Genomic DNA, 126,142 nt, shown 5'->3' with positions numbered 1-126,142 from the left:
CCAGACACACTGACGGCACGGACAAAGGAGTTCTCCTGCCTGGCTCTTTACTGCACCTCTGCATCACCTTTGGCATGCCCTTTGCAGCCTCACTCCACATTACGCTCCACACTTCCTCCATCTCCTAACCCTAACCCTAACCCTAACCCTAACCCTAGCCCTAATCTCCAGCACTAATTTCCCGTTCACGCCACCAGGCACATTAGTCGTCCAGACCAAAAAGTTGTCCTGACTGGGTGTTTGCTGCACCTCTGCATCACCTTTGGCATGCCCTTTACAGCCTCACTCCACAATACGCTCCAGACTTCCTCCATCTCCTAACCCTAAACCTAACCCTAGCCCTAATCTCCAGCTCTAATGAACCTCACACCACCAGACATACTGACAGCTGAGACGAAAAAGTTGTCCTGACTGGCTGTTTGTTGCACATGTGCATCGCATTTTGCATGCCCTTTGCAGCCTCACTCCACATTACACTCCACACTTCCTCCATCTCCTAACCCTAACCCTAAACCTAACCCTAACAATAGCCCTAATCTCCAGCACTAATGAACATCACACAACCAGACATACTGAGAGCCGAGATGCAAATGTTGTCTTGACTGGGTGTTTGCTGCACCTGTGCATCACCTTTGGCATGCCCTTTGCAGCCTCACTCCACATTACGCTCCACACTTCCTCCATCTCCTAACCCTAACCCTAACCATAGCCCTATTTTCCTATGAGGCTGCCACTCAGAGCACTTTTTCCACAGCTATCTCAAAAGATAATGTTGTCATGGCTCGCATTTCGCTGCAATATGCCATCACCTGTGGCATGCCCTTTGTTGCCTCACTCCACATTACGGTCCAGACGTTTTGTATCTCCTAGCCCTTCAAGGTGTATCCACTTCATCAATATACTTCTGTATAGTTTTTGTGAATATTTTTTTTGCAGAAAGTGTTGAATTTTTAAAAGGAAATCGCTTCCTTCTGATGATATGGGAACATGCTGATTTACAGTTAAGCCTTTTCGTTTATTCCTACTTTTAGAGTCTTTAAGTGGATCTCTTCCTCTTCTACCGAAAATATTCACAGTTTATCTGAGTTTTTTACATTTCTGTACCACAGAAAGAGGATCTTGCAGAACCATCTAATTAAGTAATAGCAAGAATTCTCAGGATGAATAAAGGGAGCATGCCAATGTATGAAATAGTTCACTGCTTAGCAAAGAGAAAGAGTTTAGGAATTCTGCATGGCAGCAGAGACTTTATAGACTATAGCAGTAGTTTTCACTTTTTAGCGTGCCCGAAATTGTCTAGTTTCTGAGAACCCATGACAGGTAGCTAGCAAGGGCAACAAGGCTTCTGTCAGTAGGATCAAATTCACCGCACAGAATCCTTATTCACTAGAAATTCATCACAGGTATATAAATTTAAAATAGTTGAATGTTATTGTTATAATAATCCAATGATAAATGTGACTGTAATAAAGTAAAGAAGAAGAAATAAACCTCATTAATACAACTTCCAGAAGAAATGGTACCGTTTCAGACAAGATAACATAAAGATTACAGTTGTGATAGGGATAGGGAACATATATGTTTATTTTTGTTCTGAAAAATTATTTCATTATTTCACCTACAACCATATGCAAATCTCACTTGTCCTAAATGTTGAATGCAACAATGATACATGATATTGAACATGATATTGCTCTCATCTGTGCTAATTGATCATTTGTTGTCAGTATCCTGTTAACTTGTTTCCACAACTGTTTTAAACATAAGTTTGAGAGGTCTTTAGGCTTTATATATACATTTTTAAACCATCTGGTTCAGCAAAATTACTATGAAAAACCACTTGGAACATGATGCACCCCAAACTGACTAATTTAAGGTTGAAGAAGACCTCTAAGGTATATCACAAAGCAATCAAGATCAGATCTTTAGTGAATTGATGTATTGAATAACACAGAACATATTCATGCGATTATATGTTTGGGGATGTAAATTGTGTTCACAGTTTAGCAATACCCCTCAAGAGATTATGCTCAAATCCTGTTAGTTTATGGAACCTCTCCAGCATTTCGAGCCAAGAAAGGCAGCAGAGAATTCATCAGTTGACTGAAATAGTGAGGTAGGGCGGGCTTCATTCATTGTGGGTCAGAAACTGTGAAGAACAAACTTGATATTATAGGGAACTTTGTGCATTTAAAAAAATAGCTTTCATAAAATTTTATCTACTCCTTGGCATATTTCTCTCTGTCTTTAAGAATTAATTGCAGATTACATAGCAAGTATTTATCAACAGATATCTGATACTGTTTTGATGCCTGTTAAAGCCACAGAGTGAACGACATTGCTACCAGAAAATGAGGTAGTGCAAGCATGGGGAAAGAGTGAATGGGGAAAGAAGATGTTAGGAGCCACTCAGGGCTTTGGTAAGTGGCATCCAGCATCAACACAGTGAAAATAAGTTTAGCAGTGCGTAAGTTATCAAAGTTGACATTATGCTTTTTTCTTCCATAAATTCTGTAATGTAGGTTTGCAAATTTTCACAGAAGCCTGTGGGTTTCAGTACATCACTTTTTGTGTATCAAAGGAGAAATTATATTATTTGAGCATGAAAGAAAATGTATGTTCAAAGACAAAAATTTCAGTAATTTGATGATAGTATCATATTAAGCCTAATCTGTGTCTATTGGCACTTATTTCTCAGTGAGTACAGTGCAACCAAGGACATACTGTTAGTTTTACTCCTGCTAATTTACTGCAGCTCACCTCTGACAAAGTAGAAGCCCTAAGGAATAACTTCTCTGAGTCTGTTCCAAACAAATTTTTTTCCAATTTTTTATTTAATTAGGAAGAATCTTTTTTTCTTAATATACATCCATGTATTTTGAGGATATAACAAATAGTAGGTTATAGCTGCTTAATAGGATTCACTTTATTAATTATAATAGAACTTTTTTATTTTAATAGCTGCATTAATGCTTTTGAGATTTCTTTATTTGTATCTATGTCAGTGAAGGTATTTTCAAGGTTTTTTTAAGCTAATATACAACAGCAGCTTGACTTTCACATACTTTTTCCAGAAAAAAGCAGGCATTTTCATAATTTTCAGTTGACATATTAGCAGATTAATTTGTTCTGATATAGCTCAAGATTTTTCATTATTCATACCTGATGTAACACATAATTCAGATTGTTAAATAGGAGATCAATCAATATATATGAACTATAGCTGTTGGATCTATTAATTTTCCTTTCTTGCCAGACTTAGATTTTTAAGAGAAATTTCATGTATTCGAGATACATTTTGGAGTAACAGTTTCTTTTTTTTACTTGTTAGTCACAAAATAAAATCCCGAAATTGTTTTGTTCCGTTGGCTACATTCTCATGTGACTTTTTCTTCTATGATTTGGAAGCCTTGAAATATAATTAAGATGGAAACAGTGGCAGGTGAATCCTTGCAGTTGCCACTAAGATGAGAAATAAGGTTGGCCAGGCTTGTTATTTTACAAAAATAGCAATACTATGTCATATATTAACATTGTTGTGGACAGAGGGTTTTTTGGGCTGGCTGAGGATTCAGTGTCTATTCTGTTATACTACAGATGAGTATTAGAGGGTGGCAAAGTCTTCTTGCAGAGGAGCATCTCTCTGTTGGCCTGCTGTTGGTATTGGGGGTGAAGGGAGAGGCAATGCTGAGATTAAAGAGCATTACCAAGTGTTGCTGATGTTCCCTGTGAAGTGCTGAACCTTCTGCAACAAAATGTGGAAAACAATTGCTATTGATGATAACACTGAATAATACTTCAGAGTTTTATCAGGCAGCTCGTTCTGTAGTGATCACATAATGGTGATGTTTTGTGCTATATTGTAGAAGAAAACTGTAGGTATAAAACCCCCATTGTTTATATCGAAAGTGAGCATCTAGTTGTATTACAGTTCATCTAAGTATACTTAGATGCTCCAGACGACCACAAGCGCAACACATATCACAGTTTGCATCCAGGTGAACAACTATTTTGAACAACACCCAGCATATCTTCCACTTCAGACTGTAACAGAGATCTTAAAATATCCAGTTCACTGACAAATTGAATAATTATTCAGTGCCAGTAGGCTAAAGCAGACTTGGGAGAAGAAACTGAAAAAGCTAACTATATTGCATAGCTTTGTAATAGCAGTAATTTAGCAATACTAGGCCCAGCAGCCTTTTCTCAGTCTCCTCCTTCATGTAGTCTCTATGGGCTAGACTCAGAGAAGAGGAGACCTTGCTGACCTGAGCTGCACGCAGTTGTTGAGCTGCTCATGTAATGCTGTTGCACCCAAACTACTGCACACAGCCGACTGTGAAAAGGCTTTGGTAAGTGTCTCCCAGGATCAGGAAAGTTGGCTAGCAGTGATGAAGGAACCTAAGGAGACAACTTAATGTGGAAAAATAGAGTACTGGCACATTCTTTATCAATCTTATCAGGTGATATGAGAAAATGCATGTTCCTTCTATACAAGTGAGACCTGGAAAGAAATAATGCAGTTGCTTAATATGAAGAAAAGACCAAAGCAGGTGTGATAAATTACTCCTTCCAGGAGAAAGTTTTGCTGTGAGCTGTTGGATAAAGTGTAAGGAAGATTTGGCAGCAAAAGTTGTCTGTAGGAGGAATAGCTACCCACTGGACAGCATCAGGAACTTGCTTTAGGCATTATGTAAGTGACTTAACATTGATCTCTATGAACAGGCAAACTGCCAATATTTGTGGTGAAGCTGAAGTCAACGATACATAAGCGGCAACCCAAAACCTACTTCTTTTTAACATACAAAATAACATTGGATACATTAAGATCAGGCCTCAAAAGGAAAAGTACTAAATTAAATTTGACAAAGAGAATGCTTATATCTATTATGGGAAACTTACCAAAAGGATAAAAACATTTGAAAAAAAGAAGCAGTGACTTTGACAATACAATGACTTTTTTATTTATGCAATAAAATAAAGACAAAGGAATACATACATGTGTGTGTGTGTGTGTGTGTGTGTATGGAAAATTCAAGGTGAAAACTAAAATCAGAGGGACAATGAAAACAAAATAATCATATCCTTAAAAAGGAACCATAAGAGAGGTCAGCAGAAAATCTACTTGCAGCCCTAATTCACATAATTCTACTGAATACTCTATGGTGAATGATAGTATTTTTTGCAAGGTGTCAGGATATCAGCAGCAGGACTGAAAAGGACAAGTGGGTCTTCTGGATTAGCAGGGCAGGTAAGGCTTTGTATCAACTTTTTGGAGAGCTTTATAATGTATCTGCCACAATTTTTGTCACAGCAATTTGGAGAGTTAGCAAAACTTACATTTTGTGACAACAAACATGAGACAATGGAAAGTAAAGTCCAGTAATAAGGTAATAATTTAAATAGCATAAAGTTATTCTGCTTTTTGTTACACTCTATAGCAAAGAGTATAGAATTTATGAAACACAATTTGAAATTGATAGATGTTTACTTAATATTCATGTGTATTTCTTCAGAAACATTCACCGTAGCTTAGAAGCAGCATATCTGCGATATGATGCAGGGGTTGCTATGGTGAGTTCACATCTCCTATTTAATGCTGTACCTGAGTAAACAGACATTGTAACAACCTGTTAGAAGTGCTATTAGTAAAGTTATGTCAGCATTTCTATCATAAATACTTGTTTTTGTGTTGCAAATTGGTCAAATTACAAAAAAAAAAAAAAAAAAAAAAAAAAATCTGTTCATAAACCAAATCCAGACAAGGTTTTCCACTTTACCAGGGTTTTTTTTTTCCCATGGCTTTGATCACTTTCTGAAAATCTCTATCTTAAAAGTCAAATAAAAAAAAATCAGTAAGTTTGTTTCTATGCTTGAGAAGCTAATGATTTTGAAGTCAACTATATCACTTTTCATTTAGAAAAATCATCTGAAAAACTTGGAAGGTTAATTTTCTTTTCACTGTTTCTGTCTGTGCCAGTGGGCATTCAGTCAGGCATTAATTGCATTACTTGTTTTACAGCCTTTCTGTACTGCCAGAGTGACATAAAGAGACTTTTGTATAAAGGAGAATCAGGCCCCTAGCTCTTGTATTTAATGACTCAATTTAACTAAATAGCATCAGAAATTTAACTTGTAGACTCCAGTGCATCCTTCTTGAGCAATTACTTGTGTGTTCTCCAGGATAACATATAAGAAAGCACTGCAGTGTTAGAAGCAATCAGATACGTTTATCTTTTTGGCACTTATTTATTTTTCTAATCATTAACTTTGAAAAAGAGTAAATAACTTTCTGAGAAGGTTTTTCTTTATGAGATCCCTTGTGTATGTCAGAATAACTTTTGCATTATTCATTTCTATAAATTTGTTGGTTGGCTAGATTAAATGTTTTCCTTTCATGACATTCTTTTTAATTAAAGCAACTTTTGTAGGAAATGTCTATATTCCTCAAAATCTTTTTTTTCCAAATAGTTATATTTTTCAAACAAAACTTCTACAATCATATTTTTAAAAGGACATATTCTTTCTAAAAATTATGGGGTTTAAAGTTGGGGTGGAAAAATCAAAATTGATCAAAAAAGCAAACAAACAAATACCCTTGTCCAACCTTCCTATTATGGAAGGGCTTGCATAGGAGCTTGTATGTAGACCTTATGAAGACCATAGGTTTAACTGAAACTGTTTCTTCTGTTCTTCATGTCAGCCAGTAACAGTGGATATCTCTTACTGAATTGGCTGAACAGTGAGACTGAACAAACACATCTTTCCCGTAAGTCAGGAAGAACACGGTTGGATGGAGAAACTCAAACAGATCATAAATGTACATCATTAGCTGGTAATGAGAAGGGAAAGATATTTTTTGAGAATTTACTTCCAAAGTCAAAAAGAAAGAGATGGGATATGTTTCAGATGTTGCCTCGACATATGCTGTAGAAATGGGTTTTTATACAGAATAAATCAAGGCCCTTTGTGTTAAATGGGGGTTGAAATGATTTTGATGGTGCTTTTGGTGGTGACTGTTTTGAAGTGCAATCGTGTTTGGATGTTACTGCCCAACTACATGTTCAGTTTTTGCAATATCATATAATAGGATAGATATCCATCTCCACAAGATCAAATGTCATTGCACTAGAAGAAAATGAGAAATGGATAGTGCACTTGCAGTCTTGCATTCTAAGGCCTTCTTTCCAAATACAAGCCAATATGTACCTTTGCAGTATTCAGGGTAAACACTTGCAATACTAGCAAATTGTATATGAACTAATATGATACTATCTAAAAATACAAATAAAGCAAATAATAGGATATAATAAATTCTATATGTATTACGGTACTCAGCTATGAGCAAAATATGACTAAAACACCAGCCTATTCACTTTTTGAAGGAGTCATCACCATGAAGCACTAGTAATGAATCATTTTTCCATTATGTTCCTGTATCCACATTTTCCACAGAAGTTATTTTTAGGCATATTCACTGATGTGCAAAGAAATCCTTCTAAGACAGCAGGTCAGCATATTTGACTCTTTCTTTTATTTGTATGTATAAAACTGGAGCAAGGAGGACTGGAGGGAGAGGACTGAGTTTCACATTTAAGGATCTTCATCAGAAAACATAGTTTATAGACTCCAAGACTGAATCACCATCTAATATCAACAGGGTAATGCAGAGCAGTTCTGTTGGTCTCGTGCATGACAAGATACCAATGAATTTTCAAATAAGTAGATTTCAGAAAGTAAATGCCTTTGAACTATTCTGATAAAATCAGCAGAAAGCAGTGTGTGACATCAGGGCAATGTGCTCAGAACAACCTTCACCATCCTTTAGGAGGTTAGTGGCTATATGCTGAAATAGCTGACACGTTCCTGGTTTCCTTGGACAGTCCCAACCAGACTGCATTCGAAATACAACCTTAAGATGACAAAGACGATCATAATATCAAGAGGTGGAAAGATTCTAAGTCCAAAACATGCTTTAAATGTCATACCTGTTTGATATTGCTTATTGTATGTACCACTTTTCTGTGGCACAATGGTTGTTTTGCCCATTGCTTTTGTTTTATGATAAATCCAATATTCTTTAGCAGACATCACTGGTTGTCTGTAAGACTTCTTATTATAATCCTCTTTATCTTTAAGTTTTATGAGTTAATTTTAGAAATACTACTTCCTGTAGTGTTTAGATCTTGAAAGTCATGTGACAGTTAACTTCGGTACATGATTTGACATGATTTTGGTTTGTTGCTGGAAACTCTTAGGACCAGAAAGCAAAAATTCAGAACCACTGTGTAATAGCGTTGATCACAAGAAAAATCAATAATACCATTTGAGTACACTGAAGTTCAGAGAAGGGGAAGATTCATCATCATGCCATTAATATTTTGAATTTCACTTTCAAATCATGGAAGCTATAGCCTTGCATAAGATATCAGATGCTAGACCACATCATAATTAAAGAGTTCAGAGTTTGATGGAAACAATTAAAAAAATAAGAATTACGTTGTTAAGAAATGCTTAAGAATGTTAAGAAATGCTGTGTTAAGGTCAGATATCCAATTAAAAGACAAGCACTCATATAGCATTTTAGCCAGTCAAAGTACTGTACAAGCACAAATCTATTTTCACAAAATCATTGTAAAATAAGACAGAAATTATTATCACATTTTTCTGATTATTATAGTGAATGTTAGGACTTTAAAAATATCATAGTGCACTGATGCAAACCATTTTGCTGCAAGTAGCAGTAAAGATTATTAGCTAGTCTTGATGATTCAGTTGATACAGATTTCATAACTACCTTGGATGGTATCTCCATATATTGCTAACACTATTAATAAACAATAGAGCTAGCCCATTTTGTCTCAAAGTATTGGTAAAAGAGAAAATTTCATAACATTGCATCAAAAACTGTAACATCTTTTGAAGTTACTATCAAGTCAGAACAGTGATTTACAGCACACTTTCAATTGCTACTTTCCCTGTTCTTCATGTTTTCTATTTTATTCCTTTACATTATCCAACATTTCAATTTGAAATTTTAAATGTTATATTAAAAAAATGTAAAAGAAATTGCAAAGGAGGAAAAAAATGGTAAATTAACAAGAATCAGAATATTCCACTAGAATTGTGAAACCAAAGATTAAGAGTCAAGGAACAAATCTTTGCCTCTCAAGGCCACCACAATTCCTGCTAAAAGGTATGATTTTACCCTTCTACTTTTAAAATGGATTGGTGATTTCTGATTGGTGAAACTAAGAGAAGCAAAACTGATAGCTGCTGAAGGAAAATGGATTTTCAGTCTTTCTTCCTTTAAAAATGTAAACACTATGGAATGATAAAGTTACTCAGACAGAATTACCTTTGCCAGCGATAAGAGTTTAGCCTGAATGAATATTTCAGAATTCAGTCCATGTTTCTACTTTATGGTTTATCGTCTACAGACACCAACGCAGGTGAAGATACATATCAAAGGAGATAGCAAGTGGCTGACAGACACTTTCAGCTTTGTTTACTACAGGTGTCGTAGAACACCTTCTCCTCTTAAAAGCATTACTTATCTTTCACTTTTTCATTTTTATTTTACTATGGAAAAAATTGTTTCTGCTATAAGAAAATTTGTTTTTGCTGCACTTAGCATACTGTTAAAGTACTTCAGGTCCTGCTCTGTGAAAGAGCGAAGCTGATCACATGCATAAACGCAACTCACATTAGTAGAAGGGATGTTGGACAAAGCCCTTTCTTACAACTTACATCCTTGGCCAACAAAGGAGGAGAGCAGGAGTGACACCATCTCAACCACATCCATTAATGCATTAATATCCTACCTTTTGACATGTCTAATTCCTTTTTTTGGGGGGGGGAGGGGGAGGAGCTTGGCTTGTTGCAGAAAGTGGCAAACCAACTCCAAGAGAGAAGGAAAACTTGGAGAAATTTCTCCAGCTAATTCAAGTTTGGTGTTGGACCAAACTTGACCCTTGGACAAGGGACCATCCCTTCAGCCTATCCAGACACTGGCAGAAGAAAGTCTAGAACAGAGCCCAGAGAGGAATTATGAACTGGCCAGCGTGACTGGCTCAGGAGATGGACATTTCTACCTCTAGGTCACAATATTGAACCTCGCCCAGGACAGGGGCACTGAAAAATCAGTGCTGTCACTGGTTGCTGTTGAAGATGCTCAGTGAAATTAATCGATAGCTTGTCAAGCTGCCCACATCATAAAATCCCTTGTTGTCACTGTCACTGTTTTGCAGTCTAAGGTAAAGCAGATTAAAATCTGAAACAAATCATATATCTTGGATTGGGCTGATGTTCTCTCAACAGCAGCTCTTGATTTCCTCTTGCCAAACTGGTGAAAGTAGAGTAGCTAGATAATATCAAGCCAAATAAGGACAAGTAGGAGCTCTATAGCACTTCTAGAAATAGAAGTATATTCTATTAGAAATACGACTGAGCAGTACACAGAGACACTGCATCTGCATAGGAACAGGGGTGTTTCCCACATTCGTATTTAAATAGTATTATAGAAAGTAAATTAGGCTACTTGCAAAAACAAAATATATTTTATCTTCTGAGTCTCCTTGTTTTGCTCAAATGGAGGTGGGGAGAAATGCAGTTCAGTTCATCAACATGTTTAAATAGTGCCTTTGAGAAAGGATTCGGAAGCAAATATGTACTGTTGCACTGGGCAGCTGCTCTTGCGGATTTCCAGTTAAACAAACATCTATTGCAAGGTATGTCTCATAACGAGGTTGTTTTCTCTGGACTTTATTTAAGGTCATGGTCATAACCTAGGAATTGTGCTTTTCAGATTTACGAAATTACTAATCAATATTTGTGCAAAATTATACAATGGTATATAAATAATAGTAGTGTATATATACAGTGCAAAAAAATAAAAAGTGAGAGCTGCTGATATCCAAATTTTAATTCATACTGTTTTAACAAAGTCAAAAAGAATAAGTGACAAAACTTATAACAAAATGAGTAGATTTTAACATATTATGCTAAAAGAGGCACATAAACTAATGGTGCAGAAGCAAATGTAAATATGATTCTGTTCTAGTAGTACCTGTATAGCTAATTTCTCATTACATTCAACAGAAAAGTGAAGTAAAGTAGCATGTGTCTTTGCAGGATTGATGACTGTTCATTGCAGTGTACTTGCAGTCTTCTCTGGCATGTTCATTCAGTCTGCTGAGCCAGGAAAAGCTTTTACTAATAGCATTTAATAAAAAGAAATATTAACTGCCCATTATAAATCAGGAAATACTTTTTCTTTTTAAATACTGACCAAAAAAGTACTAATATACTAACAAATTTTCTCACTAAGAGCACTTTTAACCAGCATGGTAAATACATTTGTTTTCAGCTTCAGAAAGACTGAACTTTCCAATCTGGACTTCTTTTCTGACTGTTTTTATAAAAGTACAGAGTTATAACAGGTTTCCAGCTACTGCCAAGACTCTGTACCCTGCTTTTAAGTAAGTTAGATGCTCAAACTACAGTGAAGTGCCTGGCTTCGCTTGTCTCTGATTTTCAGCAGCTGTGTTTGAATTGAGAGTTTGATTGACAATTATCTCACCTTGACTGAAGCTTCATTACTTGGCTATGAAAAGTTTCCTCAGGTTATTTTATAATATTTCATGATAAGCAATCACTTTTTTACCCTGCTTCTTCACATTCGTTTGTGAACAATCAAAACTACGCTTTTTAAATGAAGCCTAAAGCAAGAGGTTGTTGTGGTTGGGCTAATCCCTTAGTGTGTAGTAATGTTCTTTTTTGGTACAAAGCAGATTTACCTATGCCCACAAAGTTTTAGCTCTGATAAAATTCTAAATCAATTTTTTCTCAAGAGCTTTGCTCAAGTGAGCAAGGATTGGGATAAACTCTGTTAATTTAGGATTAAAAAGAAAATGAAAAGACAGCAATAAAGGCCCTTTGATAGCAATAGGGAATGAGTAATGGGAAATGTTCTTGCTGTGGACTAATCAGAGTGTAATTGCTAAAAGAACCAATCTTTCATTAATTGGAAAGGCAGTAAATTCAATCAGTCACAGTGCCAAAATACTGCAGTTCAGTTGAAGAATTTTACTGAACTAATTGATTTAATTGTTTTAAGTAATGTTGTAATAAGAGTCATTATTAAGAAATATTCAGAATATAATATTCTGAAACATAAAAACTTCTTATGAGGCAAGTGCTTTTCCTTTTAAAAAAAGATGAGACAACAGTTTTCATTTAAAAGTGCAACTTGACTAGGTTACGTTTCATTTGAAATTATCAGTACTTGATTTTAGATGCCATCATCAATTAACTGCAGCACTTTGTAAATGAAGGGTGCTTTAGTTATGCTTAGCCTAGGTTAAACATTTCTGGTGGTATTTTCTCTATATCAGAAAAACTGGTTTCATTTTATCTGCCTAATCCAGGTGTGACGGATCGGAGAAGTCAGCCTCCTGCTTTCATGTACCCCATCCTCCACCCTTCTCTAGCCCTGAGGAAACGTCATACTGCAAGCTCCTCTATAGCCCCCTAATCAGTTTAAACTGGAAAAAGTGGTCCTGGCTTACCTTCCAGTCCTCACCTGTGCCTGCTTATTGCCACTTCCACCTTGCTCTCTCCCTTCTGCCAGATGTTCATGCAGCCACATAGTGAGTAGGATCAGGGCAATGCTCTAGGTTTAAACAAGCCTTTTTTTTCCACCCCTACATATGTATGTATGACTATTTGCAGTCACTGGGGAAGCAAGGAGAGTGAAAACAGTGACTGGGTCAGTGGGAAGTTGGCACTGCCTCTTTTAGCATCAGCATTTGCTTATGTTGACTTAAGCTAGCTGTGGAACTATAGTGTTAGAATCGCTCCTCTGTGGTTCGGACTTAGCCTGCGTCTATGCAGTGAGAAGCAGGAAACCAGGCACGTCAGTCCCTAGTTCCCTTCCTTTCCCAACAGTGTTTTGAGTGTTGAAGAATCATGCTCATTGGCACCAGTTCTGATGCAATACCACTTAAAATTCAAAAGTGAAGGGAGAGTGTTTTACATAATATTGTAACCCTATATGAACTGCAACCATAGTGTGCTGACCATGTCTGGGTAATCTTGCTGCGTCTGGGACCGTGTCAATAAATATTGACACCACTGCAAAGCCAAGCAACCTGCTTGCAAGAGTTTTATGCCACAATGAACCTATAGTGTGTTTCTAACAACATCCCTCTGGTTACCAAAGCGTAGACAGTCCTCAAGAAGCAAGCTTTGTAGGGGAAGGTAATGTAATTTGTTAGACTAGATGATAGAATTCAGGAGGAAAAACTCACATTTCCAGGCTCCACATCTGAAAGACAGAGTTTTGCATTTGTTAGCCTTTCAAATAAGGTACACAGTTAAGAAATATCACTTGTTACTGGGTTTCCATAATGTGACTTTCTTTGATCACTGTTTGTGTTCATAAAATCACTTGGCAGAATTCTTGTCATCAGAAATTATGGACTCAGTATGGCTCAGAAGTCCAAAAGACTCAGTTAAGTGCTTGGAAAGCTTCTGAGCCAAGGTCTTCCATAAATTCATTGCAGATGCAGGATGAGAATAGGATTGCCATTAGTTTTTCTTTATCATTGTTATTTTCAGTTATTATGTATATCTCTTGCAGCTTCTCCTCTTGATCAGATACTGTTATACTGACAATCATGCAGACAGGCAGCATATAACCATTCATATCTCATATTTTAGGAAAGAATAGAGCTTAAAACTCAGGAAATATGATGAGTCAGGATTAAGAGAGTCAGGAAGGAATCCGCCCCATGATGTTCCTCTCAGAATTAGGTATGGTACTGAGAAGTAAAGGGCAATCTGCTGGGTCAGATAGAAGTTAACATCAGGCAAGGTTGCTGAACTCAGTGGATCAATGGTTTGACCACAGAGAGCAAAATTTTCACAGTTTGGTCAGAGCAAAAGTATGCTTTTCACAAGGTAGCAGGAGGGATATAAAAACATGATCGTGTAATAAACATGTTTCAGCTAGTATAATAAACAGAATTTGGAGCCTTCAGAGATCAGCCAGATTTCTCTTTTTAAAGAGCAAAAATGCATAGCCAAGCATTGTCTCATATGACAAATGATAATAATGAGCAATAACAATAATATGAATCATTGTAATAAGTCATCTGGTGATTTTTTTTTTATTTTATTTTAGAAGTTAATAAAGCGTTACAAAAAATCACTACCATAGTGTAAGGACCACTATCAAGAAAAGTGTGTGGAACTGACAGAGACAAAGCTTTTCCAGATATAAAATTTCAACAAAAAAGTAGAAACAGGAATGTTTCACATAGAGTATGATTTTGACCTGTTTAACCCCCTTGGCACTTTGTCTTTTTTTATGCAGCCTTACAACATCGTTCATTCTGTTAAAGAGGAGCTGATAAATGGCAGTCTATTTTCCCTGACAGCCTCTCTGCTCCTTTGCTGCTCTCATCTGTATGTCTAAGTGAAATACGGATGTATTACATCCCCCATTTTGCAGATGAAGGACTGGGGAGCAGAGAGTAGGTTAGGTCCATGAAGGATATGTAAACTTCTTATTCTGAGCTGCTATGAGTTTGTCTCCAAGGCGTATTTTGGGCAGACATGCTGGCACTGCTCATGCTCAAGACCAGTCAAATCCACGGGACTCTCAGTAATCCAGCATGGAGGAGACTCAAAGCTTCATTAGACTCCTGTGTCTCATACTGCTGTTTGGTGTATTCTGAACATACATAACAGACCAGACTGAAATGACACTCGAGCAAAAGAATTTGGGAAAAGAGTCTGATTTCCCCAGGTCCCCTAAGCTGCTCAGCCTTGCCTTTGTGGTGACAGTGTAGGACTAGGACACTGAGGACCTCGGGAACCTCCCCAGGGAAAACTCAAGTGCCTAACAAGTTGACCTGAGCTTTAGCTGCCACCCTGGTGCCTAACCTCTTTGTGAATTCAGCCCTAGAGTTGTGTTCAAGATCCAGGAAAAGTATGCAGCAAAACCAGGAATTCAGTTTAATGTTCTGCACTACCTATGGAGCCATCATCCTGTAGAGTCTGAGGACAGCAGGATGGTTGCAGTGTATCTCCATCTTACCACCAGAAGAGAATAATGAATGCTCGCTCTATTGGGGAAATAAGTTCTGGAATTTATCAGTTTCACCTCTTCGCTCATTCATTTTAATAAATGGAAAATCCTTGTAAACTGTCAACATCCATGGGTCTCTGAAGGTGTACTTTTTCCTCCTTGTAAATATAAACCTTTTTAAAGGTAATACCTCACCCTGATTTCTTCTGAAGAGCTGACTTTGTTGTCAGGGTCTAAATAATGTTAGTGCTGCAAAGTATTATACACTGTTCAGACATTTCAAACAACAGTGTTGCTCTCCTGCAGAGTCTGATAAAGAAAGGGAATTCTGATTGTTTTCATGGACTGATTTTAATTTTATCTAGTTAAATGAACATATTGTTCTTATAAATGTTTTAATAAGTTTTTATAAATAAGTTTTAATAAGTTTTATACAAACTAGTTGACTTATACAACAATAATATTTCTTTAATTTTTCTCTAATATTTCTCCATGAGTTATTATATTTAAAAACATTGTTCACCATACCATGGTGTTGCCTAGCATATTATCCAGCAGTGGCTATTCGCTACAGAGTGAATTCATCATTCCTCTGTCCTGCAGCTATGTTTGCTCAGTCTCTTTCTGTGCAGAGCATGGACAACATGTTCTTCCCAGCACACATGGGCACTTTCAGAACACAAACAACAGACAGGCTTGCAGCAAGGATCTCCAGGTAGCCCCCTGCCTTCATTCAGAGCAGTGAATTATTCCTGGCTTGAAGCCAGGAATAATTATCCTAACAGTGCAGGATGTCCCCAAATATACGCTAAAAGTAATGGACAGGAGATTGGCATCATGGGAGTCAACCTTTTTATGTGAAAGTGTGGAACAATCAGAAGGCATGGGGTAAAAATCAACAGATGTTTTGGTCCATTCCTGACATAACTGAAGTAGGAAGAAGGCAAAATATGTTTTGTGTGGTTAGTCCTTTTAAATAACATAAATATGTATACCCTTCCCATGGCCCTCATGCATCCCTTTTAAGCACCTAACTGAAGTATTGAAAGCTGGCTGCTGACCATAAGCCACTTATGAATTCAGTAAAGAAAGAGGCATTTTTAGAGAGCAATATCAACTTTAGGTGAGCTGAATTGTTGTCTGAGATGTTCCTGCCTCTCTGTGTTAAAATTACAAGGGTCCCAAGGCAAATTGTCTCCTTGCTTAGTCATTGCAGTGAAGTGGTTTTTTTATGTGTGATGAATATGAACCTCCCTGTCTCTACCTTTGGCTTAAAAAATTTGGGCAACAATAAATCCTTATAGCCTGCACAGGCAAGAATTATTATGAAAAGGAGATATGGTAATGGTGCAAAGAAAATATCCTGTGCCATCTATAGTCACACTTAATGTAGTAAGCAAATGGTCAAAAGCATGGTAGCAAACCAATTAATATGTTGTAAATTATAGCCATGATTCTGGAACTTGTGTTTATTATGAGCAATCTTAGTTCTTAAAATGAATTGCTTGAGTTTTTTTAAATAGTCTTTTTTAGCTCTTCCTCCATTTACTGTAGGTAATTGCTAGATGCAGCTTTTTATACTTGCCTTGTGAAGCTCATTATTGTCAAAGAGACTGGTATGAACTTGAGGATAATAAATTATGTTTTTGGAAATGAAAAACAGGATGTTGCAGCATTTTTTCAAAACATACCACAGTTATACTGCTAGAGAAAATTTAATACATTTACCAACTGTCCTCAGTTTTGTTTTGCAAAAATTTGTAAATATTAGCATTTTAAAAGAGCATTTTCAACTCTATGTGGGTAGTTTTGTATTTACAGTGTATATGCAAAGATGAAATGATTTCTTAAGCCAAAACCTTCTGTTCTTTCTTCTGTTCTTTCTTCAGTAAATCTCTTGAAGAAATCAATGGAGTATTGAATTCCACATTAAGTCTTTTTTTTTTTTAACCTGTTTGTGACCCATGGAGTGTTGTTTGCTAACGTATGCCCATGTCTCACCTAACCATATTCCTGTCATGAGTAGTTCTGAGGGTATCTTTAATGTCTTTGTTTTCCTGTCTGTGGCACTAAGCAGTTTCTCAAAATCATCAGAACACTGGTTGGACAGGACCTCTGGAGGTCATCTAGACCCACAACCTGCATGAAGTGGGACTGTCACTAACGCTAGGTCAGTTCAGACACAGCTTTGTGCTTTGTGAAGTCTTGAAAACCTCCAAGGATGGAGATCTCCACCCTCCCAGAGCCACATATTTCAGGGCTGTATTACTTTTCAAGAGAAAAACAACCTGAACCTCCCATACACCAGTTTGTGGCTGCTGCTCCTTGTCTTTGTTGTCTGGCACTACTGAGAAATGTCTGGCTCCATCATGTCTGTAACTACCCATCAAGAGGTTACAGCTTGCTCTCAGGTCTCCCCTTAGCCCCTCTTTGCCAGCTTAAATAAACCCTGCTCTCTCAACCTTTTCTATCCTGAAGATTCAAAAGTGGTAGTCTAGCTGAAGTCATGCAGCTCCTTGGATTCATATGCTCTGGATGAGAATTTAGGATGTCTGACATTACTCTTGACCTTAAACTTAACGAAATTGTGAAATAGTAAAATTTTATTTCTGTGTGTTACTAAGGATAAAGCATAGCTAGATTTAGCTAAATCTGAAATAATTCCTGTATAACATATTCTAACCCTTTTATATTTGGGGGTCAACTTGCTTGTATGTAGATGTGTGATAGAGGATAGGGGCAGGTGTTTTGAATACAAGTGATTTAGTGTCACATTATTAGTTTTCCTTCGAGTGTATCGAAGAACAACAGTCACAACAAAGTATCAAAACACATTTTGCTCTCCTTTACAGACTGGCTGTTTGAATGATGATGACAATTAGTAGAGACTGAAAGATAAATTCAGAGCTTCAACAGAGTCTCCTGCAACTTCATAGGACAGTTTATTGAACAAGAAGCAAGCACAGACATATAAGGATCTTGTAGTAAGAGGAAGCTAATATGATTCAAAGAGTAGCAGTTACTCCGAAATAGTCATCTTACTATATTTAGTTTATAGGTGAGAGTAGAGTTTCCTGTTTGCAGAAAATGGGAAAATGCTAATAAAACATTTTATATAACCTCACATTCTAAAACCCCAAGGCCAAAGCACAGTAAAAAATTGCTTAGCATTTTGATAAAAGCATTTCCTGCACTTTCAGAATCAACCTGGTTTTATCCAACCATCATCTTTTTGCTAGTCTAGGCTCCAGGCACAGGCATGGCAGGCAACTGCCAGAGATAACAGTGCAGCCATGACCAGTTTTGCCTTTGACAAAATCCTGAATACTCTGTCAGTGTTTCTCTGGTCTGTCTCAGAGGCTGATTGCTGTAGTCCACACATGTGGTACAATGCTGGACCTCTGGCAGCGATGAGAGCAGCAGAACGCACTGGTCCCCATCATCAGTGCTTCAGTGGTTCCCATGCTTGGGGGACCTGAAGTGCTGAGCTTTGAGCAAGCACTCCCCATTCACACAGTCAAACAAGCTTTTGATTGCTCTTTGCCACAGACAAGTGCTTTTAGCAGTGGCTGATAGATTTTGCTGCAAGCACCCTGAAGAGTATGACAGTGCTCAGAAAATGGGAGCTCCTGAAAGTCAGGAATGCAGGAGGCTGTACCTGAAGCAAAGTGGCACTGAGCCATCATTCCTAACTCCACATCTGGCTGAAAATCTCTGTTGTCCAAACACCCTTCTAGGTATGGATTGTCTAGGGAAGAATCATGGAATTGGTAAGGTTGAAAGGGACCTCTGGAGATCATCTAGTCCAATGCTCTAATGAGTGGCCCATACGGGGACTGAACCTACACGACTTTGGCATTATTAGCACCATGTTCTAACCAACTGAGCTAAACCTAACCCCTGAAGGCCTATTCTGTGCAAAAAAAAATGTGTCCCTAGTCCTTAGATAGCCCATGTCTGCAATGTTTTACCTGTCAGCAGTGACATGTATTACTGCATCATGTCTTGTCTCTATGAGATGCTTGCTAGCCAAAAGGCACTAGAAGAAGAAAGTATGGTGTATGATTCCCCAGTATTATAGTGCTTGTTCTAGCTGCAGTTCACTGAACTTCCACAGAAAAGGAGTAAACACAGGTCTGTATACTGAGGGAGATGCACTCACAGGTGAGCTGGAGGGTGCTCCATAGATACATGACTGTCAGAGTTTGTAGTATAGTCAGCCGCACAAACTGACAGAGAAATAAGAGAACTGTGTTTAACAGCTTTTCTGGTCTCTGGTATAAAGTTGTACACTTGGCCTTTCCCCAAGTGTAAGAGGAGCTGCTCCAACTGCAGAGTACCTGCAGCTGAGCCATGCCCTGCAGAAGACCAGAGCCAGCTAGAGCCAAGGATGGGTTACACATGTAGCCTGAGGTTGTGTTTTCTCTTCCTCACTGTGTTCCCAATATTATAATCAAGAGCTTGGTTCTTTTTGTTGCTAGAAAGCAAGAAAATATATTTGCTTCTTTAAACTCATGCATGATCTTGAGTAATCTTAGCAAAGACAAAGTTTTCTTGAGAAATAAGGAAACAAAATACAGTAACATTGAAGACAAGATACAAAGGCGGTTGCAATCCAAGGAGTTACAGTTTGTCTCTGTTCAAGCAAGATGAGGCAGTGACCATTGCTCTGTGGAAAGAAGTCTTTCCTGATGAAAATGAACCAATGTTTTCTAATTTCTAGTTATGAGTACGCAGAAAGAACGGGCAGTGTCAACAAACTCCATATTTTTGCAGGTGGCTCCTCTTCTACAGATAAAATTGTTTACAAGCATGTGGATAGTTTATGCCAGTCTCACCTGGCAGCTCACCATATACTGACTGGCATCTTTGGGGCAGGTCCTAGGGCAGGGGCAGCTGCTGGGCAGGCAAAGGTGGTCTCAGTGAAGCCAGTGCACCATCAGTCTTGACAACTCCACCCATCCATCTATGCATAGAGGAAAGATCAATCCAAGTACTATGATTTGACTACAGAGAGAATTGTGCTATGTTACTTAGACTTAGATATCAAATACAGATATTAGTACCTGTAGTATTTGAAAAGGAAGTGAACACTGATCTTGATTATTATTTTTTAATCAGGTTCAAAAAATGTATTACAAGTAATTTTTACAGCTGTTGCTGGTTTGTTAGTACATCTGTCCCTAAATCCCCCTGCTGTTTGTTTTATGGTTTACAATCATATTTTCATTTGTTTAATGAAATGTTTTTCTCTCCCCTGTTGTTACATGAGACATCCGCATGAACAACAGGGCAATGAGGAAACTGCCGATACCCACAGTTTGTCAAGTGTACAAAACAAACAAACTGCAAAGCAGAGCACTGCTGCCTTCCTGCATTCCCCTTTGCAACTGCAGTCATCTCACTTGCAGCAATGTTAGAGAACATTTTGGTGCCAAAATATGGTTCTTTCAAGTGATTAAGAACTACATTAATTCATTAAAGACACATTCTGTGTTGTATACTTTATAGGAAGAGAGTGCACCCCTCATCAGAGCAGCTGATGTAATGGAAAATATGAACAATTTTCAAACTCCAGCTCCTTTCAACAGATCCAAGTCCAGAAGTTTGCCCATTTTCCCAACTATTTTAACAAGTGTAATGCAAGATAAGATCTCTTGCTCCAAACCTTGAACATCTTGATAAGACTGCACTACTTTTACAGGAGAAACTTGTTTTAGTTGGGTAGTTTTAATTTACGTGACTGTCTTTGTAATCAATAACATTTTCATGGGCATGTGCAACTGAAGGAGATGGAGCGTATGGAGTATTCATATGAATCTAAGACTTTTGAGGGAAGAGGCGGAAATGAAGATGTAATACACCATAGTGCAGCAGCAACAGTAAGCTGGCAGAAGCCCAGCTGCCCTGGCTTCACCTGACACTGGTGGTGTCAGGGGATGGGGTGTTTGCACCCAGGTGTCCCCGGTCAGGGCACCCAGGCCATGGCCATGGCGCTGCATGAGCATGAGGGCAGCCATCCCACACAGGAAATCCTGCACTGGAAAGTGCCCAGCCGCTGCCCTGCAGCCGGACGAGGGTCCCACGGGTTGTCCTCCAGCTTGGCTGAAACAGCCTGAAACGCTCTGCGGGAAGCAGTGGGAATTAAGAGTCACGTACCCTCGTTCGCCCTTCTGTCGTCTCAGCCATGCCAGCGTGAGTGTTTTGGTCACAGAACCTACATAGGAGGTGGGAGAGGGGGGTTGTTCATTAATGATGGCCATTATGTAATTGGAGAAAAGGGTATAAATTCTAAAATACAACAGGCACATCAAAGATCATGAAGTACTTCTCTGCAGGTTGCCTGCACTGCAGTTAAATGAATAGCATTTGCCGTTTGACATATACCATACCAGCCCTCTGCAATAGCAGTTATGGTAAATATTTCAATTGGGAAACTAAGGCACAGGTCAACCAACATTTTGGAAAGTACACACTTCTGATCAGTCCTGCCTGTGCAGACCTCACTGCAGTTTCAAGATGCATATTAGTGGCAGAAATAGAAAACTGTGAGACCCCCTTAGCTATTTATCCTAGGTGATATTTTTAAGGCTTATTGCTACTATACTAACACAAGTTTAATGCACACTTACATACCTCTCAAAAATGAAAATTATCAGATGAAAGCATGATCAAATCTAGGTGAAGCTTTCTGTAGATATGCATTTTGTAATAGCATTAAGCTTAGAAAGCAAATAGCTCTGGTAACTGAGATGTTTGCCCTCAGTGTGCTCCAATAAACTGATTTACCTTTCTTCTTTTTTCCCTCTTTTTTAAAAAGAGCTGACGCAAGTTTGTCAAAGGGAGTTGTTGGGGTGTAGCAGCTGTTGATTGGTTCGTTTGATACACTCCCATTTGTCTTTAAATCACTGTCCAACTGCTCTAGGTTGCACATGAGCAAACTTTTCATTACAGGTGCAATTCCTAAAAGATATATCCTGCTTAGCAAGCAAGAGAACCTGTTTGACTCAGAGGTAAACCTTAAACTTTTTCTTTACAATGTATAATCAATTTATTTTAGGCATTTTCCACATCTTTACAAACTGAAAATTAAAAGAAAATAAAGTTTCAAAAATGTAATTAGTCTGTAAATATAAATGCAGTGTGAATGATGGGGTCCTTAAGATTTACTGTCATGATAATTTATGCTGGTGAATATGTTTGTTTTTCTTCAGGTATGAAATTCAGTCTATTTTGTGTGTACAAAATCAAAATCTAAGCAACTATAGGAGTAGCAGGAGATATTCAAAAGTGATCAGGCAGTTAAGAAATAGTATGCTTGCTTGTTTTTGGAACCCTTGGCTAACTTCTGAGAATTTTTATCAAGACTTCTGATTTAGCTGATAAAGGAGTTGGCAAGGGAGTTTAGTAAGTGAATTTGAGAAAATAGGGTTTACGTTTTCATTGTTTATTTCATGGTGATAACACTTTTTTATTTTGAAATAGCTGCACAGACAATAACTTTGTAAACTCACTGTCACATAGACGAAGATTCAGGAAAAATCTGCTGATTCAGATACCATGATGGGTCTTAAAAAAAATGATATTAAAAAATAAAATGGTTAGTCATATCTGTGATCTGGCATTACTTGCCTATCTGATGGTTGTCCGTTCTCTTAGCATCCTAACTGCAGACTGGAAAGAAGTCAGTAATACTGTGAAATCAGATGTCAAAAAAAATTGTAGTTTTCTGAGTTATTTCATTATTTAATAAATGATACAGAAATGTAGCCTATACTTTAAGAGAAAGATAGTTTTATGGGGATAAATAGCTTTCCTCAGATAACAGGTGAATCTTTTTTTGCAGCCAGTATTTCCATTTTAATGCCGTACTTTAAGAAAAGCATTTTCTGTTCAGCCAAATACCACAAGAGGCAGCAAAAGCATCACTGTATTGAAGCCAAGTTGAAGCAATACTGCAAAGCTAAAAGATATTTCTTGCAGGTAAACATAATGAAAAAAATAGTGTTAATCTTAACCAAAAGGTAAAAAAAAAAAAAAAAAAAAAAAAAAAAAAAAAAGCGGACAGCTTCTCCTTTATGTTCAGACTAACAAAAATCCTTTATAGGGAAAGGAAGTTAGTCAGTGGGTTTAGATGCCCAGAATAGGATTTGGGCACTCAAACACAGAATTCTGAATTGGAAAGCGTGAAATTCCAAGTAGATGCTCTAAAGTCCCTCCAGGACGGTGGGTTACGCTTTTGCCAGGGCGCAGGACTGCCACGACCCAGGTTGCTCTGATGTGCTTGGTGCAGCTCATGGTGCCACCATGCAGATCCCCAAAGTGGGTCGATCTGGTGTCTATCACACAGACCCAGGCAAGCAGTAGCCTAGGACAGGGTGTCAAATGCAACTGGGGACAGTGTTTCCTTTTAACCATAGCCACCTAGCACGTCCTGTTCATAAATGCTGTGTTGCCATTAGAGAAGCTACATAAGAAGTGTGGGACTCTTCCTTGTTCTCCTCAGGCTGAGTAAGCACTTGAAGGGTTAGTAGTGCCCTTTATTGTATGTATGTTTACTGTATGTATGCACATAAATGTTGTAGCCTAATCACTGTGCAAAGCTCCCAGGGCTGAGTTGGTGGGGGGGGCATGAGGCAGAGGAACTTGTTTCTGGTTGTTGGTCGTATCGACCCTCATCTCAAGGATTTCGAGTTCATAGTAGAGCTGCTAGGCTTCTTCCTTGATTTTTTTCCACATTTGTTTAGTGCAACATGTGAGTGAGTACATGAGAAATGACGATAGAAGGGTCAAATGAGTCTAGACTTCATATATTGCTCATGTGGCTGATGTGCCAGGATGTAGTCTGTGACCTTGTAAGCAGCTTTGCCTCTTCAAGTACTTTGGGGGAGTAAATGCTACCAATACACCTGGACTTCAGTGTCTTCCCAAACATTGTCAGTATTTACAATGTTAGGAACATGAAAAAAATGGATTTCCACAGGCTAAGGACCAGTTTCTCCAAGTTCTGCTGAAGGTCAAAGCAAATGTTGGTTCTAAATATTAAAGTTAATAGTGTTTGCAGGATTTGAACCTATCTCCGGTTCCAAGTCTGTCTCATGGATCTGATCCTGCCTACATTTATGCCAATGGTTTCATCTCAAGGTCTGCAGGCCCTTTGAGATCTGTCATCTGCTTCCTAAAATGTGCCTGCTGCTGTGTTCTCAGTAGATTTAATTTTTGTCAACCTTCACTGGAAAATTTCTGTGAATTCATAAATTAAAAAAAAAGGCAAATCATTGCTTTATGCAGCAATTCTATAGCCTTTTGTGATGACTCTCATAAGTCACATGACTCACTTGTGTAAATGTTTGATAGGACAATGTCCAAAATGATCCTTACACTGTAATGCATGATTCTGGTCAATTTTTGTTTTCCTTTTCAAACAGTGCTTGCAGTGCTCTCTAGATTTTTTTTTATTGGTGTAATTGCTATGGAACTTAACTCCTGGCAACTTTTTTTGCTTACTTTTTCTCTGTTCCTCAACTCTTTGAAGATCTGTATTTTTTGGACTGTCACATCTGGAAAAGATGTTTCTCCAGCAACCATTAGGTAATGGCATAGTGGAGATTTTAATCTTTATCAAAATAGGGCTAAATGTAGTCAGATTTATTTGCCTGATTTTTACACAGCAGATTAAAAATAAGTATTTGGAGTCGGTGTGATTCTGTTCCTCAGACAGGACAATGTCTGTTTTTAAAGCCAGTTCTGTGAATGAAACCACAGTTGCAAGGTTTCCATTTTTTTAATTGTTTTGTCTCCTGGAGTTAATCCTATCCTGAGTGGGCAGGAGCATCGAGTCCCAGGAATGCAAGTCTGATGAGTAGCTCTGACATAATGCTGGAGTCAGTCATCAGTCTCAGGCACAGTCCTGGAGTGGCAGCAGAAAGGAGTAAACAGAGCTGCACTCTCTGGTAGGAAATCGCCTAATACACTATGATATATATATATTTTTTTCCCTTTCAGTTCTTCGATCTAGTGAATGCTCTCAGTAAGAAGCAAGGAAGCTGACTTTAGTTTCTGACCTGTGGTCAGTTCTAGCTTCCAAGATTGGTATTTAAAGTTTACATTTACATTTTAAACACATGCGCTCTAACATTTTGCTACCATAAATAAGTTTGTAGATTCTCTTAGGAACAGCATAAAATCAGCAGCAGAGGATATTAAAAGTCTGGTCATTGAGAGAGGACCTATACATCCACAAAACCAGGAGAAAGGCTATTAAATAATTTCATTTTTAGTGTTACAGCAAGGTAGACTTGTTTCACTGTTTTCTGATATAGTTATTATGCAGTTCTGGTCTGCATTTGGCATGTGATATTTATGAAAATAATAACAGATCCAGCTGATATACCTGACTGAAAGGTAGAAGTTAAAGTGCCAGGAGTCTGCAGTTCTGGCCCCAGGTGTGTCAGAAATGTGCTGCATGGCTTGCGCTCACTCCTTTCACCACTGTGTCTTTACCTCCTTACCTGTGAAACAGCAATGCTGAGATGCCTCAAGGACTATCTTTGGGAAGAAAAAAGTGCTGTAAAGTTGCAAAATATGTTGCACGATAAGAAAATGAATGTTAATGTGTATCTGTGGTTGAGATTGTAACAAGCAACTGCTGTAAATGCTGGAGGCAACGTCCTCTCTGTAAACTTGCCCTGTTTTGTTTCCCTTGGTTCATATAGAAACAGACTGGGGAACATATATACATATGATTTTTTTAAAAGGCGAGATTTTTTCAGAACAAGGGTAGAAATAGTAAGTCTTACACGTATGTGACAACCTTGTGTGAGACAAATCTTCTGATTGTAGGGAAAGATGAGTATTAAATACAGATATACTGAGGAACAGAAAGCACTGTAATATAATTACAACTCTTAATTATCAAAGAAGTGACCATGCAGAGATGCTCTTCTCCTTTGTTAGATCCCAACAAAAGGGGCAAACTACCAAAAACATTTAAACTTGTGACAATATTGATCTTATGACAAATTATTCAAAACATTGAGCATTTCCTTTAAGAGAAGGTGTGTTTCTCAGAACTGGTAAAACCCTTGATATACTCCTTCCATTTCTAATGAAGTGAGTTTTTCTGCATTACCATCACCTTGCAATTCAAAACCAGCAAATCAAGAAATTATTTTCTTCTGATTTTGCTATTTCAGTACACACTGGACATCCACTGTGCATCTGTTGGTCACTGCATTCTTCTACTGTTTTGAGGAAGACAGAGGGGCCAACTGCTGGTATATAAAGGAACATTATGCTCATACAGAATTTTCCCAGTCCAACACAGTTTCCTCTCTTAATGCTATTACAAAGAACAAACACAAACCAAATGATTCACACACATTTATCTAATTTGAGGAAAATTCTAATGAGTTCTTTTGTGTTTTGTTTGCAGAACAGAGTGTTCTGGCAGTCGCCACATGGTAAAGCAAACCTGCAAGCAGCAGGCTCAGTGCTGTTTACCCTGAAGAAGCTAGCGTGTGCACTGGAAAGCGCTGACCGCTCAAATGGATCGCATGGAGCTGCAAAAAGTCAACATCGAACTTGATGACCAGAGCAACAGCGAGGAAAGTCTCGAAGACAGCTACGCGGAGATGGCTGATTCAGAAAAGGCTGCCATTAGGAGGTAAGCTTTTCAATGGGAAGGCTGCTCTGTTAAGGCTAAAAAAGCAGTATTCAAAAAAAAAAAAAAAAACAAACAGCTTCACTGATGGCATCTTGGACTCAAAACATTTCATAGACAATACATTGAAAGTAGTCTGGTAATTTAGCTACTGTTTTCCTACAGCGCAAAACTCTGCCTGTTCTGCGCCCTGATGAATGGTGTGCCTCACATAGCAAGGACATCCCAGGTTTGCACTTGCCTTTCATTGCCTGGCGTGACCTTTTGCAGGTGGCCACCTTTGAGTACCCGCTTGGTGATTTCCAGCTGCTCCAGTCACATAGCACACGTGGATATAATATGTCAACAGGGCAGTGTAACACGAGCATGCACCCACCGTGCTTCAGCCTCGCAGGAGATGAGGAAAGGTTTCTAGGGCAGGGTACGGAGGCCAGCAGCTAAATGCTCTTGCTGGGACTGCCCGTGCTCAGGTATTTACAGGAGCAGTTCCCACAGCTCCAGTGTTTGGGTGAGCTGAGAGAGACATCTCAAGAACTGCCATCGGCCTCCAGCCCTGAGCCTGCCGAGACCCCAGCACGGGTCTCTGACAGGGCTGTTGCAAGGCTCTGGGGTACCAGGATTTGAAGTACGAGCTCCTTTGAGCCCACTGCTGCAAGTCAGAATTGTTACTTTCCAACTTCCACAGTTGGATATTTCTTGAAGGTTACTAATTTCAAGGCAATGCAAAGATCCATTAAATGTGCAATTGCACATGAGACTCTTGTAGGAGAAAAGAGGTTTTTTTATGAAGGACTTTCAAATACTCCTCCCGATGCTAGAAGAAAGTTTCCACTAATGTCAAAGGGCACTGGCTGAACATAATATGTATCATAAGCCTTATCTAATGTTTTCTCATTTTCCTTTGTGTTCAGTCCATTTCGCAGTGACGATGCTGAAAGTCAGAAGTTCCTTACAAATGGATATCTGGGTAAAAAGAAACTGGAAGAATATAGCGAGGAATATGTAAGTTTTATTCATTTTTAAGAGTTATCACAAAATAAGACTTATTACCTGAATCTTTTTACAAAAGTTTTCATAAACAAAGTTACTCTAGAGTTTGATCAGTTTAATTTTGGCTTTGGAAGACTAAACACATTTCTTAGCAGTTAGTGCTGCAAACTCTTTCTGTTGTCTGGCAAGTACAACTTGGTCTTTCCTTCACAAGCAGTCATAAAGGTTTCTCAGGTCATATTCTGACCTCAGTGGCACCTGTGTCATCTCACCCAAGATGTTCAGCTAAGGGTGGGTTTTCTCACCTATTTCTGAGGGGAGATTTGGTCCAGAGAAACTTCGCATGAGAAAGAATTCAGGCTGGAGTTTTAAGTCGTGGGCTTAAGCTTACAAGCAATTAAATGAGAATTTGTGAATAAAAAAGCCAACGCTCCTTTAAACATCGAACAAAAAATTCCATTTTTAGACTCACATTCCAGGGTAGTTCCAGGTCTTATTGTGTGTATGCTTGTATTATTTATTTCCAGGATTGGTGTAAGTGAATTTACATCCAGCTGCATTGCTTTAAACAGATGACATTTATGTTTGGCTTTACAATGCTGAGCATTACACTCTCAGCACTCCTCAAACTCTCCAGGCAACTCCATGTGCAGATAGGAACACAGCATGGGTGCATCTGTATGTGTGTTTGTGTGCATCTGTCTGCTCAGGATTTAACTTTATTCAAATTATACTGAGTCTGATGACAAAGGAAGATGTTATTTTATCGAATATGTTACAGGTTTTATTAGGATTGTTCAAATAAAAACATCCAATAAAAGAGAAATTGCTGTTTGTAAATGTAACTAAAATTAACAGCTATATTTTCCCCCTTCTCTTCCTTTCTCACTTGGTGCCAGCTGCTACTCCCTGAGACACAGAGTTCCCCCTTCCCCTAGATTTTAATCTTCTCCCACTCTCCTTCCTCCAGTACAGTGGATTCCCCCAGCATCCAGCACTTTCTTCTCTCCTGCCACCCTGAGATACAATTGTAGCTCTCCAGAGGAAGAAGTACATCCTGCTTGGATAAAATTCAATAATCAGTTGAATTAAAAAAAAAATCATCTGAATTTGTTGCATAGTGATTTCTTTCCATTGCTGCTGGCCAATGCAGTCAGTTCTGGCTGGGACATCTCTGCAGGCTGCCAGGGATGTGGCTCTCCTCACAGAGGTGAGGGATTGCTGGAGGAAACACAGCAAACATGTACCAGCACAGCGAGCATTTGGGACCAAAGAGACTTCTTAAGTGACTGGGCTCAGGCACCTTGACAAGCAGTAAGAAATAATTAGTCTGTTGCACTCAGTAAAATGCAAGTTAACGTCATCTACTATTGCTGTTCCCGACAGCACCGGGGAACGGCCTCCTTTGGGATGTCATCCTTTAACCTGAGCAACGCCATCATGGGCAGTGGCATCCTGGGACTGTCGTATGCCATGGCCAACACTGGAATTATCCTTTTTGTGTAAGTACGCAGACAAAAAGTGAGTAGAACAGATGCAGTGAGCTATCGGCTCTTGCGGTTGGAGAGGTAAGTCAGCCTAAGAGCCATGTTTTGTGAGCTGAAAAGCGTAAGATCTTTTCTAACACAAACATTTCAGCTGCACCACAAGAAACCATCCAGTGCTGACAATCCATTTTTTCAAGTTTAGGCCTGTTTTATGTCAGGAACACAACTGTGAATTGATATTGTCCAGTCAAAAACCAGAGGGGAAGAACAAGTATACTGCTCCTAAAATAACAACAGAAATCTTGCTGGTTCAGTATGGGAATTCTACAGGGGCAATAAATTACCCATACAGCATATATTTACACCACCCAAACTATGTAATCACTATGTAGAAATGGAAGAAGAATATTCAACGTAAGTCTGAAATGGTAGTGTGTTTTGACTAGAAAGGCAGTCACAGATTTATTCAGATTTAATGACACCCACTCCCTCAAGTCTATTTGTACTCAGTGTACTACCCCAGACAACCATGGTATGTAGCTGACATACAGCATCTATACAAAATAGGATTTGACTGACAGTAACAGATAGCCATGTGCAATTTTTTAATCTACAGCTAACCTTGTCAAATGAGAGGGAGAGTAGAGCAAAATTGTTCCTCTTTAACAATTGCTTTTAATCTTATTTGGAGCCTTTATTTTAATCCTTCTTTGGGCTGGAATAATATATGACACTAGGTCATTGTTTTAAAATCTAAGAAACCTTTAAATCGGGTAGCACGCTAGCTATCACTATACGACTTCTTACTTTTGGAGGCTCTATAACTAGAACTGCAACAGCACTTGAAATTCTATGCGTATCTTCCAGTTGCTAAGAAACACCTCCTATTTTTCCAGTAGAATTTGTAACTGAAAATTAATTGTAGATGCAAATGCTGCCATTCTCTGAGATTAGTACTTACCACCTGCAGCTGAATGGTTTAGATGTAGTATTTACACATATAAAAATGGAACCTAGTTCTAATATTGACTGCATTAGAAACTGAAAAACTTAAGATTTTTTTCTCCCCAACTCCTTGATTTAGGAACCGGGCTTTCTCCAAATATTTGTACAAATTAGTATGGGCATAAATTATACCACTGGAAAGAAAGTCTTGGTATATCGGGCCTCACTAGGGAAAAAACAAAACCAAAAAAAAAAAAAAAACAAAAAAAGCCTTCTTCTATAATATATTTATTTTTAAGGCTTTGTGCATTCACAAGTATGGCTGAAAAAAAAAATCTGATGTGAGCCTAGTTACATTAGCTCTTTTGGCAGTGCTAAGCAGGATGCAAGCCTTAGCCCTGAGTAATGCTAAAGCAACCCTATGGAGTCTTATATAGTAAAAACAAAGGACGTCTCTACCCTGCAGCTCATTTTATTTTCTGTCCTACTTTCATACTTTGTGCATGAGAACGTTCTCCTTTCTGGTAGAGGAAGGAGTTTTATTTAAAAGAACAGAACTGTGTGGGGATATTGTTACCCGGATGGCATGCATCCACTTGCTGGAGGTTCTTCTGTTTTCACAGATTGTGACGTTAGTGAGATAGAAAAATTCCACCTACTAAATGGAAGCTGCTGTACATTAATGCTAATTCAGACTATGCTGGCAGCAGATGATTTACTGTTCTCATATTGCCCAAGTACTCTCATGCTGGAATATTTTCTACAGGTTGAAGGTGAGAGGAGGGCTCCTAAAGCTCAGTAAACCCTAGGAGTTCCCGTTATCTCCTCCTCTCCCATGGGAGAGGTTGAGTTGCATGGCACGACTCAGCAGGTGCAACAAGACATCTTTGATTTGCAAAGGTACACTTCACGTGCCAAGGCATGGAGACCGTGTCTCTAAATAGCAGCTGCATGGGTGCCCTTTGTCAAAAAGGCTGCCATTTGATACACTGCAATCTCAGCCACGAGACTCGAGCCATGAGCCACGACTGCAATCTCAGCCCATGTCACATAACTTGCGTCCACAGAATGGGGCACAACCCTGTTCACAGAAGTCTATGATTCCGTTTGTCTCTCTTGGAGAAATAACTTTAAAAGAAACTTGTGATAGTCTGGTGACCATCACATGGCCCCTAAGCCAATGTCACTTTTGCTCTTAGACTATAGCTTGCTTAGGAAGTTGGCTGTCAGTGGCTCCTATATCTATACTGAACCTCATCTTCAGTGGAATGGAAGTGCTGAGGGTAGAATCTCCTGAATAAGGAACATCAGTAGATAGATTTGATATTTTCTACCTCCGTCATGTCATCGCTGTGGCCCCTTCTGCACTAACACTTGTGCAGACTGAAGACAAGATAGTTATGGTAATAAAATATGCTGCCCACAGTATTACAGCCTGAAAATATCATACAAAGATATATTTTTCACCAGCGGCTGATAACTGAAATCACATAAAATGCAAATCTCAGGTGGAAGGAACAGGGTAATAATCAGAATTAATAAATTCAGGTACCAATACCTTCCAGCAGACTAGGCTAGAAAAGAATACTGCAAGCTTTCTGAAAGCATGATTTCCAGTGTCATGCTGTGCTTTAGCATTATGCAAGATTTCTCCTGTACTTTGCAAAGTGAATACCTCAAGTTAAATTCCAAAATTTCATGTATATCCAGTAAAATAGCCTGATTTTTAAAGGTACTGACTAAACAGGAGTTGGCAGTGAAGTTTTTCCAATTCTTTTGTTGGGTGGGATATTGTCAGGGGACACAGCTCTGTGTAAAGAGAAAGGTTGAAATGACAGGTCAGGGAGCAAGCAGGAGAGCAAACACCTGACTTTTGCATAGATTTCTGTTTAATTTGATAGGGACTTGTTAAGATGCACAATTTTGTCTTTGTGGAAGAACACAGAATTGGCACCTACCTGCACTTAGACAAGCTCCAAGGGACTTTTGGAGTGTATATGTTGCAAGTGCAGCCACTAGTAAGCTGCAGTTGACACTTATCTCTGCATTTTGTACTATAGGTCCAAAGAACAAACTTGCTGAGTGCTGTTTACACATTGAACTTCAGAAGAACAAGCACGCATAAATTGTACTCATACAAATTAACTGAGTGTCTTTGATGTCCTATTTGGCATTCTGATTTCTGCTTTGCCTTGCAGAGTTCTGCTGCTCAGCGTAGCAATATTGTCACTCTACTCCGTCCACCTCTTACTGAAGATATCAAAAGAAGGAGGTATGAGGATCAGGCTGTGGCTGACTAAAAATTCCTACTACTTGCACATATTTTACCTTGGAATGCAACTCATCAAGTGCATCCAGAGTAGTAGCCCACATTTATCTTTTTTTTTGTTTTGTTTTGCTTTGTTTTTTTCAGGCTCATTAATATACGAAAAGCTGGGAGAAAAGGCATTGGGATGGCCTGGAAAATGTGGTGTTTTCATTTCTGTCACAATGCAGAATATGGGAGGTAAGGAGAAAATGTTCTTGGAATAAAGGTTTTCTAACTTCTAACATTGTTCTACAGAATACCAGTGCTTTCTATCTACATGGCATCAGAGATGAGCAAGATACAGTACATGCCCTTCACTAGTAGTGAAGCTACCAGAACCACAATGTGTCTTGAAGAAAAGAATTTAGTTGGAAAAGCAAGTACTGAAGAGCCTTTCTTTTACAGAGAAGTCAGAACCATGCGCTTTTGTGCTTCCTCCTTTTAGGTGGGATTCATCCTTCCTAACCTAGGGTAGATGTCTGAGCTGTAGTCAATAAAAAATAATGGCCAGATCCATGAGGAGAGACATCCAAACCATTTTAGCCATCTACAGGCTCTTCACCAGTCATGGAGAGATCCCAGGCAACTAGTATTGACGGGACACCAAGGTGTCACATAGCTAAAACTAGACAAGATAAATTTCTTCCATCCTTCCTTTAGGGCAATTTTTTTATCCACAGGTGGATAGTCTCTTTACTGCAAGAGACTTTTTGGTTCTGTTCATAAAAGATCCCATTCCACATTCTTCCTTTACTTTCACTAGCCTAGATATCATATGTGGTTGAATTCAGGGAGAATTATACTTCTCTGGTGGAAAGGAATAGCTAGTCATCTAGCTCAGTGGTTTTCAGCCTGTTGTCTAATGCTGATCCATTCGTTTCCAGGGACCTCTCTGTGGCCAAAGTAAGATAACTAAAAAAAAAAAGAGAGAGAGAGAGAGAGAGAGAAGGAGAGAGAGAAACCTGCTGCTGTCAGTCTGTCAGTAGATTTAAATTAGATAATAGAGGATCCTTTCCATCAGGAATCATGACAATTAATTTTCTAGATCCATGGAGTAAAGTATTGAATAAAAAAAAAAAAAAAAAGTTGGAAATGACCATGAGCCAGCAATGTGCCCTGTGGCCAAGAAGGCCAATGGTATCCTGGGGTGCCTTAGGAAGAGTGTTGCCAGCAGGTGGAGGGAGGTGATCCTGCCCCTCTGCTCAGCCCTGCTGAGGCCTCATCTCGAGTGCTGTGTCCAGTTTGGGCTCCCCAGGACAAGAGAGACATGGAGCTACTGGAGGGAGTCCAGCGTAGGGCTACGAGGATGATCAGAGGGCTGGAGCATCTGCCCTATGAGGAACGGCTGCGAGAGCTGGGTCTGTTTAGCCTGGAGAAGACTGAGGGGGGATCTTATCAATGTGTACAAGTACCTGAAGGGAGGTATCAAGAGGATGGGGCTAGACTCTTTTCAGTGGTGCCCAGCAGCGGGACAAGAAGCAATGAGCACAAACTGAAACATGGGAAGTTCCACCTGAATATAAAGAAAAACTTTTTTACTGAGTGACAGAGCCCTGGCACAGATTGGCTGGAGAGGTTGTGGAGTCTCCTCTGGAGATATTCAAAACCAGCCTGGATGCAACCCTGCCTAACATGCTCTAGGTGACCCGGCCTGAGCTGGGGGGTTGGACTAGATCTCCAGAGGCCCCTTCCAACATCAACCATTCTGTGATTCTGTGAAATAGAAGGGACAAGGCGGATAAGAGATTCAGAGGCAATGACAATGTTACTAAAAGAGTGGATGGATAGTGCTCTTTGAAAAAAAACCACTATTTACAATAGCAAAGCAAATAGAAGAACATAAATTTACATTAGGAATCTAAATTTCATCGTAACAGTGATTTGAATATGTTATTAATTTAGTAATAGCTATATTGTATTCTGAATACAATGCTGGATGAATACAGAAATGAATACAAGGCTGAATGCTGAATGTCATTCATTACTCTCTAAAAGCAGAACAACATTAAAAGAACATACCATCTCTTTACTCACCCTCCTACTTAAATGAAACTCATTTCTCTATTTTAATTAAAACTGATTCTCAAAACAGTGTGCTTTTCATAAAGCATTATTGCTTTCTATAACAAATGATTTTTTTGGAATTATGTTGTTTCCTCTAAAGGCATTTGTTTTGTTTCATTTTTTTTTCCAGCAATGTCAAGCTACCTCTTTATTATTAAATATGAACTCCCTGAAGTGATCAGAGCATTTATGAAACTCGAGGAGAGTTCTGGGTAGGTACCTTTGCCCAACCTCAAACTTAGATAAAAATTTTTCACTTTAATGTCAATAGAAATTATAATTATTATTTTATTTCCTCTCTGCAGAGAATGGTATTTAAATGGGAACTACCTCGTCATACTTGTAACGGTTGGAGTTATTCTTCCACTTTCCCTTCTAAAGAGCTTAGGTAAGGTTAATGCCTTGCTTAACCTCATTTCTTACTTCAGCTAGATTTGTGAATTTATATGTGTCTAAACTGTTTCTTTCTCTCTCTTTCTCTCTCTCTTACTTCACAGGTTATCTTGGTTATGCAAGTGGTTTTTCACTGAGCTGTATGGTTTTCTTTGTCAGTGTGGTAGGTGATTGTTCAGGATATGTCTCTTTGCAAATACAGAGTTTGTAATCCATGCAACACCATAAATTCCTTGCTACAACAATTTTATGCAGGTGTTAGAAAAGCACCTGTAGGTGAATCAAATCAATTACCCTAATGCCAAACAAAACCAGAATAAAAAATATCAGGCTGAAAATAGCACTTGAAAAGATAAAACTTAAAGCAGGACTACAGCAGAAGCAGAGTAATAACAAATACTTCCAGGAGTAGCAGAAGTGATGGCACTTGGTTTCTTCATCCCTCTCTTTCCCCTCCCTCTTCCATGTGTCTGCTTATATTTCTATTGGCTTATCATGTGTGATCACCATAGCCTGCCTATCAGTGCAGGCTTTCAGAGGATTTCACTCTACTCCTTCACCTGTTTTCAGAGAGCATGAGAGACCTGAATATGTTGAAGGAACAGAATATTTTAAGTCTGCCTGACTTGGTTGAAATTACCCAATAGGCTCAAAAGTTATTAGGAGGATCTATCAGATACACATACACATAGCCTGATGATATAAAGCCTTGTTTCCTTAAAAAAATCTTGATAGAAACTAGGCATTGTGGAGCAGGGCTGAATTCATGGATCAGGAACTGTAATTGTAATTGGCCATGCCGAATAAAAAATTCTCACATTACTGCTATCAAAAACAGGTGTAAGTGTAATCTCCTATGGCTGTACTCTTGTAATCACATTGTCTACTCTTACTGTAGGTAATCTACAAGAAATTCCAAATCCCCTGCCCTCTCCCCGTCATGGAACATGGGGCTGGAAACTGGACTGCCATCAACAACACTGTGCCAATGCACCTTGTCATGCTACCCAATGGGTCTCTCAGTTCTGGGGTGAATTTCATGATGGACAACACAGCTGGGCACACATCAGGCCTTGAGGAGCCAAAAGATACCTTCCCGAAAAGTGGCGTGGAATTTGAAGCACACAGTGACCACAGTGACATGTGTCAGCCAAAATACTTTGTGTTCAATTCACGGGTAAGGGAGATTCTGCTGAATTATCTTTAGCCGCTCATACCACAACTAAACTGCTGCCTGTCAAAAGTCAGACGTACAGTAGTGGCCCTTCTTACTAATGGAAGCTTTGTTTTACAGACTGCCTATGCAATACCCATCCTGGCATTTGCGTTCGTATGCCACCCTGAGGTGCTGCCAATATACAGTGAACTGAAAGAGTAAGGTTCTTAAATTTTGGTCTATACTTCCAGTCAACCATAGCTAGGGATCCCTCTCTAGGCATTTTGCCTTGTCTGCTGATATGTAAACATCCACCCGTTAACGACTTCTGGTGTTCCTTAGTAAGCAGATACTGGCTTTGCTTTGACATAATAATCATATATTGCTGACAGAGAACTGCTGTTCAGAGGTCCGCACTGGATGATACCTACTTATGAAAGAAGCAATCTGGATAATTTTTTGAATGATGTGAAAAACACTGGGGAACTTGGTTGCACAACATATAACATTGAAACAGAGTATTTTATTTTCTAAAAATATCTGAAGGAGTTCTGTGTCTGGATCAGCTGTTGCTTACTCTAAGTTTTCTGGGATGCCATTGGTTTGGGTATCCTACATATGCTCTTAACTCAGCCCATTTTGCTTATCAAATATCAAAAATAAAATAAAGCTTATACTAGCACAGAGTTATCAGTTGAACTAAAGAAGAAGGACTGAAAAAATGCACCTGTTCAGTAGCAGGAATTAAATTACAGGAGGCTGTGCAGCAAAACTCAAGAAAGCTAAGCCCCATTGCCTCCTAACCTCAGGAGGAGTCAAGGTTTCCAGATGACTTGGAAGCCTGCTTCCAGCCCCCATAAGCTGAAGATTTTCTTATGGCACATTTTTTAATCAAAGAATCTCCAAAGAAAGGATTTGACATGCGGGAAGACCTTGAACCTGCAGAACAGTTCTGTGTTGATATAGGGGTATTCACTTAGAGCTGGATGAAAGCTGCTTTAATTTAAGATGTTCAATTTTTTTATTTAAAAAAACCCCACAGTTTGAGATTGCTAATGTTTAAATAATGGCATACAGAATATCACAATGCATTTACATATTATCACTAAATAAACAGTAGAAATGAAGTTTCAGTACACTTTAATAAATCTGTGCTGTTCTTCTCAGAGCGGTGAAGCTTGAACTAAAGAGCCCCGTAAAACTATCTAACATAGCTGCTATGAATTTAACAGTCAGTGACACCAGGAGAGTGATTCCAGTACTCTTCAAAGTACTTCATGTACAGATAGAGGCTTTGTAAGAATAGCACTGTGACTCTCTTTCTCTTTTACTTCAGCCGTTCCCGTAAGAGGATGCAGAATGTCTCAAGTATCTCCATCACCGGCATGCTTGTCATGTACCTCTTGGCTGCTCTCTTTGGATACCTTACCTTCTATGGTAAGTCAAGGACCTGTTCTCCACACAGTTTTCCCCTTAATTTTAAATCAGGAGAGATGGAGCTTGGAGCAAGCGTCCCTGTGCTTTTGGTGGTCATGAATATAGGCATATGCATTATTCAAAAACAATACACAGCATATAACCTCCTGAATAAGTAGTGAGACATATCCAGCTGCCAGGCTACAAGTTTCTCAGCTGTTGGAGACTCAGCAGTACCTACTGGGGGGACCAGCTGTGTATTTCTTGATTTTGTGAACTCAAACAAGCTGCGGTAAGCTTGGCTCTTGGTAAAGTCCAAGAGTGACAGTACTAAAAATACTCTGATACTCGACAGCTTTGCATGACACAATTAAATGCTACCCACCCTAGGTCTGACACCACTAATTCAGCTTCAGCTATGCTGAAAAACAGGTGAAAATCATTCTAGTGTAAAAAAAATACGGATGAGCTGGCCTAACTGGTAGGTAAACAGAGTAGTCCCTATATTAGCACACAGTTTTATGCAAACGCCACCTCTTTTTACCTTGTTAGTTCCTCCATTACAGCACAGAAGTGAATGACACAGCACAATCTATGCTATATTGCTGTGGCAAGGGGGTTCTGTTTGAAAGCTGGAAGACTTGTGTGAAAGTTGGGAGATCTTTTCCCAGTTCAGCAAGTTATTTTCTATTTCATATCAGAGAAATTATTTTGCCTCAGTTTTCAAATCTATTTAATGACTTTGAGAAAGTTATTTGAGATCCTTGAATAAGAAGCATCACCTCAGAGCTGTATTACCAAAGTCATCTCTGAATGACGGACTTGTATCAGTCATGCTGGGAAAATGCCTCTTTCATGCCTAGCTCGTAACACATATCTAATGACAGCAGCTGGGCCAAGGCTAATCTCATCTCGCTGCAGTATAAAGATCTCCCTTTTGCATGTGCAGATATTGCTTGAGTAACTTAATTCCTTTCTGTTTCCCTTCTGTAGGAGAAGTTGAAGATGAGTTACTTCATACGTACACTAAAGTGTATGCTTTTGACACCCTCCTTCTGACAGTTCGCCTCGCAGTGTTGGTGGCTGTAACTTTGACTGTACCCCTTGTCCTTTTCCCTGTAAGTAACAGAGTAGGCGAAGCTGAAATCTGGGCTAGCCTGTACATGCTGACTGTGGTTAGCTGCTGTAAAATTTACACAGTCTTTAATATTTAAAAGGAAGTCTGAGTTTTGATTTGTGAGAATCCATTTTATCATGTATAACACGCCTGAAGCAAGGAACTTAAGTAATTAGGGTTGCAAACATTGAAAGACTGAAATAAATCAGCCCTCAGAAACAACTGCCCTGTCTCTCTCTGGCCCTCTCTGTACTATATTTAACAGAGCAGCAATGTAAGTACAGAGGAGCTGGGAACATACTCAAATCATTTAGGAGATTTCCTAATACAGATATAAGCACCTACTATAGCATCCAAATTCAAGACAGATCCATGCAGCTTAGGCCTAATGTTATGCAGGGCTACCAGACCTGGCTCCATGAGGATCAAGGTAGAGAAGTAAAGGACTTGTGCATATTGCTTAGTGTAGGTGCCCAACTTGGACATCACAAATATTATAAGTAGTATATGATCAAATAATGATCATTAAAAAATTCTTATGCTTCATATTAGGAGCAATTCTGATGACAATATTGGGACATACATAAAAAAAATCCTTTGTTAAAATTGGTGCAGAGCAGGCTCTAGGCACTGCTGTATTTTTCAGTTTTAACATCGCAGAGGGCTGCAGACGCAGCTTTCCTCAGGCAATACCATACATCTAAGGAACATGCTATTTTACACTTCAATAGGTTTTCTATATGTTCCCACCTGCAGACTGACTCCAGTCAGTGAAACTGGCACCACTGTCAGAGAGACCTACAGCACACCTAGCCGTTCAGCTCCTGTGCTCACGCGAGGGGCTGTGGGAGCCTTCTCAAACCAACATCTTGAGTTAAGCCTAGGGACAGGAAAGGAGGTTATGTGGCAGAGAAAGAGCTGCAGTCAAAACGCAGCCACATGGTCAGATACCTGAGCAAAGTTTAGAGCTTCTATGTGCTATTCACAGGGGAAAATACAACATCCATAGCAGCAGGGACAGAAAGAGAAGCTAAATCACTCTTCAGGGACCAATCTCAGCTTGAGGAGCAGACCTTTAGACTCTTGCAGTGCTACACAGCAAAGGAGGAAATAGTTGATACTTGACAGTAAATTTGAGGGTACTAGTGTGCCATTTTGTAGGGGCCATACAACTCCAGCGTCATGAATTTGGCAGGTTTCCAGCAAACTACGTCACACTTTACTGTTCCTGTCTGATGGGAGTAGTAATCCCAGGGTCCTGATGCTCTGTTGTCCTGGATGCAAACACAAGTTGTGCAGAGGTGCTGTTTCCAGCCTTGCAGACAAATAGTTAAAAGCAATGATCCCCATTCAAGGTTATCTGGAAAAAAATCTGTTCTGGTATAGAGTATCCAGAATACTCGATCCCCCTGGCTTGCAGAGCATTCTGATGCTCTACCTTAAATGTGATGTTGAAAGAGATGGTTAAGTGTTTATATTAGTCTTAACTAACTGATCACTTTTCAGGTGAAAATAGGTTCAAGACATCACAAAAACCTCTATCAGTCAGATGTAGTATTTTGCATTTTTAGTTCTCTGTATAATTTTTATATCTAAATAGTGTACAGAAGCTCAGCAGCTACATATCACAGAACTAATTGCTCGGTTAAAAGAATTCCTTAGAAGTTATCATTTATTTTAAAGGCAGCATATCAGACAACTTGATATGGCCTATCAGGACAGCCAGCTCAGCATTGATCTAATTACTCCAAACATACAGCATAGCTGTACAAACTACTTTTTTTTTATGAACCATTACATTTGCATTTTCTTAAAGTAGTCAAAGTTCATTCTTCTCAAAAAAATATTTATTGCACTGCAAAAATTTTTTAAAGTCAGGTCAGATCAGTCACATTTCAAGGGCAACATCACAGTGGAAATAATACACAGGCTGCTGACAGAAAGTGGGTAGGAATACAGGACATCAATTCTTTAGTGTAGTAACACTGTTTTATAACTCAGAGACTGAACTAAATTTTTGCAATCTACCTCCCTCTTCATTCACAGCTTTGGCTCACTTCAGCCTGAAAAACACAAAATGCAAGATTCATGCTGTGTTTTGAGATGATGAGCTCCAAATTTGACAGAACTCCATATATTATTGAATTGTCGAACTCATCCAGAAACAGTTGTCTGTTGTTTTCAGATAACTAAACAAAAGTGCTTTTGAGTTTTTCTTTAAGTTTTAAATCATTTTTATTCAATGCCTACTCTTCAAAACTTTTAAGTTTATCACAGTACTTCAGGATAACAATATCTTCTGCCACCTAAGGGATATACTGTTGACCCTTTTCCTACTTACTGTTTTTGCTGATTAAAAAGCAAGAGTCTCATGTGCATATGAGAAAATCAGTGGAACAAAAAGTATCCTCCATAATACATTTAAGAACATAATCTCCAAGTAACATTATAAGATATGCCTTTATTTTGATATATATTTTTTTTAATAGCAGTAAAACAAAAACTTTCTCTCTCATGAAAGTAAATGACAGAACTCTTGTGGGAATTTCAAAGAGATCATGTTCAGAAATACACGAACTCCTACTTCACCCGTGCATTTTTGCCTGCTGATTAGTATGCAGAGTGGGGGTTTCTTTGGGTTTTTTTGCTGATACTAGCATCTTTCAGTTGAACAGATTTCATCTCCCTGATTTTACACCCTATTTACTTGTCTTTCTTCTGCACTGCAAATATTTGAGTTTCTGCATTAAACTGTGAACATAGTTCTCAAAAACCTTCATCAGAGTGAGATTACATTAAGGGAAGTAAAGGCTGAAAACACATTTCTTCAGTTAGAAAATCATTTAAAATGTGAAAAACAAAAATAAATTAATTGCTATTTAACTTTTCCTGACGGTTTTCATCTTACAGATCCGTTCATCTGTCAGTGCATTGCTGTTTCCCAAAAGGCCATTCAGCTGGATAAGACATTTCCTGATTGCAGCAGTCATTCTTGCTTTTAATAACCTGCTTGTAATTTTTGTCCCTGCTATTAAAGACATCTTTGGATTTATCGGTAGGTTTCATAAATACTTTCCATTTGCTGTGTTAATCCTTTCCACAATATATTTACATTCATGGACTGAATGTCATTTCTCAGTTCAGGTCTTACAATGGAGTAATTTAAACACAAGTTTGAGTTTATATAGGAAAAGTTAAAAGGGAAATAAAATTTCCCAAATGGCCAACACACAAAGCCAAATTCTACCTAACTTAGTTGTCAGCCTGCATGAGGCACAAGGAATCTAATAAATCTAGCATAGAAACTAATGAGGAATTCACATTTTGACAAAAAAGAGCATCCTGTGCATGGCAGGGAAAGGGATTTTCAAACATCTCTAACCTGTACAAAATGTATTGACTTTCAAACTGTGATGTTAAAAAAAAAAGAGAGAAAAGTAACATATTTCTTTTGAAATTCACAGTTCTCTCCCTACCTTTTTCTTCCAGTCAGCTTTGACGCCTGACCACTGGGCAGAGAGTCTCCCTCCTCCGAGTTGCTTGAGGATTCAGGGACTGAGATGCCCTTGAGGCTGGCACCTCCGGGGGGGTTTTGTACTGGTGCCTTTTTCATATTTTGTACTTTGTGCAGGCAACCAGTTTGCACCTCCTGGCTTTTTACATCTGAGCTATCACTCTGGGCTCTGTTAAGGGCCCCTCCATTGAGAGGAGAGAAATAGGCATGTCCAGGGCACAATTCAGCCGCCCTGTTTTAGACACCTCCTCTCCAGGGCAATCGCACCGTCTGTGTTGGAGGCAGCTGCACTGGATTCAATGCTCAGATAAGTGTGTAGACACCTACAGAGCTGTCTCAAGTCTGGGTCTTAGCAGAAGAAGAGGACAACAGTTCTCCAAAGAACATAACACAGGCCTGATCCAGACCCCATAAAATCTAGTATAATTATTCCCTAGGCAGAGACCAAACTGAGACTTTTTTGTAGCCTGGGAGTGAAACTGTGCAAGTTCTGAGTGAATACAAGACAGTTCTGCATGAATACTGAATATGAGAAAGCTCCCCTTTTCTGCAACCAGAATTAGCACAGCAGCTAGCACCCTACACACTCTTTTTTGCAGTGTATGTCACACTGATGAATTTGCTCACACAGCACAGTATTCAGATCTATTTTCTGTTCTAGGCGCCTCTTCTGCAACAATGTTGATTTTCATTCTTCCTGCTGCCTTCTACTTACGGCTTGTTAAGAAGGAGCCTCCGAGGTCTCACCAGAAGATTGCGGTAAGTGGGCTGGCAGCAACTGTAGAAGGAAGGAAGGGAGGTTTTGTGCTTTCTACTGATCGCAAATACTTGGACTCTAACTCACAACATCTGGCAGCTGATCATAAATGGTAACATTTCATGCAAAATGCTTGGTGACTGTTAACTTTAGGGCTCTATTTTAAGATACATGGTGATTCATGTTGAGTGATGTCTCCCCTACTCCTCTTCAAGTTGCCACAACCCTGTAGCAGAGAAGATAGAGCTTGATGGCTGGCTGTTCCTCAGACACCACGTCCATCTGGATGCGAAACCACCACATGGGGTTGTGGTGAAACTGCAGCAGCCACTGAAGAGCGAGGACTCAGTGCCTGAGCTGCTGTCTCACTGACAGGGGCAGGGATGCCAATCAGGGTAGAGCAGGGAGGTGAAAGAGGGAATCAGGTGAGGAGTCACTCTATCACAGAGTGACAGTGTCCACAAGTCAAAGACTTTGAGGCCATATCGTTATGGATATGTTACTGCTGTGAGTCAAAATACAGCAAGCTTCCTTCTCTGTGTAGAGCCTGACCAAAGGTTTTGGTACCTCATAAACAACAGCATTCAGCTCCTCAGATTATGTATTTTTCAGAGATTAATTCTCCTAAAAAACTGGAAAGGAGTCTTGGCCCAACTGAAGTCAAGGCAGGGGGAGAATTCCTCTACTGAAGCATTTTTTTTAAACATTCATAATGTTTGTGGTATTGTTCTTAATCTGGATAAATCTACCAAGCATAAAACGACTCTGCCTTGCAGACCATCATTTTACCTACCCTGCCACGTGGCTATCATTGCTATGATTAATGCAGAATAGCTTTGAGGGGTCAAAGACCTGGGGCGGGACTGGCAATAGTAAATGCAGCCGCTGTATTGGTCTTGATTGCAGTAAAGATCATAAGATTAGAGCAACGGAAGAATTTTCACTGTGGCTCAGCTCAGGAGTGATATCAGAAACCAGGAATGGAGAATAGGGTGTGTATCATAGTTCTTTCACACTAAGCAAAACAATCAGTACAGGGAAAAAAAGGCCTAATACGACAAACCAGTCACACCTACTGATGCTGTATGTATCTCTGATATAAGGGAATTTGCTCCACTCATGAACCTCTGCAGTCTACCTGTTTTCAGAAACAACAGGCTAAGTCTCAGGCCCAGCTAAATTGTAAAACAAACGGTATTTGCCTAGGTAAGGTATGTCTTAAATCACTAGAAAAAGGTATTTATTTAATCCAACCTAAGCTCTAGCTAAGACCTGTACTTGTATAAATAATACCTAAATACTACATAAGGAGCTGTTGGTTCACACTAGAAGGCCAGCTGTGGATTAAGAGGAAAATTTGAGGTCAAGGGTAAGAAGGAGGTTGTACTGCAGAGATAATGCCAAGTAACAGATAGTTGTGAGTTCCCCACTGAGACAGACAGATTCATACATATATGGGAGATATATATGAAGGTCTATCATTCATACCCAGCATGTGTTTATAAGTCATGCTGGACTGCCATAGCAGTACCTTTTATCTTGAACATGAATACCTGCCTGAGCATTTAATGGCATCACTTAGGAGGTGTCCTTTGAAAAATTAATTGAAAAATATATTGATAAAATATATATGCAGACACATAAAGATATATATGTCCACATCTATATATACCTGTGTACAACAAACAACACATAGTGAAATGGAAGAAGTTATATTGGTACATAATGCAATTATAAAAGAAAAATCTTTATTATCATAAGATGCTTTCTGAAGATAACATTTGAAGTAGTTACAGAGAGAAACTGTGAATAAGTCTCTCTTTCTTCACTCTTCAAGTTTCCTCTGTGTTGAGCATATCCAGAATTTCCCACTCTGCACTAAGATTGTATACAATATTCATGTTTGTTTTGTGAGGCAGAATATTGTTGTGTGTGGACAGATTATGTTAAACTAAAAGTCCCGCTAAAGCAAGGGGGAATGATGTAAGCACCTGAATCATTTGAATATATGCAGAAATGCTTTTAGAGGAAAGAGACTGGCTTGCCTATTTGTCTAATAAGGATGAAAAGGATTAACTGAAGCTGTTCTTGATATTAGAGACAATGATCATTCATTGACGATAGGCCATTTTTTTAAAAAATGTATATATACGTCTGTTATATTTGTATCGTTATCCATTTTAACAAAGTGTTTTTTTAAGGTTAGATGATCTATAGCAGATCTGAAATTTATTCCTGGGTATAAGCCACAAGAAAGGCAGAAATTATGCTGAACTTCTATACAGGATTAACTTTGATTTATGTAGCCTTATACGATGTTATTTAGTCGTAGTCACAGAGAATGTCCTAAATTCAAGCTCTGAGTGCTGTATAAATAAGATTCCCATGGAATAGTCAGTGAACCATGGTGCATTCATTAATATAATTAATATAATTTTATTTTCCAATTGCAGGCTCTAATTTTTCTTATAGTTGGCATAATCTTCATGATTGGAAGTATGACTCTAATTGTAATGGACTGGATTTACAACCCTCCGAGTTCCAGACGTCACTAACCTGTGGAGACAACTTAGTACTTTTTATACCATAAATATTTGTACTCTGTGCTCCAAAGGACACCTAAACGGGAAGGTTATTCCTTGCTAATTACTACAATATTTCAAAGACGGTTTCTGGTAACCTCACTAGCCCAATGGAGTCCTACACCATCCTTTCCACTGAGGATCGTTATTTATGCATTAAGAACCTGAGCTTAGCATTTCTGCCCAGGTTAGATGAAATGTGTGGTGTGGACGCTTTTTATTTGCAAAACCAAAATAAGAGTAATTGTGTATACAGTCCTCAGAAATAGTTTGGCGTCACTCTTTCTGACTCTTCCTCCCTTCACGTTAATAACTACAGTTCCTAGAGCACTGGAAATGTAACAGCCAAAAAACTCGCTCATGCCTTGTTTTATGTCTGAAACTCATGGGAGCGGCTGCCCGGCCTCAAGAGAGAGGTGCAGTTTCTGTAGGTGAGCTCAAAAGCCTCTGCTCCCTACCGATTTGGCAAGCCAGCAGACAAAGCTGAGCATCAGACTGTTGCCCAAATTCATCGCTGTCAGCACACGATGGCTGTCGTTCACAAAAAATCTCTTTCTCGCACAGTCTGTTCTCTGCAAGGAGCCCCTACACTGTGGCACGTGCTTAAACAGGAGTTGAGCATTGACAGTGTTTTGTTAGAGATGTCTGTGCTGGAAACAACAGGCATTTCTAGTGTGCATTTTTGTGGGGTTTCTACATTTTTTAAAAGTTTTTGTGTGAGCTTGCACCACTGAACAAGTCGTATCGTCCATAGAAACTTGTCTTCCATTCTCACAGGAATTTAAGGAGGCTACAAGACGTGGCAAAGCACACTGTCCAGTATTGTTCAGTACTTGTGTGTTTGATAAATCTTCAGTGCAGGAAACTGTAATTTGCTATATATATATATGTATATATATATATATATGTATAAGTATATATATTTATGTACATAATCTTTTGTTTTCCTCCAGTTATGAAAATGTTACCCTGCAGTATATTATTTTTGATTTTTTTTTTACATGTGTCACACTATTTTCGTAGCCACACACTTTATATTGTTTTGAAGAAAACATATTGGCTTGCTGGGTTTGTAAAAGGTTCAGTTTTATTCAGCAGTGTTTAAAATATACAAGCCTTAGCCGTTACCTGTGTAAAAAGAAATTTAGATGTTTACTACATATGTTACAATAAACTGCAAGATGCTTTTCTCTTGAGAATTTTTAATATGTGCCTCAGAATTCTGTACTATCATTGTAAACTACAAATCTGGATAACTTCTGTTGCTGTATCTTAGCTTGTATATTTATATATGCTGGCATTCAATGATATAATTAAGCTATGTGAAGGAAAAGACACTACTGGTAATCCCAAGTGTATCATGCTTTGCAGCTGTGCAAGACCAAAAGAAAATGTGAAGTTCCATGTTATATGGATGATTAATTAACGCTCAGTACCCTACAGACTTTAATTTTCTCTGTGCTGTGGGGTACTCTGTACTTATCAGGGAAGAACAGTCAGTGCAGTCACATTAATCCATAACATGAGGAATAGTGGGGAGACTCTGCTGTTGGGTCGAACATACTTACACAGCTCCAGGCTTATGTAATCAGAGCTTTCACTCTCCAACATAAAGATCTGTTGAATACTCACCTGTGAGCTCAGAAAGTCATAAAGCACACAGATTTGTCCTGTTCACGACTCATCTTTGTATGAAATTGTAGGGGCGTATGTCTGTACACACACAGGTTAACTGAAAAAGTATCTCAAATATGTATTCCATGCTGACCACTATCTTTCTGAGCAATATTTTATGCTCAGTTAAGTACTGTATCCTTAATATACTGAGGCATATTTCCTTGTGAATACTAAGTCCGTTTTTGCATTTTTTTAGAGAAAAAAAAAATTAGAGAAAAAGTCTGAAATAATATTTTGCTCTATTTTCAGCAGACTAATGCAAATAATGCTGCATTAATACTGAAGAGGCTGCATTAATACCGAACATAGGCCAGAGTTAACAGTAATACACACACACACCTCTCTTCTTGTTGATGCTGTTGAGAGTTATACGTGTGGAAGAAGTGAGTTGTAATTGCATTTTCATTTTAGTATGCAAGTACATATAGTAACTACAGTTGCACTTTGTAGTCCACCTAAAATGAAGATGAAGTCAAGAGAAGTAACAGAAAAACTACAGGCAAAAGCACAAGTCACTGCCTTTTCACGACACAAAACTAGTAGTATCACATAGTGAACGACCTTCTATAACAATTAGACAGAGTCTGTAAAAGGCCAGATTTTAAAGCTGAAGTATATTGCTCACAGCGTTACACAGCTGCCACTCGTATTAGGAGTAATGATAGTGTTGTGCACTAACTTATTTAGCACTGCAGGGAATGGTGGATGTTGGAGTTTCTTGTTCATTTTGAAATGTTGATGATAGGTCTTGTGAGGATTTTTATTACAAAACCATCTATTGATATACAATAAATGAACTTTCCAAAGTCTGCAGATTTTCTTTTCTTCTGTTTTAGGCTAGCAGAAGAAGCATTTTTTTTTTTATGAAGCACTGGCAAACTGGCAGCCTTAACATGAGTATCACTAAAACTGCATTCCCTTTTAAGAGAGAAAGTTGTGCATCCATAAATATACAGATGAGCAAGACAGCAGGCATGGGACCTTCTTCATAGAGTAACCCTTTTACATTCCCTGTTTTGAAGCTATTCATGGAGATTCATAGACATCAGAGTAAAGAATAGCTGGCATTAAAACTGGGGCTATCTGCAAGATACTGTATGTGTTGTTCTCTGGAGCATGGGATTAGTCAGGATACAGAGTATAACAGCTAAGTATAGTCACTATTAGGAGTGCACACCAGATGGTACTGCTCTATATAAATACGCCTTATAATTGCAGCTGTAGATTTTCCTGCAGTTACATATTTGTCTGGTGTATAATCATAGCCCAAAATATACTGATCTATATGCTGCTCCAGCACTGATGATCTCATATGAGACCCACATTCTCAGACCCAGCAAACCAGGGTTTGTAACCTGCCTACTCATGAGAAAGGCATCGCGGACCCAGACACTTGCTAAACACCTGCTGCCCCAGGCTGTGCTCCCTGCACTGAGGTCTACACGCCACCACAAGCAGGGGGGCCACCACATGTAGCTGTCAGACCCAGCATCCATCCATCCTCAGAGCTAAGGCTGAAGATGTGATCACTGCTGGCACCTCAGCCCTACTGTTCACAACTCAACCCAAAGTGCTTTAAAATAGGAGGCCACTCTGAAAGATTAACACATATATGTCTCTGCCATCTCTGGCTATGACACTCACTTGCAGCTAAGAGGAAAATCATCCTGTCATGAATCTTGACTAGTGGCACCCGTATTGTGAAGAACGGCTGCTCTCAGCTTTGGCTCACTCTTCCTCCTCCACAGTTAGCACTGAGGGCACACTGCCACCACCACTAGACCTGCTCTTGGCCAGGACTGCAGGCCATTCACTACACATGGGACAGAAATTTCCACAGATTTTTCTCTTTGCCTTTTAGTTAGGTATCCTTAATTCCCTGCAGCATTTACTTGTGCTCTATCTTGTAAGTTCCCTGTGGCAGGATTTTGTTTAATTAAGTACTTAAAATTGCAGAAAAATGAATGAAGGAAGTTAAAGAAAAGGAAAAGCATGTTTGCAAGGACAAAAAGAAAAAAAGAAAGTATATTAGAAATTTTAGCAGTCATAGAGGTGTGTCTTTAAACAGAAATGATAAGAATGCCAGGAATGATACAGAAAAGTAGAAATGATCAAGAAATATTTATGTTCTGGCTTTGGAAAAAAATAGAACAAGAGATACTCATTAGAGGTCAAAGTCATCTCTAGTCCATAAATAATCAAAGATGATGTTAAACAACATCTATCTGAATAGAAAGGCAGCAGGCCTAGATAAGTCACAAAAGCAGCTGGCTCTCTGGTGTTAATTTTCTGTAAACCTTGGCATGCTTGGCTAGTTCTCGATGGCTGACATAATAATAATTAGAGCTAGTCAGCAATTACTCACTAAGAGGTTTAGTCGGTGGTATTGATGGAAAATTTCCATGACTTTAAATTTCAATGGAAGTTTTACTGAAAATGTGTCATTGTAACAAAATTCTGACAGAACCCAGGCAGACTCTAATGGAAACCTGCCTGGTTTTCCATTAAGCCATCTGGCAAGGTGCTGAAGGCTTCCAGGAGTTGTAGCTTCTGGCCTCCACATACCCTGGAAGCTGGATCCCCCCGAAGGCTATATATCTGGTGGCTTGATACAGGGCCAGCATGCTGACAGAGAGCCCGGGTAACCCTGATGCTTTGGCTTGGGGTCTAGGGTGAGCTCAGGATCGCAAATTTTCCTGCTGTGGAGCTTGGCCTCAGTGCTTCTGTGACAAAGCCTTCAACAGTCGCACAGTAGTAATAATGCTGTCCAGTAGCATCCTACAAAAAAACAATGTGGAGAACAGAAGCTGCCACTTCTTTTTGTTTAATTAAAACAGCACTTATTGCAAATATTTTATAAACTTGTACTGAACCTGAGTGATAAAACTATTTCCATAGGGGCATGGGAGCCATGAAGCTGGAAGGGATTTCAAGTGATCTTGTACTCCAGACCTCTTTCATAGGTTAGATAACTGTTAATTTGTTTACAGGTAGGAACATTGTGTCCAGCTGCTTATTTCAGACATTCAGTAAACTCCACGGAGAAAATAAATTGCAGTGCTAACTGGTCTCACAATCACTAAAAACTGTAAAGAGTTACTGTTTCCAGCCACACAGGGAACACTCCTGACAGTTCCGCAGGTCTGCCAGCATCTACCCTGCCTACGCTGATTCACTACGGCAGGCCCACAAATTGTCACATGCAGCTGGTTCAGACAGCTCTTCAAAGTGCTACAAAGCTACCATCTTCATTAGTGGAATATAACACTAAAAACAGCTCTGTAATAGGAATACTAAATTCCCTGTGCCAATATGGTGAGCTAAGTTCTAAAACTAATGAATTGTATAATGATAAATAGCTTTAGAAATAAATGCACTGCCCTAATTTGCTACATAAAATGAAATGGAGACCTTGTTCTGCTACTAACAATAAAATAGAATGTGTTTGTCTCCCAAAAGAAGTCAAACTAAGTGTAATGGGACACTTGCTTGGCCAGAACTTTCTGGGACACATTGAAATGAATGTTTCAAGTTCCACACATTCAAATGGAAAGTGTTCACAGCATTCATTCATCTTTACATACCATGTGGCTCTTCTGGCATGGTCATCTTAAGACTTGGAAAAGCTACCCTGTCCTAAGTAACAGGTTGTCTACATCTAAATTATTACCTAATCATTTATTCCCAGTAGGGTGGTTCAGTACCTCCTTTCAGGCAGGAAATGACAGTTGTATGCAACCTCCTTTTCTCTATCTGACCAGAGTGAAACTTCTGTTTCTTCCATCACAGAACATCTGATTCGGCTCATTCTTTCTTCCTGAGATGTGTGAGTGCAGTTATTATACACGGAGCTTGAACAATTCACCAGTTCCCAAATTGCTATTGTCAAACTAAACAACAAACTGCTTCACCTATATGAGTTAATACAAGTGCTGATACCATGATTATCACTTTTCCTTTGAATTCTCATCTTTACATCGGTCCAACCTGTAAAACCTAGAGGGTTTAGCATAATACAGGCCTTCAGGCTCTAATATTTCAGAATCCCTCTGGGAAGAAGCAGCTTCTGAGCTGGCACCATTTCAGAAAGTCTGTGCTATTTACTGTTTTCTACAGGCTTACTTTGTGTTCTCCCCTTGGTTTGGAAGAACACCGCCTCTCCAGTCAGAGGCATTTCAGCCTCATATATAATCAGTGCACAGAAATAGGTGCCCTACTTACGTCCTCAAAACCCCATTGCAGGGGCTAGGAGCCACCTGTTTTCCTCCATCAACTGCAGAGTGATATAGTCAACATATATTTGGAACCTGCAGAGAACTGAAATAAATCTTCAGACCCCCTGAGGCCTGCAAAGTACTTTTGGGGTATTTCAGTGACTAAAACACATATTTAAAGGGGTTGTCCTAATACATCCCTTTGTCCCTAATAATTTTTTGCACTCTACAACTCATTTGATAAACTTTCTACAAAATACAATTCAGATCTTTTTTAATCCATCTTCAAAGAAATCCAGCTTTCAAATACCCCTGGTTTTACACCTGTGAATAAGAGGACAGATAGATACAAGCACAACAGAAAATTGTATTCCCCATTCTTTTCTCCAAGTAATCGTATGTCATACCTTAGACTGTTGTAGGGAATGTGTGTGTTACAACCAGGAAACTGGTCCTTCTTTGATCCTCATTAATAATCTGTTAGACACTGAATATTATTATCCTCATCAGGAGTGAGTTCTACAAACTGTTGTGAGGGTACAACAGGCAACTATAGCAATGACAGACCATTAACATAAAGCAACTATGACCTCAAGAGCAATTAGGAAATCAAATACAAGATTACTAACAAAGCAAGATTCCCTTGAAACCCTCAGATACCCAAGATCTCATAGTACTAGGTGTCAGTAGAGTTGCACTCAGTCAGACAGCATTTATGGTCACTGAAGCAATCTATTCAGGAATAATTCACTTTCTTATATACACTTACATACACTGCCAGAGCCATGAACTGATTAATTTTGGTTAAATGGGAATCTTTTATGTGGTTTTAGGTACAAAAGAAGGACAAGGATAAGATCAATATTCCTGTTCAAAAAGACAGTATTATTGGTCTCCAAAGGTTGGACCGGAACTGTTTCCTTCTCATAGACACTGCTTCACCAAGGGGTGCATCTCTTAACATCCGTAACTTCAAAAATTTGGCTAAATTTGTGCTCCAGATACTTTGAAGTACAGAAACAACCATAAAGCTGGGTTCACTACAGGATAAAGATAAAATAACAGTAGACATTGACATAATAGTAAACACTGACAATCTGGTTTTGCTAAAACACTGGAGTCAAGTAAGTACTAAATCCTTCAGGCAGCATCTTCCAGATTCAATGCCAAATTAGAGAAAGGCCCCACATCTGTGTACAAGCATGAAAAATTTATTTACAATAATTAGAAGAGACTGATAGAATATTTTAATTGATTGTCACATTAAATGTTAGAAAGAAAACTATTAAAATGAGAAAAAGAACATTTTCCTACAGTCAAACTGGATGGTTTCCAGTCACAAAGGAGCTTTTTTAGTTTCACTTTCAGTTTTCATACTACCTTACACTCCACCATCAGTGAGTAAAATGAACTAAGCAATGTATAGGAATTAGCCATATAATGTGAATTCTAGCAGAAAAGGGCCTGCAAGCTGTGCTAAACATTTAATTCTGTTACCAAGAAGTCAGAATTTTGTCATCTTTCATCAGCAGTGATACAGTCAACTTTTTTCAGACTTTTGGAGACAAAACACAACAAGGTTGCACAAGGAACTATTTGAAAGCAGATCACCCCAGTTCTTCAAGCGCATTCTGCTCGCTACAAAATAATATATGACATTTCAGCCTCAGCTGCAGCTAGAAGGAACAGCTTTCTCTATGAGCAGAAATGAGAAATGCATGCTTTTCTTCAGATTCCTCTCAGAAAAGCTAAAAATCATTTCTTGCAAACCTGTCTGGGGAGAAAAACAGCAAAGGATGATGGAATGGGGAGAACTTCAGTGTTTTTAAAAATTGCCACTGAGTAATTAGGGAGGGAAAGAGGAGATGGGCATTTGTAAGCTTCTGTAAATACACCATTCAGCACGAGGGAAGGAAGGAAGGTGTGCTCTCACATCTTATGTGCTGAGATTTCATCTGAGCAATGGAAATTATTCATTCTGTAATCTTACTTGAGTCTATATTCTGTCTGTCTGGGCCTTTGATATTTGTGGGTCTATCCTGGTCACCACTGCTTTCTCAACATGAGCTTTTAAATGCATTTAATGCAAAAATCTCCATGGAAAAGCCATTAAAAAGTAGTAGTTATGTCTGTCCCTGAAAGGAATAATAAAGAGAAACAACTGTTTGCTCTAGTAGATCAAGCAGTGTATTCACGATGGCAAATAGTTATGTTGAAGTTAGTGAACAGAAGACAAGGGACAAAGGTTCACCATAATGAAAGATGTCACCTTCCAACCCTCAGTTTGGGAGGGAGACATGCTGACTGGAGAAGAAATACACTCCATGACAGATAACATACAAACACACTGTTCCTATAGCAATGCTCACACTGATATATGTGTGTACAAAAGTCCAAGCCCTGAGGGACTCACTCAAGCCATCGTGAAAGGTTTCATCTCACCAATGAAAGAGCAGGAACAATCCCATGAGATGTAGATGGCCAACACACTATATATTGTAAAAATTACTAGTCACTAGGGGCTGAAACAAGTCACAGAAAATAGTGAAAAATCTAGCATCTGACTAAAACTGTCCAGAACTAACCAAATAATAAATGTATTCACAAAAATCCAAGTCTTACTATGACAATTCACAGGAATCAATAAATGTATGGGGTTAATTGTTTGCCTTTAACAGTTAGGTCATCTTTTTTAAGATATGCAAACTTGATACGCCATATATCTAGTACAAGCTGGCATGAAGTTACTCTAATAAGAGCAAGTGGACAAATTCAAATGCACACGAAGACAAATGGGAATGAAATTACAAGAAGTAACACATTAAAACATGTTTCTGAAATAATTTCTCTATTTCTGTTTAATGAAAGAAATTATATAAATACTAACCCAGATTAACTCTAAGCTGATGCCTTACTGCATCAAGGCCATCATCCCTGTATAAACTATCAGTTACAGCATAATCATCAGGGCTTTTTTTTTCTCTGAAATTCATTGTAATCATGAACACAAAATACGATGTTCCAAGCACCTGACAAAATGTTGAATACTTTGAATTTCTTAGTTAAAATCATCTTATATTTACATGTATCCTGAATACAAAGAATTGAGTTGAATATTAAACAAGTTTTCATTGATCTACTGGTAGTGTTAATATGTCTTTTAAAGGTATTCATCTCAGCTGCAGCCAAGGCTCAAAGAGATTTTAATCTCAGTGAGATAGAATCCTAATCAGAAATCATAAGTATAAACATATTATTATGATGATGATGCAAAATTTTGCCCCATCTTCAGAAAGCATGTTTATCAGACAGCTCTCCTCACTGGCCACATTTATCCATAGCTATAATCTCACTAAAACCTGAAGAAAGGAAGGGATGCAGTTTGACAGCAGATAACTCATGAAACTAGTTTTAAAGTTTATGCAATATAAGGAACTGTACTTTGCATCTTCTTGTGTGCCTCATCACACTGATGAGCCTCATAACAACATAACAACGTCATTTTTAAGACAAAGACCTTAGGAAGATGGCTATTTTAAACACTGTTGGACAAAGCTGCTTATCATAGTCATCAGAAGGAAGGAGGAAGTTGTAGCCATGCGCACAGTGTAACTGTTGACACAAGGCAAGATGTCTTCCTTGATTAGGCACTGTTTAGATCCTTGTGTGTTAAATGGCCTTTCCTTGGCACTGGTCACCGGAATCCTCCACATGAATCATTACCGTCCCCAAGTCACCACAAAAGCGTTTAAGCAAAGGAATTGGAAACACTCAAACACTGGCCCTGACTAGTGCCTTTGAACAATATCAGTTGTACTTCTGCCTAGAAAAAACATCCAGACACATCCCTCTGGGGCAAGTTTTCAACATTAACAAAACACATCCATATAGATACACACACACACACACACACACACACACACACACACACATATATACAAACTGCTAAAGGCTGCACATTAAATCCTTGTATGAGAGGGTAGAGAAGTGAACCTAGCTACAGGGAACGACTTCCAAGCGGGAGCACCCACATCAGAGTCCGCAGAACAGTTTGAACCAAGCCGGCTGACTTTGCTCTGAAGCTAGTGCCAAATGCTCATGTGTCCATCCCAGCGACTCTGCTGTGGGGACTGCAATTTCCAGCACAATGCCGTAATACAGAGCAAAGGGAAAGTAATTGTTCAAATGTTGAAGCCCTTTTCTTCAATGTCTATCAGCGTACACATGGTTACTGAGGGCAGCCTGCAGATACCCTAAATTTAACTTTCAGTGTAAGAGTTGAGACAAGCTGGTATTAAAACAATTTGACTAATATCTGTTCTCTGGGCTAATCTGTTTATTCTAAATAACAAAACTGCATTCACTTGTATTTGATTCTCTGTGCATGAGAGGAAAATTTCTCTTTGCAGTTCTGGCAAGCTCAAACAGCTCTGCATTCAATAACACACAATGCATGAGAGATATTAATATTTTTAAATAATATCCTCATTGCTGTTTCCTGATTGCTCATACCTGTGTAAAGAGCGTGACCAGATCTTGAGTTTCTGCAGAGCATGACACAGTAATCCTCAAAACTACTACAAACAAGCTAAAGAGGAATTTCTGCCATAGCCAGTCCTGAACTGATTGAATAAAAGCCAGATATGCTTAAGATCATAAGCAGTCTGTGCTGTTCTATACCACATTGCAGAGAGCTTGGTCTTTCAACCTCTTTTTGCTCTCTGCCGAACACTTTGACTCATGTTTTGAGGAAGATGCTAAATGCCACTTGGTCATGTGTGGAGGGATGATTTTGTGTAATTCCCAACAGAAACGTCATCACAACAGCTGAGGCAGTCAGAACAGATAGGATGTAAGAAAGAAACATGACTGTAAAGTGACATATTTCACAGATTAGATGCTAGAAGGGGAGGGAAAAAAAGACGTTCAGAGAAGACTTGTTCTACTCCATTCATACGATTATAATTGAGGAAATACAAGGACAGTCTCTAACCTAACAGATCATTGAACTGGGAAGGAGCAGGTGGATCCAATGTGACTACTTAGGGAAAAGATGGGGGATGAATTCCTCTCTGCTTGTTTTCAATTCCTATTAAGCAAAAACAAAAGAAAATCTGTAGACAGGATTTATAGATGGAGCAACATTAAAATGGAGATCTGATGATCTGTAAGTTCAAAATTTCCATCCTTATAACTTTAATTACTCCTTTGACGAGCAGTGAGAAAGGTAACAGCATGAAGCAATTGTATCTAAGTGCACTAAAACCCTGCCTTTGACTTCACTGGGAAAATGCAGCATTGAATTGGCTGAAAAAGGTATTGCAAATGACATTAAATTGCTAAGGAACAGGGTCTAAGCTAACCACAGCAACAATACAACTAGAAGAAATTATTCAAAATTGAAGTAGTATCATCCTGTTTGTCCAACAGGAGAGAGGATTGACTTAGACACCAGTGAGATCTTCTGGATAGGATACTAATAGCCATATAGATGGGCCAGCAGAAGAAGGGTCCTCCAGCAATTTACCACTCTAAATGCTCTCTCAGGGTCCCAGGCTGATTTTGCAGCCCATGCTGCTGGGACTATACACTGATATCAGTGCTTGCAGGAGGTAAACCTACATACATTGCAGCCATGCTGTGGAGCACAGATGGCCCTGCAACCAGGCTTACCCTTGGCAACAGCATCAGTTCAGTCAGCTCTCAGCTACCAGTCAGCAAATTATCTCCTCTGCAGATAATACACATCCCAGGGTAGAAATACTGAAGCTGGATCTACACAGAGAAGCGTGTCTACAGCTATACTTGCATGGAAAATGGATTTGAGATTGGCCCCCAAGACAAGTAGTCCCATACAGCTCATGTCCATGTGGACAGATCACTTCCACCCCAGAGCAAGACGACCTTGTCTGCACTGCCTTCTGGGGACAGCTACCAGCCCATGCTCTCCAAACTATCCCCTTCCACCCACGTGGGGCAGCATACAAAGAAATGGGTGAACAATTAACAGTATGATCAATTAAGAGCCACTGCTTGAGTCCATACCTCTGTCCATATTTTGTTGAGTATTGAGGTATCCAGATCAGGTTTTTTAATTTAAACATGCCTCTGTTCCTGCTGAGCCAGCTGGAAGCAGTGCATCTGCAGCCAGAGCCCAGCACCAGGAGCCAGTGAGCCTGTGCAAGCTCCATACCCTGCCGCATGCTCTTTGGTGCTCGCTGCACCAGGAGGGCACACTAGCTCATCCCCAAGGCCTCTGATCCCCTGGGAGGGGGTTTGCAGGCACCCGTGTGACAATGCACGCAAGCTGGAGAGCCCTCTCAGAACAAGCACCCCAGGCAACATGGTGTAGAAATTTTAAAGGGGACTTTCAACAGAGCCATCTTAAAACACCCTAATACCTGTATTATTCAGGTTTTCCAGCTTCATTTTCCCTTGGATAATAAAAAGCTAACAGGTTATATCCTGTAACAGTAATGAAAAAAAGCAAAAGCTTAGGAAAAAGACTGCCATCCAAAAAGCATTTATAATGACACAGATAAAAATTTAATTTGCACTTTAGCTTCCATTGCAGAATTTTTATTTGGTGCAGTTTCTTTGTCCTTCACTTGCACATTAAATGATTTAGGGCCTTATCCTGAACCATTTATGCCTTTCCTTGTTTTCCATGTCTGCTCCTGAGATAAAGTGCAATATACATGTACCTGCAGAACGAAGGTCTAAGTGACCATTTCCATCTCCTTGTTTGTAGTGTATTGATCATCTCTTTGTACTTTTGCCTTATTTTCCTGGCAAAACCTTTCAAAGAGAAAGGAAATGAAGCAATACTTCCCTCTACTGGAAGACTCCAGAATTCTGGAAATAAATCAAGTGCAACATTTTTCTGAGCTACTTTTGCTGTATTGAGAAGACAGACCACAGCAGAAGGGAAAGAAGAAAGAGGGGAATTCATTTTTTTTTATTTGGTTATTATCCATGGATTATAGCTTTAGAGAGCTCTTATATAACTCACCCTTTTTTCTCCAAGTTTTAGTCAATGTATTGTGTTTATTATGTTCATTATTAATGCATTTCTGAAAATTCTCATGCCACTAAGGCCTTATGCCCAGATTTTTAAACTCTCCCTGTGCATGCAATTTTCTGAATCTGCTGCATAGTTATTATACAGATTTTCTCAAGCTACTTTTGCACAATTTCTTCCATGACTCCTGTGAAGGGTTTGTAAAAATCAAACAGCACCATTGAACATCTTTGAAGTTCCCATTGGGGGAGTGAATCAATGGCTGGCAGGCAAAGGCTCCAGTGGACATGGAAAACTTCAGCTGTGATTTATAGACCTTGTTGACAAGATTGTTCCACAGGATGAGAAAAGGTAATTCCCACTGTAGTTATGGGAGCCCTGAGATTTTAGCTTTCTTTATAAATCAAGATCATGTAAAGCAAGGTCAAGCATTCCACACCAGCTGTCCCATTCCTGATTTTCAGGTATCATCTGCTGGCAGCTGTCCATAAGTTTTTCTATAGATAGAGGGAGTTCTGCTGTTTGGAGAGGCCAACAAGGAAATTTGATGATAGAAAAAACTTATACTGAGTAATTGCCAGATTACTTACACTGAGTATTCCCAGTTTTGTCTCTGTTAGTCTTGTGATGTTGTCTCCCAAACTCTTATAGGGTTCTGTGGAATAATTATGTTACCTTGGATACCTTCTGATTATGCATAACTTACTTTTATAATCAAGTTAGGACCACAACAAGTAAATCAGATCAACTGGATTAACATCTATAAATATATTTTCACGTGTCCTGAATTGCTCTTTCATTGATGAGGTATCAGTATCTAACACCTCTTTAACTGATGAAGTAACAGATGAGGTATTTCAGCCACTAGTAAATGTTACCATCTCTGGGCTGAAACACAGAACTAAGCAACAATAAAACTACAGACAGGGAAACAGCCAGAAAATATTTTTTTTCAATAGAAACCAAAAGAATTTTAGGTAAGAACTTTATGGTCAGATCCTGAGACCTTCTTTGGTACACATCCAGTTCTTACTGAAGGAAAGCTTGTACTGGTTCAGTAGTAACTCCCAAGGACAGCGGCTCTAATCCGATGCTCACAGTTTGTCAGGGCTCTGGAATTAACACCTGCTACTTTGGAAAAAGCTCCACAGAATCCCTTGGAGGCTAAAAGAGGTCATATCACCCTCCCTCGCATTGTAGGGTCCTCTTAAGTCACTGGGTTCGCAAGCTAGCTAAAAAGCCGAAAGATGATAACACAACTTTATTCATGGCTGTGACGTAGTCAGCTGAGGACTCTTTTTCTCCTTTTTGTTTAGTTAAGACTGTTCATCTGTTTTTCAATGGATCTCAGATATTGTGTTTCTTTCCTGCATCCAGGAATGTATTTGCCTGAAGTCTGAGAAGGAAGGAAAATGTTGTTGCTAAAACTGTGTTGTTGCTAAAAACAACCATACTGTCACTTCAGGCTGGTCATGAGGCAAGCTAAGCAGTCATGCTCAGTTAGCTCTGTTCAATGAGATCAGGTTGCACATATGAGTAACTACTTACTCAGTCTCATACAGAATTCAAAATCTGGTCAATTAAAGTCAGAATCAGATATGAGAATACCATAGCAGATCACAAGGCCTAAATCACATCGTAAGAAAGGACTTTGTGTTCTCAGTTATTCAGAGCAGTGGGACCTCAGGTCTTGGCATTTTGTGTCAAGCATAAAAAGGGCCTTTTTTGTAAGAAAACAGCACACCAACCTCCCAGAAACTGCATAGCTGGAAAGAATAGAGCTGGAGAGATTTCCTTTTAGGGAAAATCTCTCAGCCATTCACTGATTTATTATTAACATTCTTACCGCGGTTGTGCTAAAACGCTCCAGCTAGCTTGGGTTCCACTAGGCTAAGTGCCACACTGATGATTTTATCTACAGCTCAGGCTCAAGTTCAGTCTGTAGCCCAAAGCTCTAGATCATCAATACCGCGCCCAGCTGAGAGATAACCAGCTGATCCCCCAAACTGGGAAAGTGGGGTAGAGGAAGAGAAGTGCCCAGGTGAAATCTGCCTCACAGATAGTGCTGCAAGCTCAACTCCCTTGGCTCCGAACTTGGGATGTAACTTGAGAAAACTAACCAAAAGCCTCAGCCTCTGCAGATTTTCACATCTGATTCTTCAGAGCTGCAAGCCTTGCTTCTGAATACAGAGCATTTGCAGACCAGGGGAAAGGTGCATTGAGTGTATCACGAACTGCTTCTAAAAAGTCTGATTACAAAAATCCCACAGTATCTATTGCCATTGTTCTCACATTGTGGCTTTGCTAATTGCCAGTAATGAAGTTGCACATTCAACTATTGCAAAATGTGGGACTTTTCTTTAAATGGTAACCTTTGTCCTCCATGTTGAGCCTGTTGAATCACCTACCACAGATGCTTGGACTGACACATCCCCAGAACAGCAGTCTGTCTGACTGACGGGAAGAAAACTGTACATCCCCTTCACAGCCCCATCCATGACTAGACCACCTGGTTTGATTACATTTTCCCTGTCAGAGGTACAATTTGAAACAACAAGGTGCCCAAGCTGATTTTGTTTGCCACTGGGTCTCTCTCAGTGAACATACCTAGCAGGGTCTAGATGCCTGTGCTGATATGAGATGCTGCTCTTGAAGTCCTGTCTTTCCTGTTGTACCGTGAAGTTGTGCTGCACCTCAGCAAGAATCAGTCTTGCTGAAAGCCACTTGAGCTTGCACTTTACTCCGTTGAACTTGTACTTGGCTGGGTGCAAATTTACAAAGCTAAAGGAGGCATGAGTGAGCTGGGGATTATTCTTTCAGTCTGGATAGCAGTGAAACCTGGAGCTTACAGCAACTGAGAACTACTAAATAAGGCTTCTTCTGTTCTTGTACTTGAAACCAAAGATGTAGGACTCCAATACATCAAACAGAAGCTGCAGCATCAGGGGCTTAGTTAGTGTTTGTCAGAAACACTAAATTTCAGCCCTCAGCGTGCTGTAGGGTAGCATGAAACAGTCACAGAGACACTGAATCCTACAGGGTTCCTTCTGTAGTTCTGCCTCTGGATAACCAAGACTGATGAGTCTGCTGTCAGAACAGGATCTTGTGGATATATACAAACATTAAGTATGTTTTAAAAAAGAGTCAAAGAAAGCAAAGATCAAGTGAATAGCCTGTGGTATACTGGTAACATCTGTGAAATTCTAAGTTGAGCAGTTTAAGACCCATTGCCCTTTAGCACCATCCATTTTTGGTTTTGTGACTCCCAGGCCATGAAAAGCTAGCCACTCCAGGAGTGGGCAATTGCTATACAGTGCTCAAACAGCATTGACTGCTCGGCTTTGATGGCCAAGACAGACTCCTTACATTTTACATGCCCTACTCATGAATCATTAGACTTCCCAACACAAAGGAGACTGAAAAGATCCTTTGAGCATAATAACCCACATATTAGGGGTATTATGGTCACCCTTTGCAGGAGCTCTAACCATGTCGCCTTGGGAGGAACCCATTGCCCCAATCCCATTTCAAAAGGGAACAGAATTTGCTTTGAACACATCCTGGAAGAAAGGATACACACAGGTCCCTTGGCTGCCAGCACAGGGCTGTCTCTGACTCCAGTGGGAATTGTGTGTAGGCGTCCAAGTACAGATGGAGGTCCAAATAGTGTGCAAAAGAGCTGCTCTCCTGCAAAGGTTTCCTTACACAACTACACAGCATTAGGCACTTCCACCCGCCAGTCTGCCTTACAGTGAAAGGACACTGCACCAGAAAACCAAGCTGTGTCTTGAGTGCCCCTGGAGCTTTGCTCAGAAAAAAAAAAAAAAAAAAAAAAAAAAAAAAAAAAAGACTCTTCACAGATGAAAAACAGCACACTGGGAACAAGCACAGGGGTAATGTAATCAACACCGGCAGAGTTTTACTCATGCCAAGTTTTTTAATCAGGGTGGTATGCCCTTCTGAAACACAGCCATATGTCATCAAATATGAAGCAGGTATTACAACAGGAAATTCTGGGGCCTGTGCGATCCAAACTAAATATTCAGACTAGCTCATTATAACGGCCACGCTCCACACCGATCTTCTCTATCCCAGTTGCCTTAAATAGAACATCCAACCCAAAGGATCATATATTCTTCTCAGCCTTTTTCACAAGACCTATTTTCTAAATCTTTAGGAGTTTCTCTTGCCTATCTCTGGACTCCGACTAATTCATCTGCACTTTTTATTCCAAATCCCACAGCTCGTATACTCCTGAAACACATTTTCAGACCTTTGTATAGTAGCATTAGTTTTACATGGCAACTCCATAGAATGGTAGAATAGGTAAGCAGTCTATCTTTGCAATCACGTCAGTTTATGGCAGGTTGAAAGGAAGGACAATGTCTCCCCATGCTTCCTATTCTGTCTCCACATACAGTTGACTTGTATTTGGCTTGAAATCCAGTATCCCAGATGTGGGGATTTTTTTTTTTTTTTTTTTTTTTTTTTTTTTTGCTTTGCTGCTGCATAAGCTCTTACTTCTTATTGGAAATTCCACCTTTGATTTTGCCTTGCCAGAGTGGTGTTCTGCACTTGTCATGAAATCAATCAGACGAAACTTAAAAATGACATTTCTCCAATTGCTTTCATTTGGAATGCTCCTTCTGCTTTCCACAGTAATCCCCATCCTTCTTAGTTTAGTGCCTTGAGTTTAGTTTCTCCACTCCTGATGATGATGTTCATCAGCTCCAGCTGATTTAGTAAAGTATTTGGGGTGCTTCTTTTTTTTTTTTTTTTTTTTTCTGTTCTAGCCCATACTCTGAGCCCCTCACGGGTAAAGCTGTTTTGAAAACAGAAGTTTGGAACAAAAGCACATGGATTATTTCAGCCTTCTCTTATCCTATACAGACTGGTCTGAGGAAGAAATTCAGGTGCTGTTTTTGCATATAGGACTGATTTCACTCTAGGGAAAGTTTTCTGTCTTGGTCAAAAGATTTTAGGTTTGGGGATTTTAAAAGCTGGACAATCCAGCCACACGAGTGTGAAGGAACTGGCAACGTAGGTGTTCCACCTGGGTCTGTTACTGTTCACTAGTCTTCTTCATTAAGAAATTAATCCATGTATTTCTTCAGTGTCTAATTTAAGTGTGTTTTAGATTCCTTTATGTGAGCTGTGACTCATTGTCTGCTTTTAGCTTACTGTTTGCTTTACAGATTTCATTGCTACATGCTTGTGAGCAGTCACCATTCATGCAATATTCTTGTGCCTTTCTTTTTGTACTTTTTAGTCATTAAAGCAATACTAAAGCACTAGCTTTCCTATCATAGCCTCCATATGAGGTTAGTTCCTCTTAGAAACACCACCGTCTCCTGTAATTTTCTTTCCCCTCTTATTCCATCCTAACAGATAGATTTTAAGGCCGGGGACTGCTATCTACTCTCACCTCTGGAGACTACAGGCCAGAAGACTCCTCATATTTTTGTGAGGAAGAAAAGATGAAGCCTTGAGGTAAAAAATTCAGGTTCTGGTGTATCAGCCACTATAATAAGCAAGCATTTGCAAGAATAGCTGCACTACTGCAGTTAAATAAATGATGCATCAATGCAAGCGTCCTACAATCCAACCGCAGTATCAGGAAGTGAGCCCAGGCATGTCGCAGTCCCATAGTCCAGCTCTGTATTCGACAACACTGCCTCTAAAAATCTAGTTCTTTCCATTGTGCTTTTCTGGCTGTACCTCAATGCTTAAAACTGAGCACAACCTAGCAAATACTATTGATTAAAACATTATGGTATCATATTACTCTCAATAGCACTCTACTCCAACCTAAGATAGTATTTGCTTTTGATTCTCTGTAGCAGATGTTTTCACTGATCTATCCACAAAGACATCTGATTTCCTGAGTAGCAACAAATCATTTGCAACTCAGATTACTCCTCCCACATGCATACACAGTATTTAATGTGCTGTTGTGACATTGTGTTGGGTGGCTTGATTTGTTAGCTCTCACTACTAAGTTCCTCACAACTCTCCCTGGTATTTTTGATAACCTAGAAGAACTGTTATCTGCAAGAGTGATGGCTGATCGTCTTTATTGGCTTTTCTAACAGATTAAGAAGAAGCAATTTTTTTAAAACCTCAGTCAAGACAGATCCATGTGTTATCAAATCTATAACCAGTTACATGATCTGGCCTGGCCTTTATCCTCTTGTTTACTGCATAACTAATTGTGGGGACTTCTGTTAAAACCCCTTTTTGACGAACACATATGTACTAGCAGCACATCACTTACCTATCTAAGGAGAAAAGAGATATCATTCTGATAGAATAGTCTAGAAATTTTCCATTTTTTTCCTGACTATTAAATTGATGCTCATCTAGACTACAGAAAAAAAGAGATAGTTGAAAGAATAAGAGAACAGAGTACTACTTAAGTTTTCTTACACAGCTATGAGAACAAGTAAGCACTTAAACATTCTATATCATCTGAAGCAGAAGACTACGTCAAACGAAAACCACAGTCCATCAGTAATATTCAAGGGAGGCTGCCACAACTCAGTGAGAATTTCTCTCATAAGATCTGGTAGAAAGATTCTCGGCAGTTTTTCTCTTGTTCCAGGCACTCTGGTCCAAGTGCCCTCATCAACAAAAGAACTTGGGCAGTTAAAAATAGGATCTAGACATTTCACACAAAAAACTAATTTCTTCAAACCTCTATTGAGCTTCCACATATCTTGCAATACACAAAGTGAACTGGAGCAAGAGCCAGCCAAAAAAAATGCTGTTCTGCAGGCTGGTTCACTGAGAGGCCACAGAGACAACTTTGCTGGCACAGAGGAGATGGTCGTGTGGGGTGTTAATGAGCAGCAGATGGCAGAGAAGCTTAAAGACATAAAGATATGCTGAAAGCCATGGCCTTTAGTTCCATAAATCATATTTTCTTTTATCTATTCTCAGTGCTCATAATGGACTGATAGGATGCACCACTTCCTGTTAACCTGGGTTCCCACTAAAAATAAGTTTAAGCAATTTCTCTCTGTGCCTCTGTCCACCAGCTCTTCCTGATGTTTCTTGGGCTGATTTTTGGCCCATTTCAGTTCATTCTGATAGAGCATAGCAGTCCTAAAGAAATTAATGTTTCTGAGAGTTGCGTGAAAATCAGTATCTAAAGAGAGAAGAGAGATCCAAATCAGGACCTTCACCAGAGAAAAGGTTGCAGATTGGGCCTACTTCCTCTGGTCTGTTTGGCCATTTGACCATAATTCAAGCCAGACACAACATGTCTTGCCTCTTGTCCAGCCAGTAGTTAGGGGAAAGGGTAGGGTGCTTTATATATGTTTAAGGAACATAGTAGAAGAAGGAAATATTGCCAAGAGCTATAAAAAATATGATTTCTGCAGACATAGAGAAGCAGCCTGGCTCAGATTGCACAGAGGCAGTTGCTCCTAGCTCCCTTGGGCTTCTATGTTCAGCAGGAGCTAGGAGTATTTAATGGCAAAATACTTCAGGTCAAGTATGAGCTATAAACCACATCTTGCTGCCTTTCCCCAGTGTGAGCCATGACTTTTTTCATCCATTCTTCAAGCATGAGTAACACAGCAGATTCCATCAGAGCCATCTCCAGACTTCTTAGCAGTAAGGGCAAAGTTGAGTTTGGCCATCCTGTATTTGAGGGGTAGGGAAGAGGCTGTTCCTGCCATGGGAAGAGGCAGGGATGGCATGGAGCTGTCTGGTCCTGCAGCCTGCTGGGACAAGGCAGTGAGGTAGTGACTGCTGCCACTTGAAATGGCCAGGTATGAACTCAACATCAACCCTAATGCATCTCTAAGTGGTGGAAAGCATCAAATCTCTCTTGGGCTTGGTCCAAGGAGGCTGTAGAACCAGGTTATTTTACCATCCCAGAGATATGATGTCCTCAGTAGCCTCATCTGTATGTAGAGCCAGCTCTGGGTTTCTCCTAGAATACAGATGCAGAATATAGAAAATCTTGTCTCCTTTCTAATTGGATCCTGAGAGCAGGCTTTAACTTTAAAGACCTTAAGCCTATTTTCTGAAGTCATTGCACTCTGTAAGGAAACATCGCATAGGCCAGAAAGGGAGGATGCACTCAATGAACTCTTCAGCTTCTTGACACTTAGCAAGGCAGGGGAAGTCCTGGGTTCCTGTACCACCTCCAAGAATCATCTCTGCCTTTTGTCTGAAAAGCATGGGATGTTAAAAAAAAAAAAGTCCAATTTTTCAAAAAAGTTCGTCTGATGCAAAATGTTGTGAAAATCAAACTAGAAATAAATTATTTTTTCAATCTTAATTTCTCCCAATACGTTCAATAAAAGTTAAATCAGTCAACCAACATCATATGAGAAACCTCAGACATTTTGAACAATTTTCCTTGCCCCCTTTGCAGATAATAGAAGTAGGACAAATGGCATAAAAAATAAAAGAAAAAAATCCACATCTGCTAAAGGAGAACAAGAGATAGTGTTCAATTTCATATTTGAGGAAGAATGAATAAGGTCAAAGGTTTCGTATATGTTTTTGCAATACAGAAAGATATTCTAGTGGGTTTGTAACCACTAAAATGATGTGTTTCCAGTGAGGATAAACACTCCATTATCAGAGAAATTGAATCGTTATTCCTCTGCAGCAGTGTTATGACATATTTTTAATTGGGAGCTTGTGTTGATAACAAATAAAAGAGCATCATCTTTTCCAGGAAGCTAGCCTAATGCAGAGATCCATTTGATCTTCTGATTTCTCTATCGACTTTGTGCTACATGCCAAAATAACAAGTCATGCCTTCATGTCACCACTAGAAATGAGCTTAGCCAGAGTTCATCTCCAGACAGAAAACATACCCAAAGTCTGAAGGGATTTGAAATCACTAAATCATAAATCGGGAAACAACATCAAATACCAGACTTAGGAAGAATTTGGGAGGGTGAGAGTAAAAGTGAAAAGAAAGAGTAAGAAATTGCAACAGAACTTAGGAAAGGAGAGATCAATGGAAGCACTTTAAATGCAACATGGTTATGATACTTCTTTAAGTAATTCTAAGTCTACTGAATGTGACAAGAAGAATTTGTGCCAAGATGTTGCAAACGTGAAGAATGAATGTGTTATTCCCAGTGCTTGTGGGGGAAGAGGGAGCGGGATTTTAGGGCTGAGGAGTTTGCCCTCCTGATGCTATGCTGATGCTAAGAAATGCAACTGGCTCCATGCCAGCTGCTCAAATGGAAAGAGTTCAATCTCACTCTTTCAGCTTAGCTTTTTTTCTATTTTAACTCAAGTGAAGATGTAAATTCTACTTTTAAGAAGGTATCTCAGTCATTCACAGTGAACCACTTTCATAAATTTTGGTTAGTTTGCTCAGCTATGAAAATATCTTGAACGATTCAATAATAGCACTTTCCAGAAGCCTCTTTGGTATGTCTGATGCCAAATATCAAAGGAGATCTAGGTGAAACTATGACTTGGGTAACACATATTGGTGCTACACATAGTACACATGGCTTGACTAACACTCACAGAATCCCTCCATCCCCCAGGATACTTAATCCAACACTGCGTTATGCTGATTCACTTGAAGGCAGGTGAAAAGGGGTCCACATTTACCATTGCTATCACTCTTGTGCCACAGAATTGCCACTAGAGGACACTGAATCAACATGAGACCTCGCTGGAGGACTGGAGCAAGGAAGTTGCTGGGGGGGGACGGGGGGGGGGTCATAGGTGCCAAACTCCTGCCTTCTCCCACTTATGAAAACTCTAGGAAAGAGGGAAACTGGTTTATGGAGTGCTCAGCTACCCTGGAAGTGTTTTACTACTTGAGGCTGTAATTTTTGTAGCTGTTTCCAGGCTTTTGAGATCCTTTCACTTTATATTTGGGGTGCATTTCTTATACCTGCGGGAGATGAAAATGGGGGAAATCAGTGTTATTTTGCATTGTGCAAACCTTGATGTGTTTGTTTATGGTGGGCTCCTTACTAGGGAGTCTATTCAAAATGAATTGTGAAAGAAACCAAACAGGAAAGTGTGGAACAATGATCTTGACAAAAAGCATCACAGGCAATGCTCAGACACAATAGTAAGATTTACAGCCTGGAAGATGTGACGGCTCAGCCCCAACCCCAGTGAAATCGTTGTTTTTGTAAGACTGCAGATCCGGAGATCAAAGGGTAGAGATCAAGCCTGCAGAAGGAGCAGGAGAGAAAGGGCTGAGAAAGCTCTTTTAGGTTCATCCAGACTGATAGTCATAAAGTCTGCACTAGGTAGATTGGAACTTGGTCTCCAAAAGAACAGAGTTATGTCTACTCTTGAGTGTGAAGCTGAATATAGGACAGCAGTGTGTAAATACACTTCTTGTTTTTTAATCTATTCCAAGTACTTTGGACATATAAGTCAGGCTTAGTTATGAAGAAGCTCTTTAATAGTATGTAGTAACCCATAATCATCCATGCCTGCTCTGAAGAGGGAGTAGCTATCTTGCCACAGCTTTTTGGTCTGCCAGGTATCACCCTCCAGCAACAAGAAGCTTTATCCAGGGAACATCTGGGTGTGCCTGGCTGAAAGGGACTGCTCCAAAAGCCAGCACTCCTGCCTGAGAGCCATTACAAGAGTGTATCAACTGCAAGGCTGGCTTCAGGTATAGGCAGAATAGTCAGCAGACTACAGAGAAGAGCAAAATGGACATGGCTGTTTGTTACCTGACCTCACCCAGGAAAGCCAGTGTAGTTGCCACTGCTAAAGGTAGATAAATCAAGTCAGTCAGTTTGATGTTGACTTCAACAATACTGACTTTCCTTTTGCTCAAGTTGCCATCCCGCTGCTGCTTTCCCAATAGCCCTCCATTCCCAAGGCAGAAGCAACCCAGGAAGTCCACAAGGGAGCAAAGGATGAGTGCCCTCATGGGTAGCCTGTAACCAGCTCCAGGCACAGACCTGGCAAGCTAAGGAGAAGCTTGCTAAAACCCATCACTGGAATTAAACCACTATGTGAATCACACAAAGGTACCACTTCCACCTCTGGGAGCAGAGAATAAAAAGGTTCTCCATCAAAAGCAGGATACAGGCTCTGTGACAGGGAAGAGGGACAAATATATGTGTATGTGTCATGGAGAGAGCCATAGCACTATGGTGCAGCCCTGCTGGCAATGTTATGGATCAGTTCAGGCTTGTGCCTTTGGCACCTTTCACAGCCCAGCAGATCTCTCTCCAGAAACCCACACTGAGTTTGTGGGAGGCTTCATTGCATCGTGCTAGTCATAGAGTGTCTTAGAGTTGACTTCAGAAAGACACTTTATGCTGCTTTATGACACTGCTGTGCCTTTTCCATCTTTGAACAAATACATTAGGACAGAGCTGATTTCTGTTCTTCACCATTAAGAGTGAAGTTTTTGCACCTAACACTGCTTAAAACACACAGTAAGAAAGGGAAAGGCAGTAGGAGAATGAGTAAAGAACTGTTCTCCCACAGAGTTACCCACAGCTTCTTTAACGATGGCCAGGACTTGAGGTATACTGAAAGCGGGCAAAAGTAGAAGAAAAATTTACTTGTATTAAAAATATATATATAAAATTTGAGGCCAAACATTAACCTTTACTCAGTTACTGTTTTCTCCATGTTGCCAACAGCACACTGTCATTGCAGAAACTGAGCCTCGTCCAGGCTCCTATTGCCCAACACGTAGGAAAGGCTCACAGAGTGGAAACCAGTCCAATTTAAAGCAGGGTTGCAAATCCCCATCTCAGGAAGTATCTCAGCCAGAGGACTATGGGATATTTGATGGGAGAGGGGAAAGAAGTTGGCTCCAGTATTCTCTCCCTCCACTCTTGGCTCCTTTACTGCATCTTATCACATAGCAGTTTTGTTTTATTTCCTGAGCATCAAGCCAAACCATTCTGACAACTGTGAATATTTCTTCCATTTTTTGTTCATCCATACTGTTAGCCAAGCTTGTCCCCAATCTATAGACACCACTGGTAACCCAAAACTGCATTTGCAGAGCACCATCTATTTGATAAGATACAAAAAAAAAAATCAAACCTGCTTTAATAGGCAATTGGATTTCAAGACAAGCGATAGCGATTTATATTTCCATACTTAAACAATGAGGGAAACTTTAGGAAATAAGTCTCTGGAAAATTTGCCTATACTAAGCTCCCTGTAGTCACCAAAAGTCAAGAATACAGCTCTAAATCACAGTGTGAAACAGGAAGGGCTGCACATCCTTGTCATGTATAGCCAAAATCAAGAGCCTGGAGGGACTCTAGATAAATTTTATACCGACTTTCTTTCACTCTCCAGCCCTTCCCAGGATTGTATCAAGTTAGACTCCTGCTGGGTTATCCAAACTCTGAGTTGCTAACTTCTACGTGGGTGCACCCCCCAACATCACCCATTCCTCACCTCTGCTCTCTGGCCTCCGAGTCCAGGGGAGTTCAAGGTGGAGACACACGCATACCTCCGAGCCTCGCTCCAGTGTCTCTAATGACAACATTTAATGCTTATTTAACTTCTGGGATTGCCCAGAAGAGCTATATTTAGGAGAAAAAATCTAAAAAGTTGCCCCTTTGACTTGTGCTCTCAGGAAGTTCCTGGCTCCTGCGAGTCTCACTGTACCAAAGCTAACTATTAAGCTCTTGTTATTGGAGCCCATTTCAGTAACAGCAGTTGCCCAGTAAGCATTATATTTAAACTGCACAGACCTTCTGGAATTCACATTAACATATAAAGGATGTTTTGCTCTGTCAAAACACTTTTGCTTCTTAATTTTATGCTGTTACTCAGAAAACTGAAATAGGGATAACTGATAGCCAAAAATAAGTTTCACAACTTCTAAAAGGTTAACAATTGTCTCAAAAATATCAAGTATCTTCCTAGAAGCGAATGTGTACACATTTTAGTATTTATTTCTGTCTGACTTTTAAAAATGTAAATTAAAATTAGGACACCTGCTGGTATTCACCCTCTATCTATTTTCAGTTATTGCAAACATACAATAGAAAAGCAAATACTGGCAGTTTCAAATAGCACTAGAGTTTGCTATCATATCCATACTCTTTTTTAAAAGTATGCTAGTCAGAATAGGCTATTTTTGTGAAAAAAAACATTAATGTCATGTTCTGATTTCACTTTTGTAGGATAAAATAAGACTTCAAGGACTTCCAAACTGATTAGTTTTAAAACTCTGAAGCACAATTACAGTCTTTGTTATACATATATGCAGAAGCAATGAGCAAGAGATTTTCAGAGATATACAGAAGTACACACTCCAATTAGGGGATAAACATTTGTAATCAAATACACCATTAGAAATTATGAGGATTATTCATTCACTGCTTGTCCCAGAATGATGATAATAAGAAAAAAAGCCATGAAAATTCCTGCCCCAACTAATTTATAGTTAAACTTCTGGAAAGGAAGATCAGACTTGTTAGGTAGGAAAAGGTCTCAAACAATGTTTTTAAGTTTGCAGAAGCATATTGTGTAGAAGAAACTTGAATGGTGGCTCTGGTTACAAATAGATAACCAAATCTTTCAGATTCAAACTCTTTGTAGTAGGTTGCTTCTCTAACTGGTTGAACCATTTGAAAACATCAAATGGCTGGATCATGATAGGTTTCAGCTGGTGTAAATTGACATAGCTCAAAGGCAAGGAAACCTAGAACAGTCTGGAAGACCGAAAGACCTGAAATGTGCCAAAAGATTTAAGTACATAAAACAAACATCCAGATTTTTTTCATTTCAAGGGGAACTTGCAAGCAGAAATAAAATGCTGTCTAACACTATTGTACTATTGATTGCATCATAAATTCAGCCACCAACGGTGCTTTATGTTTCCCTTCTCAAATCATTTCCCAAACATTTTCTAACAGAGGTCAATATCTCCAAGATTACAGCTCTCCTGATGCATCACTCCTCCAGAGACAGACTCAGCCCCCGTAACACCTGTTGAGCAGGAGCTGCGGATTATATTGGTTTGCAGCTGAGCACAAGAGTACAAGACTGGGGCCCAATTTATTACATAGTTGTGGAGTATATGTCCAGTCTGACATACATACATCTGAGCAGGCTGTACATCTCTTAGCTCTGTACTAACCAATTTGCGCTAGAAGGAGGGCACATACTATGTATGTCCAAAGTCCTGCTTTTGCTTTTTGGGAAAGTAAGTTCAGAGACAGTTGCAGACCGCAACCTAGGGTCTCCCACTACCAATCCTCTGTAAAAAGGTATTTAGGCAAGCAGTACTCTAGGGTAGTGGGGAGCCGTAGCTTGCAGCTCAGGAGACTAACAAGCACAGAGTCTGCATGCACAGGACAAGCCCTGTGTCACCTTGTGCTAAGTGCTGCTCGTGTAGAGTTTGAACCAAAGGGGTGCCCCCCCCCAAAAAAAAGAGGACAGAAGAGGATGTGGATGAGTAGGAAACAATGCTGACCAAACCATCCAACACTGTGGCTCACCAGTATCTCTCTTTTTTTTTTTTTTTTTTTTTTTGGAAATCTCTTATCACTGAATATGAAGTATCTCTTATCATTGAATGTGACAAATGACTGGAGATGTTTCAAAATCCAGACATATATTCACTCTTTTAGCAGTTGTGCACAACTCTTGTGCCCATCTGTGCCATGGGTGTTTAAGAGGTCATGTTAAGTAAGCACAGTCTCAATAAATTCTGCCTTTAACTTTCTGATAGCAGAAAGCATCTCCTGTTCTAATTCTGCTGTAAAATGCTATCTTTTACCAATTGCTTAGTAAAAGTATGCTTTATGCTGATGTCAGTGTTTGTGGTGTGAGCAACATCTCCATTCTGACATTTGTTGGAGACATTACGACTACCAGGCGTATCTGCACAGAACGATCTCTCCAAGATTTATTGAAGTTCCAGTGAGGTTCTGAGCTTGAAAAGGCTTCAATCCTCTGCAGTAGCCAGAAATTGTAACTCAAAGGCAGGTAAAAACACGGGTTTCTCAATTGTAGGCTGCTTATATTTTCCTTAAACCAGCAAAACTAAGTTTTATAAGAAGCAACGGGAGGGTCAGCTGCAGATTCACAATGAGAGAGAGATTTCAGGGTGAAGGTATGCAGCAGTTCTCCAAATAAAACTGTGGTTCAAAGTGCATCTGCAACGAGACAGGCAGTCTACCAAAAAATACCTGGGCCTTGAGCCTAAAAAGACAAGATGAGCAGTGAATTCCCGAGGACTTTCTAAACTATTTTGAAAAATTACAGATTAAACAGGGAAAGAATTTTTAGCAGGCTTTTAAGCAGTTTATTACAACTGTATAACCTTCTGGATATAAGTATCATGAGGAGGCAGAGGTCCACATGCAACTTAAAAGGTGATGAATGAGAAAATTACCGGTGGATTTTTATCAGAAAGAATAAAAATAAAAAAATGAAATCCTCAAAAAGAGAAACCCCCACTTAATGTCAAAAAGGTAATGGCAAACATGGCAAAGTTTTACTGTATTGGAAAAGTTCCTACTGAGAATGGAAGTAGAGGGACTCTGAGGTGAACCACTGGAGTGATCCAGTAAACTTAGCTATTGGAGGATGCCTTTCAACACCACACTGCTCAGCTTGTAATCTGTAGAAGGAAAAAGGAATAGTGAGGAATACACCCAATAATATTGCTCCAGGGATTCCCTCAGCAAGAATAGCCCCAGATATTTTTATTCCAAAGTAACTCAAGTCCTGGCTCACAGGATCACTGCTGACAGAAGGATAATCTAATGAAACATCACCTGCTAGGTCTCAGCAGTTAAGACATGACTGCCCTCCATGTCCAACCTCTGCAGCACTTTGTTGCTGCCCTTTGCTGGAGGCTACCATCTTGCAGTTCGCACCAGTACTGCAGTGTAGCAGGCTGGTCACAACACACTGCATAATTCTCCGTTGGGAAGAACGGTAGGAGAGACAGTGCACAACTGTGAGCACTAATTTCATCACAAGTACGGCACTGTTTGACAGACAACTTCTGCAAACAGCCATATCCATATTTAAACATCTCTTAGAAAAGATGGGAGTAGGAGGGACAAATCTGTGTTGGGCACATGATAGCCATCAAAGCAAAATATCAAAAACATAGCATGAGGAAGAATGTACTCAGTGTCCTCACAAGCAACGTTTTTAACAGTGCTTTTAACTTAAAGCATTAATTCTCTGCCTCTCAGCAGCAGGATAACAGGTTTTTGCAGAGGCTTTGCTCATAGCAGACCATTCCCTTATGATGGTTAATCCCATGAGAAGAACTTAAAAGGACCTTTTCCAAAGGCTATCTAGTTTAAAACCAGTAGGAGAAAGTTGTCTGCAGTATCATTTTATCACAATAGATATTTGTCCCAAGCTAACTCTTCAGGAGACTTTCCAAAGACAACCTTTGATTCTCATCATGTTCAAAAACTCCCTCTCATTCTTCTCCAGTTCCCAGGCCAGCTAGCTTACACCCTTTATCTTTCATTTCTCCAGCCCTGGAAGGGGCTCCATTGTCCCACAAAGCCCTCAAATGTCTGATCCTTCTGTCTTGGTTAAGAATCAGGGACATGCAGTTTGTTCTTCCCATTTCTAATCACCACAGCAGAAACCCTGATACCACTTGCTTGTATCATATGGGTAATTCAAGGAAACATCTTGTTCAGCCTCCTGAGAAAAATGCCACAGTTGCCACAAATGCCACAGTTTTGGTTAACATGTACACATCAAAATCCCCCATGGACCAAATGCCAGTGCTGGGACTCTTCTTTTCACCATGTGTAACAGGTGGTTGTGATTTTGAACGTGCAGGGCATTGAGGAGCTGGCAGCTATCTTTCTTCCCTGACAGAAACTCTTCCCTTCTGCATGTTCACAATCCCAAAGCACTTCAAGAAGCACCATAACAGATCTGGGGGATCCAGAAACATTTTCAGTGGTGGTAGCTACATGCAGTTTCAGGATGGTGAGAAGGTTTGTTCATCTGCCTTCAGCTGTTAAATGGGAGATCCTATAAGAGTCTTTGACACTCTTGTTGGCTCAGCTCTGTTTTGAGGAAAAAGTCTGTGACTCTTAATCGGTCTTTCCATATTCATGTTCCCAAACTGGTCTCATCAGCTTATAGATCTCCCTTGTCTCAGAAAAATGGGGTAACAGTGATGATGAGATGCTTTCATCTCCATGGGACTCCATCTCCTTTCTTCATGGCAGGTGGCAAACTCATGAAAATGACATCCCTCGCTTTTGAGAGCTCTAGGTTTATCATAAATGGATGTACAATTGTTTATAAAATAATATCACTTTTTAAACTCCTACTTAGGAGCCTACTGAATATTCCCAGGCTCTCTGCCTGGTATACCTGCAAAATCAGTGCTGGTCCTTTCAGTATTGATAGCTAGATAGCCTAAAGAAAAAGCTTAGAGAAGTAACAAATTCTTCTTAAAGCTTCACATCATCTCTTAAAGTTCACCACCTTCCTGTGGATTCTACATCTACTTCTTCCTTTCCAACGTATGTTGATGAACGTTTACATTACTGCCATTTGTACTATGAACTAACTGTAGCTACAGTAGTCTCAGGCACTTTTTCAGCTTTAGAATGTATACTAGACATACCACATTTCTTCCTGTATTCAGAGGCCAATCTTTATCATCAAGGCTTCTCTACAAAGAGAATCAACATCCATTGCACAATAGACTAGGCAGTCATTTCTATTCGGGGTCACTGGGGCTTACTTACCTGCAAACAGCACACATTAAAACAACAATCACATATTTACACAGCCTTGGCTCAAACAGAACTGTCCCTGAGAGTGGCATTTTCTTCAATATTCCAGTAGTTAAATACAGTAGAAAAATTAAAAGGCACTGTGGATATTCTTGGTCAGACAAATAAACTATTCTAAGGTAGTCAGCCAAAAGTTTAACTTGCTAGAGTTGTTAGTTCCTCCTATCAGCACATACTGTCCCAATAGCAGCATTCAAGTTCATTTCACTGTGGCAATGGTAAAGCATCTGACTTTTCTCTGATTAAGAAAACCCTTAATTTCCTTGAGCCATCTCCCATCCTAGCAAGGAAGTCTTTGGGCAACTTTTTATTAGATTCCCACAAAAGCCAACTAATCGATCCATTCTTACCCATACTGTTAGGTCACAACATGCAAAAGTTGTTTGTCTGTTTTTAGTGAATGTAAATAAACAAATCATTCTCCCCACACAGTTCTAAGTTAACATTTATCTTGCTCATAACAGCTTCAGCTGCCCATTCTTACTTAACTCAAAGCCCTAGTTTTTTAATCATGATACCCTTATTTTGCTATCTCTTTAAACCCGAGCTCTTGCTAAAGAGTTGCTCTCATGCCCCTATGCCTCTGTAGAGAGGCATAAAGATTCAGATCTTTTACGTTATGTTCTCTGAACAGCTTTAACTTTGCTGTACAGGCAATGTTTCCATACAGCTATTGGCTGCCTGAAGACAGTTTTCCCAAGAATGTAATAACCTGTACATGATATGAGTGGTCCTCAGAGTCTAAAAATTTTTAAAAATGGTACTAATAAAATGTCTCATTGTCCCATAACGCATACCATGCACCTACTTTTTAACTCAAAACAGGACTCTCCTCTAACAGCAGCCTTAAGTTAATGGGTTTTTTCTCTTCATGATCTTTATCCTAATGCTTTGGAATGGCAAAACACTTTCTTTTAGGCTCCATCTTCTGAAACCTTCATGTTGCATTGAACTCTGAAGAACTGAGCCATGATGTCTTTTTAAAAAAGCAAATGTGGTACTCAGTGTTTTCAGGCCTGATGGGTCTGAGGAGAAGCCATGCTCCCTCATCCTTCACAATTGCTCCCCGTAGGTTCAGCACAAGGTACCCAGATTTTGTCAATGTTGATGATCACCCTATGAAACTGTGTGGAAGCCTTCAGAAAGGTTTTTCTCTCCTGTTTAAGAAAAGGGAGATGTTCTGGCTCAGTATCAAACACCATTTTCTAGAATTCATAAAGAGTTGAACTCCCACCAAACCATGATGAGATTTGCTTGTTTTCTTTTACCAGAAAGAATCTGCTAGCAATGAAGCCTGGCAAGTCACTGATGAACAGTCAGAATATATTCTAGTTATTACCTACTATAATTGCAGTAATTATTAATTATCTGCCATTCCGCCATGCCAGAGAATTTCCTTTTTCTGATAGTCTTTTCCCCATTGAGCTTATTAACAACTCCTGCCAAAGAACCTCTCCTGTTCTCTGCCTACTACGTATGAGTTTCTCTCCATATCATGTAGTCCTGTAACTTTTTTTTAATAAAAACTATAATTATTTTGGACGAAGGTTTCAGACTGTATAAACAGCTTTCCAAAAACATGCTACAATTTATAAAATTCACAGTGACAGCTCACAAGACTCACAGTTTCAAAATCCCCACTGATTTTCCCCTGTGGTTACTTCCTTTCCTTGTCCCCAGCACAGAGAAGAAAACCTTATCTTATTTTATGTACTTTAATTTCTGCATGACATGGGCACTAAGTTCTAGACCCAGTGGGAAAACAAGGCACGCAGAGCCCCAAAGCAAAGCTATCATGCACCACACTGAGCACAGAGGTCCCAGACCCTGCTTCATGCTCCCTCCCTGCAGCATCCATGCCTCTTAGGTGGGCAAGATCCAGGCTCCCCCAGACCCCAGCTGCCCCACAGTGCCTGCAGATACACAGCACACCGCCCCACTGTGCCTCCCACTCTGCTACCAGGCAGCTGGCCTTCAGGAGATGGAGAAATGTCTACGACGTCTTGCGAAACAGCACCCACCCCACAAACTCCCTCTAGAGCATGCACATACATATTTTACTCACACTCATGGCATTCACTTCTGAGATAAAGCCAATAACCAAAGCAATAAAGCCAGCTTTTTAAATTACACCCATACAATACACACAAACATACAGACTTTCAAAACACGATTTCAAAAAGAAAAAAGATCCCTGTCATGGGATGAAGACTTGCTAGTACATGATTTTTTTTTTCTATTTTCACCCACTCATACTCAAAGTCTTTGGCTTAGCTAACATAATAATAGTAATAATGAACATTACTTCCTAACCACTAAGCTTACTATGCTTACCTAAACAAAAATAGACATGTTTAAAATAAGAATCTGCAACTATATTGAAGGAATGCATGCTTAAAATGAAATTTTACATTAATTTAACAAATGCCAGTGGGAAATCATTTCATCCTCAGTAGATATATTACTCTGCAATAGAAACATGAATTTCTGCTTGGAAATCATCCTACAAAAACAGCGAAAAGGATATGTACACACAAGTTGGGTCACAAAACAAACATGGATGTATTTTGCAGCTCAGCAACAGTTCTGCCCAGGATACTCTCTGACATAAATGTAAAAGGACAGCCTTAATAACAGTAGTTGTCTCAGGAGGAGTTATTCTCCATCCATCCTCTGCTTCATTCTTCAGGATCTGTAGTGAGCATGTTTTGTGCATCTCAGCTTTAACCAATACACAACTCACAGGAAGAAATGATGCACTTCAACCATCTCCCTACACAACTTGTTGTCATCTACAACATAAAGAGAATGTTTTAAATGGATTGGAGTTGGGTTTTTTTTCTTTTTTTTTTTTTAATATTTCAGTGGAAAATAGAGAGTTCATACACTTTCTTGCAGTTAGCTACTAGCCAGGCCACTGTGAACCCTGAGCTGGCCCCGCTTCCTGGAGAATCAGGACTCTGGCCACACAGACCTACTTCAAAACCTAAACTCTAGATCTGAAAATATTTCTTCTAAGGCTAAAATATTTTAAAGTAAAGAAATATGGCCTGCATCACTATTTCTTACACTATCAACATAGTAATCACCACTGTCAAAACACCTGGAGCTGTTCCCTTTACAGACTGGATCAGTTTTGTTCTCTAGCTGATGTGTAACTCATTGGGAGCGCACGGCAAGAGGGACAGCATGGGGACCTACATGCCAGACGTTGCAGCACCACAGCAGCATTCCCACCAGCAGTGTCTCCAGGATGCAGGACATTGGCAAACCCTTGGCACAAGGGACAAGCATGCCATGGGCAGCAAATTCGATGTGAGTCAATGAGAGCAAGCTACTGCGCTCACTAAGCCACTCTTGACCCAGCAACCAGTCTTGCACCAGCTTTATCTGTGTAGTTGGCTAGAGGCTGATCAGCAGTACTAGGCTTCAGTGTCTCAGTTGACATGGCTGGATCTTGTCCCAGCAGCTGAAGATCTCAGCAGCCCTTGTGCCTCTACTCCCCACCACAGCCTTGCTGCTTCAGCAGGGCAGGCAAGGCACAGAGAGTATGCTGCCTCTCTCCTCCCAGCTCCTCCAGTTTTCAGCCAGTTTCTGTGGACAAGAGCTGCAACTCATGGTCCTAAGTGGGGGCAACAACTGCTTCAATTACTTTGGCTGAATCCTATGGGGACTTGGATTCAGGTTCCCATGGCCTCAGTGGGATCTCATGCCAGCGCAGTGTTTCCAAAAGAAAGGCCAGGAAAGCAAAGAGCAAAATCACTTGACAAATGTGTTTGTCATGTTATCAACTTGATTTTTAATTCATACAATGAAACACCAGCCAGCTGTCTCCTATAGGAGCATCAGATTTGGACACCTTCCCTCCTGTTTCCCAGCAAAGTGCTATCCGCCGCCAGGAAGAATCAGGCCCCGTGGAAAAGAAAACAAATTTTGCTAATTCCTTTTCTGGTGGGAATGTCCTCATTCACGAGGAATACTAATTTTAGCTGGTCCCCAAACATCACAATTTGTTTCAGTTATGTTTTCCCCAAACACTAACAAGAGGGAGGAAAAAAAATGTTGCAGGCTGCGTTCTGTTTTCGCTTTCAGGGTCTTGATCTCCGTGTGAGGAAAGCGACTAAAACCAAAAAATAGTATCAGTCCCCCCGGGGAGAGGCAAAGTGCAGGGTGATTCACGCTGCAGTGCTCTGCCTGGGAAGGGCTGTCCTCCCCCCAGCACAACCCACATGTTGGCAGCCCCTGCGAAGCTGGGCCTGCAGCAGCCGGCCTTAAAAGAGGCCGTTCTCAGAAAACAGAGCATCTGTTTTCAGTTATATCACTATATAAACTGCAATCTCACATCTCAGCACAAGCTTTAAAAGCATCCCGGGGTAGCAGAGGGGGTGACAAAGAAACAGCATCGCAGCCGTAAAAACGTAGAGGCGGTTTCAGTCACCGGCTCCGTCGGTGCTTTCGCTCGTTCTTGCATGCTCACGCCTGCGCGCACGCCAGTGAAACGAGCGGGGTCCCGCGGAGCCAGGGGCCGGCGGAAAGGGCGCCGGGCTCCAGGAGGCCCCCGCGTCGCCTCAGCTCTGCCGCCGCCGGTTCCCTCCCCCCGTCTTCTCTGACGCGGGATGCTTCACGAATGACTCAAAGACTATCATCTGCGGCCTACTGAGGAAAAGCACGATAAGGAAAGCCTCGAGCCTAACATTATCCCAGGAAAATACGGCTGGAGAAATGCCGCTGCAGGTTTCCGCTCCGCTGGTGTGTCAGACGTGTCGGGAAGGCCGGTCCCGAGGGCTGAGCGGGCTCATCTCTGCCTCGGCTCGGCCTCCGAGGCCTTTGGCAAGCCCCACCAGCAGCAAGGCCAGCTACTAATTGCTGCCATCAGCGTGCGGCGGAGCGGCCGGCCCGGGACAGCCCTGCAGACTTCACACGTAGACAAAAACCAGGGGAAGTTCAGCTGCTGCCGATCACTACTTCTAGCTTTAGCCAGTAACAGAGTATCTTCAAGGGAGCAGATAGCTGGTGAAACGGGGCCTGCTGACAAGAGCACAGCTTTCTCGGGGACAGGGCTTTGGGGACGGGCTCTGCCGTGTGGGGTGGCACAAGGCGCTGCCCTGCAGCATGGCCTTCCCAGCTCCGTGGGGGCACAGGGCCAGGCCTCTGGGGAACCGGCTGTGCAGAGCCCGGTCTAGAGAAAATGTCATGGAAAGGGGAATGTCAAGGAAATGCCTGAACCTGAAGGCTTTGAAAAAACACTTAGATAACCATCACAAGACAAGAACGTGTTGCTGTGAACCTCTTCTGCAGCCAAACCTTCCTTCCTCAGCAGAGCAGGCAGCGGCCCCACGCCTATCAGTCTTTCTCAGATTAAAGACTTCACTTGCGATAAGGAAAATCACTTTTCTCTTTATAAAGGTTGAGGAGGAACAGTGGGGCGCAGGATGCTGCAGGAGCTCCCCAGGCTGGTGACAGGTGCCTTGCATCTGTGAGGACACTTACGCCCATCCCAGAGCCACCAACCAAGGAGATAGCTAGCTCTGAGACCAGAGGACATGCCAAGCACTGCGTAACTCCATCTGCAGCGCCTCTACTCAAAGGGCATGTTTTGACGTTCCTCCCAGCTTTCACTGGCTCCCAGAGGGCTCAGCCATGCTGTGCACGCTGCAGCACATCTCCTCCCAGGTGCCTGGAAATCCTGCTTCTGTAATTCATGACTGCACTGAGGCAACTGGGTTTTGACTCAGCTAATCACGCACTTGTCCCACAATTAAAATGCAGGTGGAGGAAGAAGCTGTGCTCCAGCCTTTCACATGATAGCCTAATAGCGAGAGCACTACTTTCCTCAGATGGTGGGAAACTTCTGCCTGAGGCCATGTCTTTCAGTTACAACCATCTCTCTTCAGATATAAGTGCTGGCTGAGGAGAGGCGCTCTAGTCCTCCGCTTACTGCTGTTCAGTTTTGCACAAATCTTAAAATGCAGTGGTCTTTTTATCCCATCTCTCAGGCACGGTGAAGAATAGCACTTTCCCCCTTCACTCCTTCCCCCCAAGAGCCATTTGTAGCCTGGTGATTGAGGGACTCATTGGAAGGAGTTGGCTTGGGAATCCTCTTAGGCAGAGAGGGGGGCCCAAAACCCTGTCTCACACATCCCAAGCAGGTCTCCAGGCATGGAGCTACTGGATAAGAAGGAGGGCAACCAGCCAGTTTAATATAAAATAAACCTCTCTCCACAAATCTAGGGAAGATTTGTTTGGTTTCCAGTGAATCACACAGTTCCGGTAGAATTTAAGTATCTTTGTGGCTCTGGATGTAAATATCTAGAAGTTATATTAAAAGTCCAGACACAGGAGAGCTGCATTAGCACAACACTGTACTTCAGCTAATAACCTCTCTCCACAAATTCTCAATTCCCTTCCTGCACTAGCAAGCAAGCCTGGGATGACCAGCCAAAATGTTAGCCCCTGCAGCTGGAGAAATAAATCTCGCTATTTGATGCTGAATGGTCTCAGCTGGGAGAAGCATTCTTCAATGAGTGGCTCAGCCAGCATGGCATCAGCAGGATGTGGTGCACTGTCACCAAACTGAAAGCATCTCTGTGAATTGCTATTGAAAACTAGAGCACCTCTAGGCCCGGGGATATGGCAGTAGTTTCTCTAGGGAAGATTTGTTTGGTTTCCAGTGAATCACACAGTTCCGGTAGAATTTAAGTATCTTTGTGGCTCTGGATGTAAATATCTAGAAGTTATATTAAAAGTCCAGACACAGGAGAGCTGCATTAGCACAACACTGTACTTCAGCTAATAAGCCTTGTGAGAGGCAGGGTACCTTAGCTCCCGGCACTGTGCTACGATAATACAGCTCCAGCCCAGGGCTGGCTCCCATCCAGCCATGTAGAAGCACAGCCTCTGTCTCTTCTCTCTGGCTATTTACACCTCCATGAGCTGTACAAATGCCACCCTTGTCCTGCCCCTTTATACTTACTTCCCATCTTCACCCCTGCAATCCTGCAGCAGCAGGACTGGTTTCTATGCAACATCCGGGAACAAAGCACCTCTCGCCTTGCTCTCCTCCTTTTCCACACCCTCCAAAAATGTGATTCACACCTTGCCACACTGGAACAGAGCATATGGGATGGATGCAGTGATCAGTATTTTTTTTGTTTTTTTCATTTCAGATCATTCCATAAACTGTGATTAAGCCCACTGTGATTAAGCCCACTGTTCATACATGGTTAAGCCATGATCAGCATGAGCCAGGCATAAACTCACATGAAATAGTGCTTTTGTTTAGGAAAGAGTGCCTATCTGTGATCCCAAGTACTTTATAAAGCTCTTAGCTCCCAGCAGAAACCCTCCATGCACTGTCTAAACAAGGACAATTTCTTTGCATGACAGCACAAGCCACAAACAGAAAATTGCCGTTACAATAGGTCGCTCTTTCTCATGTGCTGTTTCTGCAGGGCCTTATCTACCCTGCTATTGTCAGAGGCTACTAGACTAGGAAGAGAGCTCTAAGGCAATGAAAACAGACCAACACATCAAGGAGGAGATGAATGGCTACCGCCTACCACTGCTCAGGTTCCCATTCTCATTGGCTTGGCATGTTCTTTAATGTCAGGCAAAGCTGAGTTAACTGAGGCATAAGGTGGCTTATATTATTCTGGCTGCTGTTGCAAGGGTACTAGCCAAGAAAGCAACCTTCCTGGAGAAGAGCAACATGGTTGCCATGCTAGGGAAATATACTGATGCTTCTGAACCAAATAAGCCATTTGGTTCCTATTTCACTTCTCCAGAAGGTCAGTAGGCTAAAATAGTTGGCAGTGGAATCAACTGCCTGAATACCAAAATCAGTGCCATCCGGCCATCAGGCAGCTGTGTTTAAGCCTACCATATTTGATACCATGGATACTTGTGGTTTGTAAGCTTTTAGCTTCAGACTTGCATATTTGGTGCCTGGCTAGCTGATACACATCTACACAACTCACCAGCTACCAGTTTAAATGGCAGGTCTCACGCTTGGCAACATTCACACTGTTCATCTTCATCACCCTAAATTTGATAGAGCCTGTCATTTGTGCCTGGGAACAGCTCGTACTCCAGATCTGTTACAGCTGAGTTTGCCGATGCTGATAGGAGCAAGCCAGAAGAGCCGCCTGTCCGCTGGCCACGCTTGGAGAGTTACAGTGCTCTAATTATGCTGACATGAAGTAACAAACTCATCAGCGTACCACGGGCTTATCTAGAAAAGGTGCTTACAGGGATTAGGACTTCACTCCTGTTGTTAAAGTCAGGCAAGCTGTACCCTTGACTTCAGGGGCTTGGGAGGTCACTCCAGTCCAAGGACAGGCTGGCAGTGTTCAGACTGTGACCCTCAACACAAAATCAGTGGTGCTCACATAACTGATTGACATAGGAACAATTTGCCTAAAAATAAAAGATGTCATAATGAGAGGCAAATGCACTTTATCTTCCAGCATATATTAAATAATTCTGAAAAATTAACATGTTTTTAAAGATGCATACAACTTATAGATTTGTAAATTTCTCTTAAAAGTGCATTAAGAATCATACACAAATATGATAAATACATTTACAGAAATATGATCAAGTTAAACATAGGGAGGGTATGCAAAGATTCCCACTCCTACAGCTGCTAATCCACTGTTGGTACAATAGTATCTGGGGCGTTGCTTTGATTTTAGTAGCTGATAACCTTCCAAAGGAGCTTATTCAGGAAGGGAGGTTCACAATGTGCTTTTCAAGCAGTTCATGCAATTAAGTGACTAAAAAGGCAACCAGAAAATATACTCAGTGACAGAGTGACAGACACAGAAGAACTCACTGGCAGTCTGTCTTACGCCAAAGAGTAGGAATCAGATCTGTCAGCAGCTTTTTTTAGTAGATGCAGGGCCACGCAGGACTCACTACAGTGTTTTTATACCCTTTCACTTACCAATATTTAATATTCTCTGTGTTGAATTCTAGGATGAAGTAAACTTCTGCAGTTTGTGGAGAAATGCATCATATGTAGACAGCTCCTACAGGGAGGAGTTTGCTGTTTGACCAAAGCCAGCAGTCCCTGTTGATGTGCTTTGCGTAAAACTAGGAAGCAGCTGGTTTGAGTTTCATGTGAGTTACCACAACAAAGTTGCAATGGAAGGGGCAAGCAGAGACACACATTCGGTCTGAGCACCCTTTATCCAGATCACGGCACACAGTGTTCCCGAAACAAGCCTGTCCAGGAATCAGCTTTGGCAGCTGCTGTGTCAAGTGTCAAGGAATGAATTGTGCACACCATGTAACTTAATCGGGGGCAGAAATAAACTGCATAGTATAGAAGAACTCTCTTACGTCACCATTAGTCTACCTGAACTGCAAAAATCAACTTGCAAAATCTCCAAATAGTCTTACACGAGCTTTCCTGCCCCTTCTCTTCAGTATGTGGTCTGCATGGCCCTGGAGTCATGAAGGGCCAGTGGCCTTCAGCCGGTGTGGGAATTTCTGTGTTGCAGCATGAGGCCAGTCTGCACAGAGGTGGCATAAGCACCTTCTGTAGCACTGTCTCTCTGAGCTTTGGGTACAGTAAGCCAGGCACAAACCAAGAAGATGCGATCACACAGAAGCAGTTTTTATGTTCTGTCCACATAGTTTAGATGCCGCAGAGAAGGCTGCTGTGTAGGTAGGTACTGAGTTATATTCCGCTCTCCAAATATCTGTCACCAAACAAACCTTGACTGTGGAAAAGAACTTGACCTATTGTGTGCATACAAATGTGCACAGACTTGCAGAAGGTGTGATTGGATGACAATTTTAACTAGCATAAATATTAGTCAAAGATCCGTTAAAAGATTTCAAAAACATGAAGCTGCTACATCCAATTGTACGTATTTTCAGGAGCAGGATACATTTAACACAGACTTAGGTACAAGTACCACTAAAGACACCATGCAAACCTTCCTGTTTGGTGATCTCCGAAAACTCAGTAACTGGGTTTTTTTTTTTTACTTAACTTCAAAGAGTTTCTCTCTCCTTGCCTAGAACTTCAGGTAGTTTTCTTGGATTACAGATGGAGAAATTGCCTTCATGGTATTAGCTCATAGGCAATCGTTTGTGTAGAGAGTTTCCTAGAAGAGATTATTTGCACTAATCTTGCATTGGAAACTTTGAATTGTCCTATGTGAAAGAGAAAATAATATGACTATCTGTACTCTTTGGAGTGGAATACAGACATCAACCCTGAACACTGGATGTCTTAAGAACGAAGCAAATTGCAAGGTAACAATGAAACCCTGCAGTTATTTGGAGAGGGACCCAGCCTCTCCACACACTCTGTTTTATGGGAGGACAAGTCCTTCAAGAAATGGGAAATGAATCTTTGATTCTCCTGACTTTTTAATTTGCAATACATAGAAATATTTCATCAGGCTGGAACATTGTTCTCATGTGGGATCTCCACTTCAATAGTTCCCACCAGGATGGGAGCCTCTGAAAGGGCCACGTGCCCCTGCAGGAGCCCTTTTCCCAGCCTAGTTCCCTGTACACATTAGCACGGAAGTGCTATGGCCAGCAGCCGCCTTCCTAGCATCATCCTTCCCCAGGGAAGAGCTCCCAAATGGCTGGGCCTCCACACGAACACCTGCAAGGCAAGCAAAGGGAGCAAGGAAGGGGTATCAAAAACTTTTTTCTCCTGTATCCGTCACACACAAGAGATCCCAACTCAATCCGATTTTATTCCCTCTTTTTTATTAGCTGCATGCAAGAGGCACTGCGGTGTGAGGGCCCATCTTGGGAAAGGTGCCACAACACTCAGCCTCTGCCAGGGGACAATCCACGGACTAGTGGCCCCAGCAGGTTAAGCTCTCTTCAGCTGGTACACCCTTGGCTGCCTCTTTGTGTCTTTGTGCCCTGGACTCAGCCACCATGTTCAAAAAAACTAAAGTTTAAAATGTCACCAAAAAAAAAAAAAAAATCCTGAATGCACTTATTGTTAGCACTCTGGAACTAATTCAAAAAAAAAAAAAAAAAAAAAAAGGCTCAGTTTTTGAGCGAAACAGAAGAGGCAGTGTCTGCGGAGCTGGCCAGGCAGCTACCTGCGAGCAATGAAAGCATGCCACAAGGAGCGTTATCATGGACAGCCCTGCAGAGGGTTAAGGGAAGCACCAGGCTTGTGGAGGAGGCTTGACCTGCTGCTGTTCCTTGGGCTACCAGTAGTCAGGCTCAGTCCCTGGGGTGAAAGTGTCAAGTTTACAGACCAGCCATACTAAAATATTAGCGTGGCAGTGACTTTTGAAAACAATGATTAGACGTAATGACTTCTGTTCCCTCTTTTACATAAAATTAGGACCCTGGTTTTACAGCTTTCGTAGCAGCTTTGCTTCCTCAAAGCAGCAGTTCATCCTTAGAAAAAACCCAAAATTAAACATTAAGTTGTTCTGACCACAAAAAAAAAAAAAAAAAAAAAAAAAAAAAAAAAAGTCAGTTGATAGAAAAAGGACCAAAAAAATCCAAGTTTTACCATAGCACGGCCTTTCTCCCCCTCTTCCCAACCACTTCTCCCACCAACAATGGAAATTACTGGCTCCAATTTGGACAGTTTATGGAAATCATATAAGTTGTGGCAACAAGCACATCCTGAGGTTTGCATTGCTGTCTGTGTGAGGCTCGCTCACAAGGCTGAATCAGCTTTCCAAGCTATGGGTCAGCATCCAGGCCCTTGTGTCTGCTCTTGGAGAAAGCGCGGCAGCAGCCTGGCTAACCGTGACATTTCTGCTGGGTGGGTTTGCGGAAACTGGCATTAGCTACCAGCTTTGTTCAGTGTATCCAGGAGCTTTCTGAAGAGTCCAGTGAGACATGCAATTAGAACAATGCTTTAATTTGGTTACATTTTTTGGAGAATTATTTCCAGGCTGGTTCCTGCACTATTACAGCTGTGATCCTACAGATACTTCCCTGGGCGAGGAGTCAGATGCTCTATGATTTCCACTGTGGTTCCACTTCCATCCTCTCCTCCCCTGCAGTGCAAGAGGAAAATAGGGGGTTTTCAGAAGAAATAAATGTGGTTGCACAGACATAAGAAAATCCAGGCCTACAAATCTCTAAACTGAAATAACATTAATGACTTGCTCAAATATTTTTAATGTCATAGTCTATTTCCATCCTCTAACATAAAGCCAACAAAATGAGATATCTAATTATTAAAATAATGCTTTGGCTTGCAAATCTATCATTTTCCCGATATGATGGCTCTATCCCAGTCTGTAAGCTATAGAAAAGCAGTTTCAACTTTTAAAGACATGTTGTCATTACACAACAATAACACACATTAATTAAGATGTTTTCCCCTCTCTTAATAGAAATTAGTCAGTGAAATGATATCTGAGACATTTGTCCCACATGAGAAATTTAATTTAATTGCCTCTATTTTTACCCTTGTGTGATAAGATGGCTCTGTCAGCAGCCCCTATCTGGTAAGCCCCTATGCTCATTCCACGGATGCTGGTTGTTATCCTGTGATCTTCAAAGGCCTCTCAACATCCACGTGGCTGGGAGAGCACAGGAGAGATGATAGCAACAAAGAAGAATAAAGGGCAAGGAGAAAGGCAGCATAAACACACGAATGAAGAACTTACCTTTCCCTGCTGCAAAGGACCTTTAACTCTGGCCTCTAGAGCTGGACCTCTTAATTTACAAATGGAGTCTGAATAAATCATCCCTCTGCTCTCCAAGCCAGGCACTAAGCTGTGTATTAGCTATTAAGGGAGGATTTAGATCAGGGCAGACTCGGCTGGAGAACAGGGAGTGGTATTATGGACCACAGTCACATCACCCGGCACAGCAGTAAATATTGCGGCAGCCAGCACTCGTGGGAGACCAAATTGCCCCAGAGCCTCCCCAGTAAATCTGTCCCTATTCACAATATCTTTACATACAAGCCACACCACAGCAAGCCACACTAAGGCAGGAAAAAAGATGTAGTAACCATCCCTGTCTCAGTAAGATCACATCCAGGCTGACAAGCAAACTACCCAAGGGCGAGGTGCAAGGCCTCACAGTTTCTTGTAGATACTCTCTATAAAGCAGTTTTCTTGGGGTCTTTTGTTATGAAACAAGTTTGCAGTAATTGCATCTGACTTCCCTGAATCCACTCGGGCATTTGGCCCGGTTCCTCCTTGTGCAAGAACCTGGATGTCAGAGGGAGAGAAAAAGAAATAGCCTCACGGACTGGTTGGGAGCATGAATTGCATTTGCAGGGTGATGGCAAAAGGGGAGTTATGGAAAAAGCAAATTTGAAAGAACATAAAGAGACCGTGGAGAGAGAGAGCTTCCCCAGGGTCGCACATACATATTGCAGCAGTTTGGGACATGTAATTTCCTTGCAACATAATATTTAATTGTATCACATTAACATTCCTGTGCTGTAGTAAAATGTGCTATTGTAGCATGTTTTGACATGAGCTCTAGGCTTTGGCCAAGAGCCTGGTTTTGCCGTTAGTGCCCTAGTGTGGCTGCTTGCTGCTACTGCGTTTTACCATGTGCATGCTCCCTGTCTCAGAGCTGCTCAAAACTAGGAATGCAAAATCTTTTGTTTCAAAGCCTTGTTTTTGAAATGAAAAGCTTTTGAAAATCACACTTCAGCCTGGATTCCAGGAAATCTAGGTTCAAGTCAGTATGAGGAATCTGAGCTTTTTTCCTCCTACTGAATATGAGGTTGAAGTGTTAAAGTTTGAGCTACAGAGGACATTGGTAGCTGGAAAAAGGAAGGGGCCCCAGGGCTGTACTAGATCTGAGAAATCTTTCTGATGAAATACACAGCTGTTGCATTGATGCTGATTTTTCTTTTGCTGATGTTGCCATTATTTTAAATGTTTCTCATGAAAGTTATTTTATGTAAAAATAAAACTAATAAGAGTACTGAAATAGAGCACCAAGGCAGTGCTATACATGACTCTCTGCTTATACAGTTACTCAGTTTCACAAGGCAGCCTCAAGGGTGTTAGTCAGCTTCTAGATGCTTTTATAGAAGAACAGCAGTGGTGAGTGAAGGCAGCTCATTTCTTGTGCATGCAGAGGAAGCGGGTTTGCTGGGGCAGGGAGTGAAGGCATGTCTCTCTACTTTTGGGTCACTTCCCTGTTCCTTCTTGGGAATTGTACAGTCTCGTTTCTTCAGCTTAAATTGTGTGATGCACCGAATTGAAATGCAACCTGCCCTATGGTCAGCCATTCAAATAAAGGGCTTCTTTGTGTGTGCTTTCCTGCAGGTTTGAAAGACCTAGCTCTTTTTCAGGTGTTCCTCAGAAGGCTCCTCTCTGAAATCCAGTAAGAATAAGGAAAGCACAATCTGTTTCTGTTCCACCAGTATGCTATCGCCACACTCCCCCTTGTACCCGATCCCCAAACAGGTCTGTCTGATTTACAAACACTGGGGAATTTAGTCTTCAGCATCCTCTGGAGAAAGGAAGTCCCATTGCACTGCAAAGGAAGAAATGGCTGAGAAACAGGAGCATTATGTTCTTGACCCAAACTCAGAGAGCAAACACATATCAGAACCTAGGATCAAATCCTGGGCTACTGATTCATCAACTTACGCAAACAGCCTACTTCCGTCCTCATCACCAAGCATATTCCCAAAACAGTGATTTACTAGCTAAGAATTCTCCGTAAATTGTGGTTCACAGAAGAAGATAAATATGCAAGATGACCATCCAAATAGTTGCTATGTGGAAAGCAAATTCCCTTTCTGCTCTTGATGAGTTTGTCAGCATTCAGAAATTTATCAAAACAGCAATTCTCCAGTACCGTTCCTTAGTGGACGGAAGTAGAAATTCACTCTCAAAATTTGATCAGCATCCAAGTTTAGGAAAGGACAAATGTCACAGACCTTTATAGTATTCCAAGAACTAAAATCTCTTAGCTCCCTTCTGCTCATTAGAGAAATGGTCCAGAACCTGTTCTCTTCCAAGTCTCAAGCCAGGAAAATGCTCTATACATTTGCATTTGTTCTGCATGTCCCATATTTTATATTTTCCAATATAAATTCCACCAGCCCTCAGTCATCAAATCCAGATACTCATTTTAACAATGGATAACTACATTGTGCGTGCGTATGTTTGCCCACAAGTACGAGCACTAACTCAGACTATTGTCCTTACAGGTAATGCTATTGTAATATATAGTAAGATCAAATATTTAGCTGGTGTAAATGAAACAGCTTCACTGGAACTAACAGAGATACACCAGTTTACACCATCAAAGGTCTTGGTCTATAGCTATTTTACCACTAAGGAACAGCCAGGGTACTATGCTTGGGCCGATAGGATTTACAACCATTTTAAATAGAACCAACTTTATTCTGCACGTCAGTAAACTGCTATGTTATTGGACTGCAGGCAACTGAGTACTTTTCCACTCTTTTTAGCTATTGCTATCAGAAATCATGAGTTCGTCGATAACCACATTCCTCTGAGATGAGTTTGCCAGCGCACTGAAGGAGATCTGTTCACACTGGGAGGCATTGTTTCCCAGACTATTTCAAACAATACAGAAAACGCTGTGTTCTCCTTTGAGTACGATGAAGAAAGAGCTCAGTGGATGGGCTTTTAAAGAACTAGCATATGCAATTCTATAAGCTATATTATTTAAAAAAGAAAAACCCTTTATGCCATGTAGAACTAAATCATGATTCACTTATGGACTGCATCCAGCATGAGAAATATGGATTTTGGCTGGGCTTTCTCAGCAACAGAAATAAGTATTTCATTCCTAGTAGAAAAAGAAAAAAGAAAACCGAGATTACACTAGAATTTGAGGCTGCTTTATTCTTGTTACCAAAATGCTAAGATGAATTTATTAAAATTAAACAGAATCAAGATATTTAGGATGAGACCTTGGCCCAGCTAGTTAACTCATTGCAGAGAGATGTTAATCTGTACACGCTACACCACACCAATTCTGCCAACCAGGTCAGAGGTAGCATTTCAGACACTAGTTTGCTGCTGATGCTTTAAATAGCAATGGAGTGTATGTGCCCCTACATATTGCTTGTTGTAAGGAGCAACTCAAATACACCTTGGTCTTGAGGTGGGTCTGCAAACCAGCAATGTCCTGATGGAAAACAAAGTGGACAGACTCACCTGTTTGGCGCTCCAAGACAGACAGTAAGAAGTGAGTAGACTCCTCATTGCCCAAATTAGAAATGAATAAACTCCATCTACCTGCCTTTTATTCTCAGTTATACCTTTACTCATACACAAGGAACTTCAGTCCTCAGATCTCCTTCCTACCACTCAGGATCACTCAGAGCACACACTTGGTTTTGCATCATTTATTCTTGCCTCCTGTCTTACCTATTGAATATAACAGATTTCTTTTGGTTGTGGAGGTGTCTGGATAAGGCCAGAAAACAAAGAGCAATAATTTTCTCAGTAAGAGTTCAGGATAGTTTAAACAATGAATCAAGCTTGTAATGAGGCAGAGCAGAAAGTACATGTGAAACAAAGTTACTCATTTTCCCTAAGTGGAAGCTTGAACTATTTTGCTTAGATGACTGAAAACCTTCAGAAACATGAGGATTTAAAAGCATAGCTACATTTATGTCCTCTAATCCTCTTCCCTTACTCCCCCTTATATGCAAGCAACCCAAGAGGAGTCCATAGGAGATGAATAGACAGATTGTCTTTACTGGACTCCGGTGGGGTTGGCTGTCTGGCAAAACTTAGCTTATCATGTTCATGCTATTCTTGAGGGAATCTGTGTCCTAAAGAGTAATTTCAAACCTAGATGTCTGCATCACAGTCACTGCCAAGGAAAGTCTCCAGGTTGGATCACAGCCAAACTCAATGCTTCAGCTTTAAAAGGGCAATTTAAATCTAGGATTTTTTTTCCTTGTTTTTAAATCTGGTATATTTTATATTGCATGACTATATGAACCCACGGTCAAGCTACACTGAGAAGAGGATGAAGGAAGGGAAAGTAATGTAGAAGAAAAAGGTGTAACGTTAAAATGGCAAGTGTGTTCTAGCAGTGCTAGTAGTTCTTTGAACATTCTTGCCTACATGTTTTTCTCAGACCTGATTCTGTCTACAGAATCAGGTCTGAAAATAGACTGTAATATTAATATTAAGTGGCATGATAGTTTCTGGGACCACTTCACAAGGGGACATAGACAGGAGCAAATACACATTGGCAGTTACAGCACCCTCATTCTTCTCTCCTAATCCACAATGCTGCACACAAGTCAAGCAGGCAAAATGCTCCTCTACCATGTCAGCTTCAAGTGGTAAGAGAGGCAGCAATAGAGACCATATATCTTAAGAGTAGTAAAATTGAGATACAGCAGTTATCCAAAATGAGGAGCATCGTAAGTTTTTGAACAGAGGTTATTGCCCACCAAAGACTTCAATGGGCTTTTGATTGGGCCCTAAGCCAGGAACAAGCAGAAATACTCAATAAATTCCTAAAAGATGTCAGTCTAGGTTTTATGTAAAGTGTTGTGAGTGATCTTAAAAAAAAAAAAAAAAAAAAAAAAAAAAAAAAAGCAGAAGAGTGAAATATTGTGTCTAAGAAAAGGATTTACTTTTTTCTGTGAGGCTCACTCAAGGTAGAAAGACTAAAAAAAAGTTGGAAAAAGTTCAGAGAAATACTAGACTGATCAAAGGGCTCAGCTAGGATGAGAGACTAAAGGATTTGAGTTATTACAGTTTGGAAAAGACATGGCTTCTGGGGAGGAGGTAGAAGAGGCAACACACACAAGAAGGACCATTATTGTGTTGGGAGCCTGAAAGGGAACTGAGTACATCCTTCACATTACACTATAGGGCAAAAATACTGCACCTGCTGAAATAAAACATTTAACCACCTCTCCCCGGAACTAGTGCAGAATTCTGACAGTGCAGTCAGCGCTTCGATCTGGCAACTGTCAGTAGCAAGGCTGGTCACAGCCCAGGGCCATGCCTCCCAGTGCTCCAAGCAGAGTCCCTGCAGCTGGTTCCCAACATGCAGGAAGGGTTTTAAGAAATGAGCTCTTGCAAATCCAGCTGTGATGCCTGAAGAAGTTTCTCCTCTAGCTCTCCACACTGCCCCCCTGCTGGGGATTGCTGTCCGGTAGCAGGACAGATCATTAATTGCAGCAATGCCAGCACTACTGCAGAACAACGTGGGCTTGAGCTCAGATGAGTGCCTGAGGGAACATATTTTAACCCATTTTAGCAAACACAAGTCACAAAACCCTAACATACCATTCGATATTAAATGCCACACAGTGCCAGCTAGAAAGTTGGACTTCTGCTTCTTGTCAGAGTATAGCTGAGCTGATGTCAAAGAGCCCTTGTCCTACCTCTTGCACTGGCTTTGCTGCTCATCTAGCTTGACATATAAGGGAGAACTAAACCATAAGAAAATTGAAATCACTTAGGTTTTGGTGTTGCGGTTATATTAGGTGTCTGACAGTTCGGCTCCGTGAAGATGACCACTGCCAGGGAAGCAGCTGGGGGCATGCAGCCAGGAGAAGAGCCAATCTCTTCATGCAGTCCTACCATTAGTTTTCTGTTGGTTGGTTTCTTAACCCAGCAAAAAGTCAGGTTACCAATTTAGCTGGCCACATAGGCACCAATGCAAATACAGGGGAGACTGGACAAACTACAGCTGGGAGTGGGGAACAGAACCAAGGTCCCTGGGGAAAGCTAGCACTTACATCAGACCATGAGACTACAACCACACAGTGATGCCTAAGCTGACCTCAGTGAGTAGCTTGGAAGGTGAGGAAACACAGACATCTCTAAAAAGGGAGAAAACAAAACAAAAATATATTTACTCTTGCCTGCACTGGGGAATTATCACCTACAGTATTTCTCTCAGGAACCTAAGGGTGCCCAACACTTCCAACAGTGCAAGCTCTTCACGTATCAGCAGCCACTAAAATAGCAGGGGTGAAACAAGGTGAAGAACTGCAGGCTAAGCTGTGAGCCATCCGAGCTCTAGGCTACAGTCATGCCTATTTTCCGTGCAGCGGGCCAGGGGAACACAAACTCATGAGTCACTTGCACTATGTTACAGCACCCCAATGTGTATGGCAAACCTTGTAGCACACAAGAGCAGAATGAAATCACTGTAACTCATTTTCACACAATCTTTTGGTAGCCTTGATAGAGTGATACTGCAGTAGATAAAAAGCTGAGAAATTTTTCATATTGAAGGTCATAGCAAAAGCTAATCCAAATCAACATCTTCAGGTGCTTCAAGGGACTTTGTTTAGCATATTAGAGTCTTTTCATTTCCTCTTTGCACCACTGACAGATTCAGCTGGTACTTTGTGATTGTACAGGCAGCTCAACAGCGATGAATTGTTCATCCCAAGTGGATACACAGTTAGAATAAGAAAAATACACTTGCAATCATTGTGCAGTCTAGGCACATTAATAAGGCAAACAAAGACCTGTTTTCTTTCTTAAACTATGAAAGTCTAGCAACTAATGACTCTAAACAACGGCGAGAGAGGGGGAAGTTTTAAACAGAATTTATATTTTAAAGTCTGAGTGATATGATATCTCTAAAACAAAAACAACTTTTTAAAAAAATCTTCTTTGATTTACTCCAGCAAAAAACATTTGAGGTTTAGAAACCTTACAGGAGTCTGAACCAAGAAGCTGGCTGAGGTGCAGTTCACCAAGAGAGAAGCAGCTGAATCATCCAGGCAGGTCTCGACAGCACTAGCCAAACGTGGGGAGCAGGTAGGACATCCTTTATTAGTAGCCTTGGAGGATGGTAACCTGGTTAACTATCAGCATTGCACCAAGTAGCATGAACCACAAATTAGCATTCTCCAAACACCCACACGCGTTCTCAGAAGAAGCACACCACCAGGAGCCAGGGCTCCCACAAAACACCCGGCTGGAGAGGAACGGCAGCGGGTGATGGAGGCAACGCGGAGAAATCGTTCTGTGTAAGTGCTACAACTGCTTAGCAGGCACAAATCCCTCCCTAAAATTCAAAAGCAATCTTTACAGTGTCACAACTTATTAGGAAAAGACAGCTTATGGGCAAAGTAGATAACTGCTTTAGCTAGAGTGCTTCCCCTTTGTCTTTGCTGATACACCCTGGGCCACAGTGGTGGCTGGCATCTACAGAGAATTTCCGCCACTGAAGAAGGGAAAAGGTTGTTTTCGTGGAGCGAATCTCACATCCCAGGCTGATCTTGTCAGTAACTTGTTGTATGGCTCTAGGGAATCAACTAGAATTTTAGAACCAATTTTTAAGAAGTGTAAATGTTTGCCTATTATTAAAATAGCAGAGTTAAATATTTTCAGCCACTTGTAAGGGATAGGTAGCTTTCCACAAACTTCTACCTCATTCCTAGATTAAAAATAAAGATCAAACCCAAAAGACATCTTTTGCTGCAGAGTACATTGAGTACTTACTTTCCTCACCCACATTCAACCCAAGTCCAGGAGGAAGTTCTCTGATGTACCCCTGTACAGCAAAAGGGAAAGGTGGGCTGGGCACTGTTTGCTGTTTGAATGGTAGAAAGTAGCCTCCAGACACTTTGGCAAAGGGAAAAAAATATGGTTCTCACCAATTTGAATGCAGTCTTTTAGTATTAGACTCCCCACACTCCCCGGCTTTAAATTTGACCCCAACAAAGCCCACTTTGTTTTCAGTCTCTTTTTGCATCTTACATCCCCATACCTCTGGTTAGCTGCCCTGAAACAACTCTTGTGTACTAGTAAGTTTGGGATTTTTTTTTCTACTGAAAGGTTGATATGCTGCATCATATGGGACTGGAATTACGATGTCACCCCAGAAAAGATCTAGATAGGACCTTCACCAAGTTCCCACTCTTAGTCCTTTATGCTTTGTAGCTGAACACAGCACAAGAATAAAGACAAGGCCTTGGCAACTGTCCGTTCATTATTAAAAAATTAACAGCTCTGTAGTTCCCCCTTTTCTTTTGCTCAGTGTCCATGCACACGCATACATATATACATACATACATGTGTACTTGGTGACTTCTTTGTTTTCATCTTGATAAATCATTCCTCTTGCTTGCCCCAGTTTTCAACAGCACAGCAGGGAGTCATCTAGGAAAGCTTTAAATTTTTATTTCCAATTCATCCCAGATTTTTGTGAGGAAAGACACCAAAGTGCTGTAAAAATTATCTTTCTTCTACAAGACCTCTAGGCCACTATTGTCCAGTGAAAAATATGCCCAAAATGGGGCCATTCTTGAACATGTGTGCACCAGTTTGAATGCTTTGCAGAGCGCAGCTGCTTCATATAAGGATTACCAGAGGGGCAGACTCTCTCCTCAACTCAGTTAAGTTTTATCATGTTTTTATACTTATAATTAAGTCCCCAGAAAGAGCTAAGCCTTGTGTTTACAAATGGCTGGTGTTTTGAAGAGCAGTATTAGCTGCAGATTCCAACGACATTTCTGGGCCTCTAGAGATGCCATTTGTAAGTAACTAGCCCTCAGCTAAAACCACCGCTTTTGAGGCTACTTGAGACTGCACAAACTGAAGTGACGTGTTAGGCAAAAACCCCTACGATTTCTCAGGTCACAAGCTTCGGAACAAAGGTATTCACTTGGTTGAAGAAAGATTTCACAAAAAGGGGACTCGTCTCCTAGAGAAGGGGAAGGGCAGGGTAGACCTGGCCTTCCCCCACTGCAGAAAATGCATTGTCCACCCCAATACAGGAGTAACATCAAAAAAGACTTATCTTCATGGCACAGTGCCACGCCACTCAGGAATAGTCTCTTGGGTTTTCCTGGGGTGACATAGCTCTGCTGCTTCCAGTTTCAAAGCAAACCGGGCTGGCACTAGTTCAGAGGTCTCATTGTGCCGTGTAGACAGGGGCCCGGAGTGGATCTCCTGCGAGGCCTTCTGAGGGAAGGGATTGTTTTATTTATAAGATGGGAGGAAAAAATAAAGTTCCATGTGTTGTTTTTCATTAGGATGAAGAGGAGGAAAAGAGTTTTCTTATTTTTAATATCTAAAGCATATTCAACAAGAATTGCTTTGAAAAAGAAAAAAAAAGGAAGTGTGGAAATTGAGCTTCAGTAACGCTTGAGAGTTTCTCACACACAGAGAGAGCTTTCTCACTAAAGAATATAGTTTCTCATGAATCAAAACCTACATTTGATTAAGTTCACCAAGCAGTTCAAGAAAAACACATAACTGAGCCAGATTCTTAAAACTGTGAGGCTGCTCAGCTCTCCTGGCACACATGCATTAAACCAGAGAGAAGTTTGTCCTTCAAGCTGAGAGGTGAGGATCTGGCCTGGAAGACAGGACATATTGCTTCTGCTCAGTACAGCTTCGTCACTAATGCTGTACTCTAGATGTTTTATTTTTCCCCGCATACAAAACAGACTAGACACTGAGAGCAGCTCACCCCAAGAATATGAGAATATCTATGGTCAGGGCACTCTCCTGGGAGATGGAAGATGTTAATTCAAAACAGCTCAGTTAAATGAGGCAATTCAACCAGAGGCTTCCACATCCTGAAAAGTGCTATAACCTCACGGCTGCTGGGTACAAGCAGCAAGGGGGAAGGGAAGGATTCACATCCTCCATTTTCAGAATCTAACCCTTCATTTCTTTAGCTTTTCTTGCAATTCAATGAAGTGCTTTGTTTCAGGGGAAAAATGAAATGTTTGTTTGACCCAAAATGAACTTTTAGGTTTTAAATTCATCAATAAACCATGACAAAAAACGTGGTTTTTTGAGCTGATCCCTCCATATTTTTTTCACATTTATGTGTTGACAGCCAAACAAAAAATAAGTATTCACACAATGAAGTTCTGTCTTCCACTTGTTTTTCACATGACTGAGATTACATATTTCAGTTCCTGATCCTGAGAAACTTTTAAAGATTTTATTTTAAAGTTAAATACAAATACTTGGGAGAAGGGAATAGTTAAAATTATATTAAACACAGATATGCTTTACTTAGCAACTCTGTCCCTTGGAGAAAACTTAATACTATTTATTTATCTGCTACATTTAGCTGGATAGATTCCATGTTTCATTACAGTTCAGAAGTGATATTTTTCATCCTGTAATAATGACTCCCAGTTAATTAATACAACCAAGAGTGTTTGTTTAAAGCCATGTACCAAAAATCATGGTGAAGAACTCAGCTCCTTAAGAATTAATGCAATTTTATTCTGAATTTCCATAGGAGAAAATAGTATTTTAAAATACAAAGTTGTATATGCAATGGAAAATGAATTCCATTCAGATGATGTAATTAACCCCCAGTATAAATAATCTGTAGTGTATATTGTAAGATGATAATGTGAATGTCCAAAAGAACTCATTCCCAGACCACATCTGAAAATCTACTGAGTCAACAACTGTAGCAGACAATAACAGCATGAGTTAAAGAAGCAAAGCTTTAAATCAGGTTAGTTCAAATTGTATAGCATTTAAAATGCCACTGACAAGGTTAAATATGACCATTCATACTCTGGTCTTAGGTGAATTTACTCAGAAAAGATTTGATACATAAGATCGGTGTGTTAAGTGAGAACTAGTTCAACTTACTACGTCAAATTACCTTGCATGAAAGTCTGTTTCTGCCTCTGTTTTGTGTTATCACAACCGGTTTTAAAATAATTTAAAGGAAAATGATTTGCTTAATCTATTTGCTTAAAATTTGTTCAAATTACATTAAGGAAACACATCTGAAGCTCACTTTCTTGCATAAAGATTCTCTGTGCATGTAGGATGTGGCTACAGAACAGATGTAAGCAGCTGAAACAAAAAAAGGCATTATTATAGAAATAAACATGTTGCTTCAACTGTTCTCTCAGATCAAAAAAAAAAAAAAACACAGCATTTCAGTGGGATATAAGTGACTCAACTATATATGTAAAAACAGCATGAGTGCCATATGGTAAGAATTACTAGAAGTGCATAGTTATTCACTTTTTCTTGACAAGAGCCACATGGCTTTTTTAATCTATTGTATCATATATATGATGTAACACTATATCAATGCAAATCAACCAGACGCGAGGCAGCTTTCCAGCTGAGAATCCAGACACACAGAAGTCAGGCAGCTCAGACTTCTGGTTCCCATTCCCAGCTTAGCCCTCGACACATACAATTTCTGTTGCTATCAGTGCTGTTAAAAATGCACGGTTTCAATCATAAGAGAAAAGAGAGAAACCACCACCACGTTTATTATGAATTCCAACACCACAACAAAACTGAACACAAGGGAAGAGAGCCTCTCTCCAGACACAGCCCTGAGCGCTCACCTCATCCAGAAGGTGGTTATCATTCCTTATTGACAAACGGGGGTCTCACAGCGATTTATCTACCATGCAACTCGATTTAATAAAAATCTGCAACTCTGCCCACCTCTTAGCACCACAGCAGGGAAATGAAACGAAATTCAAAAGGAGCCATGGTGCTAAAGGTGTGTGTTGCACTGCATGGTTAAAGCAGCCAAGTTAAAGTGGTTTTAGGTCAATCTTCCCGATAATTTCCTAGGTTCCCTGCACTTCAAATTCAGTATGCTAATGCTCTCAAAATGAATGCTTTACTTGCATTCTTGATTTCTTTTTAGGAGATGCAATAATATCTTAAGGCCAGAAGAAAAAATGCCCATAACATAAATACGTTAATCTAGTGTGAGTTCATGGGCTGGATCAAAACTGCCCTGACAAGGATCCTGATGGGTTAACTACACACCATAGGTCAGGCCAGACCTCTGATAAGGGTGCTTGAGGAATGACACAAAACTTTACCCAGCAGCATCCTAAATGGAAACATGGATTTTGGGATTCCTGTGTAAGGATTCCCCTTTACCCAAGGCCAGCAGCAGGTGCAGGGCCCTGCTCTGGTCCTACCTGTTCCCCAAAGGATCCCAGGATAAAGCAGTAAAAAAGGCTGCCACCAGCCCAAATAAAAATGCCTGCTTTGCATATCATTTCCTACTTCAGGCATTCTCCAGTTTTGTTGTTCCCTCTGGGATCTTATTTCCTGGGTGCAAAGCTGAATCCTGGGCCCCTGGCCAGCCCACTCCTCCTCTCCCCTGCTCTCATCCTGCAACTCAAAGCACGACATCTGCCCCATTTGACAACTTTGACTACCAGGAGGCTTCACAATACACCTCACAGCAATAATCTGCTCTTCAAGGCACCTTGCCTAAGTCCCCCTGTCAGCTCCTTCTCTGCATTGGCTATACGCTGCCATGCATGGTCCACGGTGAAGAGCAGAGCCTTTTTCTAGCGCAGAGGGTCGTGCCATAACAAAGTAGCCACTGCTGAGGTTGTGATTAGATGCACGTTCCTGCCATTGTTGTACTGCCCAGGAGGAAAGTGAAAAAGAGTTGACTGAAATGTCTACTCTGAAACCACCTGCTGTTGGCAATACCTTAACGAGGCCATTGCACTAGATGGCAGCTGGTTCTGTATGGAGCCAACTCTACCAAAAATACACCTCCCCAGTGCAATATTGCTCATATCACACAGTACACTGGGCAGAAAGCAGTCAGCTTAAGACAGTGCAGGCTGGGAAACTTCATGACTTGTGCCAGGCAGTCATCATTGTCACATTAGCTTGCTGTTTTGGCAGCGGCCATTCAAAATGCAATTTCGTACTATGCCTGCCTGACTCAAGCCTGAACCACCAGCTCTATTGCATTTCACAGAACCAATTTTAATAATCCTAATTAATCCTAATTGATATGGGAAGCTGTGGCCTTCTTCACATTTGAGGTTTGGAACTCACAGAATTTCATAACTATACATTAAGGTCAAATCAGCAGAGGCATCAAAGTTAACCCAGGTTCTACTTCAGGGAATAGAAAAAAATGCTCCCATCAATGTCCCATGGAATCAGTTGATCAGTTTATAAATCAGCTATAAGATGAACATTTATAAATCCAGAAAAAATGAATCAAGCTCATTCTTTCTCATTCTATTCAATCTACAAAGTTTAGAAGCGGCAGGAAAGAAAGCTAATGTGAAATTATCTTTTGGGTCAGAATATCTATTTACAGTGTTCAGTTACATGATCATATTGTTTTGCACAGCCTTCTTTATATTGGCAAGCTATAAAAGAGCTTATTCAAATGGAACCATTGTTCTGCTGCATACTCTAAGAATAGCAGAGACTATATTTAAGACCTCAGTTCCAGAGCTGTGCAGAGGACCTAACTTAGTAAATTCAGAAGTTTCCTATTACATCAAAGTTCCTTCCTCCTTTCTCTTCCCTGTCTCTCTCGTCCAGATGTTCCAGACAGTATTTGGGCTAAGGAGCCCCCTCACCCGACAAATATTTGGTACTGAACTTCTGTCTTTTCTTTCTAGGAGAGACCACTGCCTTTCACTATTTCGAAATTTGAAAGACCAACTCTTTTTTTTTAAAAAAAAAAAAAACACTATTTAGTGTCGCTTGTCACATGATAACAGAAGCAGGTGTTGCAGGTTCACTCTCTGACTAGGAGATACTAACAGAAAGCTTTCTGGGGCTCCCACCCAGCTTAGACTGGTCTTCCATCTGCCAGTAGGTGAAGGTTTATCCATGGTTTACAGAGAAGATAGATAGCCACTCATGGCACTTCACTCCTGAGCATTTCTTTATGAAGAAGAGTGGAAGAGCATCTCTCTTCCATTAGGAAGCCTGCTAGAAGACTCAGCTTGGAACACTTCATATCCCTGCTTCTGAACACAGAAGTAAAAATACCATCAGCTTCTTATTTTCTATCTGGTTAAAGAAACTGTAAGAGCATCAGTATTGATGAAGTTGTAAAGACGGCATTTGATAATATGGGGGAAAAAAAAGTGAGCTGGCAGGAAAACTATGTTTAAACCTAGACTTTTAGCAATTTTAAACATCCAAGAAATAGAGAATATTCTGCTAACATATTCATAATTAAATAAAAGAGTGTTTGCCACCAAGAAGAACCTCTCAGCACAATCAGTTAGGATCCATGTAATGACAGTTTATGATCTCTCTGTCTATTTTAACATACTGCCAGCTCCACTTTGAATACACATACCTTTGCCTTCTCTTCTTTTAACCTCCCTGTTGGGCTAAAACCCCCAGGAGCAGTCACACAGAGGAAAAATACAGATCCTCCCAGTTAAGTGCAATTCCACCAAAATGCAATAACCCTCAACAACAAGATGGTTTCTATGGAGGGAAATAAGGTCTGTCAGAAGCATGGTCTCCCTCAGACAAATCAAGATTCGTTGATAGAGAAGGCAAAGGAGGATGCACGGCAACCACAGAGGAAGAAAAAAGTTTCGAAAGGAGCAGAAACGGAAATGTTTATTTCTCTCAGTGATTTTCCATAGCCTCCCAAATCAGGGGCTCAGTGAAACAAAACTTACTGAGACAGATTCCCAAGGACCCCCAAGGGCAAACTGACCTCTTGGGACAGGAGGTGCTTTAACAAGTCTGCTTTGCCCTCTGCCTGCACAGGCCTGTGCTTAAACCCCAGGGCAGAGCAGAGCAGAGTGTAATGATGAATAACAGTGGATAAAAAACAACTGTGCAAAGCTTTTGGTGCTTCTCACACATCTTCTAAAGGACTGAAATGTAAACGGAAGGGCAGTACCCTTCCCAAATATCACGGGAGGCTACATCAGATGGATGATTATTCCCAAGGTGCCTGACTAATGCCCAGGAGAGCAACTAAGAAGCCGCCAAGAGGCCAGATTTCATCTCAGCAAGTGGCCAAAAGTCAGAGTATTTTATTGCATTTGTACAAGCTTTAAAAACTATGTAGACTGTTTCCATGCAGTTTCTTCTAATCTAACTCATTCTGCTTCTTAAGCATACAGGCCAGGAATGCAACAGTTTGGCACTAGCTGCTCATGGTGGGAAAGAGGACCCAGCTGCTATTTTTATACATTATACATGACTACCCACACTCTCTTAGCAAGTGACTTCAGACTGTGGCATGGACAGATATTCCAGTAATAGACCCTTATTTTATTTCAGTTTGGGAAATCCCATCAGAATACTTACTGGAAAAAAATACAGATCCTAGAAAAGCTGAAAAGCTTATAGAGCTAGATTTTAAAACCCTCTTAGTTTTGACATGATTCTGGCCCCTCTGAAAACATTTTGGGCAACACTCAGAGTTGCTGAGACTCTCACAGACACTCTCACAGACACTCTCACATCAGGGAGATTTCTTCAAGCACATACTCCAATGCACTATTGAGACATTTCTTGCATATTTAAACAACCTGGCTTTTCTGGAACTGGAGATACTGTCAAAGATATAAGATATAGAAAGACTGATATACAATGCACATATATTTCAGTATATCCCACTTCCAGTCCCACTGAATCATGTGAAGTCTTTACATTGTATCAAATGGGACTTTAAGGGGATCATCTGAATCATCTGAATAAATAAAATGAGCAAAGCCTGGCTAATAGAGCTATAGAGTAACACAAGCGGCTTTCACTAACAGTCATAGTGCTCATCACTTTCTCTGGGCCTTCCCCTTTGCTACTTGAAAATTCTGCATTCATCAATAACATCCAGAGGGTTATTCAAACAAACGGGGTCTGTCCTCAAGCAGTGCACATCTTCTGTATAGCAGAAGGTGCTAAGAAGAAACAAGGTCCAAGAACATCTAAGAAAGTGGAAAGGAAAGGGAAAAGAGGAACAAAGATATTGCTTCAACCGAGGTCTCTGAAGCAAGTGATAAAATACACAGTAAATGTAAAGATATAAAATCTGCCCTTTAGAAAGGAGGTCATCCTGGGTCTAGATGCAGTGAAGGACTCAAGTTACTTCTCTTAGAGGTGTGTTTTCGTTTTACTCCTACCACTACACCTGGATCATTTGGCCTTTTCTTGATATATGGTAGGATTTAATTACAGTAGCTATACTATGGTATATGCAAAATATAACATACAAATGTATTTACCTGGCAAAAGTGAAACCTAGGTAAGTAGCATCTGTTCCACTTGGGTGTAACAGTCACCAAACTATAGGAAGAGATAATTAGTTGCAAGTTAAGTGTGTGGCAGAGCCAAGCTGGGAAGTCAGACATTCATCACTTCTGAGAAGAAAAGCTCTGCTTTGGTGGCTGGCTACTTGCTAAATTTGGGGAAAGATGAGAGGGAGAGAAAAATCCTTTCTGTTGAAACTAACTGTATTGCACACGTGTGCTGACTGCAAAAGCATCACCAGTACAAAATGCATGAGGCAGCTTGGCCCACTGAAAGGCAGAGAGCAATAAACTGATGCAAAACATGATCAAGGTAAGTCATCTGAATAATGTCATAGATCCCATAATTCATTATCATCCCCAAAATAAACTGCAAAGCTGACTTCATTACTTATACCCATAATATCATCAGTCTGCAAGTACTCACAGCCAGCAGAGAGAAGTTACTGCTCAATACAAGCAAGGCAGCCGAACCCACCTCTGAATACCTGCACACTGGAATAGCCACATGCTAGCCCCACTGGTACCCAGAGCAGGTCCATTTGTATTCTTAATGTCTCTAGCCTATTTACAAGAGCTAAAGTGAATCTGTAATATAGGTGGGTGATCAGTATAGACTGTATACTGTGCATGTACATTTTTATCATGATAAGAACCAATTTTATCTTACCAATAGCAGAGATAATTTTGCGTGATAGAGCCCTTTATGAAAATGGCTTATCATTTCATAGAGATAAACAGGAGGATATCGTGATTTTTTTATGACATTTCTCAATAACAAAGCTGAATTAAAGAAAAAAATAAGGGATAGAGAAAAATCAATTTGAAGGATAAAGCTTTCACACTAAAGGCTAAAAAGGACGACATATAAATCATAGGAAATAGGGTCAGAATAGGCCTGAGAAATCAGGTAGTCCATCCCTGTGCTTTAAGGCAGATTGACTACACATCATTCCTGACAGATATTTGTCAGACCTGTTTTTAAAGGCTTCAGAATCAGTCTTCACAATCTTCAGGCAATCCCTTCCCACATTAGACTATCCTTTCCTTGAGAAAATATTTCCTAATTTCTTTTGTTGATGAATTTTTTTGCTTAAACTTTTTTTTCTGAAATGTAAACCCATTAATTCTCATCCCAGCCATAGCAGACAGGGGATAATACCATACCCTCTTTAGTTCTGCAGTAACATTTCACTGCTTTCAAGATTGTAATCATGTTTCCCTTCACTCTTCAGAGAAAAGTGAACAAACATGATTCTCTGTCTTTCTTCGTAATTTAAGCATACCTCTGATCATTCTCATGAGCCAGGAAACAGTAATCTCCTATCAATCCACACACATTTCTTAAAATAAAGTGATTAAAATTTGAAAAAACATTTCTCTAGCAAAGGGTTCAGCACAAAGATCACACTCCACCTTATATAAGACCCTACAATATACTCCCAGTGCAATATGACTTTTCTCTCAGCAGCTGGGCAGTGATTCACACCCAGCAGAGCCCCGTGCCCACTTTAACACTGTTACTTTGGCCCTTCGCATCCACCTTTTCCGAATACTTCAGACCATTGGCAATTCCTCCATCCAGTAGATGAATAATTCAACAAGCGCACTAGACAAAACCGTCAATCTTCAGACTGAAGGTCTTCACATGTTGGTAGATGCTTGCATTTTTAATAAACGTGGCCAGGGAACACGGTTTCCCATGGCTCTCCCCGGTTTGCTGCTCCGGGGGCAGAGCCAGCCTCCACGAGCGAGGAGCTGCACCCAGATGCTCTACCTGCCCCAGTATCGCCAGCACACGCAAGCAGCTGCTGAGCAGCCTCACTCCTACCCACGCCGGCTTGCAGGACGTGGTTGTCGATGTGCCGCAGGGATCGCCCCCTCCTCTGTGGTTTTCAACCTGTGCACGGGGACTAGGGGCACAGCTACATTTCTAGGAACCGAGCAAGGCATCTGAATTCATTCCTCAAAAATCTCAGCCAATGCAGGGCTCATCTCCTGGGCAATCTGGAGCACAGGTCCAGCCCTGCCAAGGCTGACAACAGGCTGCATCAGGAGGTGGGAGCGCAGGAGAGATGTTCAGCTCAGCTCTGCTGCTCTTGCTGCTTTGCCCAGCTCCAAGGCAGTGACTGGGGCGTCCGCTGCTCCTGCGTAGGCTGAGCAACACAGGGCTTTTTGCCTTTTAACTCACCAAACAAGAGATCTTCTTCCAGCTAAACACATTTTCTCCCTCAGATACTGACCGCTGCTTCCAAGCGCAGATTCATGAGTTGTGGCAATCTTGCACTACACCAGTAGCAAAAATGCTCTAAAGTTTTACTAATGCTGTATTTGTTACAAGCAAAGGGACCTATTCAGAAATCCTTTCTGTATTAAAACTCTAATAAAAGGGATGACTGCATCTATATTATGAAAATCAGTGAACCTCATCAGTCTTTATACATGCAAAGCCTCCAAGGAAGCCATCTCACAAAGATATTAAGGGCTGGGTCTCTGTCTTCATCCTTTATCTGAACAATTACAAAAATGTAACCTCATCACGTAACATTTGAGGACCAAAAGTAAAGAATATATTTGACTGGCAGAATTCTCCTGTACTTTCATCTGATATTCATCACTACTAAAATGCTTAGCCACTACCACAGATTTTTTTTTTTTCACAGGGTCTTTTACAGATATGAACAATGGAAGAAAAACAAAGCAGTTCTGCAGAAGCAATGAGAGCTCCCTTTCAGAAAGTATGATACTTTCTGGTTAAGTGATCACCTCTGATTTGTTCAATCAGAGTCTTAATCATGTACTTAGCATCAAGCAAAGAAACTATTGGCAATATGAACAAAATTATCCAGAATTGGGGGTGGAAGTCCCCATTGTTTAGAGTTAGACAGTATTACCACATGATCCCCTCACTCAGCATCTTTGAAGCATTATGAAAACATTTTTAAAGCAATATTTGCCACAGGGTAGTCACTCATGTTATATCTGTCTTTCCCCTCCTCTTTTCATCTGTGAGCACCTCATTACCAGTGGATAATACTGATGCTGTAATACCACTTTCTCTTGGGAAAAAAATAATAATCATGTGTGTCATTCGAGAAGGATCTTGCTTGTGCCTTTCTTTATGCGCAGGAGTGCATAGTTATAAAGTATGCCTGGCAAAAGATGTGTGATTTCATGATGTTCTCAGTTCAGGAAATACAGGTATAATGTGTAATCATTTGTTCCTAGAAAGGGCTTTTGAATGCACTTTTGTTTGCACAAAGAGCAGAAGTACCTGCCCATTAAGACAGAAAACAAAATTTAAAAAGCAGGTAAATGCAACAATAGCACTGCTATCATTAATAAGTTTCTATTTGTTTGATCCAAGGACTACAATAAGTATTTCTTTCATTAGATTTTCTATGCTCTATAATATGACTTATTAGAACTTGTGCTGTAACATGTTTTATCAGAAACCTGTAGTGGACTCTTTAAACCACCTCAAGAAATCAAGAACAGGGTGAAAAAGAGCACTGAAGGCAAGACAGCAAGTGTCAGCAAAAGTGTTGGTATCTTCATACACAATGTACTTGTCTTGTCATTATTTTGAAGTTGGAAGGAATTTCTCAAAGAAAATTTTCAGATCTGGACTTGGAAAGGCATAATATTACCAAGAGGAAAAAACATATGGCTAAGATCTACAGAGGTAAGTGATAAGACCTGATTCTGTTCCAAATAGGGAATTCAGATGTTTCCTTCATCTAAAACATGACTATCTCTTAAGCCCTCTACAACAGACTCTTGTGTAATGCATTTTTCAGCAGTGGAAGATTTAAGTTAACCCCCATCTCAAAATCTCAGTCAAGAACATTTAGACAAAATAATAATTCCTTTTCAGAAGCCTGGTTGCAACATTTGTCCCCTGAGCCTCTTGCCCGACGCAGGCTGCACAGCTGTGCTGCAAGCTTCCCAGTTGGCTCTGCAGAACACAGATTTAGCTGCTGCGGCTGGAGAGTACTCGCTGTGGCTCTAAACCATGTGAAGGCTAGAAGCAGAAATTCTACCTTTTTCTTTTTCTTTTTTTTGGGGGGGGGAAAGGAGAGGAGAGGAGAGGAGAGGAGAGGAGAGGAGAGGAGAGGAGAGGAGAGGAGAGGAGAGGAGAGGAGAGGAGAGGAGAGGAAGAAAGGGGAAAAGGAAAAGGAAAAGGAAGAGAGGAAAAAAAAAAGGAGGGTATTCTCCTCTCCAAAACTTAAAATTGCTCTAGTTTTGTTTGGCTTTAAAATAAATGAATCCCAGAAAATCATAGAGGAAACCTCTAAATAGCAATCTAAATTTGTACTCAAAGACGGGGGTGCCCTTCCATAAGAGAATGGGACACATTTCACGCTGTCCCTGCCCCTGCTCCACATCCCAAAATATAGATAGAACAGCCTTCAAAGGACAGTGTCCAGCACATCCATGCCCTGTCTCCAGGCAAAAGAGTGAAGGTCACCCAAGCCAATATAAGGAGGATAATGGGAGAGTGGAACAATCTGAACCTAAGGTATTTTTAAACTTTATCATCAGGGGAGTTAAAACACTGTACTTAATGTAGCTGTTGTCAAGATTAACTATAGTATCGTGGGAAAAAAGAGCTGAAGTCACATACTAATTACATGCGCTTTGATGTTTATTAAGAACAGCTACTCTTGTAAAATTATAATGCTGCATTCACAGATTAGAGCTTAAGTTGCGTCAGCACTTTCATTGTAATATTTTGTAAGATTAGTCATTTTGTTAATAAAACAAGCATAGGATGGGACTTCACTTTTTAAAAGTGCTTTATATACAAGCTCCTTAACTTAAAAAATATATGAGTGATTTGATGTGAAACAGTACGTGGTAAATACACAACAGTGACCCTCATTCTTGTGTGCAAGGGTGCATTTGCACACATGCATTTTACCTTTTGGCAAATATACTTTAACTTTTATGTAAAGTACCATGTTTGCAGAAGGTAAAAATTTCATTTTACCTAGAAAAAACAGCAAATATCCCAAAAGAATCTCATCTACTGTGGGTGCACTGGGGAAAATTGCAGAATGTGGCTGATATTTGCTGTATATGGAAGAGAAAGTGAAGGGAGGGATGCTTGGAGCAAAATTGTTACTCCATAAATTCTCACCAATACAAAGGTCCATCCTGAGAAAGTGGCAATAGTCACTGTTGTTTCAGTCTGCTTCTCCTGAATCAGTAGCTACTGCAACTAGATAACTTTATCATGTCTATATGTACTAACCCCCGCTGTTATCACAGGTAGGTGTTTTCTAAGTATTCGTTACACAACATCCTGGAGAGGTGGCAACTGTTATTATAATTCTTTAATGGATGTAGGATGGAGGCAGATAGAAAGAAAGAGCCTAATTTGAATGAATAAATAAATAAATAGTTACTTAGAGAAATTTAGGAGAAATTTGGGCATGCAAGTTCAAGCAAGTGATCCATAGGATCTCCACCCAATTGCCTCGGCTGTCAGGTGGCCAAGTTCCCGTCTGCCAAACAAGGCCCAAGCTCCTCTGCATTTTCTGAGCACCTTTAAACTCTGCCCATAGACTGGATTGAGCCTAGCCCAAAACACAGCAACCATGAACACAGAGTGGGATACCAAGTTCAGCAGTCTTCTCCATCTCCTCCAGGCATGGACCCAGCACTTCTACCTATTGCACTCTGCCCCAGCTATCTGGTGAAAGGCAAGAGACAGCTGGGGACAACCTTCTCCACACTCTCTTGGAGCTTGACTAGTGTGTAGAAAGAAGCAATATGATATTCAGACAGAGAATAAGTCCAAAGAACGGGGCAGTAGCCTACCCCTGAATCCAGTGTTCAAGTTCCTCTGATTAAGAATTCTGATTAAGAAAAGATAAACTTGCAAAGGGTAAAATTAAGAAGTTTTAATAGAAAGGCATGGTTAGCTCTGCTGCTCCAGAGCTAGCTTTTTTAAGCCAAGTTCAGAAATCTACTCTAAACTTCAGCTTGTGGTACAGTCATAATATTTAGAAAAGAAGTGAATGGGAATGAGTGGCTAAGGGGAACTCTGGGGAAATACAAGAAGAGTGGATAACATCTATGCAATTCACAGGTTAAAGTTCACAGCTGTAAAGATGATCAGATCCTGCAAGATATGCAGAGAGATACAGGATAGTGCAGGATTACAATTAATTTTACTGTTGTAAACAATGCTGAGAAGGAAAAGTGAATATTTACTAATCATTATTGTTATTTTTCAAAACTTCTAGGAAATCACTAGAAAGAGAGAAAAATAGGGAGCAGAGTTTTAATTTTCAGACTTGCTCTGCCATTAGTTAATGGCATCTTTATTGGTGATTTAATGGAGTAGGAAATTAGGCCTCAAATGTGATTACATATCCAGCCTGGAATTAATTCCTCCACAACTCACCACAGACAGACCAGTGGGGCAACACAGAATAAGCTGCCTGTCATACCTCACCTACCGTAATGGAGATTTTATTGTCTGGAGCTGCCACTTTGTAAGCACCACATTCAGGATACATCTTCATTTAAAAAAAAAAAAAAAAAAGGAAGAAAAAGAAAAACCTGTCCCAGTCCCAAAGGTCAACCAGCTGCAACAGCTATACTGACAGATGAGCACTGTTTACATTCCTCCAGCAGAATGAGATAATACAAGAATGTCAAAAATTCAACCAAATATCCTCAAGAAACAATTCCGTCCTTTACAAAACATTGCTCAATATTCAATGGGATTTTCCACAACTATAGATTGTCATTTTCCAATTTCCATGCTTTCAAATGATCTATTAGCTGGTCTTGCACAACTCTAAACAAAGCAGTCTGTTTTGAAATGACATCCTTTTAGTTAGACACTTGGTTAATCTCCTGTTCTGTTTCCTGGGCAGCAACTCTGAAGAATAGGAATAGTTGAGTCGGAAAAGCACTTCATTTTGACATAAAAGACTTGTGATTCTTTTCCAGCTGAATGAGGAGAGTAAGTAGTTTTCTCACAATATAGTGCATTGCTTAGGGAAAAAAAAAGAAAAAAAAATACATACACACACACACACCATTTTCCCCTTTGCCTTCCTCTTCTAAGCTTGTACTTCAAAAGAAGGTCCATATTATTATACAATGTGTTGATATTTTCTGATTTAAACAGTAAATGTTTGGGAACAAAGAGTCCCAGCAAGAATGATACTCTGAAAGGCAACACTTCATTTCAATTTGTGATACATCTTTGATACAAGCCATTACTATATGAAGCAGTTCTTTGTTTTTCTTTCTTTTTTTTATTAGATAGATAATATTAAAAGCTGGCAAAACAGAATGAGGATGAACAAGTATTTCTTTAGATTAATAAAATCTTACATAAGAGGCAGATCCTGCCCTTGCTGCTGTTGACTTCATTGAAAGTCAGATCTAGCATTTGATGTGCATCCTATGCTCTAGGCCCAAGAGTGTAAAAATTGAAATGCACAATCCAAAACAACATTAAGGACTGCCTATCCCACATCACAGATGAGTATCTACCAGCCTACACAAGAACAATTAAATCTAAATTCCTAAATGGAGTTCAGATGGCATACGAGATTACAAACATAATATGGGTCATTTCATCTCTAGTTTACTGATTTACATATAGCCCAAGTGAGTTAAGAACAAAACAGCCATTAGCAACAGACATCTGTCAGTAGCCAAATGAGCTGATCGCAGTCCAGCTTTTTCTGGACACAAGGATAAATTGGGAGAAAGCACCTAAGAAAAGGGGGAGGAAGCACCATAAAAATTTACACAGATAGAAACCTTCTAGCCTCTTGGGGAGTAGCACAGGGTTGCCCATCTCTTAACCCTTAAAGGCCCCACCAGAAGTTGATGAGCAAAGCACCACAGGCAGGACAGTAACACCTTACTGTAACTTTCAGTCTCCAAAAGCTTAAAGCATCTTTCATGAGAGCGTCTTTATCTTTAAAGTGGGATCTGAAAGTCATAATAAACAGCTTTCGTATATGAGAAGGCAGGTAGAAATTATTCTGTTTAAGGGCACATGTCATGTCACAAGAAGGCAGGCTTTCAGACGCTTCATCATGACTGTCATCACACATCACGGAACTGATTTACATCTAAAGGAGGAGGGGAAGGGTTTTTCAGTTAAAACTTGGGCTCTACCATAGACAGGCATGACTTTGGTCAGAGCCAGATTTGAACCTTCATTGCCAGGCCAACAAGCTATCAGTAAGAACAAAACACATGCAGCATGCTCAGGAAGACTAATATTCCTTGAGCAACTCAGAACTCATAAGTGCCTCTCAAGAAAGTCTTTTTTCTTCATTCTACTTACATTTTTTAATGTTCATGAAAAGATAACTAAGTTACTAGACTATCCTTAAATCTCAGACATTAGGTGAAGAACACAATCTCAGCTTAGAGTCAATTTGCAAAGTATTCATTTTGACTGTTCACAGATAATAGCATCCAAGTAAGCAAAACCACAGAGCATGGCTGTAAAGTCCGGGCAGCATCAAATGTAGGAACAATAAGAATAGCAAACAGTTAATATCAGCTAATGGCAAGTCATTGTTTTCAATTCAGGAATAATTATTTGAACTAAAAAAAAAAAATCAGGTATTTTCTGAGCTGTGTAACATCTGTTCAAGAACCCTAATATAAATTAAGTTACCCCAGTATGTACAAAGAATGAATAAAATGACTTCGCAAATAAACAAAATATTCTTTATCGCTTAGAAATATTTAGTAAGTTCCAATCCAATTCTTAAACAAGGAAACTGGTTTCAGAATTTGAGGAGAAGTTACAAATAATTTTCAGATTCTTTAAAATATTGTTGTTAAACAGAGTGATACAGGAACATTACCACGGAAAAGGTTAGGTTTATTACTCAATTTTAATTTGAAATAAGGTTCATGCAATGCAAATAGTTAAAAGTGACATGTAAACTAAGTGTGACAATCCAAAGTGATGTATAACAGATTTTTATTTATATATCCTTCATCCCTTTGGTTTAGTGAAATAGATGGCCAAGTTCCACCGAGAAGCAGTACTTCAGGGACAGAGTACAAAAGATCCTGATATTTCTTACTAAATAGTACTATCAACTTCTAGCCAAATTTTTAAGTAATAAGAGACAGCATTATTTTTATACCTGGAACAAGTTAGAGGCATGAACTAATCCTTCATTTCAGCCTAAGGAAAAGGATTAGACATAATATATGTTGTGGTGGATAGTGTTACACTTTGTTACAAGCTAAATCAAGTTTAAAACCACTGTTTAGACAATAGCCCAGCTGTCTCAATATTAATCAGACTTTTTCCTTTTAAAAAGATTTTATTCCACTTTTTGTTTGTTTGTCCTATTGCTATTACAGTCAACATTCAAGTTTCAGTTCAGAGCATTCCTCCTTGTAAGGTTATGAACCGTAAACAAACTTGATGATGCACAAAATTTGTCAGATAGGAAGATTTTGTTGTTACTAAAAGCTTTACTTGCCATATGCTTTGCTTATTTGCTCACTAGTTTGTTTTATATTAAAAGGAATCCATTCTTTTCAGTCTTTCTTTTCTTTTTACTCAGCTGCAACATTCCTTAAGACTTGGAGTTGCAAGATTTTTAAGAGTGAAATAAGAACATAGAGATTGAGGGGAACACCGACTGCCCAGTTCAAGTTTAATTTTCATTTCTCTCACAAATCATCCTTGGTTAAAATGCGCTAATCACTGTTTTCAGCTGTTTGGGGCTGTTTTGTTAACAGCTAATCTAGTAGAGAAACACCAGAATCAAAGAGAATAAGGAGAAGGAACCTACTGCCCACTCCCCAGGAAAGCGGTTGCAAAGCTATTTCTGGACTATAACCTTCTTCCTGCCTTCAGATCAGCAGCTTTGTTCTGTACAAACTATTGTGGCCTTCTGTTTTTGGAAGACTTCTTTAAAAACACCCAAAAGGCAGTGGAGGAACAGCTTGAGGGCAGCGGGGGTGGGTTTGGGACGTGGTTCCACAGAAAGGGGCAGCGCTGCTCTCCTGCCCCTCCGTGCTGTCTGTGCCTCTCCAGTGCCAGCAGCAGTATTTGTGGTGGACCAGAACCAATCTGGCAGAAAGACAACCTAAGAAATTAATAAATAGCTATGATCAGTATGGAAAGGCAGCTGAAAACACGAGCCAAAACGAAGCATGGGGGGTGGGGGGGAATGCAGGACGATTGCTTTCAGCAAGCATGGCTTAAACCTCATCCTCGGGTGGAATAGCCCAAGAATGCATTTAAAACGTAACCACTAGTAGGAAAAAGTACAGTCTTGGCCAGGATGCAAGTCATTTTGCTGCACGCCTTCATAAGCAGACGATCAGCCTGACTGCATCCAGGATGGGGAAGTGACCATGCAACAGCCAACGAGTGAAATACGCGGGTAAAATTCTTTTGGTATAAGTGGGCAGAGATGAGTTGATCTGACTAGAGTTTAACTTATTTATACCAGCAAAGGACTTGTCCCGCCAACGCTATATTTTATAACCCGCTATGCCCATTCTGTTAGCTGTTAACATCTCGAGCGCTGCTGGAAGGGTGCTGCTCTTAAATAACTCGACTCCAGTTTCACATTCCTCACCTCCACGTTCGCACGGCTTGGCAGTTTACTTTGCAGATTCCCTGGCCTCGGAGGCAGCTATCGCGTTGCCGCACCCCAGCCGCGGCGCTGCCTCGCTCACTCTCCCGCCCTACTAGCGCCCTTGCCCGCTGCCGCGCGGGTGCTGCGGCGGCTTTGAGCTAACCCGACACCCGGAGCGGCTCCGCGTCCTGCGCCCGAACCTCTCCTGCTCTCCCCGTAGCCCTCTCCAAAAACACGCCGGCCCTAATCGGCTCTGCGCGTGGCCCTGGTCGATTAAGAAAAACAACAAGCCAGGCGCAGCCAGCTGAACGAAGCCCAACCTCGTTCTTCATCCGTGGCGCGTTTACGCTGCAGTCTTGCACGTTACCGTGTACAAATTAATCCTCCAGAACAACGCAGCTAATTCCTTCAGACTAGCGTGGATTGAGGCAGAATTTCTATTTTTCGCTTTAATCCTAGGCCATCTGCCCAGTTCTGTTAAAAAGCATAGCATTTTCGTTAATCTCACTGAACTGCAAATCCAAGATAAACATAAATTAATTCCATAAAATGGTTTATAATGATCAAGCTACATGACAGATACAATGTGCAAGTGACAGTTATTTCTTAATACCTTTCACATTTGTATCTTAATTACAGTACAGGTAAAAGAGAAAAGCAGCTCTGTGAATAGACAGTTATAAAAAATGACACTTTCTATCCTGCATTTACTGTAATGAGGCCCTAATCCTCTATTAACGTTACAATGGGCTCCTGTGACACAGATCAGCAATGGAGGGAAAGCAAGAGGAAATTTCTCATAGCCTAGACCAGCTCTGTGTTGACTCTGCGCCTTTTCTAAGCTACTCCCACAGTTCAGAACAACATACAAGATTTTGTCCGTTTGTCACGCGCAACTTAGCACTGCAACCCAAGAATTTGAGGTACAAAATGCCTGACAAGGGTGGGTGGACACCCAATTCATTACTGCTTGCGAATGCAGTTGACATCTCAGAATGCAAAGCTCTAAAGAAGTGAAAGAAATAGCTGAACACAATAGGCTTGAAGCCATCATGAACAGAGAGCAAATAAGTAAATATTTATGTACCTGTAACTTTCTTAAAGGCTGTATTCAGCTCACTCTTCAAAGAATGGGTTGAAAGTGTGCTGCCTACTTTCTGTTTCTTCCCATTAGAGAATACTACTACCCCTCTGGGCTTTAGTTAGTATTCTAATCTTTTTTGTTGAGGACACTGAAGATTAAATTGCATATAAACAGGGTAGCAATCTTGTTTATTTACTGAAAATGAGCATTAAATTGTATTTCTCTTAATGCAATCATCAAACAGTAAGAAGGAATTTCTTTGCTCTTTATTCCAATCCTTTTATTCACTGGCCAGCACTTTACTCAAAAAGCATGAACAATATTTTTTTTCCTTTCTCTCTGGGCATGCTCTGGGCACTTCTAGTACACTCAGCGATCTCCCCCACTTGGTAAGTCCCACATAGAGAATATCTACTTAATCGTTTCTACTCTGTAGTCCAAATCCCAGAAGTGTAAATATGACACAGAACAAATGGAGAAAAAAGCCCATTCCTTTTGGCCAGGTGTCACGTCACATAAAGAAGCTCCTGGCTGTGCCCCCACATGCCGTGAGACAGTTGCATGATACAAATGGTGGCTTTGGCCAGCTCCATCCAGGGTCGGTCAATGTTACTCCTAGATATTGCACATTGCTGCTTCTTCTGTCGTGCTACACCAAGGGAAGAAGAGAAGCTCCGCCACTCACAGAGCACACTCCTGCAGCTGCAATGCCGTGGAGGAAGAGGAGTCTGGGGTACTTCAGGCTTTTTGCTTCCTAAATAGCCTGTAAGTGGAACGGCATTACCATGGTTGCATCAGTCAGCTACTGACATTACACAGTACATAAAGTAAAGCATACTTTAAAACTGCTACAAGGCTGTAAATATTACATTATTGAGAAAATAATTAAGGGACGAGAAATCAAAGTCCTTTCAGAACCATTAGACAATAATTCAGGAAGCTTTAATCAAATCCATTTGGCATGCAGTTTAGTTGCAGAAAACAAAATTATAACTGAGTCTCCAGGCACCATTTTTCCTGCCCTCTTTGCTGCCAGTAAAGCCTGAGAAGTGAGAGTTAATACTGGTTTTCTTGCCTCCTGAAGAAAGCAGATTCATTCAACTTCACAGCTTAGAAGCTACACTGATAAATTATGCTTCTTATGAAGCCTGTATAAAACCCTCTTCTCAGCAGAATCAAATTGATATGTTTTTGTGGACAGAACAGAAAGGAAAATGAGAAGAAAATACTGGGTTTGTCAAAACACAATCAGATCTGTACTGCAGCTAGTTCATTATCCCCAAGTAACACAACCACCAAATATGTTAAGAAAAAAAGGGATATAAGTGCAACAGCTTGTTGTAAAGACTCTGCTTCCAATTAAACTTATCATCCTAACCATTAAGAACTGTAGATTGCTTCATACCCAGAAATTTTTTTCAGCGCTCCATTACAGTACTTATTGTAGCCGTTTCCCAGGATATTGCTATCTGGCCGTTGCCTACCTGAACTTTCACACGAATCATTAAATCTTCCTATCTATGATTTTCTGAAATAGATGGTGGCAATGAGTTCCACTGTCTAATCAGAGGTTGCAAAAATGAGTTGCCGCTCAGCTTCCCACACTGAATTCAGCTGCCTGGAAACTATATAACTTATGATTAAAGGATGCACAAGTATTCCTGCTCACCCTAGCTCAACGTATTGTTTCCTTTAGGGCAACATAATGGCAGAGTTACATCTATTCATTACAGATATCTTTTACTGCTATATTTGTTTTATTTTACACTTTGTTTTGTGCTTTCTCAGGATGTAGCACATCTGTTCAGACACTGAACCATGCAATGTTGAAAGTACACGTAATGAAGGCAGGACTTCAGAACCTGTGAAGCAGTAAACAGCAGCTTGATAGCTTCTGTTACTGTTTGGACATGACTTGAAGATGAAGATGGTAAGCTTCTGAACATATACACTGAAAATCATTATTGGAGTAGTAAACTGATTAACTGCCATAAATACTACCTCATACCTCAAGAAAAATCATTGTCTGTTTTCCAGACGCATTGTAACACAATAGGCAAGACATCAAAAGACCAATGAATACAGAAATAGTATATATTTCTTTTTATTAGGCAAGATTCATCACTTTCCAAGTCTGAATAGGAATACTAATATATGTAAGAGAAAATAATTATTGTAATCCACAAGAAGTGGCCAACACACTGCACAAGAATTTGTCCCTTAACAGATTCACTTTCAAAGATGTGAAATAGCCAAATTTTGTCAGAAGGGAGTGGGCTATATCCTCATCTCAGTTACTGATGGATTTCAGTTCCCATGGAGTGGAATTTGGTTCAGTGTATTTAACAGGAAACAATAGACCAAACAATCTCATTGCCTGTGAAAATTAAACACTGTATTTTCATAACTAGAGAGTTATGCAAGGAATATTTCAGAGGTATGCAGTTATAAGAGCACCATGCTCAGCAAGCATACTTTGAAGGATAAGGCCAAATGATAATTGCCTCCAGAACTTGGGAAGTATAGAGCTCTCAAACAGTCACAATCCCCAGAGCACGTTAGTTTGGAGGGTTGTTTAATGCACTTTTGTAGAGATGATGTGAGGGGAGGAGAGGGAGGGCCAGAGGAGTGAGGAGGACTTCACACAGCCAAGCTTAATCATTCTTGTTCTATGTGCACATATGCAATCCTTAACTAGCTAACCACCTAGTTTCCACGAAAGTCCCAAAGCATGTATATTCGCAACATATACTCGTACCACTCGTACCACTCCCATGCACAAGGTTAAAGGCACCTCACCACTTCCAGGAAGTGAATCTTAGTCCCAAACATCTTCAGCATCACTGGATTGGTTGGGTTTCCATCAGCAAAAATATGTGCACTTCAGTCATGCAAGACAGCGGGAATCACATCCACACCCTTGTGTGTGTGTATATTGGCTCTCAGAGTCCTCAGCCTAGAGCTCTGTATTCCATTTTTAAATTAAATAAAATATATATAGTTGAAAAAAAAATAAAAATAGTCATCCCACTGAGAAAGTAGATGCCATAGATAGTAAGGACTGGGAGCAGGAGGTAGAAAAATTCTTAAGAGCCCAGCCCTCACCTTTGTCCTGCCTGCTAATTTCTTCCAGACAACACAAACGCCAGGCCTGTGGCTTTCAGGCCACTCTGTGGTCTGCTTCATGTTTTTCCTAAGTTCAGAGCTAGTCTGCTCATGACTGGAAAGCAGTAGTGGAAGCAAAATGTAAAGAAGTCTGATTTTGAGGAAAAACCTGAAGAAGAGCATGTAGCAATATGGAAGGATTAGAAGGGAACTGGAGAAAGCAGAGACACAACAGCATGAAGGGATCTATGTCTGCAACTCCTGTGGCCCAACAGAGGCAGACTTGTAAAGTAAAGGAGTCATTGCTGAGGACCCAGCATCTACACCATGTGAGTTTCAATGTTTATTTTGGATTAGCTCTAGCCTGACCCAGTGAACTGCTGGCCCACTCAGAGTTGGAGTGCACAAGGTGTGCTTCTGGGGAACATCCACAGGGTTAGTCTCATGCAAAAGGAATTCAGTCAAGACATGGGCTCCAAGACTGCCTTGCAGCTCAATTCAAAGCATACTAAGTGATGATGATAGAAAGATTTGCTTCCAAAGAGCATTCCTAAATCAGACTAAAATGCTCTGTAGGCACACCTTGTAAGACCTGACATTGCATAGAGAGTGTAATTAGGTAAAACTGAGCTTTGACAGAATTTCAAATAACGAAGAGGCCTTTGAACTCTATATGAATGTAAGAGAACTTATGCAGCCCACACAATCAATTCAGAAGTAGTAGCAGTTTATTCTAATCATCTATACCATAGAACAGAGACTGGGCAGAAGGGCAGGTTTCAATATTCTCCTATTAACAAACAATAATAGACCTATTGCAATAGACCCTGCCACTCCATGCCCCACTATTAGGTATTCAGCCTGCCCTTTTGCTGTTCCTATACTCCCATACCCTATTTTCCTGCATGCAAGGAAAATAGAGTCAGGGTCTATCTCAGTGACTCAGAGCACGATTTCTGGATTTCTCTGGGTCCAAGGGAAGCGAAAATACGAGGCTGGAAGAAAGGAATGGCAAAATGGAAGATAAGCCTTCTTCCTCCTCCATGTACTCGTCCTGCATCAATGTCCAAAGTATGACAGGTGAACCTAGGCTGTCTTTCAAGGACCTCATCAGTGCCCATGATCACAGTCTATATGATGAGGAAACCTCCAACTAAACCTAACATGTAGCCAGAGGGTGCCCCTGGGGTAACGCAAAACCCTGGGTATCTGAGCATGCCCAGAGGCTCTGTACAACACTAGGCTCAAACAACTAAGTACAGGCAAATGCTCAAGGGAGACCAATACTGGAGCAAGCTATATTCTCAAGACCATTTTTGAAGAGCAATATAGATATCAATGTAATGTCTAATTATTATAATTAGGCCTTAGGAGTCAATTACTATACAATAACTCATGTCCTGAAATAGATGCAGCTCTTGCTTCTCTTTCCCACCTAATTCATTGGTCTAATTTTCTCTCTATGCTTAGAAACAATAGGTTAAACCTTGACTCCTTTATAGTCAACGGGTATTTTCTCTTGACTTTCAGGAAACTTATATATCACTCTGTCTTTACCATTGGAAAGAAAATATGCAAATTTAAGTGATATTTAAAGACATCAATTAACAATTAAGAGAGACTATTTGCTACCATCAATAAGTATGCTGCAGATATGAATCCTTCAGAACTCTTCAGAGATGCTTGCCAAGAGTCCTCACTTCATCAATGGAGAATGGGCAGAGGTGCAGAAATTCAGTTCATATTTGTGATCACAAGCTCGAAACAAAAATAACACAAGCTGCGGCATGCACACAGGCATGTCAAATCACAATATTATATTAGCGTGCTCTTCCCACAGATACAGCAAAGTGACAGTCAGTCATCACCATACACTGTCAACCTATGAAGTGTCTAAGGTGCGGCTCTTCCTGAATGAACACGAATAAATAAAGTAGTGACCATATATAGTTGTAATTTCCTCCAAGCTACCAAACATCTTTCTGTTCCAAAGCACATGATTTTTTTCCCCTCCAAGCTGCAGGCTCATTCGTCACTGTATTATTCCAGTTTCACGCTGTTATGACTCTGTTAACGCCAGGCCCATAGAAACTCTGATTGCCTGCTGATACCAAAAGAAAGCACACATCTTTTTAGTAACATAAAGCCAAGTTTTGCTCTGTAGTTTCTTTCAAAACAAACTGTTCCACTGAGTTCAAGTTCATGACAGCTCTGTAAATTAAGGGCCACTTGGCAGCACAGCTCTAGAAAAGTTAAATAAAATACATTATTAAAAGTCAAAACTTGTCTACAAAAAGCAGCTATCTTTCCATCCCTTCCTTTTACATTATTCAGACCCAGCCTTTTAAATAGACATGTATTTGTTGTACACTTTTGTGACCACAATGATAGAAGAAAGTTTAATTCCTTCATTAGGATATTTAACATTTTAACTCAGGATATCCTCCTACTACACTCTCAAGAGGAATACAGAGTAGTACCTATCAATTTTAAATCAATAAAGGGGATTTTTCTTGTGAGCTTTCATCTAGCCATTTCAGCTAAAAGCAGCAAACAAACAGCTAAAACAGCTGAAGCTAGTAAAATGTAAATAAAAGATCCTTGCCAAACCTTTCCCAGTTACCAAATGCTCTACCAAGTTTAAAGATCCCCTTACGATACCTTTGTACTTTATTTATAAGACATCAAGTAAGCCACTCCCTTTCCATATTTGTTTGCATTTATACCTGTGTTCCCATGATTATTGCAGAACAAATCCAGGTGAAAGGCTGTTCTAGTCTCGCACCTGGATTCATCAGCATTTTTCCACTTTCCCAAAGGTATTTTCAACCACCACTTGAAGCCCTAGAAGAAACTAGGAGAATTCAGAAGATAGTTGAAGCTCTGTTTAAGTTTTGTTTTCTTCAGAATCATAGAATCATAGACTGATAAGGTTGGAAGGGACCTTTGGAGATCATCTAGTCCAACCCTTAGCGTAGCCCATACGGGGATTGAACCTGTGACCTTGGCATTAGCAGCACCACGCTCTACCCAACTGAGCTAAACCTGTGAAACAAGGCACCTTTCACAGAACAGTTTAACTGCACACTGAGTTTCAGAGACCTGGTTCTAAGGAGCTTTTGTGAAGTTTCCAAATGAGAAAAACTTACTGTACTTTTCTCATTTCTCCAATGGGCTGAGCACTCTTTGAATAAGAGTAAAGAGTTCAGCTATCTGGATATCTTTTAGTTTCCCCAGTGATACCTACACAGTACTGGAACTACTCCCAAAATCCTGCCTGAACATATTCTGGGCTGCTTTGTGCAGTGCTTAGGAGGGATTTGCCAAACACCAGCTCTCCTCTCTGGTGGTTCCTGCCACTCTGCTGGGAATGCAGAAGAACGTTCACAGGATGTTACACAACTTCGCCGCAGGTAAAGCATGAGATACCAAGCAGGAATGCTAATTAGTAAAAATTCAAAACCGAGTGACCTTCCCTCAGCTCTAACATGCCACATAGTACTAGCTTTGTCCTGACATGCGAGGCACCTCTCTGCTGTATCTAATCCAGGAATCTCTTTAGATTTCATGAATCGACATGCAGCGTGAGTCAGATGTAAACAGAGTTGCCCAACCCTTTAAAAAATTCCATTGCACTTATTCTTCCTGCCAATTAAAGTGAAAGTTTTAGGCAGAGCAAGTGGCTCACAGTCTAGTAACTCTTTCCCTCTGGATTGAAAGGCTGGTACAAAGCAGTGGGTGCCAGAGTGCAGATCACCGTCTGCACCCACAGAAGCCACCAGCCGCATTTTCACAGCCCCCCACTTTGTGTTATTTTCCAAGGGAGAAAGACTGGGGCTCACTTCAGTCTCTGGTTGGCATGGTCCTTTTGAGGGATCAGTCTCTCTAACTTAAACTTAACCAGGCTTGAACTTTAAGTGAATAAAACAGAGCTCATCAATACTACAGCTAAATAAGCAACATACACTTTGGGACATCTGTCTACTACTAGCAATGTTTAGAACAACATATCTTTGCCCTCTCCCTTGTTCCTTCCTGGGATGCCTGCTGGATGGTTACTGCTTTCTTCTCCCCTCCTCTGCCAATATAAAACAAAATAAAATATTATCTCCAACCTCACTTCTGTGACTCACACCAAAAACATACCCTTTTCTACTTCCCTGAACTTCTGAGGAATTTCGAAGTGCAATCCTCAAAGCCCTAAGGGAAGTTTGGCATTTCATAATAGCCCAGGAGCCCCACCTGATGTGTGAAGAATGCTTTGAAACATGCCTGTGATTAATTAATTAACATATTGGCACCTAACTAGCTCTTTAACACCCTGCCTAATGTTTTAGTTTAGAGTTGCCTGTGCCTGTCATAAGGACTGAGAGGATTTATGCTATTACCTTGTAAAGAAAAATGTGTTTTACATCTAAGTAAACATAACAATGCAACATAGATACAGCAGCTTGAATTAAGGATTAACTATGAAGATTCGATGATTCCTAGTGCTTAAAGAGTTCACAAAGGGAGGAAGCAATTACTTTTAAAGACCAGTTTTTTGGTTCAACATTGCTGTGCAGTTGCATCATTCATACTCCTGACAACAAAGCAAAAATCAGCATATTAGGGAACAGCTCCACAAGGAGAGTCACGGCTCTACCCATAAATGAGCTTTCCCAAGCAAAGCGAGGGCTCTCTGTCCTCGTTAGGGCATGCCTAGGAGACGAGGCAGGGCTGGAGGCTGCCACTCTCAGAGCTTCCCTGGTACACGGTGCTGTCGGTTGCACTCGCCTGCACATCGGGCTGAAGACCCCAGTGCTTGCAGGCAGCTACCTGCAGGTTACCCCAGCAGCAGGTTAACACTGCATGTGTGGGAACTGCAACATCCCAGAGGCAGTCCTAAGAGTTAGGCCCTGCACGCTCCTTCAAATCAGACAAGGATCATAGCTGGGTCATTCAATTTTGTAGAAAAAGATGCTGTTTACTCAAAAAGTATGAGTTAAATTAAATCTTCATTGAAATGTTACCTAAATTACTTGGTTAACCAGGGCATTTTTGAATATTTTTGGTTGTTTAGGTAGGCATAAACCCACACAATCATAACAACAAAGTACACCCAAAATACTTAAGCACATCTTCTTTCTTCCCTTCTAGCTACTAGCTGAAATAACTTGATCTGTTTGTTGCATATGAGAGAAACTTAGGTAACTACTAAATCAAAGAAAGGAGTTTTGCATTCAGCCCTGTGAGCAATAAGGTCTACGGCCACTCTTAAGGTCTCAGGGGAATGAGCTTCACCACACTGCTGCATCTTTGGGGAAAGAAGTCTCCTGTGCTTGTGGCCTTCCCTCCACTGGTCTGCAGCTATAGTACTCCAGGAGCTGCAAGTAAAGAAACGTTTCATCAAAGGAAACTCAAGCGCTACTGCTAGTAGGTATTCCAGGTGGTTTTTTGGGTTGCTGACCCTTGCAAGGGCAGGTTCAGGGTGCAGGTCGTAGCTGTGATTGTTATCTGGCACCTTCAGCAGGATCCTGTGCAGCAATGGAAGTAGTTGTTCCTTTTTCTTCTTCTTTTTCTTTTCTAATTTCTATGGTGTTCTTTGGTTTGGTTTGACTATGGACAGCAAATTTCCTGGAAGATCAGAAATAAAAGGAAACACTACAGAGTTATATACCAGATTGGGAAGCAGTTTGTAAACGTCTCACAGATCAGTCAAAACCTCAGTTGTATCTAGTTTCCTTAAATAAATAAATAAAGGTGAGCAGCACAAGAATTCTCTCTGGAAATGGTGCCAAGTCTAGATCTTCCAATCATCTTCACCACAAGAAACTACTTTTCTAGTGATGAGTGAGATGCAAGAGAAAGAGTAACACTGGATATTGATCCAAAGTTGTACAAATAAAACCAAGAGATAAAAATTACTGGTGGAAAATAACCAAGTGAGTCTCTATTTAGAAAAAGATGCATATGGGAAATCATAACCCTAAATCCTTTGAGAAAGAGCTGCCCTACCAGAAGAGATTGAGTTAGCATTGAATGTCAAAATGTTTATGAGCCTAAAAATCTATAATTTAGTACTGTCAGTACAGAAGTAGGATGTACTGATCTTTCTTGTATGACCCTGTATACAGATCTAGATACCTCAATACCAGAATGACAGACACAAATTGGAAGGAATTCAGTAAAGAGCAACAGTGGAGATAAAAGAACTACAGAGACTAATGTATGTTGAGAGAGCAAAGAGGTTAACACATAGCCTGAGGGGAAAAGAAAAAATGGTAAGTCTTACAAAGTATTTAAAAATACTTTGAACA

At 40.4% G+C, this 126,142-nt stretch overlaps 1 protein-coding gene across 1 annotated transcript; it reads left to right on the top strand.

The window, feature by feature from the left end:
• Positions 1-26,624: 26,624 nt before the first annotated feature.
• Positions 26,625-45,458, top strand: SLC38A4 (solute carrier family 38 member 4). The gene is made up of 15 exons (XM_062567552.1): positions 26,625-26,759; positions 27,668-27,758; positions 29,133-29,248; positions 32,377-32,450; positions 32,592-32,684; positions 34,681-34,762; positions 34,856-34,938; positions 35,048-35,106; positions 35,842-36,120; positions 36,238-36,317; positions 37,436-37,536; positions 38,509-38,633; positions 41,543-41,687; positions 42,808-42,905; positions 45,357-45,458. Exons 1-15 carry the CDS (start codon positions 26,641-26,643, stop codon positions 45,456-45,458), a joined length of 1,647 nt encoding a protein of 548 aa, XP_062423536.1. The 5' UTR covers positions 26,625-26,640.
• Positions 45,459-126,142: the final 80,684 nt, after the last annotated feature.

The sequence above is a fragment of the Rhea pennata genome, chromosome 1, assembly GCF_028389875.1.
Source record: "Rhea pennata isolate bPtePen1 chromosome 1, bPtePen1.pri, whole genome shotgun sequence".
NCBI classification, from domain to species: domain Eukaryota; kingdom Metazoa; phylum Chordata; class Aves; order Rheiformes; family Rheidae; genus Rhea; species Rhea pennata.
The sequence above is the reverse complement of the archived record's forward strand: the minus strand, read 5'-3'. Positions and strand labels throughout refer to the sequence as shown.

Excerpts from the sequence above, each read along its gene's own strand:
- SLC38A4 (XM_062567552.1), top strand. The coding sequence starts at position 26,641 with ATGGATCGCATGGAGCTGCAAAAAGTCAACATCGAACTTGATGACCAG. Across the intron at positions 32,451-32,591 it reads GAAGATATCAAAAGAAGGAG|GCTCATTAATATACGAAAAG; the intron begins GTATGAGGATCA and ends TGTTTTTTTCAG. Across the intron at positions 42,906-45,356 it reads GGTCTCACCAGAAGATTGCG|GCTCTAATTTTTCTTATAGT; the intron begins GTAAGTGGGCTG and ends TTCCAATTGCAG.